This window comes from Enhydra lutris, unplaced genomic scaffold (genome assembly GCF_002288905.1).
Source record: "Enhydra lutris kenyoni isolate GAN:26980312 unplaced genomic scaffold, ASM228890v2 scaffoldscaffold31, whole genome shotgun sequence".
NCBI lineage: Eukaryota > Metazoa > Chordata > Mammalia > Carnivora > Mustelidae > Enhydra > Enhydra lutris.
In genome coordinates, this window is record NW_019154115.1 from 16,162,262 (window position 1) to 16,298,133 (window position 135,872).

At 40.6% G+C, this 135,872-nt stretch overlaps 2 protein-coding genes across 4 annotated transcripts; both read left to right on the plus strand.

The window, feature by feature from the left end:
* Positions 1-18,163: 18,163 nt before the first annotated feature.
* On the plus strand, positions 18,164-74,310 carry LOC111153219 (RAB8B, member RAS oncogene family). The gene is made up of 8 exons (XM_022512105.1): positions 18,164-18,347; positions 61,073-61,133; positions 63,655-63,715; positions 66,150-66,227; positions 67,167-67,256; positions 68,454-68,519; positions 70,789-70,839; positions 71,640-74,310. The coding sequence occupies exons 1-8, from the start codon at positions 18,224-18,226 to the stop codon at positions 71,730-71,732; spliced, it is 624 nt and encodes a 207-aa protein (XP_022367813.1). The 5' UTR covers positions 18,164-18,223; the 3' UTR covers positions 71,733-74,310.
* A 12,542-nt stretch (positions 74,311-86,852) lies between these two features.
* Positions 86,853-120,743, plus strand: LOC111153322 (aph-1 homolog B, gamma-secretase subunit). 3 transcript variants are annotated; one of them, XM_022512268.1, is made up of 7 exons: positions 86,853-86,965; positions 88,600-88,770; positions 95,553-95,623; positions 96,730-96,852; positions 109,822-109,949; positions 117,040-117,234; positions 119,187-120,743. In XM_022512268.1, exons 1-6 carry the CDS (start codon positions 86,853-86,855, stop codon positions 117,205-117,207), a joined length of 774 nt encoding a protein of 257 aa, XP_022367976.1. In that variant the 3' UTR covers positions 117,208-117,234; positions 119,187-120,743. The 3 variants fall into 3 exon arrangements, with proteins under 3 accessions (XP_022367976.1, XP_022367977.1, XP_022367978.1); XM_022512269.1 differs by lacking the exons at positions 96,730-96,852; positions 119,187-120,743 and having other exon boundaries at positions 117,040-117,517; XM_022512270.1 differs by lacking the exons at positions 88,600-88,770; positions 119,187-120,743 and having other exon boundaries at positions 117,040-117,517.
* Positions 120,744-135,872: the final 15,129 nt, after the last annotated feature.

Consider the following 135,872-nt stretch of genomic DNA (forward strand, 5'->3'; position numbering starts at 1 on the left):
TAGTAGAATTGTGCCAGCTTTGTGGTCCTTTTGTAGCATAGACTCTAAAGCAGTGGGACACAAGGAGCTAGGGGAGAGTTGGATTGCTGATCTGTAGTGTTTGCTGACTTCATAAATGTTTGCACCATGGTCAATTTCAAGTACTAAATTGAAAGGACTTCATACAGAGTGGAGAAGAGAGGGGCACAATCCTCTTGATCAGGTAATGCCAGAGTCTTATCTTAGGAATATTTCCAGTAATCAAAACTGCTAATAAAACATCCATATTGACACTTTGGGGCATCCTTTTCTCTTACATCAAAAGCAGGAATGAAAAATGGTAGGGGCACCTGGGTGGCACAGTGGGTTAAGCGACCAACTCTTGGCTTCAGCTTAGATCACGAGATCGGGGTTGTGGGATTGAGCCCCAAGTCATGCTTGAGTTTCTCTCTCTCTTGCCCTCTGCCCCTCCCCCCTGCATGCTCTCTTTCTCTGTGAAATAAGTAAATAAATCTTTTTTTTTTTTAAGATTTTATTTATTTATTTGACAGAGATCACAAGTAGGCAGAGAGGCAGGCAGAGAGAGAGAGAGAGGAAGGCAAGCAGGCTCCCCGCCAAGCAGAGAGCCCGACGTGGGGCTCGATCCCAGGACCCTGGGATCACGACCCGAGCTGAAGGCAGAGGCTTTAACCCACTGAGCCACCCAGGCGCCCCTAAATAAATCTTTTTTAAAAATGGGAGAAAGAATGGGCTATTAGACAAACCCACAAACTGGATGGTTGGCCTTGAATAAAGAAGAGTTGACCCACTAGATCGTTTTATCCACCCGAACACAGCCCATTACCCAGAACAAGAGCTCTACAAGTCATTGCTCTCAGACTTCTTAATAATGTAGTAATATATTAAATATGGAATTTCAGGTTAGGAAGGGACAATGCATTCCTCTTTTCAACAGCTTTAATTGTTCCTTCTATCATTCGAAGTCAGCTTGCTTTTAAATTCACCTATTGAATTTCTGGCCTAAGAATGGGACATAAAAAACGCATGTCATTCATTTCCCAACCAACAGTCTTAAGCTAATAGAGGACAGGGTTTCACCCCTTCTTAAAATTTACTTCTCTAGGATGCATATCATAGTATTCACAGTTTCTCATCACCCTTTTTACATTTCTTTGGACATGCTCCAATTTGCCCACATCCCTCTTAAAATAGGCCCGGTGACCAAACACATTGCCAGCTCTGAATCACAGGGAACTGGTACTTGCCTTGTTCTGATCATCACATGTGTATCAGTTCAGCCCCATATCCCATATGCTTTTTTGGCAATGTGATGGCATCCCACTGTTGATTTACATAACCTTGTAGCTGACTAACACCCTAAGTCTTTTCAAGTGTTACTAAACCTCATATTTCTCACGCTCTAATTGCATTTTAAGAAATCTACATCCAGTGAATATTCTAAAAACCAGTGAATTGCACTCTTTGTCAGTGGGTTGTATGATATGTGAATATCAATAAAGCTGTTAAAAAGTATAAGTGCAGGAAAGAAAAGCAGATGTGTTTTATCAAATAACCACGAAATCTTGCCAAACACAGAATTTCACATAATCATTGCAACAATCCTTTGGCGTTCTGGAGGAATTAAGATCCTTGTGTAAGTGGGGGAGCAGGGATTTGAATCTAGGTCTCCTCAAGATACCCACGCTCCTTCCACCACACTGCTTCCCAGTCACCCTGCTACGTGCTAGGCACCGTGATCGGTGCCCAGTTGAAGTTAGAAGGAGGAGGTCTTCCAGGCAAGCAGAACCGCAGGACCGTAGGGACCCGCAGAGTGCTAGCAGTTGACAGGGTGATTTAGAGAGATTCAGGCACGAAAAGGAAGGTGTCCCATAAGTGAAGCAAATATGATGATTGGTGAAAGTGGGGGTGGTAGAGCTGGGGGAGGTGTTGGCAATAACTGTGTGAGTAACCCAGAGTGGCAGTGTGGGTCACACAGGACGGCTTGCGGGTAACAGGGTCTCAGCTTGGTCTGTGTTTCCAGTGGGTTACCAAGGAAGAATAGCTGTATGCACATGGGAGTACTGATTTTGAAGGGGCCAGGGTCCCGGCGGGGTTATGGAGGCAGAGACTGAAGCCTGGGGCATCCAGGAGTCCGGTCCTACGTAGACCCAGGATCAAACTGACTCAATCCCGGGATGAGGCTGAAGCCCAGAGTCCAGAACCAGAGCATTTGATGAAGCAGGACAAGTCCCCAAAGGACCTGACATTGTCCCCTGAACTCCTGTACCAGGGCTCCTTGAAACCTTCAGCTAGAGGTAGGATTTGCCACTGAATCTGGGGCAGAGCCAAAGCTACGGGCAAATGTCCAGTGACCCAGAATGGGGACTGACAGAACGTTAAAGCGATCAGTGCCTATCTGGTGTTTGTTTTGTTTTGTTTTGTTTTGTTTTGTTTTTTCCCTGCAACATGCATGACCAATGACAGCTGCAGTTACACAAACCCCTGCAGACGTATTCAGGGTTAAAACATTCTGGGTGGGCTTCTCGGATGCCACTTTCTTCCCTACTACACAAGAAAGTGTTTCAGGAAGTGACAAAAATGTATTTCAGGAGTAGCTGTGAATCTGTCCCATCCATTTCTGTCATCAGCAACATGGCTGGTGTGCGTGTCTGGTTTGGGCAGCCAGTGTGATGGGCTCTCCTGGGTGGGCAGCAGCAGGCAGACCCTGCCTGTACAGCCAGAGTCCCTGGCTTAGCCTCTCTCTCTCTGCCACCCACTCTGCAGCCAAGCCTCCTTGGGTTTCACGTAACAGATACATCTTAAGCTTGCCTGCGCTCAAATGGAAAGAGTGCTGGAGGTGGGCCAGGGCAGGAAGGGCAGCAGGGCCTCGGGGTGGGGATGGGGGGCCAGAACAAAACCCTCAGAGGCCCCGGGAGTGGAGACAATTCTTATCTTACCACCTCCCTTTTCCTCTTAGGGGCGACCTGGTTTCTCATCTCTGTCTCCCTGCCAGTCTTTTAACCTACTCTCCCAAACCCCAGTTTTTCTGCTTCTCAGGACACATAGTGACAGTGGCCATGCTAGCCCCTTGTTGTATGCTGTCCTCATCCCAGGGCCAATAGTGACCAACCAGAAGGCCTGGGTCCCAGTTCCAGATGCGTTGGCGAGGGAAGCTGGTTGTCTCAGCTTGGGTCAGGAGTGTGGGTTCCAGTAGTCTCTGGGCACTTGGAATGATAGTGACTCCTAGGGCCTACCCCAGTGGAAGAGAGTCGGGGGAGCTCTTAGGAAAGGAGGCATAGGTTGGACAGAGACTCCATAAGATTGCCTACTCCCTCCAAACCATTGTCACTACTGCCTTTAGCAAGGCAGCTGGTGGTCTAAGTCCTCTCCTCAGGCTGCCTTGCTATTGCTCTGTCTTCTCCCTGAAGCATCAGGTTATTTGCTAGATGGGGTCTGTTGACTAAAAACACTTTTCCACAAACTTCAGCATTGAAGTTTGTATTCAGCAATGAATACATTCGTTGGTGATGAATATATGCAGTAACATTTTTTTTCATGTAGAATAATCAAATCTAGAGACCACATTTGAGGAGAGATACCATTTTTTTAAAAGATTTTATTTCTTTATTTGAGAGAGAGAGAGAGAAAGGGAGAGCACAGAGGGAGAATAAGAGGGAGATGCAGTCTCCCCACCAAGCAGAGAGCCTGATGTGGGGCTTGATCCCAGGACCCTGAGATCATGACCCGAGCCAAAGTCAGATACTCAACCGACTGAGCCACCCAGGTGCCCCGAGAGACACTATTTTAAAAAAGATATTTATTTTAGAGATAGAGAACAAAAACGTGGGGCAGAACAAAGGAAAGAGACCAGCAGATTCCAGGCTGAGCATGGAGCCTGATGCAGGGCTTGATCCCATGATCCGAGATCATGACCTGAGCCAAAATCAAGAGTCAGATGCCCAACCAACTGAGCCACCCAGGCACCCCCCCCCACCTTTTTAGAGAGAGAGATGGCAGCGAAGGGGCAGAGGGAGAGAGGAAGAGAGAATCTTAAGCAGGTTCCACCCTCAGGTTAACCAAATGAGCCACCCAGGCACCCCCAATGGGATACCATTTTAAAGACATCCCAAGTACGTTGGAAATGAGCCCACTTATAAGGATCCACACTGCCTGACAATGTATTTTTACAACCAGCCAAGTGCCTTTTAAACAGTCCTCATGTTATGTCTGAATGAGAACTATCTTACCCATACTTCAAGTCTCTAAAGAATAAAATCTGTAAGCAGGGGCTAGGAGCAGAAGATTTTGTTTCTAACCTAAGCAGGTTCCTGCTTCATATTTCTAAGCCGGCATTGAGAGGAACTCTTGGGTAAGCGGTTAAATCTGATGGCTATCCTCTGCGAGCAACCAAGACTTCTGACCCTATAATCTCCAGTGGTGTTGACAATGATATTATCTGAACACTTATTTCATGTCAGGTACTGTGCTAAGCACTTTACGTGGATTTACCTCAGATAATCTTTACAACATCTGTAGGAGATAAATAGTAGTGGTATTCCCATTTCATAGATAAGGAAACTAAGGCACAGAGCTTGTTAAGTACCATTCCCAAGACTTCATGAATGCTAACTTGCAGAACTAAGATGTAAACCTAGGTTTGGCTGAAGCTCAAGAATTTTGATCTTAACCAATATAATATACTTAGAGATTCAGATAAGAAATTTAAAAAAAAATTATTTGAGGGTAGGGCACCTGAGTGGCTCAGTCACTTAAGCATCCAACTCTTGGTTTTGGCTCGGGTCATGGTCTAAGGGGTCATGGGATTGAGCCCTGATTCTCCATCTCCCTCTCCCTTTACCCCTCTTCCCCCATCTCTCTTTCTAAAAAAAGTTATTTGAGGGGTGCCTGGCTGGCTCAGTCCATTAAGCACCTGACTCTTAATCTCAGCTCAGGTCTTGATCTCAGGGTCATGAGTTCAAGCCTCGTACTGGGCTCCATTTTGGCATGGAGCCTACTGAAAAAAAAAATTATTTGAAAATGAAGCACCCTAAGAAAGAAAGAGGAAGGAAGGGAAGAAGGAAGGAAGGAGCCCCCTAGTTTCCCATCATTTTCATTACTCCTTAGGTCTTTTCATTTTTCACTGTATTTGATTAAGTGTATTTTTGTGTCTCCTATAAAGAAAGCACTGATGTCAGGAGGGATGTAAAGATGACTAAGACCCTCTTGGGATTTTCAAGGAGCTTAAGGTCATCTAATAATAAGGAAAGGGCTGTATAAACATAATTTCAATGTATGATACACCATCCTAGAAACATGAAGTCTAGAGGAGATTAAGGGAAGGAGCAATCATGTTTATTTACTGTATAAAAGTAGTGATTTAGGGCACCTGGGTGGCTCAATTTGTTAAGCGACTGCCTTCAACTCTGGTCATGATCCCAGAGTCCCAGGATTGAGTCCTGCATTGGGCTCCCTGCTCAGCGGGGAGTCTGCTTCTCCCTCTGACCCACTCCCTCTCATGCTCACTCTCACTCTCTCTCAAATAAATAAAATCTTTTTAAACAGTTATGATTTGTTGCACATGAATATTGTTAGATGAATTGTAGAAGAGAGACAGAATCCCATGTTAACCAAAGTAACCAAATTTAACCAAAGTAACAATTAACCATTTAACCAAAGTAACAATTCTGAAGCGTGCTGCTTAACAAGACTAGGGTGACTTCTGGTAAATCATGCAGTTAAGTCTTTAAGGGAACCATGGAATGTCACCCTTATAAATAAGACCATGACTTTAAAGGAAGAAATACATCCTCTATGGCTTGATCGTTGTTGCATATTTTCAGTAAACACCTCTAATGTGAGCTGTGAGCCAGCAAACCAAGGCAGGGAGAAGAGGAAGAGGGGCAGGGAAGATCTTTGGAAAGAGCTCTTTATTCAATGTGACCCTTTAGATCTCAAGAATCTTTCTAGAATGGTCCCAGAAATAAATGGATACACCCATTTCTGGACTTTGATTGCAGAAACCGGTCTATCATCTGCCACCAGCTGGGCCCATTGGGTCTTGGTGCTGCCTGCCATCCAGGAATCTGAGATGTGCACTGATTCTTTGCCCTGTGTTCCACTCCCATTGCCAACCCTGCTTTCTTTTCAGGTAATGCAAGCCCGGCTGCGCCTCTCTGTCCCCCTGAAGTGTGTAGCTTCACCATGGCAGTGGAAAGCAGGATGCACTCCAGACTTTGGAAAAAATAGCTATAGTGCTCCTTTTCGTTTATGTACGACTTTACATTACAAAGCCCATCACAATCATCATTAATTAAACCTGCCACTCATGGCCCTCTGAGGTAGGACTGAGTTAGTCTGCTCATTTTACTCCTGACAAAAGAGAAAGGCTTAGGGATTTGCTGAAGTGAAGTGGTTCAATCAAGGAAGCTTGGCCCAATTCTTTTTTCTAGTTCATTCCTTTTTGCCTGGAAAGAGGCCTTCACGGTGCCCAGCTCTTAATTCCAAGCAGCTTAAGGAAGTCAACTGGGAAGAGCTTCTTGGCAGGGAAATGGCAGCACTCGAGAGCAGAGCAGCAGTGTGGGGCTTGAATTATTTGAAAACAGCCAAGTCATATTCTTCTGGTTCCCACTGGATGTTAGATACGTGAGTACATGCACACACACACACACGCACACGCACAATTTCTCCCATCAGGCCAGGGAGCCGGGCCAGGACACGGGGACATAGTTGGAACATTGCTTATGAGTAATGCTACATTTGACCTGATAACAAAGCAGCCCACCCACCACCCATGTTTGAAACCTCTGTTACCGATCCTTTGTATTATGATTTTAAACAAACTCAGAATCGAACCTATTCCGAGAGCAGGCCTAGTCCCATAATTTGTGGGGGTTGAGGTGAAAAAAGTGAAAACACAATAACAAGAAATAACAAAAACAAAGAAAACAGTGAAAATGGGGTGCCTGGGTGGCTCAGTCAGTTAAGGTCTGCCTTCAATTCTGGTCATGATCTCAGGGTCCTGGGATCGAGTCCTGTATCTGTCTCTCTGCTCAGTGGGGAGTCTGCTTTTCCCTCTGTCTCTGCTGCTCCCCCTGCTTGTGTTCTCTATCTCTCTGTCAAATAAATAAATAAAATCCTAAAAAAACAAACCAACAAACTGAAAACAAGCCCACATATCTTGTGTCTAAATATTTAAAAATTGTAAGCGAAGATAAATTTCCTACCTTGACAGATATATATTTATAATGGCCTAAAAAATGATAAGAAATTTAGAATATTTTGGTTCCACACAACTCCCTACCAGAATGTGGTGATTCTGGGAGAGCAGTCCCAGCCTGCACTGATGCCCTGCTTTCCCACCTCCAGTCAGGACATGGATCACTAAGGGCCTCATACACAAACAGTGAGGATGCCAGACCATGTGTTCAAGCTCTGGCCATGTTAGCACCCCCTTTTGGCCATTGCTTATGCCTGTGGGGCCACACCAATGGCACAGTGAGGAAAAGAGGCCACTACCATTCCTGGAAGCAGGGTCTTTGGCAGGGAATTCTGGGGTCTAGGTACCTAGAGTAGATTCTAGAAAGGGAGCATGGCTCTGAATGAATACATCCACCTGGCCTGTGGATTCTTCGCCCAGTGGGGATTAGTGACCAGAAGACGGCAAGAGTAGGGCTCTTTAAAGAACTGGCCCCAGGGGAGGGGCCCCTCTTGCTTAGACATAAGAGCAAGTGATATCTGGCTAAAAAATAAAGAAGTGTGAGTTAATATTGTGAGTTAATATTGGAGTCTACACAAATCTGGATACCATAAGAAATTGCTACCTCAACTATAAAACACACGGACATGAACTGCTTCAAGTGTTTTGCTTGCTCTCCTCCCACAAATAATTTATTCTGGGCAGTAGGCATGGTCTGCAGTAGGTATAAGGGCCAGAAATCAAATGAATAAACTCCATAATCAAATATTTTACCACTAGAGAGGTTGTGCTCCCATGAGAACCCAGATACCAAAGCTCTAGGTGGTAATCCTGGCTTGGGTGACCTTTTTGTTGCCTCCCCAAAATGACCAAGTAGAAAGAAGAAGAGCAGTGACTCCCCGGGACCCTGGGTGTGTGCTGCCCTGCTCTTGGGTCAGCCAAGGTTGCAAGGAGCTATGGGACAAAACCAATCCCTCTGTCTGCCTGATTTCCCTCAGAATCAGAGTCATGATCTCAGTCTTGGCTTGACATACAGAAAAGTTAAAATTATGAGTTTCTTTGTTAACTCATATTTTGATTTCATTTAATGATCTACAACATTTAATTAAAAGAAAACTGTCTACTCATAAAAAAGTATTTTTAGTCTTCAATTCTCAAGGCAAAAGAGGTAAATAGTGAAATGTATAAGATGTATACTTTGATGATAGTTTGTTGTTGTTGTTGTGTATTTCAATGGTAAGAGCATTGGATTCTGGATTCTTGGCTCAGATAAAGGCTTTAGTTCAGCCTTCTCTGACATCATCGTTCCTAACGTATGAGAGACCTATTTCCTTAATGATGTTTGGATGTTGGTTACATAAATAAATTCCTTAAAATTTTTTTAACGGAGGTAAAAACACAACCCCAGTTAGAAATAAGGAGTTAATTCAAACCATCAGGTGGTGGTCACTTCTGGGGTGTGGACAGACAGATTGTCCTCTGGCTCTCCCAGCCTTCTCCCCCACAGATACACTTTGTTCAGACAGAGCCACTCTGTGAGCCAGGGACAATTCATGGTGCTTATGTTGACCCCATTTCTGGTTGTCACTTGACAACTTGACCCATCTATTACTAGATGATCCAACTGTTATGACATTACCACCCGAAGTACCCACCTTCCTGCAGGCATTGCAGGCATGCCCTCAGCCTCCCCACCAGTTCAGACTCCCATGGCATTGTGATTGATCCTCCTTAACCAACCCATTCAAGTGAATTATATGTCCAAGTAAGTGACCTAAGGCCGGTCAAAAGATCTTGCTGGGATGGTGCTGTCTGGCTCTCTAATAAGAAGCATGGCTCTCAGATGATGCTGATGACCATAAAGCTTGATGTCCCAGATGCTCTTTATCTAGAATAATCCAGGAATGGGGGCATTCTAATACACTGGGGAATCTGCTGACCTATAGACTACCAGTTTTGAAAGAAAAATAAGCTAATTAGGAAACAACTACAAATTAACACAACAGTACATTACTGGCATATCATAATTTTACCCAGCATTGTAATTATGTTCACATGTGCCCCACCTCTCATGCAGGCTTTTTTTTTTTTTTTAAGATTTTATTTATTTATTTGACAGAGATCACAAGCAGGCAGAGAGAGAGGAGGAAGCAGGCTCCCTGCTGAGCAGAGAGCCCGATGCGGGGCTCGATCCCAGGACCCTGAGATCATGACCTGAGCCGAAGGCAGCGGCTTAACCCACTGGCCACCCAGGCGCCCCCTCATATAGGCTTCTTAAGGGATGGTCTGTACCAATTTCATCTTTATTCCCCTTATAGTACCTATGGATCGCTTTATGTATTGTAGGTGCTAAAAAAAAGATTTTTATTAAGTGAATGAAAATATAGAACACAAATTATAGTTTGCCAACACTGACTTAATCCTTCTCTGATGACTCAGGCCCTCCAGAGTTCAGGCTTATTATTACATGTGTTATCTCTGGCAATATTTAATACAGGCCAAGTGGCTGACAGGGGAATTCGACAATAGCTGGAAGACAGGACTTGGTGTCTACTGATTTATTCCATTTCTAAGTCTATGTGCATGTATTTAAAAGTAAAACAGAAGTGATCCCACTTACTATTCCCTGAAAGAAAAGTCACATCACATAGAAGATTACAAATAAAGAGTGTTAACTAGCTTCTGCTTTTAAACCTTCACCACGTCAAGGAATTTATCTTTGAGATTTTTGAAAAGGTAGGATGTCATTAGTACCATTAGTGTATTGTAGCTGTTATTTTATTAAAGTCTAATCATCAGATTATAATTTACTAATGAATGCAAACATATTTATCGCTATGCACCTAGTATATGCCAAACCCTGTGTTAGTCATTAGGGACACAATATGAATATAATTCATACCCTCAAGAAATTTAAATAATTTATCTTTAAGAGCATTTTATTATACAGATCATTTTACAGAACTTTAGATGTCACTGTAGAAAATTAGCCTGGCGGGGTGTTTCAGGAAAAGCGAAACAAACAGCACAGAGTCTAAAGCCCAAGTAATTATCTCTTGGGTAACTAAGAGTAAATTCCTTTTTTTTTTTTTTTTTTGATACTGAGTTCAAGGCAATCCTTTGATTTTTTTTCCTTTTTTTTTTTTTGCAAGTATTGAGTCATTTATTCCTTTGGTTTCAGGATTAAGAAAAGAGAACTGATATTTGCTATTCCAGCCTCAAAGTCCAGTGTCCTAGATAGTGTCTCCTTAATGCTTACTTAAAAGTCTTACAATCACTTCAGAATGGACTTTGCCTTGAGTTTAAAGGACAAAGATAGTTTTAGGCTTTGCTTTCTTTTCCTGCTGTTTGGTTGTAAAGAATTCTGTAAATTGGTAGCTAAGTAAACAACTGTAGGCTCCTAGCGGTGAATTGGGTGTCCCACAGTCCCAACTATAGTGTAGCCTAACCCCAAAGCAATTAAAGAAACGAGCAATTTGCATTCTTTTTCTACAAAACTACTCTTGAGTAGCAGATGGCAAACACAAATGTTTTGCTCTAGAGACATATGGAAACCTCTCTGTTTCATAAAAGCCTCAATGAATATTAAACGCTGAATGATGCCATTCATTGTAGAAATAAGATGTTGTGATAATCTCCCAAACAGGCCTAATTAGGCCATATAGCTACTTGAGTTTCAGAGAGTAATACGTGGGAAATTACTATGTGATTAGGATTTCATTAGCAGTTTTTCTTAATCTGAATATTCATCCTGGCCCCAAAGAATCACCTATTCAGCCTTATTTCTAAAGCATTCTGTTGTGTTGCAGCCATCACTGATAATTGTAAATCTTAAAAATGAGTAATCAAAGACTTCTGCTTGATTTCATATTAACTGCTTCAGTTCTGTCTGAACAGTGAGAGCAAGGAATTTCAGGAGAGATCGGGTGTTCTGTCATAGGTTCTGGAGTGTTCGACATGTTCCCTAATTAACTTCATTTAAGAAGACTTGCTGCTGTTAAATTAGGGGGAAAAAAGGAAGTCTATGTGTAAGGTTATTCAGGAAATGATTATCCATATTAAGTAGGAATTGGAAGCAGGAATATGACTGGATATGGCTGAAAATACAAAGCAGAGTCTCATTTTTCTCTTAAACTTTTAGATCGGCACTGTCATAAATTGTTGTTGCCATCACAGAGAGGACTGAAACATGCACTCCTTGGAAAGAGAGAAGTACCGATAACTGAGTCATAGGGTGAACTAAATGCTCTTTGGAACAAGGAACTAGGTATCTTGGGCTCCTTTCCCAGCACCACGCCCTGCCTGGCCTCCAAGAGACCTGCTAGGCCTTGAGGCTGTTGATAAATCCCCGTGATTCCCCAGGGTGTTTGGTTGGCCTGGGAGGGTCACCTGTTATGGGGTTTGGATTCAAGAGCCAAAGTATTCCACAGACAGAAAGGGATTATCTAACCCAGCCTCGCCTCACTTTACAGATGAGGAAACTGAGGCATAGAAAGGTTGTTGTCCTTGTTAAGGTCACAGAGCAGAGCTAGTTAGTGGCAGAGCTGGGAATAGAACTCAGGTTACCTGGTGCTTCGTTCAATCCTCTTTCCATTACAAAACCCCAGAACTTAGAAAGTTCGAGCCTAGGATGCCTGGGTGGCTCAGTTGATTGTCTGACTCTTGATTTCAGCTCAGGTCATGACCTCATGGTTGTGAGAGTGAGCCACTGTCAGGCTCCTTGCTCAACAGGGAGTTTGGTTGAGATTCTCTCTCTCCCTCTGTCCCTCCCCCCCAGTCTCTCTCTCTCAAATAAATACAATAATCTTTTAAAAAAAGAAAAAAGAAAGGTCAAGGCTGGCAAAATGGTTAACCTTTGCTGCTTGCTTTGAGTTGAGATATAATAGAGAGGAGCCAGGTGTCTAAGTGCCTATGTTAATCTAGATTTGGATCACCTATCCCCTCTTTAGGGAAACATTTATTTGCTTCTTGCCTCTTTTTTCCAGCTCAAAATGGACCCACCTGTTTAAGAGAACAAGTCAGAATTTTCCTGGATTTCAGCTCCATTACTTCTCTAGAAATTCCAACATAACCAATCACTTCACAGTACTCAATGCACATATCAATGTGCACTTGACACTGAAACAGTTGGTAGTATTCATTTGTTTCTTCTGTAGTCTTATCTCCTGTTTCCTCTATTTCTTACAGAGCCCATGACCTACGTTGAGCTTGACCCTCTGCTCAGCCCCACCCCAGGTGGTCTGGGTCGTTCTCTTGGACGCTATGATTGTTCCCTGGCTGGGCAGTCAGGTCCCAGGGAACTTGATTTTAGGGGATTTTTAAAAAACTTTTGAGGAAGAGGATTCTCTACATTCTGCTTTGTTGATTGTGGAAGCAAGGAGTTTGGGGAGTTTCAAGACGACATCTTGCAACCACATTGGGCTGGCCTGTTGAAATATGTGTTACTTTGAGGAAGCATTGCTAAGAAAATGAGAGAGAGAAAACCCAGGTTCCAGGCATGTCATTTGAGCTGCTGGATGACTCACCTGTCATTAGTTTTATATCTGATTATTTCAGTATGTGATTCAGTAACTATTTTCATTATTTAAGCCATGCAGTGTTCTATTATTTATTGCCATAAGCATCTCGGATCTGTCATGATACTGATTGTGAGTTTTAGTGTATCTTCATTTTGCCATTGAATCAGAGTCCATTTTAAAGTTGGTCCTAAAATACTTTTTTTAATTACTCAAGCTTATAAGGAACTCTACCCAAATGCATAAGATTTGTTGCATATGTCTTATTTGACACAAAATCTTGCATAGCAATGTCTAGATTAGTGAAAGGAATGGATTTTACTAAAATATTTATCAATTTTGTAAAATATTTTATTGTCAGACACTTTATATCAGAGAAAGAAATAAGAGGTATTTGAATGGATTCTTTAAAGCCCACCCTCTAGTTGAGTAAAATATTGATCCCAATTCTCCATGCAGGCTAAGCTTGACCTCCCCTTTCTGTCGGCTGGACCCTACCCAGAAATGGAGCCACTCAGAATTGTAGCAACTCTGGTGGCTTCCTCTGCATTCTAGATGATTAGGTATTCACTCCTGACACTCAAGAAAGAGTTTTGCTTTCATCTGGGCATGGCCATGGTCCTCGCCCATATTCTAAGGCCTATGCCCTTAGAATATGGCCTCCCATTCAGTCATGTTCATTAACTCATCCCCCCTACACCTCTGTTATATACCTACTGACTCTGTTCTAAGAGGCTAGGTTTGTTGAAATGTGTTAATCAAGCAGATACTGTACTTTCAGGCAGCAATTTTTGGTATTATATCATTTTTATCTAACTTTTGCATCTAGTCATGATACGCAAAATATTTAATAATCAATTTGGCATGAGCATTTGATCAATCAGGTTGGAAGCCTGACCAATCAGAATGTATGCCCAAATAATAAAAATGGACACCCAACCAATCAAAATGGATGCCTGACCAGTCTGAATTAAAAGCCAACCAATCAGAATGAATACTTGACCCATCTGGATAAATGAAGTGTATACAACCAAATACCTGAACTTTTCACTTGTGGATTCTCCTCTCAATTAACTAGGAAGCAAACTGAGGGCAGGAACCACATGATAGATCACTTAGTATTTTCCAAGTGGCCTTGCTGAGCTGGTTTCATAGTGAGCTTAATGGATATTTGTTTGAGTGGACATTATTCATCCTGTGATTACTCAGGAAAGATCAGTGGGTGGGAAGAGTACAGTTTGTCCCTCTCTGATGAAGATAATTATAGAGTTATCCCACTGGAATATCACTAAACAAATAGGATGTTTTTGGATAACACACAGGTGATAAGGTATTTTTGAGGGATTATCATTCAATATGATCTTGACAAGCTAGAGAAATAAGATATAATCACACTGACCTCTTAAACACAACAATGAATAGTATACTTACAGAATGAATAACATTAATACAATATAGCATACAACCAGAAAGGTATTTGTGAGGTCAAAAATACCTAGGTCTTACAGCGAATAATAAACTAAAGGTGTCCCAGCTAGTTAAAAAATTAGAAAACTGGCATGATAGTCAGATGTTTATTCATTTATTTGACAACTTAATTGAGTACCTGCTCAATTAAGGCATCATGCTAGGCATTCTGGGGGCACAGTGAGAAATTAGCAATGTCCTTTCCCTCAAAGAGCTCAAGTTTTAAGGGAGAAGACAAAGAAGTACACAAACTATTGGATAACAGAGAACTTATTCGATGGCTGAGTCATCAGTCAGTGAAAATAATCACCATAAAGGACATCTTTGTAGCCCACCGGGGCAGCTGTGCTCAACAGATGGCAGAGGACCAGAATGCAAGAGTATTTAGACAAAAGTGTCAACGCTGACGGGTGCAGGCTGATGACCAGAAGCTGCTTTGCCCCTAATTTTTCAGGACCATGTAAGCTCCTGATTCTTATACGGTGCAGTTAAGAGGAGGAAAAGCCCCAGTAATGATAGATACCAGTTTTGCCAGCCCTTGACAAGTAGGGGTCTCAGCCAAATTTAATTTCATGTAAGCAGTTAAGAAAGGTAACTTTCCTTACATGCAAGTTTTATAGAGCAATTTAAAACAGTTGAAGAATGCTTGAATTAATTTGAAAATTTTCCTAGAGAACACACCAACCCTCAAGAATATGTATAGATTCTTGAGGGGGGGCTGTCTTTGATCCCCAAATGAATAAACTGTAAGAAGTGAATAATCCCTTGGCATTGTGCAACATGGGCAAAGGCAAGCCAGCTCAAGGACAGAATAAACGTGCCGAGGAGGGCAAGGAGAGAAAAAACAGGAAAATGAACTAAATCTCTGATCAAAACCAGTCTGAAACTCACACAGACCTCCTACCATTCAGACCTCCTTTCAGCATCTTTACCCCACCTCATTAGAAGATTCACAGGAAGAACTCAGATTGAGCCAGCCTGGTCTTATGTCCATCTCTTTGGCTGGAGGAGTGAAGTACCATGATTCACAGCCATCAGAGGGAAAGGAGGAGCTTTCCAAAAGCAGGAAGAAAGCATGCTGGCCTGACAAAAACCACAGAGGGTGAGCTCCTTGGACATCCAGATTTCTGTAAGTCAAGCTGCTATACCCACGTTAACCTTTTACAGTAATCATTTACAGAATCAGATGGAATGTGTTAGTCTTCCTAGTGCTCTGCAGTGATGTAGCATTTCAAAGATGGGTTTGGGCAACTGGCAAAAAATATTGATGTGGTTTCCTCAGAGCATAGTAGCACGGATTTTTAGAAAGGGGGTCCTCCGATGCCATTTGGAGAAAGAAAGGAAGGTGGCAACCAGCAACCTGTTCCATGTGATACCCTCAGCTCTACAGATATACTTATTGTCCAACCCTTTGAGCAAAGTACCTTGACTTAGTAGTATTGTTACTACCACCAAATCTGTATTCTAAGAACATTGTTGTATAAATATAAAAATAATGCATAAGGGGAAAAATTTGGATTCTTTTTGAAATAGTGTCCATATATCAAAATTCTTAAATGGTTCAACTGTGATGCACAGACTTACCACCTAGAAAGTCCCAAAGTTATATTACACTTGGTAGCAAAGAAAAACCAGGGAAGTGAAAATAAGACAGAGTTGGTTTTTTTTTTTTTTTTTTTAAATTCCCATCAATTAACAAAATTCCCCTAAGGAAATTTAGGGACTTTAAAATTCCTAACTAACTTCTTTCTGAACTTAAGTTCTGTACCACATCAGTGTGTTCTTACTCATTCCAAAAACGAATGCCAACAGTTGCATACAGATAGTAGGACTGAAATTTATTTTAATCAATACACATTTAAAAAAAATTTTTTTTTTTTGACAGACAGAGATCACAGGTAGGCAGAGAGGCAGGCAGAGAGAGAGAGGGAGAAGCAGGCTCCCTTCTGAGCAGAGAGCCTGATGCAGGGCTTGATCCCAGGACGCTGAGCCGAAGGCAGAGGCTTTAACCTAACACTGAGCCACCCAGGTGCCCCAATACACATTTTATAAAAGAAACATTTCACTGGTCTTGGAAAATTTTTTCTCCCTTCTTTTCCAGAATGAAGGTGAAGGTATAGAACTGAACTGTTCATGGTTGTTCAGCCCCAGTTGAGGCCAAATTCACAGACTTGTCCAAGAATTGGCTGGGGCAAAGAGGCAGAGGAAGGGGCCCTTCTCTTGAGGGGACAGAAAATGACATTGACTTCCTTAGGAGCTTTGTTCCCATCTGTGGGCTTTAGGAATTAGATATTAGATTAGCAGCAACTCTCTGGGTACTGTGTTATCAATAAGTGTGAGTAAATCACACATTTCATCTTCTTTCCACATAAAAGGTGAAGGCCAGTACTAAGACCAACTGAATATTCTGCCACAACAAGACCAAGAATGGAATATCACTGGCACCATACATGAAGTCACAAGTCACTCAAGATGTGTTTCAGAAAGCTTGTCTTGTTTAACTAACTGTCCCAAGTTTTTTCCTTATTCCACTAATGGTTGAGTCCACTGCCTCCCTTAATACCCTCCTCCAACCTTTCAGAAAGTTTTTACTTAGATCTAAGGTAAATGCCTAGGCCAGTGGTTCTCAAATATTTTGACTTCAGGACCCCTTTGTCCTCTTAAAAATTATTGAGGACCCTGAAGAGCTTTTGTTCATGTGGGTCTTATCAATCAATATTTTGCATATTAAAAATTAAAACTGAGAAGGGAGAAGAGATGAGAGAGCCATGACTGGATAGAGCTTCTGGTTCTAGACCTGTATAGCCATTCCTTGCCCTTTGGCTTTACTTGAACCAGGAAACCTCCCTTCTAAGAGAACTTGATCTGGATGGGTTTCTGTCACTAGCAAATGAAGAGGGCTGACCACTATATCCACAAAACAAAAAATAGTCTAAACCAGTAAATAAAGGAGTAAAGTGAGTATAACAGAATGCACACCCCCCCCATTGTCATCCATTGAGAGCCTCCAGAGGGTTTAAGAAGGTAACCATCACCACTAACATTTCTACAATGCCTATGGATTTCGAAGTGCTTTCATATTAAGTATCTCATTTCATTTTCTCTACAGCCTTAGGAAATAGCTTGCTTTATACCCATTTTACAGATGAGAAAACTGGGTCGCAGAGAGGGAGCAGTTAAGCCGCTGAACCAAAATCCAGATCTTATTCTTTAGATTCCCACAGTCATAGTTCCTGCCTCACATAATGCTTGCCACTTTATAGGACACAGACCTGTAGCGCAAGCCTTAATATTTAAAAATCCCAGATTTTTATCCACCGTCCTGTTGCGGGGAGGGGAGTGGTCTGCATAGCAGATCCTCTAAAATACCAATCGTATTTGCCTCTGGTCTGTATGGCGTGAAGAGAACATGACTGGGATTCAAGTTAGAACGGCACTCATTCTTTTCGAGATCTGTAACTGAGGGGCTGAGGAAGGGGGCACAGAGGTGGTGCCGGGCAGGAACTTCAGGCGAAGCCAGATAACGCACCCTGCAGATAATCCACAGGCTGCGCCACAGCCGCGTGAAGCAAAGAAAGCATCTCTGCTCCGGGTCTGGGCGGAAGAGATGCGGTAGTCCTGGGACTCGGATTCAGAGGTCTGGAATTGAAAGGCGCCCACACACAAAGAAACCGTGAAGTTGAGTTCCGGCGGCACGACACGCAGAGTTCGAAATCGAGACTTCCTTCCCGGCCGGGGTGGAAACGTCTAATCACCCACTCCCCCAGCACCCAGCGGATCTTCTTTTATCCCCTGGGGCTGCTCGGACAGCCGGCGCCGGGCACGCCCGAGGATCCTCCAAGGAACTACAAGTCCCATCTAACCCCGGGACGCGGGCGATGATGACGAAGCCCCAGCCGATTGGCCGCGCGGGGCGGGGCGCGCAGGCCTTCTTCAAGGGAAGGGGCGGGTCGCAGGGCGGGGCGAGTGGCGGTGGCGAGGCGGACACGCCCCCTCGTCCGCGGCCCCCTCCCCGCCTCTCTCCGCGGCTTCTCTCGCTCCCGGGTCAGAGGGCCGGAGCGAGAAGATGGCGAAGACGTACGATTATCTGTTCAAGCTGCTGCTGATCGGCGACTCGGGGGTAGGCAAGACTTGCCTCCTATTCCGCTTCTCCGAGGACGCCTTTAACACCACCTTCATCTCCACCATCGGTGAGGGAGGGGCCGCGGCCGGGGACGGGGAGTGAGAGATATGGGGGGCGGGTGCAAGCGGGTCGGGGAGAGGGCTGGAGGAGAGCTTGGGAGCCCCAGGGAGGGGACTCTGGGGACGGCAGGGTGGCGAGGGCAGTAGGAGAGAGTGAAGGAGTGAGGGAGAGGGGCGGGCGGGGACGTGAGGTTGGGGGGGCGGTGAAGAGGGAACTTGGGGGCAAAGGAAGGGGAAGGGGAACCAGAGCAACAAGGACTAGGGGTATTGGGGGAAGTGAGAGGGTTGGGGGAGTGACAGGGAAGGGTCTTAGCGGGACAAAGTGGGGGGGCGGGAGACACGAAATCTCATAGAGAAAGAGAAGGGGATAGTGGGTGTGAAATGGATTAAAAGACAGGAAAGAGGAAGGAAATGCGAAGGGGGAAATGAAGCTTCGGGAGAAATGGGAGGGACGTGAAGTAAAAGAACAGAGGACACAAGGGACAAGAGGCGAGAACCCAACAATCGGAAGGGAATTGAGAGAAATGAGCTATCAGGAAGTGAGGGATGAGGGGCACTGGCCACAAGCGGTCTGGATCTCTTGTCATGGAGGGGTGCAGAACAAATATTGCAGGATGGGGAGAAGAGTTCGGAGGATCAGAGGTCAGAGCGAGGACAGGTGGTGGAGAAAGTAAAGGAAAACTGGGTGTGAGATAGAAAGGAAAAGGAGAAGCAGAATATACAGTCCAGAGGTTAAGCAGAGAAGACAGAGAAAATGGGAAAGGGAGAGGAATTGGAAAACGTGGGGCACCGGACTTTCTCCAGTAACTGGGAACCCTGGTTACCATTTTCTCTCTCCCTTTCCTTTGGCTCAAGTGCAGGAAAAAGATCAAAACGTGACTAATGGTGGAATAATGTCTACAGAGTGTAAAGTGTTCTGTGAGCATTAACTGGTTTTAAGATAATTGGCGACTCTTGGGAATGGTGTGATCAGGAAAATATGGTTCACTCCTTTACTACCATCTCCTGAGAAGCAACACTTGTCAACTTTGTAAATTCTTGGGCTTGAATGTTCAATAACTTCTCAGCAGAGGAATTGATCTTACATTCTGCCAGACTCCCTATGCATTTTGCCTTGGTTTTAATTATTGCTTGCTGAATGAATCACAACATAACAGTGTACCCCCCAATTACTTTGAATTGATTAATCGTTTTACCTGATCTTGGCGGGGAGCTGTCCTTTCTACTTCTGTCCTGGCTGACTTTGTGTTCAGGTAAGGAGATAAGTAACTTAACATAAACTGAAGAGCAAATCAAGGCTGGTTTTAAACTGCCAATGCAAGTGACCTTAACATCATTTCCTTTGTTAAATAGCTGCAGTTAATTAAATACCGTAAGAATTTTATCTTTCAGTTGTCTGGGTGATGTTTGTAGTTTCTAATAGTAGCTCACTTAAGCACCTTTCACATGGTTCTTATAGCATATTTCACTGTGAATTTCTGGGATTATTATGGTGCTATGGTAACAATTGTATTTGAATACTGTGTGTTTTAAGGATAATTTACCATTTAAAAAAAATATTTGGGTATGGAGCGCTCTTAAAATTGAGAACTAGGGAAGTCTATGGTTGGTTTGTTTGTTCTGGCCTCTTTCTTACGGATTGAGTGCTCTGAAACCTCCCCGGTGTTATGCTGTCTGGGCTTAGGGAAGTTTGAGTTGCAAGTTCTTGGCAGTCATTCTTGAGTGGGACTTTTTCTTTTCTGAGGAAGCAGATTTTAAATGTCATGTCTCAAGTATATTCCTAAGAGATTTGGTGGGAGCTGTCACAGCAACTAAAGGACGTTAGTTTTGGATGCTGGTACTAATTTCAAAACCCCGAATAAACCTTTTACATTGTTGAATGCATAGGGTAGTCCAGATGGCAAAGGACAATTTCTAACAAGTTGAGTGGGTAGGTAGCCTTTTGTCCATTCTCTCCGTGTATGACCCTCCCAGAAGCATTCTTCTGTGTCAAAAGTGAGTGAGTCTCAATGATGCGGTTTCTGTTAAGCTCCTTGGTTGACTTTCAGTCATTTGAAATAGCTTTATTGGCCCCCCCCCTTTTTTTGGCCTTAATTTTTGTCCCATATTTCCTATAAGGGTATCTGCTTCCTTTTGTGATAGTAACTTTTAACAATTACTTTTCTTGGGGCACCTGGGTGGCTCAGTGGGTTGGGCCTCTGCCTTCGGCTCAGGTCATGGTCCCAGAGTTCTGGGATCGAGTCCTGCATTGGGCTCGCTGCTCAGCAGGGGGCCGGCTTCCCTCTCTCTCTCTCTCTGCCTGCCTCTCTGCCTACTTGTGATCTCTCTCTGTCAAATAAATAAATAAAATTTAAAAAAATATACTTTTCTTGCGGTTGGCTTAGAATCTTTTTTGTGTGGATTTTTTTTTTTTAATTGAAATTGGTTCTGTAAAGGGTTGCAGCTATGAAGGCAGGAAAACCAGTGTCCTGAAACTGTTGAACAGAAGGCAGACATTAGTCGGAATGAGTCTCAAATGTGATCTTGGTCTTCATATTTTCTGTGAGGTGGATGTGGTTAAAAGAGGCTATGAGCTGCGTTTTCAGTTGACATGGAGGAGGGGAAATCCATGCCTCTTATTGAGCCACAGAGCCTGACAGGAAGTGGTATCACACTGTCTTCAAACAGCAGAAAATTTTTTTTACCTGAAACCTAATGCTTTGCATTTGAAATTAAGCTGGGAAAAGAAGGTGAATATTAACACCATACTCATGAAAAAAGTTCCACACATTCTTCACTAACCACACACGTAGGCATGGAGTGTCCACATCTTTAGCAGCAATATCCACTCCCTGCCCCCCTCTCCCGCATCCACGGGTCATCTGAAGTGTTGAGGTAAGAGTTGGTGGTCCATCTCCTCCCAGTCATAATTATTTTTTGAGATACCTAGGTGTATAAGTTCTGGGCTTTTCTGACTGGGTTTTGACAGGGTCTGCCACAGCCTTGCTGACTAAACTTGATAAGGTCAACATCACAGGAAAAAGCCATTTCTTAACACCTGAGGTTTGTGTGTGTGTGATTTGGTAGATATGCATGTGTGCTTGTGTCTTCCCATGCAGATACGTGTTTAGTTTTAATATTGCTTTGTCAAAGTTCAAGTCATTGTTTAAAAAGGCATCTGCCATCTTTAGATGGTCTTTGATAGTGGTTAGGCCATCATGAAAGGAAGGAGACAGTCATTTTGATTACAGGTAATGGCTCTCCCACAAGTACTTTCTTCTCACTTCTTTAAGGTTCTGCTACCTTCTCTGAGATCCCAGCTCTCCTCATTTCCTTTCTGCTTTTGGAGGTGGTGGAAGGTGCATTGTCTTTCACCTGACCCATTGCGAATCTTTCAGTGTATCAGTGGGATAATACTCATTAACTACTGAGTTGGGAGGGTATATCCATTTGAAATTATAGGCCCAGTGCCTACGACCAACCAGCCTTCCAGTTCAGAGGTTTGAGAACTGAAAGAAGTTTTTCTGTTTCTTTTTTCTGTTAAGATTTATTTATCTATTTGAGAGAGACAGCAGAGTGAGAGAGAGCACTAGTGGGGTGGGCGTGGGGGGTAGTGGTGGGAGGGGCAGAGGGAGAGGGAGAAGCTGACTCCCCACTGAGCAGGGAGACTGATGCAGGGCTGGATCCCAGGGTCCTGGGATCATGATCTGAGCCTAAGGCAGAAGCTCAACCAACTGAGCCACCCAGGTGCCCCTGAAAAAAGTTTTTCGATGAGCTCCCCCAAGCCTCCTGCATAATCATAATTAATGTTTTAAATGTCTGTAAGATGTGATGTTAAGACAACTAGGAAACAGTAATACTTATGCATTATATTTCCTGTGGGACGTGGTGCAGTTTACAATTGATAGGAGGCCATACCGACACCTTGGAATGGCCTATACTGAGCAAGGTGGTCTAAAGAGAAAACCCAGCCCTGTCCTTTAATTGGACAGTATGAGCGTCATTCCTTTGCTGTCTCTCCCCACCCCTCCCCCGCTCTTCCTGTCAGGGTATTTCCTGAGTGGTTTCATTATTTAGTATGGTCGTAGTTTGACAGTAGAAGAGTTGGAGATTATCGACTTTCTAGCCCTGCCCCAATTTTGTAAGTAGGAAAGCTAAGGTTGAATTGACAGTGTTAAGATCACACAGCTGGTTGTAGCAGAACTTCTCATGAAGCCCCTAATTCAAGTCTGCGTGACTTCTCACTGCTGCTATTTCTGATCAGTCTGTCAGTCTGATCGTCTCAATAAATCCAAGTCGCCACCTTTCCTGGGGAGGAATTAGGTTTTGCACTTAAACTTTTCTGTGAGGATTTCTCCTGGGATAACTCTGCATATGATAGCCCTCTTTTGCCTGTTTCTTTTGTGTCCCTAGTTACAGGTTGGGAGATCAAAGTGCATCCTGTCATTAAAATTCCTTCCACGTGCAAAATAGCTAATGAAATCATGTTAATAGCAGTATGCTGGTTAATTGTTGCCGCCTGGTCTCATCAGAGCACTTTTAGATATTTTATTCTGTAACGTTGCATTTTTTTCTTGGATTCACTTTTCCTAAAATCAGGGGTTGGCAAAGAATGGCCCTGGGGCCAAATGTGGCCTGTAGTTTTTGTGCCCATTGACAAGCAAAGAATGCTTGGTAACATTTCTAAATGATTATTAAAACATAAAACAAGGACTATGCAACAGAAACCATATGTGTCCTACAGAGCTTAAAAATATGTACTAACTGTTCCTTTACAGAAAAAGTTTGTCGACCCTAACCTAAAATTAAAAAACTTTTTTGGGTTGGTAACAATTCAAGGCTGTTATCAAGAATTACTGACTGAAAAACAAACTTTGTCATATTTACATTTTTATCCAAAATGTCATTGACATTTGACTAAGCATCAGCCAAATACGTAGAGTAAGTGGATTTTAATTTTCATAGTTGTTTTCCTTGGTTTCAGCCTCTCACACAGAAATATGCAAGGAACATGCAACTTCAAATTGAACATTTTGTACATAAAGCCTTATTTTAATGTCATTGTGTTCTCTCGAAGCTGTCAGGAGATTTTCCATCCAAGCCATAGCTTTCCTGACAATACTGTTTCAGAAAAAGTAGAGCTTAATGCTTGACAATAAAGGGTTAAACCTAACCTCCTCAATTCCTGTTCTAGTGAGGGAGAAAAGCCATTCAGCAAATAGAGTGGGTGTGGGGAAACTGAGTCTTGGACACAATATGGATATGTTTTAAGACTAAGCGTACTTTACAAAAAAGAGTTTTGCCAGCTGTTCTGCCTGGCAGCAAATCAGGGAGAAGCTTTGTTTTGGACCCACTGAGAAAGCTGTGGGGAAATAGGTTTGGATATTGTCTTCAAGGGAAATAAGCCTAGCCTTTGAAGACCAGAAAAAAATTAGCAGCTGATTTTTGAGTTAAATCCGATAACTGCATCTGAAAAGAACCATGGAACCAGAAGCAGAAGACCTCCAGGGAGCTGCTGGCACGGCCCAAGGCTGGGTCTTGTTGAGGCCTGCCTGCCTGCCCGCACGTGGAGCCATTCTGGGGACCAGCTCTCTTGTGTGTATTAGAAGTGGGAGGATTCTGCAGGAAAGAGATTTCATGCAGAATGAGGAGAGGCTTGGAGTGGGGATGAGGAAGTGGATTTCAGGTGGCGATTAATACTGTGGAGCCTAACATAATAGGGAGCTTCTGAAATGTAAGTAGCCGTTGAAGTGGACTGTTTCACGTCTGGTGTTAGGGAGAGAGCATGGTGAATTAAGGGGAGCAGTGGGTCTGCAGTCAGTTTACGTCCTGGCATCTGCCATTCCTAGTTTTCTGGCCTTGGTGAGTCACTTGTCCTTCTAGAGTCTTAGTTCCTTCATCTCTAATAGAGTCTAATATTATACCAACTTTTCAGGGTTGCTGTGAATTCCCTAGGGCAGAAATCAAGCCTTATTTACCTTTTAAGTCTCTAAGGCCCATGTTAAATGACTCATCAGCTGGATGAATGAATGGCTTGGTGGATAAATTGTGAAAGCCCTATATGAGCTATAAAGCATTGCTTGAATTTTGGTTATTATTCTCTTTCATAGTATTATAATTAGATTATGTCTGAGATATGATCAAAAGTGCTTAATTGGAATTCTTACCACAAGAATGGTATTTTCCCCAGTATAAAGTGTTATATATCTTTCTATTATCTGTTTTAAAGGGATGTTTTAGAATAGGTAAGATATCACTTATCTTTCGGTCTCCATAATAAGCTGTTTGACACCCGGCTTCCAATCCCCCACTGACATAAATACCAAATAGAAAATGAGTGAAATCACTGGGTTTGCTTTAGAAGAGCCATTTCAGCTTTGTCTCTGCCCATTAGCTTCAAACAATGCAACAGATGCCTGTTAACAGTTTCATGCCCAGTTTTAATTAGCAGATGGAGCTCTGTTTGTGTCTGTATTCTGCCCAGTGCTTGTTTGATTGACAGGGTAGTGAGTGGATTGGAACTGGGCTGGGCATTTGGGTTGAATAAAGCCAAATTCTGTTTTTAAAGAGATGAATATAAACATTTATTGTATAGAACTTCTTGTGTATCTCACTAGAATGGCACAGGGTCTGGAGTAAAATGAATGTTTCCAGTTATGTTTTCTGCTCTTATTACCGTTCTGAAATTACATAAGGTAGAAAAAAATGACCACCTTATGGCTTAGATGAAGGGCTTTACTGTCATGAAGTGGCTTTCTTTGAAGACCCATTTCAGTATTTCAATATTGGGCAGAGTATGTTGAGAAATATGCAAAGCTGGGATGAAACAGACTTCAGCATGAATGCCAGCATGGGCAGGAGTGGTGGCGGCCACCCTCAGCGCTGTGTGGCGTAGAGCACTGAGCTTGGGAGACCCCGGGGGAGACCAGGGGCTGATGGGTCCCTGACCTCTGCCGTGCTGAGGGAGGGAGAGGGCGGGAGAGGGCGGGTGGCTTTGCCCTACACATTGGCCATCTCTTCTTGCAAGGGAATAGGTTTTGCTGTCCATCATGTGAGGGCTAAATTTCAGTATTAAAAATACTGTCCGGGGATGATAATTGGATGTGTTGTATCTGGAGATGTGTCCTTATCCTCTGTTCATTTTGTGTTTGGGGTTTTTTTCTTATTTTGTGTTGAATTAATAGGAACCTTAAAGAAGGTAGGTACTTGATTGTCTTTAGAGGAAGAAATGTCCGCTTTTTTTTTTTCCTTTAAAGTTACTAAGTTACTCGGGATTTCCTTTGAGAAGCCACATAAAGTGGTGGGGCGATTGGAAACTATTCTCTGCAGAGAGACCTGTTACAGCAGACCTGTTACTTGGCGGTGATGAAATACCTATTTTCTCGTTGTCGTACCTGTAGCATTCTGCATCAGTGTGATTGGGTGCTTTGGTATGTACCTGTTGCTGAACCTTTGGACATTTTCCAAGTAGCTCTCATCTTCCTCAGCCCAGAATGTTAATTCTCCATTCCCAGGAAAAAATGCTAAATCTCTATGTCCTCACGTTCATCAAATTTAGGCTTGCTATCCCTAAGAGAGAGACTAGGACAGCTCTAGTTGCAGCCCAGTGACAGCATTGCAGGACTTTAAAGCGCTTGGTTTGCAAAAGTCGGGTTAGGGATGGAATCCCACCTCATCACGATTGAGGAAAACCAACTGCAAAGCAATTAAGCAATATGTCGTGTTGCATAGCTTTCTGCTGGCAGAGCTGGGACTGGCACGACTTCCCCACATCATGTTGTGATTTTGCATATTTTGGCAAAGAACTTGGCAGTGATTATTTTAATAACTTATAGATGTTTTCCTGATATACGAAGTAGAGGGACATTCTCTAAAATACCCAGTCATGTTTTGACATGAAATATCGGGTGATCTATTTAAAAGTTGAATTGTAAGAGTCTATTTCTTATGGCCCTATGCAAAATTTATCTGGAATAGGTATTACAAAATATTCCAACCTCATACACAAAAATACACAAGCTCCATCACAGAAAAATAAATAAAAGGGTTTGTATTGTAAGCAGTCAGTGACTAACCCTACTGTAATTTGTTTGTTGCCTATGAATTTGGATGGGGGTAACTGTTTATGGTTTTCAACAAGGAATTTTTTACTTTTTCTTTTCTAAAGGTCTCTGAATAAAATCTTGAGATGGCATGGAAAACAATTTTTTATTGAGAGTTAACTCCTTCAGTTTTGGAATGATTGAGACTACTGTCTCAGTTCAGACTCCACTAACACTTCACCCTTACCAGTTTTTGTGGGAGAGGGGTTGGATTGGGAAGAGGAAAAGAATGAAAATAACAGGGGCGCCTGGGTGGCTCATTGGGTTGAGACTCTGCCTTCAGCGTGGGTCATGATCTTGGGGTCCTGGAATTGAGCCTCGAGTCGGGCTCTCTGCTTAGCGGGGGGCCTGCTTCCCCATCTCTCTCTGCCTGCCTCTCTGCCTACTTGTGATCTCTCTCTCTCCCTATCAAATAAATAAATAAAATCTTAAAAAAAAAAAAAAGTTACCTAAGAATGAAAATAACATTCTACCCTCCACCCCTGTCCATTTCTTTGGCTACTCCTTCAGTCTCTTGCTTTTGTTAGTAGTTGGAGAAACTATTGGGAAAGGAGTTAGAAACCTCTGCCTGTGAGAGTGTGAGGACTGGGGCACCTGGTTGGCTCAGTCGATGGAGTGTGTAACTCTTGATCTCGGGGTTGTAAGTTTGAGCCCCACACTGGGTAGAGATTACTTAAAAATCTTTAAGAAAAGAAATAAATAAAAGGGTGTGAGGATTAGTAGTGACTTTTGACTTCATTGCTATCTACGTTGTTTAGAACTAGTTAGTAAAAATTTAGTGCTTAGCTTTGTGCAGTGGCAGTATCGTAGCCAATGAGGTTTATCCGAGGCGCGATTATTGCTAATTGAAAAATTTAGTGCTTGTTTCAGTCACAGACAGTAACAAACAGTGTCAGATGAGGTTGTTGTCCACAAAAAAAATAATTTGAGTGCATTTCCCATTTTGTCTACTTACAATTGTCTTGAAAATTTCCAGTCTTACAAAAGCATGGAAAATTGGTGGGACTGGCAAAATCTCTTTTACTTCCAGAAAATTCCATCATAATCAAATTTTAAAACATGCATACATAATATCAGTTGTGTCTCTATCTTTGCCCTTCAACCTTCAGCTTTGACAAATACTATTACATTTGAAATTTGTGTTGTGATCTAGAATATGATTTACCACAATTTTTTGTTCAAATCATCTATTATTGCCAAATATGTAATACTGTGAAAAACAATTGGTGTGTGTTTGCAATCAGCCCTGCTTAAGCGCTTCCCAAGGAGTGAGACTGGGCCTGTTTTCTCATCGTGAAAGGCAGATACAGGCTTCGATGGTTTTCATACTCTCTTCTGGCTGCAGCATTCTATGAGTCTATGAAATCAAGTAGTGTGTGTAAAGAAAAAGGGTTTGTCCTTTCTTTCTTCAGTTAACGACTATGGGCAAGGGTTCTTTCTGCAGGTGAACACTAGTGTCTTGATGTCATGAAGTCAGAAGGAAGAAATAGTAGCCCTAGTTAATTCCAGCCAAGCCTGTGTTGATCTTGTAAATCAGTTAAATTTTTTGTAGTCCTAAAGAGATTGCTTAATGAATTTGAATCCTGTGCTCAAAAAAATGCTTTGGTTCAGGGTGCCAGGGTGACTCAGTCGATTAAGTGTCTGGCTCCTGGTTTCTGCTCAGGTTGTGACCTCAGGGTCATGAGATCGAGCCCCATCTCAGACTCCACACTGAGCCGGGACCCTGCTTAAGATTCTCTCTCATCCTCTCTCTCTGCCCCTCCCTTTTCTAAAAAATGCTTTGGTTTGAATAATAAAACTGAATGTCACCAAAAATATAACCACATGAGAAGTTGGAAAAAAATACTTCTTTGAGAAGAGATGCATAAAGTATTTTCAACTTATCTCATTTTCTTTACATAAAACATGGTGAGGTAGGTGAAAAATAATCTAAAAAGATAAGAAGCTTTTTGCTGCTTAGGTTTGCTGGTACTGAACTTCATTTGACAGATAAGGGACAGAGGCGTGGAGACATGGAGATGGCTCCAGGTCACACAGAGCCAGACCTTAAGCAGCAGGTTTTGGATTTCAAGTCTCCTTTCTCTTACATCTCATCTGCCTTTACTTCTCTTGCTATGAAAATACATAGAGCATAAAATCTGGACATAGTCAACATTCTGTAGAAAATTCAGGCATTGAACCAGAGATATAGGGTCCAAGCACATCTCTAGAGTCCTTGATTAACGGAATGCTTTTGGTCAAACCTTTTAGCTCCTTCTCATGATCTTTACTTTCTTACCAGTTAAAAGGAGAGGCTGGGGTGGGGTGAGGTTGCTTGTGAAGTGCAGGGTGGGAACTGCAGAGATTTTGTTAGTCATTTCCTAATGTAAGACACTAAGTCTTTTTTATTTTCTCTAAATTCACTCATCCAGCAACATTGTTTCTTCCACAAAATTTTGAGAGGGGAAAGAGTAACAAGTATCCAGGCAATTTAACACAATGATGAAGAGGGCTCCAAAGGGGTAAAAAAAAAAAAAAAAAAAAAAAGAGGTTGTTAAAGCTTGGAGGTGAGATAGAGGAAAGTTTCTAGGAGGAAATGGCATTTAAGCTAAAATCAAAACCTGGAGGAGGACTTAGTTGGGTAGAATGAGAGAGTGTGGGGGGACAGAGGGCTCCTGCCGCACGTGCACCAGACAGCACAGCCCTCTGGAGGAACTCAAGACATCTTGTTTAGCTGAAGCCTCAAGTGAGATGGGAGGTGAAGTTGAAGGTAATTAAAGGGCAGGTTGTAATGGGCTTTTAGACCTGCTCAAGAGTCTGGACTCTGTCCTGAGAAGGGCAGGAGTCACTGAGAATTTTATGCAGGAGACCAGTTAGATCAGCCCACGGTATCTGTTGCCTTTTACCTCACTTGGACCCTTATGTTCACCAAGTGCTTTCACTTATATTTCAATTTAAACTCCTCAGTAATGAAATCTGTGGATAGACATTGCTATCTCCCTGTTCTGGAAGCTCAGGTCCTGAGAGAGTAATTGACTTGATCAACAAGTAAATCTTAGAGGAGCCCCGACCACACTTTTGTCTACATCAACCTGCTCTTCCCAGAACAGGTTCTGGAGTTTTCCGTGGGAGGGACTGTACTGGCACTGAGGCTGGAGTAACAACCGTGTAAAGTGACTTGAGAAGTGTGTTGCATGGAAAGATGAAATCACCTTCTCCCCAGAGAAGCTCTTATACAGCTCACGCCAACATGCTTCACCTTGCCTGTTGACCCTGGGAGGTCAGTGGACCTGTGGCTTGGGGTTGTCTCCTGGCCTCTAACCCCGTCCCTTAGAAGGCAGTTAGATATGTGCACAGCAGAATGGAGGCAGGAAGGGACAGAGTTTAATTATGAATCCAACTCTCTCGTGAAAAGGGAACTAATTGTAATGGCAACGCAGCGCTGCCTCTCCACATGGGGCCATTGGTTGTTACACTTGTATGTTGTTGGCCTTAGACTGTAATGTGCTAGGAATAGCTGCTTTAATTGTAAGCTTCTTTCCTTTGGCAAATTAAATTTAAACTTTGTGCTAGCCTGTCCTGTTCTTTTCTGCAGGGTGAAATCATCTCTCCTCTGGGTTTTGTTTGTAAAGCCCTGTTTGGCAGTTTTCCTCAGAATCGCAGGGCATTGTAGACTGGACTAACACCTGGTTGGTTTGCTAGCCCTGAGTTTCCAGAATGCTGCTGTGAGTCAAAAAGCAGAAAGGCCGGAGCAGCTAAACCTGATAAAACAAAGTCCCATCTGCTAAAGCTCATGAAGTTGCCTGCTAGGGGAGCCCCTGGGTCTCTCATTTTAGCTTTGCATTCTGGATTTTTACAGTGGTCATTTGTTTCTCTGAGCCTCTAGGAGATTAGGAGCAGAGCTGAGGTTCTCTGAGAGGCAGGCCACCAATATCTAAGAGGAAAAAGTGGCAGTATGCCACTGCAGTAGGGATACTCATTATAGGAGTGTGGGCAGCTCAGTAGTAAACTTCCTTGGGCTTCCATTTCTTCAAAGCAAAAACAGAGTGTTGTGAGCAATACACTCTAAAGACCCTTCTAGAACTGATCCTGAGTGATAACCAAAGGATTCACTGACAAAATGGAAATATGGACTTAGGAACACAAAATAACATGGTATGGATAAAAGAACTTGGGCTGCTGAGACAAGTTCAAGTTCAAGCCCTGTTTGAGAGCCTTGGGCAAATGATTTAAGCATTTTCTTTATTGATAAAGGAAGGATAGTAACTCCGTTTCAGGATTTTGGTTTCATTTTATTTTGAGAATCAAATGCACCATCATGTGTATATTATCTTCAGCACATGGGACGCATACATGAAAAGGCATGTGCGTGAGTGAACTCATTCCCAACTCACTGAGGTAGGCCCAGACAGCTGTGAGGGAGGACCTTGACAATCCCCTGGGACTTCATTGTTAGAGCACTTGCTTTTAATAAGAGCTAACGTTTATTGAGTGCTTACTATATATACTAGGTACAGTTCTGGGCATTTTACATGGTTTACCATTTTTCATGGATTGATCCATGTCATTCACGAAACAACCTCTTAGGTACATTCTGTTATTATTCCCATTTTCCAGAAGAAGTAATGGAGTCACAAAATGGTTGAACAACTTCTCAAGAGCACATAGCTGGCAAGTAGTGAAACCAACCCAGATCTGAATCCAGGTAGTCTTATTCCAGAGTCTGTTTTTAACCACTGTGCCTTTCTACACCACCAGTGACTCAGAAATATTAAAAAAAAAAAAATTAGTTATCTTCAAGGATGCAGTGTGGTGCCCGGTGTCCTGACCAGCTGGGCAGTATCACCAAGTCTTTTGACCTCCTTGGTATCAGTTTTCCTTTTGCCCAGAGGATGGCTGTGAGGTGCTGCAGTGACAGTGCTGTAGTACAGTGCTCAGCACAGGGGCTAGTGTGCAGCCCGGCTCAGTAGTTGGTGAGGGGTTTTGTTTTCTCCAGGTAATTTAAGAGGCACTTGTTAGAGTGAGTTCCATAAAAATTATGAATGGGAACATTTTGGTTACTTTGTGGGGTGTGCTTCGGTTTTCTAGAAAATTCATTCTGAAAGTTGTGGCCCACATGGATTTTACAAAGCCAGAATTAGAAATATTTGTCTTGAGCCTCCTTCTCAAAGTGAAGGGAATTGTCCCTGGCCTTGGCTGGCTTTAAGAAGGTGTCCAGGAGCAGCCCTTGACATCAGGGGCAACATCTCAGTGTAATGTAAGGAGTAAATTTTGTGCAGCCTTCTGGCTACTGCAGACTCCCAGGGCATCTTGAATTCTTCCATGGGGCGAGAACAAAAACAAAAACAAGACACAGTGCTCAGTACCCTGTCTAGGAGGGACAAATGTTTCAATTTAAATATTCCAGCTCAATGTCCTCTGTTAGGGCCCTGAATTTTAAGTACAGCGAGTTTCTGAGTGAAGTCTCCTGAATTTTAATGAGTTTGTTTGCATACATGAATTTTAACAATACATTAAATCTTGAAACACCGTAGCTGATTTTAATGGAGTAAATTACCCAGCTTGAAAGTTGGTTGAATAGGCTTTTCTTTACCAAATAATCAAGATGATGATGCTTTAATCTCAAAAAAGTAATTAATCACATTTTTACAATATCGATACATGCCATTAATTTTTTTTAATCATTGAACTATCTCATCAAGCGAATTAAGGGAATAAATGTGTCAGTATGAGTGTAAAGCATGATTTTTCCCCCTTGGGATAGTTAGTACTTAACAAATGATTACATGGACATGGTAGGCATAAATCTGAAATTGGGTTTGGTTTTGTACAGTACTTGTTTTGGAGCAGGAAGGTGAGGTGAGATGCTCTTCACTAGCTTAAAAGTGGTTTTTTTGTTTGTTTTTGAAGATTTTATTTACTTATTTGACAGAGAGAGAGAGAGATCACAAGTAGGCAAAGAGGCCAGCAGGGAGAGAGGGGGAAGCAGGCTCCCCGCTGAGCAGAGAGCCCGATGCAGCACTCGATCCCAGGACCCTGAGATCATGACTGAGCCGAAGGCAGAGGCTTAACCCATGAGCCACCCAGGCACCCCTTAAAAGTGTTTTGAAACATTAAAAATATACATATAAGGCTGGTACAGGAGGTGGCGGGGTCCGCATCATGAAGGGCCTCGAGGGCTAAAGTAAGGAGCATAGATTTTTTTTTTAAGATTTTATTTATTTATTTGACAGACAGATCACAAGTAGGCAGAGAGGCAGACAGAGAGAGAGGAGGAAGCAAGCTCCCTGCTGAGCAGAGAGCCCGATGCTGGGCTCGATCCCACGACCCTGGGATCATGATCTGAGCCGAAGGCAGAGACTTTAACCCACTGAGCCACCCAGGTACCCCAGGAGCATAGATTTTATTCTGACTCTAGTTGAAAGAACATAGGCAGGGTGATGTGCATATGGTTTGTAATTTTAAAAGCTGCCATGGTTTTAAGAAAGTTCATTTTGGGGGCACCTGGCTGGCTCAGTCAGTGGAGCTCATGTGACTCTTGATCTTGGGGTTGTAAGTTCAAGCTCCTCCTTAGGTATAGAGATTACTTAAAAAGAAAATCCTTTAAAAAAAAAAAAGTTCATTTTGAGGCTTAATGGCACTGAAAAACCATGCTATTCCAGTCCATTCCATAATGTAATGTTGCGTCCAGAAGAGTATCTTGTTAACAACCTTCAGATGGCCAAAGGCTTACCTTATAATAAAGTGTAAAGATTGTGATGGTGGGTTTGGCTAATGCTCCAGGCAATGAAATGTGCCAAATGGTGGAAAGAGCAGAAGCATTCAGATCATCACTTCTGATTGTGACCTTCTGGAGGACAGCAACTGTGATATGCCCCTTCAGAGCTCATTTTTCTGGTGCTCAGGCACACAGGATCTGTTTGTGGAGTAAGTCAACTGACACCATCCATTTCCTTCTGAGGAATGGATCTTGGGCTCCGGCAATAGTGATGTCTCATCCATTAGCACATCATCAGCTTCAAGGATATGTAATTATCCCCTGTTACTGCTGATGGTCTTTTTCTAGATGCAAGAGCGAGAAAATCAACCTATTTCTCTTTTACCCAGAGAGCAAATGCCTGCTAACTTCATTTATGATCAGGCATATGTACACACTCTCTTGCACATGGAAGGCCCTCAGGGAATGTTTGCTGAGTGAATGTCCAATTGATGGCCGATGCCCTCTCCCCAAGTCCCAGCTGCCCATGGCTCCCTCACATCTCTTTTGTAGTTTCCAGGAAAGATCCCACCACCCCCAAACAGGAGTTTCCTCAACCTTTTTTCTTGCCATCTCTAATTTCTGGGTAACCTTCCCTTGCTTCCTTTCCCCTTCTCTCCAGAGAGGCAGTGTTGACCTGTTGGTTGATTTCTTGTAATACCTTCCCTCTCTCTTGGGACTGGGCCCCCCCGCCATTATCACTTTTTCTCTAACATCCTGTTTTTTTCTTTCTCTTCCTCTGTTGAAATTGTCCCTATTCTAATAAGGAGACCCCGTAAATGCATGACTTTCTCAAGTCACCCATCTATCTCTCTCCCTTCCATTATTGTTTGACTCCTTTAAAGAGACGTCTTGTGCGCCGGGGTTGGAGGGGGGTAGACATTGGGGACTGTATGTGCTATGGTGAGTGCTGTGAATTGTGTAAGACTGATGATTCACACACCTGTACCCCTGAAACAAATAATACATTATATGTTAATTTAAAAAGAGAGAGAGAGAGAGAAGTCTTGTCCCCTGCACTTTTTTCTGTATCCTCACGCATTAACCCCTTGAAATCTGCTCCACCAGCTTCAACACTGTGTCTAGGTCATCCTGTCGTCCTCATTGAACAGGCCAGTGGGCCTTTCTCCAAGCTTGACCCCCTTGGCTTCTCAGCAGCATTTGACACTGTTTATTACTTGCTCCTTGAAGCTCATTCTTCTACCAGCTTCCAGGAATTGTCTGCTCCAGTTTGCTTCCTACTCTTCTAACTGTGCCTTCTGTTTCCATTGGTAGCCTCATTTTGCCTTTTAGTTGAAGTCATTGTCCAAGTGTCTGTTCTCGATTTTTTCCCCTTTTTCTCTTAGAAATTAGGCACTTTAATGTAATTTGTAATCGTGCTCGTCTGTGTGATTACTGCATGAAGTTCTGTCTTCCTGCCACATTGACTCTCTGTGAGTGCAGGTAGCGGCTCTGTTGTTCTTCACCTGTCCCTACTGCCTAGTACAGTGCTTGGCTTGTAGAGTTAAAAAATCCCCAAGTGATGAAGGTGGTAGGCTTGCCCCCTTCTAAGTCTTCCAGGTAGGACTCCCCAGCTTCATATCTCATTACATCCCCGGCCTCTCCCAACCTGCTGCGCTGCCTGTCCTGCCCCAAAATGAAGTCATTTCCTCTTCCTATCTCGTACCCTTTCATGAATTTTCATGTATCAGTTAACACTACCATCAGCTTTGTTTTATCTTGTTTTCATTTATCTAGGCTCAAAAATCTTGCATATAAGTTGTTTCCAACCCCTTTCCATTATTTCTTCTACCACCCTCATATAGGCCCTCCATGCCTGAACTTTGCAGTGTCCCCCAGGTGGCCTGGACACTTCCAGACTTGCTTGGGCAATACCCCTGCCTCCCATTCTACCTGTGCACTGTGATCAATTTCACTGTAGAGCACAGCTCTAGATATTAATCATACTAATCCCTTACTTCTCCTCTTAAAAGTCTTATTTTTCGGGGCGCCTGGGTGGCTCAGTGGGTTAAGCCGCTGCCTTCGGCTCGGGTCATGATCTCAGGGTCCTGGGATCGAGTCCCGCATCAGGCTCCCTGCTGAGCAGAGAGCCTGATGCCGCTCTCTCTCTCTCTCTCTCTCTGCCTGACTCTCCATCTACTTGTGATCTCTCTCTGTCAAATAAATAAATAAAATCTTTAAAAAAAAAAAAGTCTTATTTTTCACTTTGCCTAATTGAATGCATCTTTCTCAGACTATCCTTCCACATTCCCTATAGTGAGGTGTCCGCTTGTATTTCCTTCTGTTTCTTATGGGAGTCCTACACTCAAACCCAGGGCCTCCTAAACTGGTGTACCAGCAGGCTGTGGCCAAGCTTTCACTTGACCAGTGTAGGTTTCCTAGCTGTCCTTTTGTGAAAAGGAACGCCATTTTTCAGTTCCCGAGAAGATGTACATCCTACATTTTTGGAATTCAAATGTTCTTTTACTTGTAAAATGCTGGTGATAATAGACGGTCATTATTTATCTCATTATCATTTGCAAATTAAAAAGATAAATTGCAATGAAATTCTTGAAATTTTGTTTCTCTGAGGGAGAAAATGCTATTTCTAGCTCAGTTTTCTCCCCAAGCAAATTTTATGGGATAACAGTTCCTAGCTTAGTATAGCCCTTCTTTCAACTTTTTCCATTCCCCCTACCACCACCATCTTTTTTTTCTTTCCAGTTCACAAATTTTACCAGTTCACAAAGTTCAAAAGTCTAGGAATCACTGCTCTACCCTGAATGGGTTGTTTCATGAACACACTTCTTATCTGCCTGTTGATATCCCACCTTTCCTTCTTGATGTTCCTCAGGATGTTCCTTTCATGGGACACCATGTCAGAGCCTTATCCCCGCCCTCCCCCCACTGGAAGATGCTTTCTTTTTCTTCAGTAGCACTTTGGACTTTTGCATGACATCTTCCATGTTCTTCCTGTGTTCAAGTAGAACTGGCCTCCTTCTCTTCATCCCCACCTCCCCACTCCCACGATAACTTTCTTTAGGACAGAAGCTTATTTTTTGTCTGTGTTGTTTGCATTGCTAGACGTTGTAGTTGGCACATAATTGGCGCTCAAAAGAATTATCACGGAACTGGAGTCCTAGGATGATAGTGATGAAGGGATTAGGTAAAGCTCCCATCTTCGGGGGGAAAGGATCTTTTAAAAAAGTTTTAGTTCAGACTTTTTTTTTGATGACTCTGAAATTAAAATTATAGTTGCTTACTAAAACATGTTGAGAATTATTGCCCATTTATCTTTACCAACCTGGGGTTGACCCCATGACCCTGAGATCAAGACCTGAGCTGAGAGCAAGAGTTGGATGCTCAACTGACTGAGACACCCAGGCACCCTTGCCCATTTATCTTTTAAAGACAAAACCATCTTAGACTGTAGCTCTAGCTATCTCAAGCTTTGGATCAAGGTCTGCTGTGGTTGTAGTGGTTAAAGAGAGAAATTACACATTTGACATCTTCTGTGAAACCTGTGAAATCTTTGTTGTAACGTTGATTTAGATTTCATTTTGACAGAAGAAGTCCTGAATATTTTCTTTCCCCTAGGTGATAGGCCAGTTTCTTGGCCTCTAGTCTTCTCTGGAGTTATCAGCACTCTGTGAACTCAGGCCTGATCTAGATTACGAGGCTTTTTCTGTGTCTGTGAGTAAGCCATCTATGAGCCGTATATGAGCCTGCCACTTTCAGTTTTCTTTAAGACAATTTTTAAAAAGTGAATTAGGTTTTTTCTTCCCACTTTGTCTGCTTCTACCCCCCATTCCCCTCTCAAATCTTTGGTTACGGAGTTTGAATTATGCAAAAGCATACCTAGATGAGAAATAGGTAGGACAGCGGCCAGGCCTCCTTAGTATATGTTTGAGGCAACCTTCAGTGCAAAACACCTTCCACCTTTGGGTCCTTGACCTGGTGTAGTTGGAACCGTGTCTCACCATTTCCCACAGAGGCACTGAAATCATTTTCGACTTGGAGAAAATGGCAGGATTTCTGACATAGAGGACCTTGGCAGGAGAAGGAAGAGCTTGCCGCTACCTCTTTGGTCTCCCTGTTTTTACTGAAGAAAGGCTGGAGGAGGGTGGCCAGGGGCACTGGCAGTGGTGGCAACCACAGCTGCGGGCACTGACCCCTGGGCCAGATCGTGGCTGCCTTTTTTTAAGCTCTGTTGGTTTTCTATCATGAGTAACTGGTATATAAATAAAAGATGAGAAATTGAATTGTCTCTTGGGGAGAATGAAAGCTTAACATCATACCACAGGCATTTTCTCGCAGCATACTAACAGTACTATGTGGTATGGTTCTAATTAACTCTGAAGGGCCAGGCCTTAACTCAACCTAAGGAAAGTTCTTTTGCCAAAAGATACTGCTGCGTGGTGACCCACTGGAGCCCTTGCAATATCAGAGGATAAAAGCAGAAACAGAGGTTGGGGAGGATTCTGTGGTTTGTTGGAGATGTGTGTCTTATCTGTAAAAACCCAAGTAAAAGACAGTGATCAACTCTGCTTTCATTGGCTTAAGTGTTTTACTTTAAAATCTCTTTTGGCTTCTCCAGCCCACCTTTTCTTTTTTGACTGGGGACCAGTAATTCAATATCCTTTGTACATCAGAAGTATAGAAATTGCTGAGATTGTGGGGAAACAGTGACACTACAGCAAAGCTCTTGCCCCTTTATGTGTTGAGAAGTTGGAAGATTATTGTCTCACCTACTGGAATATTATAACTGTGCTCTCTTCCAGGCTGTATACACTCACTCTATCTCTCACAGACTGGCTGATTTTACCCTGTTCTATCTTAACTATGTTGGCTATTTGAACAGGAAAGAATGTGTAAGACCTTAGGGAGAGTCTTAATTTGGAATTTTCTTTATAAAACTTCTTGATACAGTGTTTGGCAAATACTTCCTTAAAATATGTCTTTTTTTAATTTAATTTTATTTATTTATTTGACAGAGAGAGACACATTGAGAGAGGGAACACAAGCAGGGGGAGTGGGAGAGGGAAAAGCAGGCTTTCTGCAGAGTGGGGAGCCTGATGTGGGACTTGATCCCAGGACCCCAGGATCATGACCCGAGCCGAAGGCAGACGCCCAGTGACTGAGCCACGTAGGTGCCCTATCTTTTTCTTTTCTTTTCTTTTTAAGATTTATTTATTTGAGAGAGAGAGATAAAGCAAGAGAGCATGCAAGGAGGGGCGAGGGAGAGAAAAACTCAAGCAGACTTCCCCCTGAGTGCAGAGCCTGATGAGGGGCTCAGTCCCATGACCCCGAGATCATGACCTGATCTGAAGGCAGGAGTCAGACGCTCAACCAACTGTGCCCCCAGGTGCCCCTAAATATCTTCTTAAAAGTAAAAGTGAGAGTGAGAGTGGTAGAGTTCAAAATTAACCTCCACTTAAATCCAGTTATGGTTTTGGTGATTTTTTTGCCAAGCACTACATTTTCCTTCGTATTGCTTCATATTGACTGACCATATCCCTCATATATATCCTGTCCGGAGTTGAAATTCCCCTATTAATGGCATCCCTAGGAGCCCTGTCTTCCCAGCACAACACATTGTGGTCCTGCCTGAGTTGGTATAAAAGCATCCTTGGTGTGTAACAAGCGGAGCCTGCAGAAGTAGTTCACAGCAAAAAAACCCAGACAGCAACAAAAACTTGATACCCAGGTTGCTGTTGGATAGGTCACCATGTTTGTCATTTTTAAACCTCCGGGTTGTGAGATAAGGGAGGGATTTCACCAGCCCCTTTTCTGTTTCAGTTCATGTTCATCTGTGACTCATATTTATTCTAGTCAAATCCCATTTTGCTTGGAAATTTTTTGTATTAGAAAATGTCACTTTCAACTAGGGGAGGGGGAATTCTGATTGAGCCTCAGAAGTGATTTGGCGTTACTTTTGACTCAAGGAAAAAAATAGGGAATCCTTTCAAAGAAAAGTGTTGTAAAGTACAAAGTGATTCTTACAAATAGGGCAAAGAAAAGTCATCTCTGAGCTTTACTGGGTGAAGGAGGGGGTTGGGGATCAGGGAAATTATTACAATTTTTTTGTTATTATTAAATTATTTCAAAATTTTTCTACATGATGGGGAGATAGCCTTCCCCGTGGACTTCCTCACATTTCCCTATTCTCTAAAACAGCTCTAGTGAATTGCCTCCCAATTGGTGTATGAATAGGAAGAAAGACACTAGAACTCTTAAACTTGATCTTGAAAGGCCCATCTTCACATATAATCATCCACAGATGTCTGTATGTGATTATATATTCCCATAGAGAAGGAATGATAAATGTAAATGAGAACCATGATATAATTTTGCCTTGCTTGCTTGCACATTTTCAGAATATAATTAAAAGCACATGCCACTGTCAGTAGTTAACTATGAGGTTTGTGTTAGGTTTTTGTAAGATTCTGGCAGAAACCTAAAGCATGTTTTAGAATCTAAGTCTTCCCTCTCTCCTCTGTCCCTCCCTCCCCACTCTTCTTGCCTCCCTTCCTTCTTTTTCTTCCCTTTCTCCCCTTTGAAATCAAAAGGAAACTTTCTAGGTTCTAACTTACATCTCTTCAAAACTAGAGAACATTTAACCTTTAAGGCACAGATTTAAAAATTTTTCATTTTCTGCTTCTAGCGGTACCTGCCATTGTAACTAAGTTGTACTAGATAATTGCTTTCTGACTTCTTTATTCAAGTAAAATCCGATGAGGATAAATGTCTTGTAGGCACTATTTCACTACCCAAAACAAGTGGCATGTGGGAAGGGAGGCAGAGGTGAAGTTATGGGAGCAATCATGATATGACTTAGGTTGCTGGATTTAGCAAATCATGGTCCTCCAAATAATGCCAAATGCCCCGAAAAGCCACTGTACTGCCTAAAGAATTTCTGGTTCATTTAGTCACTCAATTTATGCTTAAAACTATGACGTGTGTCTCTTTTAAATTCAGTAGGCTGTACATTTATGACTTTAGATGATGCAGCTTCCACTTTAAAAATAATGATAAAAGCTCAAGTTGTAAATTTAAATTGTAATATGGACACTAAAAAAAAAAAAAGAAAGAAAAGAAACCTATGAAAAAATAAAACAATCTTCCTCTGGTTAAGGGCAATTCTTACATGAGTTCTTCTCAACTGCTTTTGTTTGTGAGTATGAAAACTTAAATGAGTAAATTTTGTCTTCCAAGTAACTTTCTACATTTTCCACTTATTCTTATCTCTATGTCTCATCTGCTCTTAAGAACAAAATAAAAAGTGGCTTCCTTTTCTGCACCAACTTTGTCAAATGTAGAAATTTCCAGTGCTTAAAAATTCAAACTGGTCATTCTTTCCACGGTGTTACAGCCTGGGAGGTAAAGGGTCTGTCTGACGTAACTACCCAAGAGCTTAATTTCAGTTTGAAACAGGAATTCTGCAGTGGTGTTGAATTCCTTAGAAATGGGTGTGCTCAGTTTCTGACTCTTTCCAAAGCTTGTGCATCTGACAATGGATGTGGCCCCGGGCGGGATCTCCAGCCTCCAATTTCAGTTCAGTGGTTCATTTCTCTTTTCTTGCGTAACCCTTGTGATGCGAGTTCCTGCTTTTGAGAATTCACATTTCTGGTTTTTCCCTCCTAACTTAACAACTGTGTGTAGGGGTGAGTTGTTTTTTGTTTTTTATTTTTTTCCTAAAGGAAAAATATTTTTAATGAAATACATAGTATTTGTATGTATTTTTCTTGTTTAATAATTAAGTTCTTTCAAATTGAACAGGATATCTAAAGCTCTTCTGTCCTTGTAACTCGCGTCTCATTATCACAGAGTCAGGTGTCTGCATTTTCTACAGTTTCCCCATCCCAAACAGGGCAGATACCTGCCATTGCTGTTTACGACCAAATACAACCAAATACCACGTTTGCCCCAAACCAGCAGCTGGGTCTCAGGGAATCTGGAAGTTGAAGACTGGTGTCTGCATAATTCAGTTCCAGGGCCCTTCCTCTTGCATACACATCCCTCCTCCACGCCTTGATTTGGACATTTGCCTTCCTCCACCCAGAACTCATTTTCCTCTTGTGTAATATGGGCACATTAGCCCCCGGGGCAGGCTTGTTATGAGAGTAGTGATAAAATACAGTAAGTTTGCCTAGCACAGTGCCTGGCACTAAGTGGACTCTTGAGAAGTGATAGCTGTTTTTATTAGTGATGACCTATCTCATTATAGTTGTCAACATCATTATCTATTGAGGGGGTGAGGGGTCTCAGGAGAGATTCTTGAGGGGTATTAGTTGATTCCATTATACAGAGTTATCTAATCTGATGCTCATTTTGCTTGACATTTTGTTCTTTGGTACAATTTGTGCTGTAGCCATTCTGGACTGATTTAAACCGGAGTCCATGATTTTGTAGTCAATCATTTTCTCATTTAAAAGGTTCAGTCCCATTCCATTCAATTGGAATGAGGACAATTACCAATCGGGATTGAACTCTTCTACTTTTTTGTGATGGGCCTTTCTCTCTTTCGCTTCTTGGCCTGAGGCCGATGGATTGAAGTATCTCAGGTGATGGAGGAAGCAAAACCTCTGGCAATGTTAGGCTCAAAAAATTGGGCATATGGCCCAGGCAGTATTTCCATTATTAGAATTCTCCTTTTTCTCCTTTAAGGTTTGCTTGGCTCCCTGCTGCTTTCTATGTTTGTTTAATCACAAAACAGAAAGAACAACACGCATATACTCTCTTTTTAATGGCTTCTTACATTTAACACATTTTTTAGTCCTTAGTGGGTCCTGAAGTTGTCTTTGTTTTTTTCTCTCTCTGTCATTAAAAAGTGAAGCTAGAGTGGCCTCTCCTTATCAGCAATGGATTTTTTTTAAAAAGTAAGAAAGAGGGCACCTGGGTGGCTCAGTGGGTGGGGACTCTGCCTTTGGCTCAGGTCATGATCTCAGGGTCCCGGGATGGAGCCCTGCATCCGGCTCTCTGCTCAGCCCTGCCTCTCTGCCTACTTGTGATCTCTCTCTCTCTCTCTGTCAAATAAATAAATAAAATCTTAAAAAAAAAAAGAAAGAAAGAAAGAAAGAAAGAGCATGTGACCTTTGGTTGACTTCCAGAATGATCTTTAGGCCACCATTTTTCAGTATGGGTTGTAACCATTATTGGGTCATGAAGTCAGTTTAGTGTGTCCAGACCAACTTTTTTTATTTTTTAATGGAGGGGAAGAGAATAGACCAGAACACAAGAGAATAGAAAATACAAGAGTCCTTTGTATACATAAAAATAACAAGGGATGAAAGTCAGCTGCCGGTTTTGAAACTTTTGTTTCAGTTATATAACATGTATAACATGCACACGTATGCATATATGTGTAACGTGCTGTGATGTAAAAAGTATTTCTCAAAAAAAAAAAAAAAAGGTATTTCTCAATTGTGGGTCAAAAAGGCTAGAAATCTGGGGCGCCTGGTTGGCGCAGTTGGTTAAGGCAGCCAGCTCAGGATTCTGGCTTTGGTGGTGAGCTCAGTGCTGTGAGATCTAATACCACATAGGCTCTGGGCTCAGCATGGAGTGGGCTTGAGATTCTCTCCTTCTCCTTTCCCTCCGGCCCCCTCCTCTGGCCCCCCTTCTGCCCACACTCTCTGGAAAAAAAAAAAAAAAAAAAGCTAGGAAGCCACTGCTCTGGTTGCATTTGTCACTGAAGAGTTAAAAAAACAAGATTTTTTTTTTTTTTTTTGAAACAGCAATTATCTGGAGGCTGTTTAATTGGATAAAACCCCTTTTTCCCATGAAAGAAAACTGGGCCTTTTAACTGTCAAGGCTTTTATTGATGGAGGGCTTTGGCTGATGATTTGACTTGCTCTGTTTTTGTTAGGGTCTTTCGGGTAATGAGCCTATTGTCTCTCTCCTTTTTTGGTGTCCTGCTTTCCCTTTTCTAAGTGGCCCCTGGAAGCCATTCTGGCTGGTGGAGCAATGGCAGTAGTTCTTACACAGCAGAGACTTCTGTGACATATGGTTTTGTGATTGTTGCCAGAGTTTGAAGAAAATTGTGGTTGGGGGAGAAAGTAAAACTCTCTAACCAAGATAAAATATCCAATTCTTTCTTCCCCCTGGTGGTAGCACTTGTATTATTGTTCCTCCTGATTTAATTACAGAATTGGTTTTTATTTACTTGCGTGTGGATTTTTAAAAATCACCTATGCCCCTAAACCTATCTAAATTAACATATTACTTTAAGGATTAGAATTGAGACAATGGTAACAGAACTTTTAAATTTTTTTAAAAAGATTTATTTATTTACTTATTTATTTGTGAGAGAGAGAGAGAGAGAGAGAGAGAGAGAGAGTGTGAGTGAGCCCAGGCAGGCAGAGTGGCAGGCAGAGGCAGGGGAAGAAGCACGTTCCCTGCCAAGCAAGGAGCCGGAAGGGGGATTTAATCCCAGGATGCTGGGATCATGACCTGAGCCAAAGTCAGCCACTTAACCTACTGAGCCACACAGGCGTTCTGGTAACAGAACTTTTAATTCAATCCTGTATCTCTAGAAGAGACTGCCTTGTTGTCTTTTTTTCCCATTCTAAAATGAAAAGACATCTATGTTATGTGTGCTCAGTACTGTGTTTTGTGATTTGTTTTTTTAACAATAATGAAAATATTTTAGTGTATGTGTGTGTGTTTGTCTTTTCTTTAGCACCTAAAATTATCCAAATATTAACTTAATTTGTCGGTCATTAAGATGGCATTCCAAGAAATGAAACAAGATGGAATTGGGAGGGAGACAAACCATAAGTGACTCTTAATCTCACAAAACAAACTGAGGGTTGCTGGGGGGAGGGGGGGTGGGGAGGGGGGGGTGGGGTTATGGACATTGGGGAGGGTATGTGCTATGGTGAGTGCTATGAAGTGTGTAAACCGGGCGTTTCACAGACCTGTACCCCTGGGGATAAAAATATATGTTTATAAAAAATAAAATTAAAAAAAAAAAAGATGGCATTCCAAGAAGATTAGTTTGGAGATGAATACCTGATTGTATTCAGAAGTAATTAATGAATGTCAAGGAGTATTTTTTGAGTACCTGCAGTGTGCTTAGCAAACAAGAGGGAGGTTTCTAAAGAATTGCTGTAAGTAGAAGTTGAGGCTCCTGCCTCATAAGGACTTACCTTTCATTCATCCCTATAAACATCTTACTCTGCTGTATCACTGGGCTCGTTTGTCTGCCTAAATCTAATTGGGGAGGCGAATCGTGTCCTATGAAATAAAAAGAATAATTAAATGCCATCTCCAACAGTACTTATTCTAAATTCTCTAGGAATTTGGGGCAGAGAGTGAGCAGAGTCAGTTACGATAGCTGGAGGACAGAGGAAGTAGAGTTACTGAGTCTTGAGCCATTGTCAGCATTCCAATGGGAAGGATGGAGAATATTCCAGACAGTGGGGGAATCCAGACAAATGCTTAGAGGCAGGGAATATCAGAGTGGAGCATGAAGGAGGCACTTCTGAGCGTGTGTTCTGAGGAACTGTGAGAAGTAAGGCTGGGTATGTTGGGTGGGGACATGTATTTTAAGGTGCATGGATAATTATAGCATTTCGTAAGCTGAAAAGGTACCCCACATCCTGAGGGTGCTTACAGTCTACTTTAGGAGAAGGGAGGGATTATAAATAGAGATGAGGCTGCCCTGTAAGTACAGTGCTGGAAGCCAGTCCTGGGATGGAATTATTATAAGTAGAAAGCTTGGAGTCACCCTGTCCGAAGCCACCCTTGAGCTATATTGGGACCGCTTGAGCTTGGGGCTTGGCAACATCGCTGACTCAGTGACAGACTTCCTTTTTGGAACAGGCCTGGCTCCTGGCTTGCCAGCGTATGACACTCAGAGTTCCCCAGGTCATCCTATCCCCAACTGCCCAGTTGACTGTCTGCAAGATCGTAATAGCCAGGGCTGCCTCCCCCTCCTGCTGGAGGTCCTGCTGCATTCCTAGACAGGTTCCCTGAGGGCTTCTCCTTGAGCACCAGGGCATGGTTGCAGATCGATACGGGTGCTTGCCCTCTGCCCCAGGCCCACAAATTAATGGTGGCAATTTTTTCCTCAAAGCACTTATTGAAAATAATTAATAATATTATCTCATGGTAACGGGAAATCATGTTTGATTATCATTCAACTTTTGCTATTACTCGGCTCCCAAGTCTCTGGCATGTAATAGTAACACACATTTCATTCATGCAGCTAAGGGTTAACCGTATCCTTGGTTAGCTTTCCTTCAGCTCTATTCCTCCCTCTTTGCCTGCCCAGGCTCCTCGGTTAGCTGGCTTCAGACTGGGTTTAGACAGAGACACTGTCAGAAGATGTGAGAGAAGGAAACAAGGAGACACCAGGGTATTTCTCCTTTTGCCTTGTGCCTCGGGTAGCTTCTTCAGCAGAGGAAGCTACTGTTTCTCTGGGACTCCCGTTTTCACTGGACAGGCCCACCTCTTATTGGGCAACACCTTCTCCTCCTTTTGCCTTTCCAGCTTAGCCCTGGTACTGGCTTCCTGCTGTTGCTAAACCCTTGACCATTTCCTCTGGTTCTCAGCAACTTCATGGCTTGTAGTCATCAATTCCCTGCATTAAATTCTTTATGTAGTAAATACTTGGAAGTGGTTTCTTTTTCCTGATTGGACTATAACGTATACACTGCTCCAAAAAATAAGTTTTTCTTCTATCTTTTACAGTTGTTTTTTTTTTCTCCTGTGGTGCAGCCTCAGAAATAGGTTTAAAATAACCCATTTCATTATCCAACTGTCTCCTGATGAAGCAGTTTGATGTAGTGAAAAGAGCACTGAGCTTGGAGCTTCAGTGATGTCACAGAACTGTCTGTGACCATTAAAATTTTTATGAACACTTGTAGTTATTTCCATCATAGTTTCTTCCTCATTATAAACTCAGAGTTGGAAGATCCAAACACAATTAGATAGAGACGAGTTATGTAAAGCATTCATCTCATGTTGGAAGACATTAATGTGCATTTAAAAGTTATCCTCCAAGTGGCCAGGAAGTACATTTGACCACTGATAATACCTCAGGCATCCCAAACTTTTTTGGTTCTTCCTAGCTTTCCTGCAGAACCACGAGCATGTTCCCTAGGGCAGCATACTTGTCACAGCCCCTGTCTTAGAGACTAACATGAGATGGATTTCAGTCATAAGAGCAGACAATTGCCCCTCTCTTTTCTTCTGAACTCCCCTTATTTGGTGCCTTGCCTTGGGGGAAAGATTCAATTTGATTCAAAATAGACTTGCAGTGATGGAGTCTTTTCCAGTTTGGAAGATGCCAGGATGATCAGATCTATTTCAGATTAATCCAGAATAAGAATTTTTAATGCAGTGGCTGCACTGTGCATACTCCAAGGACTCAAAGAATGAATATCTGATGTTCAGGTCTCCTCAGAGTGGACCTGTTTTTCTTTCCTGATACAGAGAAGACCTGGAAATAGGTTCAGCTTTCAGTGCTCTGTTGGAAACTGGCTCCTCCCCTGTTCTTTGTAATCTGAGTTAGTAGCACGTGGTGGGGAGGGCCTCTGGAAGGTGAACCCCCTGTTCTTATCACTTGAGCCACAGAATTCTCATCCTTAGCATAATGGATGCCCCAATGAAGGGAGCTGGCCAGACCTAGCTCTGCCGCTTACCAGCTTGTCGTCTTAGACAAGTTACTTGACCTCTTTGAGCCTCAGCTTCCTTCTGGGTGAAATGGAGGGAATGGTAGTATTTCCTGGAGTTATACTTGGCACATAGTAAGTTCATAGTAAATGGTGGCTCTTTAATATGATCTCATGGTGCATATCAGACAAAGGACTTTGGAGTCAGGAACTCAAGATTACAGCAGAGCTGCAGAGGTTTGCTGAGCTCCTTAGCCTTTGCCAATGTAAATTAAAACTGGCAGAGTTTTTAATATTACCATTCCTTGTGAATATTATGTTTGCTCATTGTGATTTTCAGCTCGTCTTTAAAGTTCTTAGAGTTCAGAGAAAATTTCAAACTTGACCAAGACGATAGTATCTATACTGGAGTATTGGTAGGGAATGTGAAGGTGATGGTATAGTGAATACCTTTTTTTCCCCTTTTAAAGTTTACTTATTTATTTATTTAAGTCATCTCTCTGCCCAGCGTGGGGTTCAGACTCACCGCCCCGAGGTCAAGAGTCGCCCACTCTGCTGACTGAGCCAGCCAGGTGCCCCCTCCCTTTTCTTTTAAATTGTCTTGAAACCTTAAGTCAAATTGGTTTCTAAACAGTGAAAATTTGCTCTTACCGTGTTTGCCATTTGTGATAGACAAATGCCACTTGTTTACTTTCAGCCTTTGGGGAGATAATTACATGCTTGCTTATGGAAGTGACAGAATCGAAGCAGGCAGTTCCCTATCTTAGGAAATCGTGTATTCTGTGGGTTCATCATCTGTCGTTAGTTCCTGCTCCTGAGGAGCAGACCTTAGAATGTTACCTTTTACAAAAGACAGAAGTGAAGCATAGGATTTTCCCGGTAAGAGAGTGTAATGACCAGTCATGGCCTAGGAACTCTTTCAGGCCGGTAACTTCATCTCTGTATTGCTCAGGGCCTGCAAAGAGTCAACCTCATGTCAGGCTCAAGACTTCTTATCAAATCACATATTGAAATTTGTCCTTTCATTAATTAACTTGATTTCCATTTGACTAAGCTAAACCTCACTGTGTGTCATATGTGGTTGAACACTCCTTCGTGGATCTTTGTGTAGCCAATCAGTTTTCTGTTTTATATTTGAGTAATAGACTGTATTCATACATAGAATTGGAATTGGTTGTACGGTTGAAAAAGGGCCAAATCTGACATTTCTCTGCCCTTTGTATCGTAATGTCCAAACGTGGACTTTAGCCTTGAGGCCCATAAAGGCTTATCTGAAGTAGATTAAATATTAGTTTTTCTGAATGTATAGGGTTTTTTTGCTTTAATCTGTTATTTTCAGAAATTCATGCAAAGAATCGCACTCCAGTGGTTATGATCTCTTCTTTTCCCAAAATGGCCAGTGACATTTTCCCTCATGCTCTTCAATCTGCTGACAGACCGTTTGGGGTTAGAAATACATAGTCATTGTGTATCATGTTTCTTATTTCTTAAGACCTTTGTCGTACGCATTTCCTGACCTAATGGCAACGCTGCCCAAACTGGGCATACTCACATTGTGACTACCAGATGTGGAAATCCTGCCCCAGGCTTGCCTGAGGACATCCTTGAAATTACAGTGTGTCTGTAAAGTGATCATGTGAGTGGGGAGTTCTGTTTTTGCTTTTCATAGTGATAACTGAGGGTCACAGTTAGGGTACTGCCGGGGTACTTTTGGCTCTGCCAAACACTGGGTAGATGAATTTAATGTTGGCAAATACCAACCCCTTTTCAATCGCAGAGGTAAAATTTCCACCTTAGTGGTCAAGTGGATTATGTTTAGCTTTTTCTCAACTTTTTATATGTGACCACAGTCTGGCTCAGTCTATCTGCCATACACCCAAAGGCCAGAATTCTCTATCCACTGTATCCCTGTATTTACTTTAAAATAATCTGTATATACCTGCCTTTCTTCTTTCTAAACCACACTGTAATGTGGGGCCTTATGAGTAGAAAGATGAGTTAAAAATATACAAAGCAGGGGTGCCTGGGTGGCTCAGTGGGTTAAAGCCTCTGCCTTCGGCTCAGGTCATGATCCCAGAGTCTTGGGATCGAGCCCCACATTGGGCTCTCTGCTCAGCAGGGAGCCTGCTTCCCCCCCTCTCTCTGCCTGCCTCTCTGCCTACTTGTGATCTCTGTCAAATAAATAAATAAAATCTTTTAAAAAAATATACAAAGCAGATTATTCACCAAGGCCACTTTTGCCCTTGTGTGTGTATGGGAATTTGCCTTGAGCCTCAGCTGAGCAGCTTTTAAAGTCCAATGGGCTCACTTTTATTAATGCTAGCTCTGTTGCCCTCTCCTGTTTAACAGCTGATTAGATTAATTGAATATGATTAATAAATTATAGTATGGCAGACTCAAAATTATCTGTGTTAATTAGGGACAAGGATAGCATGGAAAAATGAAATCTTCAGATGTCTTTCTTCTTGGCTTTGTTTCTGCAGATGCCACAAAGACACATCACGTGAAAGCAAGCTCACATTTCCTTATCCCTTTCTTTGTCTTCCCATACGTTCTTTTGCAGGTGACAGCAAATAAACTGGAACTGAAGAAATTAGGGAAAGAGGGACAGATTTGTCCAGTCTCCTTGGTAGATAATGGTTACAGTCTTTAGTCTCCATCTTTCAGATGGAGTATGTGAATTAGTTATTTAGTGTGCTTTTTTAAATACTTTTTCCCCCAGAGAAATGGCATATACTCATTTTACTTCTTTAATCTAGAATTTGAAGTATAGTCGTAGTGAGTACTACTTCAGCTATAGCATGTGGAATTTTTTTTTCAAAATTACTGAATGTTATAGACCTAGTTCATTTATATCTTGTTCCTTTTGTAATGTTATAACGTAAGTGCCTTCCAAGTTTATATGTTCACAATGACCAAGGGTTACTTTTAATATATTAAAATATAGTACTCTTAATATATATATGTATATACTTTAAAAATATTCCGTCATGGTGAAAAAGACTCAGCCTTCAGTGGCTACTCTAGCATTGGGAAGTAGAGGGTAGGGATGTGGGAGGTGTGTGTGTTATTTTCAAGAAAGTGTACACTCAGTGGTGCCTGGGTGGTTCAGTGGATTGAGCCTCCATCTGACTCTTGATCTCAGCTCAGGTTTTGATCTCATAGTCGTGAGTTTGAGTCCACACTGGGCTCGGTGCTGAGTGGGGAGCCTACTTAAAAAAAAGAAGAAGAAGAAGAAGAAAAAGAAGAAATCACTCACTCTTCGATATTCTGTAGTGGGAAATAAGGGTCATTGCCCTCCAGGACCCAAGATCAGGCTGGAGACTGCCAACGGTCTTCTGTATCTTTCTTACATGCCTGTCATTTGGGGCACCCTCCTGCTTATGACCTGTTAAAAAACACATTTTGTATTGGTAACTTTGAAAAACTTGCCTGAGAAAGACAGGTGCTAACATTCAGTGATCCTTAATGCGTTCCTCCAGGATTGGGAAAAGAGTAGTCTATTTTGGAAGAAGTGGATAAAGACAAACATAAGTGAATAATTCTTTTATTCAAGATTGAGGGCTACAGAGTGGAAACTGTGCAGTTAGTTTTCTTGCTCTGATGCCTGGGTCCTCTTTTTAGTTATTGGAAATGGGGGTGGAGAGCCTTGAATGGGGTGTTCCGCTTTGAAATCGGTTTAATAAAAACAAGCTGATAAAATACAATTTGAAATGTTATTTCAAATTTTGTCAATTTTAGGAAATTTATTTTCTAAAATTTCTAAAATTTCCCAAAATTTGTCAGTTTAGGAAAATTATTTTATGTGGTACTGGATGATTCTCTGAGCCATTCAGGTATCAGGACAGCTTTTTAGAAATGATCTCTTGTCCATATTGTTTAGGTTTTCTTTCCTCCTAACCCCAAATACTGGGATTTGGAAATAGGGAGCATAATGATCAAATGGGAAGTCTGAGGGTAGCATATTTTGATAGCCAACTCATTTTATGCTTTGATAGAGTTATCATTCTTTGTCTTTTCAAAAAACGATTATTTATTTATTTATTTGAGAAAGAGAGAAAGAGTATGAGCAGGAGGTAGAGGAGGAGGGAGAAAGAATCTGAAGCAGACGTTGTGCCGAGCCCAGAGCCTCTTGCACGTTTTGATTCCACAGCTGTGAGATCATGACCTGAGCTGAAACCAAGAGTCAGACGGATGACTGACTGAGCCACCCAGGCGCCCCCTCATTCTTTTGTATTTGAAAGTTAAAGTGGCAATAGCTGGGGGAAGAGGGAAACAAAAGAAAATATGATGTATTCTGTCCTTCATTAGTCCAGACCGCATCCTGTAGATCTGAAACGTGAGTAAGAGAAGATCTGGATTTACCAACCCAGTTGGTACTGGGTGTTGGTATCATTTTATTCTGTTAAAAGCCAACCCAATGAAGTAATAGGTGGCAGAATGTTTATCACTCTCTAAAGTAAGTAAAATGTCTTAAGTATGCAGAGGTGGATAGCCATTTATATATATATAAAAGATAGCATAGTGGGCCCATGGAAGTCTTTACTTCCTTTGCATGTAAGGTTACAGTGCTGTGAACTTTAAACTTTGGTATTGCGAGGGAGTGTGTTTACAAATCCGGGTGATATCATCATTTGTAGAAGTTTTTCATTTTTGACTGGGAAAAACTATATTCTGTTCGTTCCATTTTTATTGATCTTTGTGTTGTCCTTTTACTTGCATATATTCCCATCTGTTTTAACCTTACTCATTAGCAGTAGCTTATTATAATTACCCATCTGTCACCCTGGCCACAGTGAGCTGTAAATGCTGCTTAATTTTACTATACTTCTGTGGCATTGATGCTGGTTTTGATCAAGAAAAGGCTTTTTTGCTAACTAGGCTCAGCACTACGAGTTTGCAGTTATGTTTTTTTACTTTATAATCTCTGATCACTTTCCTTTTATCTTGAGAACAATCAGTGGGAGAAGAAGGTGGGAAGGGGTGAGGTAGGTATTGCAGGAAAGAGATTATGACTTTTGATGATTCTTCAGCCTGCCGTAATTTGGTATAGACGCTTACCCATTTGCTCCCCCATTAAAAAAGAAAAGTTGGTTTGTATTAACTTGGTGAGGAAAATTACTAATTTTGCGTTTTGGACCAATATAAGCTGAAATCTTTTGTAAATAAGTGATTTGGAAATTTTCCTGAAAAATAATAAAATTATAGCTAAAGTTTATTTCAGCCCTAGTTGTTAACCGATATATTACATTGATAAAATCTTTTTTGTTTTTCTTAAGAACTCATTCAAAGGGAAAAAAAATACATCATTTATTTTTAGTTAGTTGCACCACATAATGTTGTTACTTAGTTATATTATTTTTATGTATTATTTTCTTTTTAGCTTTTGTTTGCCTCCAAATGAATGGAAAATATTATACAGTCAATACTTGGAAAGATCCAAAGGATCAGTTTTACTGCATTTTTGGTGCAACATCATTGGAATGTAGTTGTAATTTTTTCCAGTGATAATTCCAGTGATTTGGCGGTAGAGTTTTCCCACAGCAACAGTGTGTCAAATCAGGGATTTGCTTTTCTGTTTTCATTTTCTGAATAACCACAGTATTCCCTCACCCTTAAATGAAACAGACCTGACCCTGAGTTGTCAGAGACAAACAAGGAAATTCCAGGTTTAGGAAAGTGATAGTGACTCAGACTGGTGGGGGTTGCCTGCTACAGAGGTACACTTTCTCAGAAACAGTGGCTGGAGCTGAGGAGATGTGTCTGCTTTCATTTGAGAGCAGTTTGGTTCTTGAGATGGTCATGAATTAATAATGGGGAAAGGAATGGAAATCTCCGAGGCATTCTGAACTTTTATTTTTCAAGAAAGCTTAATTCATGTATTAAGCTCTTTATGAAAAGAGATTTTTTTGAATGTAAAACATCTGTTCATTGAAAACCTCTAAAATCCACATTTTAACAACTTCAAGCACATTGCTACTTCCAGATTGAGTAACACTTAAAACACATTTCCTTTTGAAAATGCAAGATTTGCAAAAGGGACTTGTCATGCATTCATTTGGCCGTTCTCAAGTGGTGAACTGAATGCTGGATAATCTCTGCTGGCCCCTTAATCAGATTTAAAATTCTCGTCCTTCCTAGGTGTTCCTGCATACTTCACCTGAGTTGTAGCTGTCTTTTTGCACCTCATTTGCTATTTCCGGGTTGTTGTTATTGTTTTTCCTCTTGATATTTTTGTAGTTTTAGCATTGAAAACTTTTTGTCATTCAACACATAGCTTATTTTAGCAGTTATCATTTGGTACATAATGAGTTGGTTTTTTACCCTTTTATTTCCCAAAGACATTTTAAGGGTTAATTAGATCTTTATAATTTAATCTATAAAGCCCTTTGAGACCTTACTTAAAACTGTTCTTATCTGCACTGTTTTTGTATCTGCCACACGTACATTTATGGCTCAAAGAAGAAAATCCTTCCTAATTTCTAAAATTAGTTTATGAATTTATCTTTTGTTGGTATGATTAGATTGTATAGGTACAACTGTCTTAACGCCAAGAATGCCAAGAGGTGACTTTAATTCGGCAACAAGTAGAAACTTTTTTTTATTTTAGATTTTATTTATTTGTCAGAGAGAAAGCATAAGCAGAGGGAGCAGCAGGCTAGGCTCTCCACTGAGCGAGGAGGCTGATGAAGGCTGGGTCCCAGGGCTCTGGGATCATGACCTGAGCCAAAGGCATTAACTGATGCTTAACCAGCTGAGCCACCCAGGTGTCCTGAAATGTAGAAACTTTTAAAACAATGTAGAGATGTGTAGCTTTTTCCGTAGGAAGGAGTACTATGTGTCACTATTGATATACACCATAAATGAGGTTTAAGTTACTGCTTCCTATTCACAGAATAGAGGAACCAAAGAAATCTGAAAACTTCTTTCTTCTTTTTGGTATAGTAGGTGTCTTTTTAAAAGGGCAGATTATATTCACAGACCACTATGTTCATTTAAAACTGTTGTTAAATGCCTTCAGAGCTTACTTTTAATGTTTTCTGCTAAACTTTAAACTTTCTGATTTTCAAAAAGGAAATCACATTATAAATTTGAATATAAACAAAACAAAAAATTAAATGATTCTGAATATAGGCAGCAAAATTGGTACTTGGTGAACATGCTTTTATGAACTTACAGAATGTGTATTTACAAAAGAACAATGCCTTGAACTCCTCTCTTTCTTTTCTTTTCTTTCTTTCTTTTTTTTTTTTGGAGGCGGGGTGGGGGGGTAGGGCCTGCAGTGGAAGATGGAAGAGAGAATCTTAAGCAGGCTCCACCCCCAGCACAAAGCCTGAAGCAGGCGATCTCAGGACCCAGAGATCATGACCTGAGCTGAAATCAAGAGTCAGACACTTAACCGACTGAGCTACCCTGGGGCCCCAATCTAAGTTACATTCTTAACTTTATTTCTATTTCAACACATTTTCTCCAAGTCCTTTATTTTGGGGAAAAAAAAATATTTTGAGGCTTCAATCTGTGACTCTTATTTTTTCCCATTTCGGTACTCTGTTTTTCTAATTAGAGATTTTAGCTAATTGTCCTAAAGTCAGGTACTCTAAAACCCATGTTTAAAAGTCCACATTTAAAAGTAAATCTTGGTGTTTAAAAGTCCACAAAAAAAAAAAAAGCCTAAGCAAAATGAAGTTGTCAAAGTTGCAAAATAGCAGTATCCACCTATACTGCATCTTCATCATTAATAATAAAAATCTCAAGTAAGGAAGTGAAGGTAGCATTTCTCTAAAGTAGATTTCAATATTTAGGACAGTTTTTTCTATTTCTGGAATACCTCTGGCATGTAAATAGACCAACCACATAACCCATATTCTCATAGCTTGGGATCACAGATGTTTCTAAATGTACTTTTGAAGCAAAGTACATTTTTCCCCTTTTAATTGTGAAAGTGCAGTGTTGGACTTCTGCTTCTTAAAGTGGATCAGAGGGGATAGATACCCTGTGTTTTTTTTTTGCTGTTGATGTATGGCACCATGAGTAATCCCAGCATTAGAATTTTGTATTGCTATCATTCATTGAAATGCTAAGTGTCCCAGAAATTTGACTTTTTTCCCCCATGGATATCTTGGCTGCAGCCCAAGTGGACTTTTTATAAAAGCACTTGAGTGGGAACCAGGTGTGAAACATGTCAGTAAAAGGTCTCTGCTGTTTCTCTCCCTGCCCTCCCCTCTCCGATTGTCCTGGGTCAGCCTACTTCACCAAGTCACCCAAGACCGTTCTAAGGTAGAAGAGAGAGCTCTGTGTGTTCTAAGCTACAGGACCCACAGGGCAAAAATGCATCCAGATCACTGCGAGCCTGACGGTCAGGACGACTAGCTGGCTCCAGAGTTGTTGGGGCCTGGAGCCGTTGTCCTTCTTCATACTCTTTCCACACTCCCGCACAAACCCAGAGCAACCTCCCTAGGCTCTGAAAACAGAAAAGGTTGTTAGTAAATAAACATCTGTTGGCTGACTAACTGACATCAGTGTAAAATAATTTTGTCATTCTGTTCCCTCTCTGTGTTAAATTATATCTAATTTGTGGAATGAAAGGGGGCCCAGTACTGCTCATTCCAACCTCCTTTGCCCTACTAGGTCTGTTGACTATGGACGTGGGTCAAGTTCAAAGGTTCCTTCCCTCTGTTCTGCAGGCCAGACCCTCCCTTCTTGGCTGCTTCCAACCACACTACTGGTTTCTGAGAAGTATCTGATAAGCAATGCTTTAGGCGAGTGCTCACACCTCATCTCCCTAGAGCCTCGCTGCCAGGTCTCTACCGGCTCTTGTTAATGTGGGTCACCCTGGACAATGCAGAGGCCTCAAGTACAACTTTACCTACTCCTCAGAGGTACAGGGCACAGCTCCCTACCCACGTTCTGAGGGTGGAGGGAGGATATCCTCTTCCTTCTCTCACTGGAATGGAAAATCAGATCTCCTTTGTTCCTCTCCTAGAGGGCCACTCCCAGCAGTGACCAAATGTGTATTCTTTCATTATTCTTAGCCCAAACAGAACCTTCTTTTTCCTCCAGGCTGGGAAGGAAATGCCCCTGAACTCCCTGCATAAAATCGGAGTGGCCAACACTCCTTGCTACCCCAAGCCCCTAATCTGCCCCCTCACTTTCTGAACTTGATCCAGTCTTGCTATGGCCCACACCTGGTCACCAAGGCTCACAGGCCCTCTGTATACTGAGCAGCACGGTATGGAGTAGTGCCTGCCACCCACTGCCTCCACCACTGCTAGCTCCCACTATGTTTTTAAAGTTGCCTTTCATGTCTAAATTTGGTTAGATTTTTCTGCTATCATTAATGAATATCTTCAGATATCACTTTTTTTCAAATAACTACTTATTGCTTCTTAAAAATTAGTAAGAATTTCAGGCATGCAGAGTATACCTACTATAAAACACTCCCACATTCAGATACCACCATGCAGTTTTAGAAATAATAAATGATTAAATTGAAGTCCCTCTGAACCTCTCTTTAATCACCTCTTCTACCATTTCTCTTCAAAGGTAACAGCTCTATGGATTTTGTTGGGTCATTCTCATATGTTTTTATACTTTAATTACACATGGATGTATATATAAATGATACGTTCTATAGTTTTGGGTATTTTTAAAATTATATAGGAATGGTTTGACTCTGGGAAATTTTGCAGTTGGCTTTTTTCACTTCATATTGTTTTTAGATTCAATCATGTTGATACATATGACTCTTGTTCACTGTTCCTGGATATCCCCTGTATACCAAGGTGTTCTCCCACTGGGGGCCATTTCCATTGTTGCTAACCTTTTGCTATTGACCCTTAAAGAGCAGGCCTCCCCAGGGAGATATGGACATTCTTGCACACATCTCTTTGGAAGGCCTTTGGAAGGATCTTTAAATGACAAGTTTGATTTTAGACTCTTTTGAGTTAGTCTTTGTGAATCTGGGTAAGTTGCTGTGCCTCCCTGGGCCTCAGTTTGCTTGGGCACACAGGAAGGACTAAACTAAAGAGCCTCTAAGTTTCTTTCCAAGCCTAGAATTCTGTGATTCCTTTCTGGCTTCTCTGCCTCCTTACAGAGTATAGTATGTATCAGTGATGAGCAACTGCTTAGCATGAGAATCAGTTCAGGAAAACAAAAAACAAAAAACAAAACTCTTGTGTGTCTGTGTGCATGTATTTAAATTCAAAATGAAAATGACTTTGAGTCCCTTGGGAATGTTTTCTTACCATGTAGATTTCCTATTCTATTGACTAGATAAATATTAATGACAAAACTGGCACTGCTTTAAAGCCATCAAGAAGTTAATGGTCGGGCTTATTCTAGTAAACATGAAAGCAGTGTTGGAGTCTTGTCTCCTGAGAGTAGATGTTGGGCTGTGTTGCCAGCTGGGCAGGCCAATGCATTGCTCATGAGTTGGGATGACTCAGGGTCGTCATTTTGAACATGAATTATCGTATTATGTGCAGCCAAGAAATGATGCTTTCTAAAAGACTGTTGAAACATGAAGGGCTTTTTTTTTTTTTACTCTCAGCATAATGCCCTTCAGAAGCTGTATTTTTGAGATCGTATGGTCTTTTTAAATTAAAAAAGAAAAAGTTGCTCCCTTCCCGCCAGAATGAGCTGTGGTTCTTGCTGCTGTTGATTTGACAGCCCCCTCCTTCTTTGCAGTCTCTAATCACCTGAGGCTAGGACACAGGCCAGTGCTTTGGAACTATAGTCTCAGGGACTCACAGGCTGTGAAGATCATGGATTAGTGCAGAGATGTCGTGGCAACTACCTGGGTTGCTCATTGTCCTTTTTTTCCTTCATATTGTCTGTTAGTGGCTGAACGCTAGATGAAGTACTAGAGTTATTATCAAACCTGGTAACCTACACATCAGGGTGGTAGTGATAGCTGTTATGATTTGTCCATTTCCTATAGCTATGAACACAAAATTTTACTAATTGATAGATTGGAGTATCATTCTAACAGATACTGTGATCAATTCAACAGCTTTTCCATTCTCTCCTATTTTTAGCCATCCTGGGGTCAGGGAAGTGACCCAGCTGCAGGGATGGGTCTTGATCAATCTAAATTTAGGGAGGAGTTTAGCTTAATCCAATCTTGCTGACTGCCCGTGGCCCGTGGTTGGTTCTGGAACTCAGCATTAGCCCCTAGAACCTGACATTCTCATTGCTATAATTCTAGAAGTGAAACATGAAGGAAAGGTCGCTGGAGGCTTTTTGGGAAACATTTCCTCACTTTGAAGTGAGAGGCACAGGAAGATGATCTCTTTTCTTCTCGGCATTGCTGTTGTGGTCAGGAACCGTTACCAATCAGGGGGTGAAACTGACACTCCCAAGAGGGCAGAGCCAAAGGAGGTACAGAGAAATGAGCCGGAACTACTGGTTTGAGCCATCCCTGAACCTCAGCTCATCACTGGGCTTATTATATGAGTCAACAAATTACCTTAAGCTAGTTTGATTTGAGGTTTCTATTATTTGCAGCAGAGAGCATCCTAACTGATATAATTACATTACTGTATTATGACTGGTTATTCTAATTCTGGAGTAGTCTCAGGAAGTTATCTTTACATTTTAAAGTGAATATTAATCCAACTGGAGTCTACTGCTGTTATTGTCAAACTAATTATAAGATCTTGATTTTCATATTGTAATAGATTTTTTAACATCCTTACTATTGTTACTACAGTATGCTAAGAAAACTTTGAACTTTCAAGTTGTTCTTAGTTCTCCCCATACTTAGTAGAATGTGACCTTTACTTACTTATTAATTAGATGAGAGTATTTAACCTTTTATTATCTACTGTATATGTGTTTCTGAATGCAGTCAAACTATCAAAGAGAGGATGGACCCTTTGCTTGATTTGAGAGTAATTCAGAGTAATATGTTAACAAAACCAAATAACACAGGATTAAGCCAGGACTTGTCATGTCAGGGTTGGACGTGGCCAAGGAAAGAGCTGAGGGAGGAAGTGGGGGAGGACCCATGGGTGGAGTGGCATCCTCAGGCAAGGCTGCTGCATGAGGTAGCCAGGCATGTGCAGAGGGGAGGAGGTGGAGGGCAGTTGGAGAGAGGCTCTGAGGGTGGCAGGGTCAGGAGAGCAGTGCCTCTGAAAGGCTGTATTGCCAGGCAGAGGAAATTGACCCCACACCTTAATAGTGAGGTGCCATTACCTCAGAGATGGTTGACAGTTACCCTCGCAGTGGCATGGAGGGGAGTTAGACCAGGGAGAGAAGCTGGCACCGAGTCCTGGGAAGCTGTTACCATAATTCATGCGTCAGGTGACAAGAGCTATAGGATAATAGCATCTGAATATGTAATATCTTACATTGATACGGAATTTCAGAGTTCCCAGAGCACATTCAAACACGTTATTTAATTAAGTCCCCTCACCCTTTTTTTCTGGATGAAGATACAGAGGTTCAGAGCAGTTAAGAACCTCCCAAAATGTGTCAGTGACAGAACCCAACCTATAGTCTAGGTCTTTGGACATTCAGATCTACTGCTTTTCAATAATAATATAAACGACATTTTCCATTATTAGTGAAACTCTGTGCTAATTTGGCTCTGCTCTGTGCATTTGTCTATCAGCTGGCTCCTGACAGCAGTGTAAACAGAAGCTAAATACCACTGGTCCCAACTCTTCTAAACACTGAACACCTCTGAATAGTGAAAAGATGGTGAAGTATCACAGATAATGGTAGAACCTCCTCAGATTACAGAAAGGTGATCCTTCTAACAAGTACAAAAAACAAAAGGCTGGGTCGAGAGAAAGTTTCCTAAATGTTTTAAAGGAATGGAGAGTGACTGAGATTTTAGGGAGCCTCCAAGTGGCAGTCTTTTTGGGTACTCTCAATATTTATATGTAGAAACATTGTAGTAACATAGCTGTTGAAGGCTTTTCTCCTCCCAGCATAACTGCATTTAATGTTTAAGTCAATTTAGCAGATATGTAATTGACATGTTTTCTTGAAATGTCGTGGAAACCGCTTTTAGGGGGTTCTGAACAGAATGCAAAAGAATAGAAAAATCTAAAAGCTGAGTGGCCAGATGATAAAGATTTAGCAAACTGCATCTAGGTTGTCTTCATTAACTTGTCCCTTCAAAGAGTAGCAGCTTATTCCTCATAAGTGTGGAGCATTCTGATATTTGTCAAGGACTTTGTGGTTCTTTGTAATTGAAATTTCTAATAAGTTTCGAACTACCATAGTGCAGGGTTGGGGGCGTGGATGGGTGAGAGAGGGTTGGACTTTTAACTGCCAGGGCCCCCAAACGTCTTTTACATGGTACCTGTCTGGCCTACCTGAGTGCTACTTACAGGTTAGAATCACCTGGAGAGCTTTTAAAATTACCAATGCACAGATCCTACCCCACCTTTTTTTTTTTTTTTTTTTTAAAGATTTTCGTTCTTTATTTGAGATAGAGAGAGTGAGCACATAAGCAGGGGATAGAGGGGGGAAGAGCAGGCTCTCTGTTGAGCAGGAAGCCCGATGTGGGTCTCAATCCCAGGACCCTGAGATCATGACCTGAGCCGAAGGCAGATGTTTAACATGCTGAGCCACCCTGGTGCCCCAGATCCTACCCTTGACTGACGAAGTCAGAATCTCAGAATTTGGGGAAAGGAACAGACCTAGTCATAAATAGTTTGTAAAGTTCTCCAAGTAATCCTACAGTTCAGCTAGGGCTAAAAACCATTCTAGCTATTTCGGCTCCAGCCTGTAAGCAGCAGGAAATGTTTATTAAATTGTACATAGGATACCTGATAGCTGTATAAAATAAATATGTAGGTTTTCCCGTCCCTCAGCTAAATAGGCAGGTTTGGGGCCTTAGGGTTTTGTTTTTCTCCTTAGCCAGTTGTAGGTCCTAAAGAACACATGGCAGGAGATGGAGGAAGACATTCTAAAGAGGTCTCATGGCATTTTTTAGGGAAGACTGGGGCAGGAAGGGTAGGAATCATTGTTCGTATGTATTTCAGGAAGCCGAGAATATGGCATGTTCTCAGTCTATCTAAATTATGTAACTTCGAGGGATGTGATCCATTTGTATCAAAATAATGAGGCATATAATACATTGCATTTAACATGTGTGGGAATTCTTCGCAGAGTAATTAGCATTCCTTTCTTCAGCCTGTATTCAGAGGAAACATACCATTCACACCCTCTCTGTGTTCACATTTTCCAGTGCGTTGGAGAGCTTTTTTTTTTTTTTTTTTTTTTTCAATAGAAATCTTTGTCCTTTTCCTAATAAGACTTGGATTATAGTTGGAGAAATTTAGCATTTCTTTTTCTTTTTCTGGCAGGAATTGATTTTAAAATCAGAACGATAGAACTAGATGGAAAGAAAATTAAGCTTCAGATATGGTAAGTAAAAAAAAAAAAATTATACACAGAGTTTCTACTTTAATTGGAATGGAAAGTGGGGATTAAAATGTGAATTGTGGTAAGTTAGTGGTAACCTGTGAGAGCTAAAACATCTTTTCTTTACTAGAACCAAGGGGGAGTGGGTGAGTATTGAAAGGTATCTCCACCAAGAATGGGAAGGTAAGGAATGATCTTAAACCTGGAAGAGATCTGAGAACTCATTCTTCCCAGACACTAATTTTGTAGGAAGGAAAGAAAACCTAAAGAGTGTACACACTTTTTCACTGTAGTTGTTGCAGCTTTGAAATCAGATAAGGCAAAAGTTGTCACATGGTAGGAACCCTGAGCAGGTTCTTCTTAAGTACAGATCTAGATTCTAGGTTCTGCCTCTCAGGTGAGGGCTTGGGCCAATTGCTTCCCTTCTTAGGTCCTGTTTTTCCTCATCGGTAAATTGGTTGGCGAGCCTGAAGACATCTGAGAGCCCCTGCAGATCTAACATTTTATTATTTGCTTTCATGTTGCTTCTCTTTAAATTAAAAAAAAAAAAAAATGAGGACCACTGAACCCATCTAATGTGTGATGATGACAGCAGTAGTCAAAGCTTAGAAATTCAGAGCAGCCTAGATTAAGAAGCAGGCAGGGCAAAATAGTAAAATAATATATATCAGCTTTTTCCTTAGGCCGTTCTTCTTTGAATCTCAGAACCAGGGTAGAACTAGAGCATCATGTTGAAATCCACTGGTCCTTCTTTAAAGAGAAGAACCTAGGGCTTAAGAGTGCTTAAGTCCATCTGAGGAATTCTGTCTGGGTTACTGATAAAGCTGAGACAACTCCACAGATCTGGAGCATCATGTCAGCTTTACATATCAGTGTAGGATAACAGTTCCTGGTATATTCATTGGGAAACATGGTGAAGGTTACCACAGGTTGCCCTTTTCATCTATTGATATTTAGTAAGAGACCAAATATTTTAAAGATCTAAAGAAAAAGTCTAAGGGAGAAGCAAAGAGAATTTTTGACTCTATGCTGAACAGTCCTGACCATGAGTAAGAATTGAATAAGAGTTGTTACTAGGAGCCTGTGGGCAGTCAGCTAATTAGAACTTAATATAATATCATAGCACTCTTAGCAGCAAAATAAGACTCCATTCAGTCTTTATGACCTGTATTTAGTATGGCAGGGGTTTCTCCTCTGTCCTCACTGCAGAGCTGATTCTAAATCCAGTAGCGTGTGAGACCAAAATATGGTTAGCTGGCTCCAAGATGCTTGGCTTCTGTTTTCCGCATGGTGTGTTTCCATATACCAAGCAAGTGCTCTGGGTATCTAATCCTGATCAGTGAGAGAATGGCAGGAGAAGATGACTGTGGTGGGAAGCCTGGCCTTGCCCTAAACCGCTGAGACCGAGGATGCTTGAGGGTCATTCAAGGGGCTGAGCCATTTAATGGTTCAGTGGTAGACCATAGCCCAGCTGAGCCTGTTGCCTCTTCTACAGAATGAGGATGACTGTCTTATTGCTACATTGGGCTATGGTGGGTATCACGTGAGCACAGACAAATGTATTTTCTAAGGTATAAATAAACAGTAAGGTATTTATTAATGTTTTTAATTTGCTGTATTTCCCTTGGGCCTCCATCTCTTATTTGGGTTGGTATGCCAACGTGTATTTCCACAAATGCCTCTCTTTCCCCTGCAATTAAGTTGTACAATTTCATTTGCCTTAGTAGCATAGGGAGAGAATTAGTTCTGGTGGTGCATGGCAAATTTAGAAATAATGATTTTCCCAAATAGCAAGGAAATTTGACTCCCTTTATAGGGATCACTTCAAGCAAAGTATGAAAAATTTTGAATTTTTCAGAATGGATTTTAAGAGAATGCCACCAGCCAGAAAGCAAGAATACATGAACGTGTATATAATCTTGAGGTGTTGTTCATATCTTAAAGTCTTCAGAAACATTGTCAGCCATTCTATGTGAAACTCCAGGCTCCCATTTAATCCCAGGCTCTACAGCTGACAAAGTTCTTGAGGAGATCCATTTTAGTGTGCTCTGCTGAGCAGAATTCACACAGTAGTAAGTGCAACCCAATTGCTTGCTTTGTACAGAAATCAGACTCTGTACAGAAATCAGAGAGCAAAATGCCTTAATCATTGGGCATTTACAAAAAGGATTATAACTACTTGTAGGGGTCCAAGAATTTAGAACTATTCTCTGTTCTCTCCCACGTGTGTTTGACTAATAGAACATGCCAGTTCCTAGCAGGGCCATGTATTTTCTTGTTGCTGCTTTTATCATCAAGGTCCAAGTTTCCCACCAAAGTCATTGTGAGCTCCTGACAGGCCCCTGTGGCCACCTCCGCCTCCAGCTCACAGACACACAGCATGCTCCCTATGCGGCTCGTTCGCCTTGCCCTTGAAACCACTGCCTTTGTGAGCTGCCCAGAATTCTCTCTACAGCTTAAGGTCTCTCCTCAGCAATGCTGGTGATAATTCTAAAACCACTTTCTCCTTTGTTTCAAATTTTAGGGACACAGCAGGTCAGGAAAGATTTCGAACCATCACAACGGCATACTATAGAGGAGCCATGGTGAGTGTGTTTGAGGGTTTTTATAACTCTTCAGGTGAGAGTAAAACATGCATATTCATTTCTCAGGATTTTAGGATCTAAGCTACAGTCTAGCATAATGGGGGAGATAGGTTTTGGGATGTGAAAACGACATTTAAAGGGTTTTTCTATGTTCTCTGTTCAGTAACTGCATGCTTTGACATTGGTCTTCGTAATATTCATCAGGTTATTAGTTTGTAGATGTTTTGGAACTCCTCCACACATTCTGAGCAATTGTATATCTTAGTGAAAGCTGGGAGACCAGTTAAAGGCAATGACGATAATTCAGGCTAATAGACGAGAATAGGAATAAGACCGGGCTTAGGAGTTGAGGGGTCAGAATCGGGAGATTGTGTGGTTTTCGGGCCTATAACAGGTTTTAGTGACCCTGGTTGTGAGGAGGTAAGTCTCAGGAGTCTGCTTGGGCTGGCTGGCAGGGTTGTATTACCCTTTATCAAAACAAGGGTATAAGGAGGAAGACAGGATTTGGAGGGGACAAAGACAACCTTGTGTTTTACTTAGTTGAGTTTTTGGTGACCACATGGGACATTTGGGAGCTGCTATCTGGTCATTGGTCTCCAAAACACATCTGACACTGTTCTCTTCGGCTTCGCCTTGTGCCGTTCTGCCATTGGATCTATGCACTCTTACCAAGCTGCCTCTCTCACTCAGTCCAGTGGGTTCTGGGCCATTCTCGTCAGCAGGGTACTTGACAACATTTCTGCTATGTGCCAGGTACTGTGGGCTTTCTCACCGCAGCCTCAGCCCTATGGCCCAGTTCAAGTCTACTCAGACCTCAGGTCTTGGCTTTAATGTCATTTTCTCAGGGAAGCCTTCCCTGACCATCTCATCCCCTTAGCCAGATTAGCCACATTTGTACTCAAAACTCCCCATACTTCATCATAGCAACTGTCAAAGTTGTAACTAATTGTGTAATTATTGGTTTATAGTTTTCTTTGCTAGCTGGCCATGAGAGGAAGGGGCCTTGTCTATCCTGTCCACTACTGGTAACACAAAGTATACGATCAGGCACATAGTGGGGGCTCACTAAATATTTGTTGAATGGACAGACAGATGGGTAGATCTAGCACTTAATACAGGAGGGTGGTCTGGTGGTACAGATTTTGGAATAGTTACAATGTAAGTGTCAGTTGATACATTTAGGAGATAAACCGTTTAGAAATACCAGACATGGGGCGCCTGGGTGGCTCAGTGGGTTAAGCCTCTGCCTTCGGCTCAGGTCGTGGTCTTAGGGTCCTGGGATCGAGCCCCACACCAGGCTCTCTGCTCACCAGGGAGCCTGCTTCCCCCCGCCCCCGCCGCCCCGCTGCCTGCTGCTGTGCCTACTTGTGATCTCTCTCTCTCTCTCTGTCAAATAAATAAATAAAATCTTTAAAAAAAAAAATATCAGACATGAGGATCTTTAAAAATACGATGGCAATGCCTTTCATTATACTTGTATAACAAATGTATTATGTTTTAAGTGTCTGCAATTTATGTAGACAGATAGTGATTTTTGATCAACCCATATTTGAAGAAATGGTTTTATTTTTTAAGTATAAAAAGAAATAACTTTATTTTTTTTACTTTATTTTTTAAAAGATTTCATTTATTTATTTGACAGAGAGAGAGATCACACAAGTAGGCAGAGAGGCAGGCAGAGAGAGAGGGGAAGCAGGCTCCCCGATGAGCAGGGAGAGGATCCCTCGATCCCAGGACCCTGAGACCACGCCCTGAGCCAAAGGCAGAGGCTTAACCCACTGAGCCACCCAGGCACCCCTAAAAAAGAAATAATTTTTTTTTTAAAGATTTTATTTACTTATTTGACAGAGAGAGATCACATAGGCAGAGAGGCAGGCAGCGAGGGGTAAGCGAGGCTTCCCGCTGAGCAGAGAGCCTGATCCCAGGACCCTGAGATCACGACCTGAGCGGAAGGCAGAGGCTTAACCCACTAAGCCACCCAAGTGCCCCAAAAGGAAATAATTTTAAAGCAGTATAGTTACGATCTTAGTATAGGAGTAAGAAGCAAGACATTTCTACTTGCAATAATAAAGTACACAACGGAAGTGATTACCTCTTTCTCTAATCACTATCTCTGTTTTAACTGAAACACTCCTTTAGCTCCATTTGGTACTGATTCTTAACAATGTGCATTCAGGTAGAAAGGGTGTATCACCTTCACCATAATCACTAATTCATTAAAAGTAAACAGTAAAAAAAATGTTTACAGACTATTCACACAGTGAGACAGTGGAGGGATTTATTTTTCCTTCTTTGTACTTTAAAATTTTTATTATAAATCTCTTAATTAAAAAGACAAAGGACAAATAAGAGATTTCTGGAAGGTAGGAGTACACTGACATTGTATTCTATAACTTTAAATGTATGATGTACTCAATAAAGGTTTTTCTTACAGGGAATTATGCTGGTCTATGACATCACAAATGAAAAGTCCTTTGACAATATTAAAAATTGGATAAGAAACATTGAAGAGGTATGTATGGAAGGAGATGATGATACAAGAGAGGAGTCCTTCCGGGTGCTTGCGGAGGGCTCCTTCTTTCTCTGGAAGAGGCAGCTGAGCTGCTGAGAAGTACACCAGGGGCAGCTGAGGCCCCCTTGCTCTGAGGAGCACAGCCGGAGTGATCTCTGGTGCCACAGGTTGAACCGCTGTATCCAACAGGGAGCTACACACAGCAGAGCAGTCTCACCGAATTTTAAACTTGGGCTGGATCTTGAAAATAATTTAATCCAAGTCCCCATTTTACCCATGTTGAAAACTGAGGCCAGAAAGAAGAGACTTGCTTGTGCTCCTCTAGCTTTAAAGTCTGACTCCCAGCTTCTTGCTGTCTGACTGGCAAAGACATCTCCCTGTTCCATCAACTTAGCATTTTTCCCTTCTAACCTTTTCTCTATCGTTAGATATTTGAAATTTGGTTTAATTCCAGATTGACTGGTATTAAGACTTTTTTTTTGAATGTCTTTGACATTTCAGAAAGAAATCTGACTTTAAAATCATTTTGTACACATTAATAATAACTTACAAGATTTCATATTTTAAGTAGTTCAGAATCCAGAATACCATCCTCATTGGCTCACTCAGTACTTATTTTTTTCCTTCTTTGACCCAAACTAGTATTTGGAAGTTTTGTTGTTGGATAACCAGAAGTTCTACTTCTGTTTGTTCATGTACCAAAAAAGGCACAAGAATGACTGTAAGCCTTTGGGGAAAAAGTTCACATAGGCTCTTATGCTATACCTTTTCCCTCCTCCCAGCTTTTAAATTTTTCCCTGCATCAGGCTTTGTGTGGAGCGAAAGATGATTTTTCTTATTATTAAATTTATGGATATGTTTCTGACAGGTAGGGTTTGTCTGTTGAATAGCTGTGTTTTGCTCTGGCTGTTTTAACAACGTACTATTTTCTCCCCATAGCATGCCTCTTCAGATGTTGAAAGAATGATCCTGGGTAACAAATGTGATATGAATGACAAAAGACAAGTGTCAAAAGAAAGAGGAGAGAAGGTAAATTTGAACCGAATGCGTAAAGATTAGAATCTATTCACACTAAGCAGTTATTTTCTTAGTATTACTTAATTGTTGATTTCAGTTTGAAGAATATCTGTATTTTAATCCTTTAAAAAAAACAACAAAGAGATGTAATCCATACTTGAATGGTATGAATTAGTATTCGAGATCCAGCTCCATATATTGTGTAGTCATGACTCATTCCTGAAGAATTTGCTGTTTTCTGGGAGATACAAATTGGTCCTTTTTCAGATTCGTGCAGCTGAGAGTTCAGGCTATTTCTTCCATATCCGTGTGAAAATGCCCAGTTTTAAAGGGCAAATAAATCATTCTCTTCAATTAAAAGTGATCGGATAGGTGAAGCTTAACCAGTAATCACATTCCAATTCATTATTTTTTTCCTAAGACTATTTTACACCATATTAGATTTACGTCATTATGGTGAAACTACTTTTAATTCATCAAGCTGTGGATGTCATTTATGGTGTTTTCTATTTTGTACCCTGCAAAAAAAGCAAGAATTTATTACATGTACATATTTATTTCTATAACATTTTCTAAATTAACTTAGAGGCTTCAGTTTTTAAGTCTTGGAATTTTGCTTTGGCCTTTTTTTGGTAATGCATGCAAAATGTATTTTGTTTTTAAATCTGACTGCAAACTTTTTTTCTGTAAGAACATTCATTTAATCTTGTTATTTTAAATAAACTGGGAACTTTTTGGGAATAGATGGAAATAGAAACCAAATAAAAACAAAAGCGGTGAGTACTTAGTATTTTAAGCTTTCATTCTTTATGTACCAATTTATTAAAAAATAATGAAAAGTCAGTATAGTAACTGTTAGAGAGTTGTACTTTGGGAGCAGGTGAAAGGGGTCAGCGAATCCCAAATTAATGGTAGGAGCAAGTATCTGTCTCACGCTTTTTCTTGTAAGCATACTAGAGAACTAAAGCATAATAGAACAAAAAAATAATTTAAGTCATGTCTTGAGTGGAAGCACTGCCATTTTACTTATGATGATTAAGTTAGATGTCTACATTTCAAACACATAGAAGAAAGCAAAGAAATTTGAGAACCACAAGAGTTTTCAACTAGATCCTCTACCTTTGGGACTTTGAACAACCTAGAAAAAGGAAATGCTTTATATGTTGAAGCAACTTGAACAAAATTTAAATGTTTCTGTTTGCCTTTCAGTTAGCTATTGACTATGGGATTAAATTCTTGGAGACAAGTGCAAAATCCAGTACAAATGTAGAAGAGGTAAGAAAGAAATGTTCGGTGACCTGTTATGGGGTAACATTAGAGCTGAGATGCTTATGTTCAAGCAACTCTCCAAAGTTGTCCTTTTCTTAGTGAATGCCTTCTGTGAGCTCCACCTCCATTTTGTGAATTTTTGTGCTTCTGACTTTTATGGGGACCCAGGTTGTTGAATTTCTAGCAACCAGCCCCCACATGGGCTATATGAGATTGCTTGATTAAGATTCACTGAGCAGAAGGTAGAAGTTCCGTTCAAGCTCAGCTTTGCCCTTTGTTTAGGAAGCCAGAAATCCTGCACTCGCCGAACAAGCACAGTGTTTTCTGCTCATTTATCATGGTTCGTGTCATCCTATAGTAGTAGCCTGTAGCAGGAGAATCTTAATTACTTTCATGTCTGTATTCTCTCAAGAGAGAATTAAACTGATTATTGAACAGATTTCCTTAGATTGAGCATGATATATTGTAACACAACAGCATTTAGTAGAAATAAATGTGTTTATCAGAGAGTAGTTTTAATAAATTTTCAGTAAGTTAATTGTTAAAGACAAATCATCTAGAGTCTTCTAAGAATAAATTTTCTTTACCAAGGGCAGTTGTTGATAATATTTTCTTTTTTAAAAACATTTTTTAGGGAAGCCTGGGTGGCTCCATTGGTTAAGGATCTGCCGTCAGCTCAAGTCATGAACCCGGGGTCCTGGGATCGAGTCCTGCACCGGGCTCCTTGCTCAGCGGGGAGACTGCTTTTCCCTCTGCCTGCTGCTCCCCCTGCTTGTGCTCTCTCTCTTTCTGACAAATAAATTAATTAATAATTTTTTAGAATTTATTTGAGATTGAGAGTGAGAGAGAGAGAGCATGAGAGGGGAGAGGGTTGGAAGAAGAAGCAGACTCCCCACTGAGCAGGGAGTCCAATGCGGGACTCGATCCCAGGACTCCAGAATTGTAACCTGAGCCAAAGGCAGTTGGTTAACCAACTGAGCCACCCAGGCGCGCCATTAATAACATTCTTAAAACTTGTTGTAAAAATGATAAGTGTGTGTTAATATGTGCAACTGAATGGACAGTAATACTGATGGTTTTATAGACATTTCATTTCTTAGACTACCACCATTCACCATAACCATTATTGCTTAAAATTGAGATATAAATGACTTTATTAGCTAAGGGACACTGGTCAGAACTTTTTCTTCGTGTTTTTAATAACTACCACTAATTGTTTCAGGTTGGCTAATGGGTGTTAGGAAACAGAAAGCTTCTGTTCATTTATTTACACAAGCATAGAGGAGCAGAAAAATGCTTCCTTCTGCTTGCCACAAAAGGATTTCCTTCCATCAGAAAGAGGGGAACCTCTTAAGTAGAAACAGGAGAAAATGTGTGCCCTGAGATGGCCCAGATAGGGTTTCTCCCACAAAGTGAACTCTGTACCCTGGCTTAATGGAGCAGGTTTAGGTCTCTGTTTGTGGCTGCACTGTGATGACATCTGTGGCTTACAGAGACCTGTGAGCTATGCGAGTACAGAGCTGAGAGTTGCCTGAGCTGCTTATTCTGACCAGGCATTTGGCAGAAATTAGCAGCTTTCCCAGAGCTTTAATTTAGTGTCGTTAGCTTTTCCTAGAAACTGGGATGAGCTTCCTTTGAAACTTAGACTCACAGGTGACCAGTGTGACAGTGCAACATTGGTAATAAATGAGGAGAGTGGTTATCATGTTGTTTCTCTTTGACTTGATTGGACGTAAACCTTCTCCTGAACATCTTTGGGGGCATCAGGGGTGGTTGGGAACAAAGAGACCGACAGTTGTGGGTTTAGCATGGAGACAACCGAAGATTCTTTAAGAGTCTTGGCTCTGTAGAGAGGCACCTGGCTGGCTCAGTCAGTGGAGCATGCGACTCATGATCTTGGAGTTGTGAGTTCAAGCCCCATATTGGGTGTAGAGATTACTTAAAAATAAAATCTTAAAAAAAAAAAAAAGTCTTGGCTCTGTAGAAACAAAGTAGAAATGATAGGTTTAAAAAAATACTTCATTTGGGTCAAGGCACACTAGGCACAAAATGTCACTGAGATTACTCAGATTTTTCCTCTTTCTGTTTGAACAGTGTTCGTGATATCATTGAAAAATAAGATACAATATTCAGGTGTATACTACGATTACAGTTATGTTCTTTTCTCAATTAAAAAGTGTCAAATAATATTTTATAATGAAATAATGATAACATTCTACATTTCTATTTCATAAAATATAAACATACATTAATAAAATTTTTGGTTTACCTTTAGGCATTTTTTACACTTGCACGAGATATAATGACAAAACTCAACAGAAAAATGGTTTGTATCACTTTTTTTACTTTCATTATGCTATTTGTTAAATTTGTTTTTCTTATTTTTGCTGTTTATTTATTTGATTAAAAGGATAGGGCTGTTTGTAACATAGTCACAGTGACTCATTTTTTCCTGACTCACATATTCACCTGATTGAATTTTGATTTTTATTTCTGTTTCTTCTGAACTGTGGCTGCTTCCATTCTTTCACCTAATTCTGTGGGCGGTCTTTAATGGAATTTTGACCAGAATAATTAAAATAATAATGACACAAATTTTTGCCATGAAATTTTCTAGTTTAGTTTTAATGTGACAGGTATTTATATGTATATGTAATTATGATCTTAAAGTTTCTAAAGTTCACTTAAATTAGAAATGATGTCAGTGATGAATCGTTAAGAACACCTTGAAAGTTTGTTTTCGCAAGAATCCTGAATATAACTGCATACCTTACATTAGCAACTGTTCTTACCTCTAGCAAGAAGATTGCCTATACCAATATCCTAACATTGTTTCCATCATTACCCTTGAAACTTTACACTCCATTGGCTATTTTTCTGAACTGGAAATGGGAGCTTCCCATCGAATACATTATTAATTTAAAGGTGCTATCCTAAAAATATGTTTCTCATTTTAATCCACCATTTCCAAAGATATGGACAACATCAGAGCCTGACAAGTCCCCTTTCTAATAAAATACTCTACCAAAGACACATTTGTGGCATATGACATTTGTACATTTTAGATAATTGGGATCAAACCATGAAACTTTTATTTCCTTGGTAACTTCATCTTCCCTTTTTTAGAATGACAGCAATTCATCAGGGTCAGGTGGACCAGTGAAAATAACAGAGAACCGATCAAAGAAGACCAGTTTCTTCCGTTGTTCGCTACTTTGATAAACTCAGTTTCTGAGAGACTGCAGCACACCTAAAGGACCCTTTCCTGCTTCTCTGAAAGCACAGGTCAGCCAGCCTCAGAATCACACCACCTGGCTGCTGCTGAGAGCACCACTGAACCTAGACTTCTCGACACAGGATGCCATGTGGATTTCAGCCTCATGGCCTATCAAGTTAACAGGCTCCTTTTTTTAAACATGGAAGCAATGAAGTGGAGACATATGCAGGACTTAACTTGTTTTTCCTTTGGTTTGTCCCAGAAGCTGCTATCTTTTCTTTTTCACTTTGCACATCAGTGTTAGCCTGTCCCTGCTACAGCACAGTTTCAGACTCATATTTGCACACTTTTGCCTCATTATAAGTTCTAGACAAATTTGTGCACCTGGGGATGTTTGAAAAAAGTAAAACATTTAAAGCAGAGGTTAACGTACTAAAATTAAAAGATGTTTAGTCTGGGTCATGTGGCCAGATGTTGTTGCATTGATAGAATTTTTTTAAGGGCTCTAATTTGTGATTTCCTTAAATAAGAATCATTAAATTCTGATACAAGTGATCTTAAAAAAAATTCATTGAAAATATCCATCTATTCATCGGAGGCCATAATTCCTTTATTTCTTCAGGTTATTTAGAATTTTGTTTCATTCCCGACCTTTTTGTTGGAGAGTTTGGGTAGCTGAATAAGTCACTTTTTCAATTGATTACCTCTCTCTGATCACTAGAAGCTACATTTGGAAATCACCTTAATATTGCGTTTCCTGGGGTTTATATTTACTATTCTCTCTTATGTTTGACCTCTTATAACCACTCAGTGATCAAAAACATAACGTATTTGAACATTGTTGTCTGTTTCAAATTGTGAACTTCTTGAGCTGAAATTTTACATAGGCAGAGAGATGTACCATTTAGATCTTATTTTAGCATCTTATTGTGGGTTCTGTCATATCAGCATCATAATACATGCAATGCATTTTTTCTTAAGTTCACTCTTTAACTTGCTGGTTTCGTTTGTAATACCCAGTCTCTACTGTGATCCCTGTCTGCAAAAGTTAACAAGTATTGGATTTAGATTTTTGTTTGTAGTAAGCTTACCTATAGGGAGATAGATTAACTTGTTGATATAAGTGTAACAGAGATAGCTCTTGGTAACAGAGATAGCTAATGGTAAACAGAATGATTTTTTGTTCTGTTCTTATTTGAGCTCCCTTCTTCTTCTTCTCCTCCCCCTTCTTCTTCTTCTTCTTCTTCTTCTTTAAACAAAGGTAATTAGACCTAGTGCAGCCTCTAGGAAAAGTCTTGCCTTTTTGTTAGAGAAAATAGGAGCAAGGTTTCCATTTTAAAGCATCTGTTATTGAATGCGTCGAACCCGGTTCCATTTGTTTGGGTTTGTTGTTATAGAACTCGGTCCAGTCATTTGGGCCAAAACCAGCCAAAAGCTCAGCTGCCTTTCTCACCAGACAGTGGTACTGGTATACCTTTTGTAGATGAAAACTTTACATAAGAAAAAAATAAAAAGCTATTTAGCGTTAATTTATGTGCCAAATTCAGATCATGTTGTTGTTACTCTAGCCTTCAATGTCATAATAGAGCAGGGAGTAATGAATAGGTGATTAGGGAAATGAATTCTGCCAATAATTATCCTTCCTGTTAGGCTTTTTTTGTTTCATGAAGGTTACCATCATGCTTCAGAGTTGAGAGTGGAGATGAAAATGGAAATGGATTGCTTGTTCAAGCAATGGATTCAAGCAAATGGATTGCTTCAGATCAAGACATTAACATTGGAATGCTTGGACCCGTCAGACCTTTACTATTATTTGAAAACTTATGTACAGTTTAGCTGCAAATATACCAGAGCTATTTTTGATGGATACACTAAACTTAATGTTGGCAGATCTCAGCCTTCTTGATTTCGTTTGTTTGTTTGTATTTACCTATAGGCCTACAGGCACCTGGTTGTGTCCCAGTCTAATCAGTAGTTGCTTGATTGAAAGTTGATTGTACATCTACCATTTTAAAATTAGCTCCATTTTTGGAAAGAAAAAATAATTTCTTAGAAACATCTCTTATTTACTAATTTTCTGAAAAAGATCCAAGCAGTTAAGCGTTCTGAATGGTAACGAAATACTTTCTAAAAGGCAAGTGCTATGACACCATGTATGAATGTAATTCTCCTAGTAATTTACCTCTATTTGGTGTCTTAACACTTTGGTTTATATCTCAGGGGTTGTCTGCAAACCAAAACTGACACATTCTTTGGTTAGCTTTTGTTTTTTTGTTTTTTGTTTTAAAACACAATGCTTTGCTTTTGTTTCATTCCTTCTCTCTTCTTTTGTCTGATGTGGGTTAATAGTTAGTCTCCACGATCTTCCCTTTGAAAGAGCCTGTAAAATTTAGATGAGTCTAAAAGTGCTCTTTGAAGTAGCAGCAATTTGGAGGTAGATGCTCTGTTATATAGAAATAAATCGTCCTTGCTATTTTCTTACGTTTAGCTTTGCTAAATTGTATATAATTTGAGCTAAGACCATAGGAAGTTCACTTTCTGCATGGTAAAATGACCCAATAAATATTCCATTTTGCTTAATAATGTACATATAGTGCATTATTTTTTCAATGTGTAGATGAATTTAGTGACAGATAATTGTCTGTTCCCTGCTGAAACTGAAGAAAGCTAGTTTGTGTGAACATGTTTGTGGTCTTACGGACAAGGTACAGAAAGGCGTTTGCAGCAGTGTTTGTGGTTCCAGGCTGCACGTGACTATCAGTGTGCTGATTCTTGACAATGATTGGACTAGACCTTTTCAAGTAGAGTCTGAGAATTTCAGACACTGAAAATGTGCTGTAACTCAGTAGCATGTAAACCAGTTGATTGTAAAACGTTTCACTGGGAATTTATTTTAGCTATGTTTTACTTCGTACAGATTATGAGAAAATAATCCACCTGTGCATCAGTTAGAAGGTGCCGCAGGGTTTCTTACTATTTACATGAACATTTTGTGCAGTCTTTGTTATAAATGTTCAGAAGACTATACTCTTTACTTTGAAGGACTATTTTTTAATTATACCTCATTTAGCTAACTAGTATTCTAATACCTGGTAGAAAACTGGTGAGCCAGCCTTGAAGCCTCCAGCACCATTTAGATTTTATGTTTTGTTTTGGACTAACGACATCATTGGAAAAGGTAGGAGATAGCTTACTCTAGAATAGAACATACATGTCATAGCCACTAGTGCAAACAAGGTATGATCTCCCTGTCTCCCTTAAGAAATTTAGCTGTGCAATATAGATGAACGTTTGCAGAAATTTCTAAGTAAGAGATTATAATTCCATTTTACAGATTCTGAATGCTGAGAATCTGTATTAAGACTTATAAATTTTTTCCTGTGAACAGTAAGTGATGCATTTAAGCAGATTTTTTTTTCTAGTTCATGACTTAGCTTTCTTTATAAATTTAGTACTTAATCTTTAAAGATGAGCTTTTAAGCTCCAAATTTTAATACAGCATTTCATTATGTGGGTTTACTTATCTCAGATTTTAAGCACTCATTTCTGCCATCAGGTTTTTTAGAATTTTTCTTCTAACAGAAAAGACATTCCTTTTCCCTTCTTGTTATATGCAAAGAAGGGAGGGAAATGGAATGTCCAAAAAAAAAGAGAGAGAGAGAGAGAGAAGAAAAATTTCTTGTCCTAGAGGGACCTAGAGGGAATATGCTAATAAAATTTTAAATCCCAGCACAATTTTACAGAGAATCAGACTTTTTTTTTTTTAGACTAATAAAATTAACGGGAGTCCTGTTCAGTCTGAAAAAGATTCTAAATGACTGAAATTTACAGAAGTGAATATCAGCAAATAATTATTTTAGGGATATTTTCAAATTTTACTTCATTTTTTGAAATGCTTGTGCCATATGCGATTGCATTTCTTATTGCCAAGAACTAATAGAACTTCTGGTTTCATTTTCTTACCTTTTTTAAAATGTGAACTTAATTATAATTCATTCCTATGGCCTTACAGATGGGTTATATTTTGTTTTTTGCAGCTGACACTGCAGTTCCTTTAGTGCAAAATGCCATAAACTATTTGACTAAAATCATGCCCCCAATGGGAAATACCTAGTTTTTCCATAGATTTATCCTTCTGTATATGTTTCAGCATATTTTATTTTTGCTTTAACAGCTTAATGTGAAAAGCTCCTGCAGATAAAGTGAACCTGTCATGTGGTTAATCTTGTTTAAGCCAATTCATTAACTGTATACTGATACTGATGCTGTGGTTTTGTTTTGTTTTGTTTTTAAATGGATTTTATTCCAGGTGAACTTTTTTTTACAGTAATGTTCGTCTAAAATAAAAACTACATAATGAAAATAACTCATGACTCTGAAATGAATTGCACATTTAAAAAATGTTTCTTCAGATTCTTCAGAATCTACATGTATGATTCAAACCATGGTAGGCTTGAGATATTTTAGCAAACTTATCTGACTTGAAATTGCTTAAAGACTCAGAAAAATTGAGGTACCTGGCTGGCTCAGTCGTTAAGCGTCTGCCTTCGGCCCAGGTCATGATCCCAGGGTCCTAGGATCAAGCCCGCATCTGGCTCCCTGCTCGGCAGGAGCCTGCTTCACCCTCTCCGGGTCCCCCTGCTTGTGCTCTCTCTCTCTTGCTCTCTCTCTGTCAAATAAATAAAATCTTAAAAAAAAAGAGAGAGAGAGACTCAGAAAAATGGGCAGATCTCCTGCTCTTACCTAGATCAGAATACATTGAGGTGATTCTGTTATAGAATTGTTATAGAATGGCAGTCTTAAATTGATCATCCTTCCCTTCTTAGTCCTCCCAAGTTGAGTTTCTGTTGTTTAGTTTTCACTTCCAAATGCCACAGATTGAGACCCCAGCCCTGTCACTATTCTCCCACAATGCTTGTGCACGTTCCTGGTCGTAGCCTTTTGCATTCATCCCAAGCACCATTTTGAACCTTCACTGTTCTCAAGTTTCCCACTTCTCTCCCTTTACTCTTGATAAGTCTTTCAGTTCTTGCTTCCCAGAGAAAAGCATCAGTTAGCCATCTCTCCCTCTCTATCCTATGGCCTACCAGGGTCCAGCGCCCAACGCCACCCTCATCCTCACTCCTTCCTCTTGGAGTAGAAGCATCCCTTCTCTTCTGTGCCTTTCTCACCACTGCCTCTTTTCTGCACTCATCCTCCCACCTCTGCCCTTCAGAGAACTTGAAGCTCTTTCTCTTCCACCTTCACACTCTTATCCCATGTTACACCTGGCCCCTCATCATCTAAGCACCCTAACGCCACAGATGTTGGCCTCGTGTCTCTCTCCCCTATTGCCCTTTTTTCTCTTCTTCCTGTTGTAGCTAAGCTTCTTCAAAGAGTTGCCTACAGTTACCATCTTCACTTTTTCATATTTCCTTTATTCCTCAGCCTACTCCAGTCTGGCTTCCTCGCCAGTCACTTCACTGACATTGGTCTTACAGTGGCCTAGTTGCTGAAGTCGCAGACAATATTTCGTCCTTATTTTGGTTAACCTCTTAGCGGCATTTGACCAGTATATCTCTTCCTCCCAGAAATGTTCTCATAGCTTCTGTGACAGTATTCTCCTGATTCTCCACTTTTCCAAAAATAATTTCATCCTTTTTCATGGCTCTTGAAATGCTCATAACTTCTGTGATCGGGGGAATAATGGCCCCCAAGGATGTTCATGCCCTGATCCCTGGAACCTGTGAATGTCACTCTACATAGCAAAAAGGACTTCACAGATGTGGTCAAGGTAAGGCTTTTGAAAGGGGGGGATTGTCCTGGATTATTGGGGTGGAGTATATGTAATCCCAAGGGTCTTTATGGGAGGGACACAGGAGGAGTTGGAATCAGAAGGAAACTATGAGATGACAGAAAGGGAGTGAAGGTGTGAGCATGCAGGCCTGTGAGCCAAAGGAGGTAAGCAGCCTCTGGGATCTGGAAAAGGGAAGGGGAAGAGATTCTCTCCTAAAGCCTCCAGAAGGAACCAGCCTGGCCCTGACACTGGCTTTAGACTGGAAAAGTCATTTCATAATTCTGGCCTCCAGAACTCTAAGAGAATCACTTTGTGTATTTTTTAAGCTGCTACATTTGTGATTATTTGTTATAGCAACAATAGGAAACTAATATGGCTTTCAAGTTTATATCTCTAGCCTCGCCCTCTTTGCAGACAGGAAGATTTCCAAATTGATCTGCCTATTGGCCATCTCCCCTGGGATCTGCTACAGGTGCATCAAACAACATGTCTGAGTCTTAACTCTGCTCTCCATCTTTCCTGCTCCCCAGCAGTTCCCACCAACAATCCTTAAACCCAGGAGGAGAAAGCTGTTCTCTTTCCTCTTTTCTCCCTCATGGTAGATGTTAGCACAATCATCTACTTAGGTCCACAAGTAGCCTCCAAGTCTTATAGATCAAACACCTTTATCTCTTCCTCATCCATCCACTTGTCCATTGTTTCTGCCCCTGTCTGTGTTCAGGCCTCCCCATCTTTTGCCTAGATCTCTGCAACCTCTCCTAACCAGTTGCCCAGTCTCTACTCTTAGTTTCCTCCAAGCCAGTTTTCACAGCACCAACAGGAATCTTCTGTCACTGCCAAATTTAATCCTTCAGTGGTACCTCACAACCTTGGGGTAGAAGCTAAACTCTTTAGCCTGGCAAACAAAGAGCTTTAGCACCCCCACTTCTTTTCTCTCTGGCCTGGGATCTTGTCATACCCTAACTCATACCCATTTTGAACATCACCAGTAACTGCAGTTTCCTGAACACACCACCATGCTTTCTCATTCCTTCACTTATGCTGCACCTTTTACTGACTTCCTATCCTTTTCCCAGCTAACTCTTCCATGTCTTTCAGGACTCAGTAAGGGTTTCTCTGGGAAGACCTTGGGCACAACCCATCCAGGTTAGGAGCCCCCTCCCATGTGTGCCCAGAGTTTCAACGCACTGGATTCTAACTGTCTGCTTATTCTCTTCCCACTAGACTCTAAGTTCCTGTAAGCATGGGGACCAGTCTTTAGCTTTGTATCCATAGTATCCAGGAAGGAGCCTGTCACATAGTAGGTGTTTAATAAGTGTTGGAAGAGAATCAGTGAGCTTTAGCGATCATCAAAATTAACATGTTGAAGAAAGCTATGTCATTTTGGAAATTTTGTTTTCCATTTACTTCTTAATTGAAAACTTGAGGAGTAGGGATGCCTTGGTGGCTCAGTTGGTTAAGGGTCTGCCTTCGGCTCAGGTCATGATCCCAGGGTCCTGGGATCAAGCCCCATGTCAGGCTCCCCACTCGGCGGGAAGCCTGCTTCTCCCTCTGCCACTCCTCCTGCTTGTGTTCCCTCTCTCACTGTGTCTCTCTGTCAAATAAATAAAATCTTTAAAAAAATAAACAACCAAGCAAACAAACAAAAGCAACTTGAGGAGTCAATGGCACTGTTACTTAGCCTCAAACTCCTCTCTTATAAACAGCATTGTTGAAGTCCATGTAAAAGGGCTTTTTAAACAGCAATGCCCTATATAAGTGTAAGGTACTATTATTCGGAGAAAACTTGAAATTAGTTTTTCTAATAAATAACCATGAATGCTGAAGATGACTATTCTACTGGTGACTTTGTCCGTTTGGTCTAGTTGCTTTCTTCTTTTCTATTCCAGAGGACATCATTAAAGAGGTCTTTACTGACGGGGGCCCAAACTCATTCATTTTGTATTACCTTCCTTTTTTTTTTTTTTTTTTTTACAGATTTTATTTATTTATTTGACAGAGATCACAAGTAGGCAGAGAGGCAGGCAGAGAGAGAGGAGGAAGCAGGCCTCCCACTGAGCAGAGAGCCCAATGCGGGGCTCTATCCCAGGACCCTGGGATCATGACCTGAGCTGAAGGCAGAGGCTTTAACCCACTGAACCACCCAGGCGCCCCTACCTTCCCATTTTTTAAAACTAGGTTTGAGGACTAAGATTGAATTGGTATATGGTCAAGATACTATGAATACAAATTCTCTCAACTTATAGTTCTGCGTGTTGAGTTGCCTACTTCCAAGATATTTGAAGCAGCTTTAACTAAGACACATGGATCTAGCTACAGTTGGGGTAATCAAGTCATTAAAATAAGGATAAAAGAGTAACTCATTTTCTGAAGTCATTGCAGTAATTATAATAACAGAAACCCAGAAGATATATTTAGCTCTTAGCTTCTTGGGAGTCAAGATAAGGCCTGAATATGATGAGTTAGCACTCAGAGCTGAGTGTATGCATTTGTCAGGAGAAACAATTTTTTTCTAGCTTCAAACTCAAATAATAAAGCATGGATCTATTAAAAATATTCAATAATAATAATTAAATGTTTTTTTAAAAAGATTTTATTTATTAGAGAGTGAGCATAAGCACATGTGCATCAGCAGAGAAGGGCAGAGGGAGAGAAAGAAGCAGATTCCCTGCTGAGTGGGGAGCCCCATGTGGAACTTGATCCTAGGACCCTGGGATCATGACCTGAGCTGAAAGCAGACGCTTAACCTACTGAGCCACCCAGGCACCCGATAATTAAAGTTTTATAAAATGTGCAGGAAAAATGTAGATGGCTGTTTGTTGGATAAAAATCTTAATTTATGCTAAGGACCTGAGTATATTATGCTTCTGTGAAGGTATTTCTGCATGGAGCTGAAGTGATGAAACTGCATTTGATAACTTTGATTCAGGATAGAACCAAAAAAATCTACATAATGGTGCATAATGGTGAGTCTATCATTTTGCACTGTTGTCTCAGCCTGAGTTTCAGTAGGTGCTGTATAACCCATTTCAAAATGAAGGATTTTGTGGAGTGAATGAGGTCAGGTTGCAAAATGGGGCTCCTCAGTGGGCCTGGAGACTGCTTACAGTTTTCTCTTCCTCTCCCCTGCTCCCCCTCTCTAAAAAAAGCACAACTTTTCCAAAGACTTGGGGGTGTGCGGACAAAACACACACACAAAAACAACCCTGAGGACAGCTTCCCTTATTGCTATTTCATACCTACACTATTATGAGTTATCGCCTGGGTTACCGCTATATGGATATTATATATGACAGAGCAGGAAGTCCCCCTAACTGTGCCAGTAGCAAAAAGTGCCTTAAAAACAAGTTTATTTAGAAAAAAAAACTTAAAAAGTAGAAAAGACAACTCTATTTAGAACAGGAATCCTGCTTCTGTCTGCAGCTGCTTTTCTTCATTGGATCTGGAATCTTCCCCGTTCTGGCTCCAAAGCGGGCTAAGGAACCTCCTCTCTTCCTAACGACCTCCCAGCCCGCACCGATGGCCCAATCAATGTGCACCAGTGAGTGGTGCTGGTAATGGCGGGGATCTTGGCCCTCAGCTAAAGTCGCCAGTGAACAGAGCCTCTGCATCGTGCCGCCGCAGATGCCAAGTGGGGCGGAAAGCTTGGCGCTGAGGCCCGCCCCCGCCCCCGCCTTCCAGCCTCAGTCGTTACACCCCCACTCCGCCCGGCCCCAGCCCCCGGCGCCCTCCGCCCCGCTCCGCCCAGCTTCCAACCCCTTCCACTGCGTCCCAACCGCTGCCTCCGCTCCGCCCTAACCCGCCCCGCGGCTCCCGCCCCACTCCAACCTCCTCCACCGCGCCCCGCCCCCCTACAGTGCCCTCCGCCCCTTCTCCACTTCCCTCCGCCCCTTCTCCACTTTCCTCCGCTCCTCCTCCCACTCCCTCCGAGGCTCTGCGCTCCGCTCCGCCCCGCGGGTTCCAGCTCTCCACACCCGGCCTCCAGCCTTCTTTGCCTTGCTCCCTTCGCCCCGCCTCCAGGCCCCTCCGCCGCGCTCCGCCCCGCCTCCAACCCCCTCTGCCCCGCCCCAACCCCCCTCTGGGCGCTGCGCTCCGCCCCGCCCGCTCCAGCCTCCTCTGCCCCGCCTCCAAACTCCTCTGCCCCGCCTCCAAACTCCTCCGCCTTGTCCCGCCTCCTCCGCCTTGTCCCGCCTCCTCCGCCTTGTCCCGCCTCCTCCGCCTTGCCCCGCCTCCTCCGCGTCTCCTCCAGCCCCTCGGTCGCTCCCTGCTCGCACCCCTGCGCCGCGCTCAGCTCTATCAGCGCCCAGCGCACCTTGCGTCCCTGTTAGGCCTCCCGGCCGGCTTCCGCGGTCGCCATGACGGCGGCCGTGTTCTTTGGCTGCGCCTTCATTGCCTTCGGGCCTGCGCTGGCCCTCTACATCTTCACCATCGCCACCGAGCCGTTGCGCGTCATCTTCCTCATCATCGGGTGAGGCGGTTGCTCCGGGAAACCCGGACTTGGGGCTCTCCTCCCCTGCCGGAGGTAGCGGCGACCCCCGGCGTCCCCGCCAAGGGGCTCGACCTTGTTGGGCTTTGGAGGGGAGAAGGGTTGGGACGGGGAGAGCCGAGATCCCGCTCCTCTGGTACTCTTCGTCCTCCGAGGGTCGGCGGAAAAAGAAAAAGAGCCCCAGGACCCCACAGGCCGGGCTTTGGGGAAGGAGCTCAGAAAACCCTGATGTATGGCTCCTGAGTTTTTGCCGAGTGTCTGTGGGTGGGTTCTGTTGAGTTGTGCAGCCATTAAAATTGTATGAAAAAATTGTGGGTAAGTTCAAATTTTTCATCTTTTATTTTTACTTTTATTTTACAGGAGGGGGTCCCTAGTTGCCCTCAGATTCTCACAGACATCTGTAATCAATCCCAAATGGGTTAAGAGCACATTAGCCCCTGGAGCTTAGGTGCTTTAAAGCATACCCGTGCCCGACCCCTACCCCAGATCAGCCAAATCGTGATGTCTAGGGGGTGGGATTCGGGCTACGGATTTTTTTTTAAGCTCCCCAGGTGATTCAGGTGTAGAGCTAAAGGGTGGCAACCCGTGGAAACCCGTGAAAACACCGAAGCACCTGTCAGTGCATCTCTTTGCAGGAGCTTGGTAAATACTGAACTCTTGCGGCGAATGTGGTCATAATCCCGGTTTTCACCTGTCTGGCAGCTCTTCCGGGGGCGCCGCACCTCCCCCTCCACCTTTGAGATTCACTTAGTACCTGGAGAAACAGCCATGGTAGGCCAGTGATAACCGCCTTTTCTGAGCTGCTTCACCTCTCACAACTGTATTGAAAGTGCCGCATCAGATGGGTCATTTTAAAAACAAAGGAGATTTGAGCAAAAGACTTGTAAAGCTTGTTATAATCATTAAAATCCTCTGGTGTGTTGTTGAAGCCAAGCCTGGAAAGCTGACTTAGATTTCAACAGGTTTTCAACCTCTGAATTTTATACCAATCACTCCGTTAATAGAGATGTAGACTTTTTGGGGGGCGGGGTGGTGGGGGAGAGAAAGATACATATTTGCATATGAATGGGCAAAGCACTAGTTAGGAAGAGTAGCAAATAACCAGGTTTTTAGCTAGATAGTCCTTGACAGTTTGCAGATGTACTTTAGAAGGAGCAGAGCCACTGGAAAAAAATGATTGCTAGGAAAAAATCTCACATTCCTCTTGGACTGCATGTTCATCTCACCAGGGAAAATGAACCATTGATTAAGAAGTGATCCAGGGGGCGCCTGGGTGGCTCAGTGGGTTAAAGCCTCTGCCTTCCGCTCAGGTCATGGTCTCAGGGTCCTGGGATGGAGCCCCACAGAGCCCCACATCTGGCTCTCTGCTCAGCAGGGAGCCTGCTTCCTCCTCTCTCTGCCTGCCTCTCTGCCTACTTGTGATCTGTCAAATAAATTAAAAAAAAAAACTAAATAAATGTTTTTTTAAAAAAAGAACAAATGATCCAGGGCATCAATTTATGAAGACCTTTTTCCCCCTCATAAAAGAGTCAGGAAATCTGTTCCTTCTCAAGTAGGGTTTTCTCACTTTTAAATCATTATGAATCCTGTTCACTTACACCTTTCTCTATTTTTCAGAGCTTTTTTCTGGTTGGTGTCTCTGCTGTTTTCCTCCCTTTTTTGGTTCATGGCAAGAACAATCACTGACAACAAAGATGGACCAATACAGAAATATCTGCTGATCTTGGGAGTGTTGGTCTCAGTCCTTATCCAAGAAATGTTTCGGTTTGTGTATTATAAACTCTTAAAGTAAGTTAAATATTTGCTTTACTTTTTTTCCCATTTATATTTGAATTATGATTTAATAGTTTGAAACCTTAATATAGTGTGGTATTGAGGGTCTGTGCCTTCCTACAGAGTTGTAAGTCAAGGGGTTGTACATTTCCAGCCTGAAAATATTGAGTATTTTTTTAAAGATTTATTTATTTTAGAGCGTGCATTTGTGTGGTGGGGAGGGGCAGAAGAGGGGGGGAGAGAGTGAGAATCTCAAGCAGACTCCCAAGATGAGTGGAGCCCACTCATCTTGGGGCTTGATCCCACAACCGTGACTGGAGCTGAAATCGAGGGTTGGACGCCCAACCGACTGAACCACCCAGGTGCCCTGCAAATACTGAGTATTTTAACCTGTGGACATTTCTTCCTTCACTCATTCAAAAAATTTCTTGAGAATTTACTCAGTGCCAGGCACTGTCCTAGGCACTGGGGATACAGGATGAATAAAAGACCATCTCTGTCTTCATGGAGGTTATGGTGGAAAGAGACAATACTGAATGAACAAGAAAATACACTGTATGCTAGAAGATAATAAGTGCCCTGCAGGAAAATAAGCTAGAGAAATAGTCACTGAAATACTGTTCCAGCTTAGAATTAATGTGTGCTTCTCTTTGCCACCACTGAAAATAAATAATTTTTATGGAGATTATGCCTACTATTATTTTGGCTGTATTAGGGGAAAACAGGGGTTTATTTTGTGATGTTTCATGTGATTTCATGTCTATAATAGAAAAATATATTTAAAAAACCAGGGTTATGAGTTCTTTTTTAAGGCCAGGAAGTAGGTCATCTGTAGGATCCATGAGGACCTCACATGAAACCGCGGATTTGAAACACAGCTTGAACTTAGAACTGTATTTTCTTTCAGGCAGTCATGAGGTTGGCTTTGATTACATAGTATGCCTTAATAAAGTGATGAGTGTGCTCTTTTTATTTCTGCAAATGAGATAATTAAGGCATTCCACAAATTTCATGTATGCAATCAAGACAGAGTCTCAAAAACATCTCTTGTAATAGGCTTCTGATAATTTGTTCTTGCCAACATGCCAGGCCTTCTGTATTTTTTACTTGTTGCTTTGAAATATGTTATATATATATATTTATTTATTTAAAGTATGGGGGTGGGGAGGGGCAGAGGGAGAGAGAGAATCTTAAGCAGGCTCCATGCTCAATGTGGAGCTTCATGTGGGGCTCCATCTCACAGCCCTGAGCTCATGACCTGAGCTGAAATCAACAGAGGCTTAAACAACTGAGCTACCAGCTGCCCCTACTTGTTGCCTTTTTCTTTTTTTAAAGATTCATTTCTTTATTTTAGAGAAGAGGGTGGTGGAGGGAGAGGGGGAATCTCAAAAGGAATCCACACTGAGCAGAGATCTCATGAGATTTGATCTTATGACCCTAAGATCATGACCTGAGCTAAAATCAAGAGTTGGATTCTCAACCAACTGACCCACTCAGGCGCCCCCTTACTGGTTGCTTTTAGTAATAGTGAAATTTAATAATGAAGCACTTCTAATTACAAATAGCAAGCCAGGAAGCCATTGCTTAGAAGTAAAAATCTTAGAAAAGGTTTAAAAATGAAATTTCCATTAGTTTCTGAAACTATCAAAGAGCAACAACCAAGTAGGAACAATTTAAGCTTCCACAAGAATATAATCCTTAATAGATGGAACATCTATTCAGCTGTGGTTGAATGTTTTGTGATATGTAGCAATTACTTTAATTCTAAAATTATTTTTAACTGTACAGTATATTCAGGTAATCAAAATCTCCCTCTTTCTGACCTCTGCCCCACATAGCCAAATGAAATATCTGTTCCATGGTTGTCATCTTATCTCTTTCAAGGCTACACATACCTCATTCCTTTACCTGGCCCTCAGAAGACATAGATATGGCTTCTAAACCTTTCCATCTCTTTTTTGTCAATAGACACCTGTTTTTGTTAGTGCCTGGAGTTTACCTGTGCTTAGGACCCAACACAGTAACCTTCTGTGGTCAAAGTCGTACAGAGAGCAGTGGTCTTTCCCACCCTTGCTTGGGCACTGTACTCTGAAGTCAGTCTCAGGTTGCACTGTTTTTTTCCTGTCAGCAGTATCACTGGCTCATGTTGGTTTTGCATTTTCACATATGTTCATCCTACTTTTGGAGCAGACCTAATTTTGAATAGATTTTCACAGTTTAGGGACATGGGTTTAACAACCCCCTAGGATATTAGGTTCTAAAATCCGACTTACCTGGAATGACTAAATCTGCTGGTCTTTACCACCTTGTTTCTTTATGGATTATACCTGGCATGCAACCTTTTATTGCCACTGTCCTATGGTTCTAAAGGACTACAAGCTGAACATAGCTTGCTCTTTGTAATGAGGACAGTGAGGGAGTGGGGACATACTGGAAAGGAATTATAGGTCCGTCAAGGCTCCCATGCCACCAAGTTCAGAGAAGCCTCTTTGGCCTTCTTTGGAAACCATGATTATTCCTCTGAAAGGGCCTTTGGAAATTAACAAACAAAATAGGACAAACCTGTTCTAATAGGTGACTTGACTTCCCATTGCAAAATGCATCTTCACCAAGCCTTTGCATTATTGTACAATATTTTTCTAGCAAATTTTAGAAATGGTGGCTGTCATGTAGTTATATGTTAAAACAAGTTTGAGAATTATTATGATACTTTATTCATGACTAACATATAAATATGTTTAACTTGCTCTTGTGCTGTACTAGATTCAAACATAGGAACTTTGGTTTAATTAATATATTAGCTATCTCCACTTCCAAAGTAGGTTTTCAACTTTAAAGTACTGCTCCAAGACAAACCATAAGAGACTCTTTTTTTTTTTTTTTTTTTAAGATTTTATTTATTTATTTGACAGACAGAGATCACAAGTAGGCAGAGAGGCAGGCAGAGAGAGAGGACCCCGCCTCCTCCGCGTCTCCTCCAGCCCCTCGGTCGCTCCCTGCTCGCACCCCTGCGCCGCGCTCAGCTCTATCAGCGCCCAGCGCACCTTGCGTCCCTGTTAGGCCTCCCGGCCGGCTTCCGCGGTCGCCATGACGGCGGCCGTGTTCTTTGGCTGCGCCTTCATTGCCTTCGGGCCTGCGCTGGCCCTCTACATCTTCACCATCGCCACCGAGCCGTTGCGCGTCATCTTCCTCATCATCGGGTGAGGCGGTTGCTCCGGGAAACCCGGACTTGGGGCTCTCCTCCCCTGCCGGAGGTAGCGGCGACCCCCGGCGTCCCCGCCAAGGGGCTCGACCTTGTTGGGCTTTGGAGGGGAGAAGGGTTGGGACGGGGAGAGCCGAGATCCCGCTCCTCTGGTACTCTTCGTCCTCCGAGGGTCGGCGGAAAAAGAAAAAGAGCCCCAGGACCCCACAGGCCGGGCTTTGGGGAAGGAGCTCAGAAAACCCTGATGTATGGCTCCTGAGTTTTTGCCGAGTGTCTGTGGGTGGGTTCTGTTGAGTTGTGCAGCCATTAAAATTGTATGAAAAAATTGTGGGTAAGTTCAAATTTTTCATCTTTTATTTTTACTTTTATTTTACAGGAGGGGGTCCCTAGTTGCCCTCAGATTCTCACAGACATCTGTAATCAATCCCAAATGGGTTAAGAGCACATTAGCCCCTGGAGCTTAGGTGCTTTAAAGCATACCCGTGCCCGACCCCTACCCCAGATCAGCCAAATCGTGATGTCTAGGGGGTGGGATTCGGGCTACGGATTTTTTTTTAAGCTCCCCAGGTGATTCAGGTGTAGAGCTAAAGGGTGGCAACCCGTGGAAACCCGTGAAAACACCGAAGCACCTGTCAGTGCATCTCTTTGCAGGAGCTTGGTAAATACTGAACTCTTGCGGCGAATGTGGTCATAATCCCGGTTTTCACCTGTCTGGCAGCTCTTCCGGGGGCGCCGCACCTCCCCCTCCACCTTTGAGATTCACTTAGTACCTGGAGAAACAGCCATGGTAGGCCAGTGATAACCGCCTTTTCTGAGCTGCTTCACCTCTCACAACTGTATTGAAAGTGCCGCATCAGATGGGTCATTTTAAAAACAAAGGAGATTTGAGCAAAAGACTTGTAAAGCTTGTTATAATCATTAAAATCCTCTGGTGTGTTGTTGAAGCCAAGCCTGGAAAGCTGACTTAGATTTCAACAGGTTTTCAACCTCTGAATTTTATACCAATCACTCCGTTAATAGAGATGTAGACTTTTTGGGGGGCGGGGTGGTGGGGGAGAGAAAGATACATATTTGCATATGAATGGGCAAAGCACTAGTTAGGAAGAGTAGCAAATAACCAGGTTTTTAGCTAGATAGTCCTTGACAGTTTGCAGATGTACTTTAGAAGGAGCAGAGCCACTGGAAAAAAATGATTGCTAGGAAAAAATCTCACATTCCTCTTGGACTGCATGTTCATCTCACCAGGGAAAATGAACCATTGATTAAGAAGTGATCCAGGGGGCGCCTGGGTGGCTCAGTGGGTTAAAGCCTCTGCCTTCCGCTCAGGTCATGGTCTCAGGGTCCTGGGATGGAGCCCCACAGAGCCCCACATCTGGCTCTCTGCTCAGCAGGGAGCCTGCTTCCTCCTCTCTCTGCCTGCCTCTCTGCCTACTTGTGATCTGTCAAATAAATTAAAAAAAAAACTAAATAAATGTTTTTTTAAAAAAAGAACAAATGATCCAGGGCATCAATTTATGAAGACCTTTTTCCCCCTCATAAAAGAGTCAGGAAATCTGTTCCTTCTCAAGTAGGGTTTTCTCACTTTTAAATCATTATGAATCCTGTTCACTTACACCTTTCTCTATTTTTCAGAGCTTTTTTCTGGTTGGTGTCTCTGCTGTTTTCCTCCCTTTTTTGGTTCATGGCAAGAACAATCACTGACAACAAAGATGGACCAATACAGAAATATCTGCTGATCTTGGGAGTGTTGGTCTCAGTCCTTATCCAAGAAATGTTTCGGTTTGTGTATTATAAACTCTTAAAGTAAGTTAAATATTTGCTTTACTTTTTTTCCCATTTATATTTGAATTATGATTTAATAGTTTGAAACCTTAATATAGTGTGGTATTGAGGGTCTGTGCCTTCCTACAGAGTTGTAAGTCAAGGGGTTGTACATTTCCAGCCTGAAAATATTGAGTATTTTTTTAAAGATTTATTTATTTTAGAGCGTGCATTTGTGTGGTGGGGAGGGGCAGAAGAGGGGGGGAGAGAGTGAGAATCTCAAGCAGACTCCCAAGATGAGTGGAGCCCACTCATCTTGGGGCTTGATCCCACAACCGTGACTGGAGCTGAAATCGAGGGTTGGACGCCCAACCGACTGAACCACCCAGGTGCCCTGCAAATACTGAGTATTTTAACCTGTGGACATTTCTTCCTTCACTCATTCAAAAAATTTCTTGAGAATTTACTCAGTGCCAGGCACTGTCCTAGGCACTGGGGATACAGGATGAATAAAAGACCATCTCTGTCTTCATGGAGGTTATGGTGGAAAGAGACAATACTGAATGAACAAGAAAATACACTGTATGCTAGAAGATAATAAGTGCCCTGCAGGAAAATAAGCTAGAGAAATAGTCACTGAAATACTGTTCCAGCTTAGAATTAATGTGTGCTTCTCTTTGCCACCACTGAAAATAAATAATTTTTATGGAGATTATGCCTACTATTATTTTGGCTGTATTAGGGGAAAACAGGGGTTTATTTTGTGATGTTTCATGTGATTTCATGTCTATAATAGAAAAATATATTTAAAAAACCAGGGTTATGAGTTCTTTTTTAAGGCCAGGAAGTAGGTCATCTGTAGGATCCATGAGGACCTCACATGAAACCGCGGATTTGAAACACAGCTTGAACTTAGAACTGTATTTTCTTTCAGGCAGTCATGAGGTTGGCTTTGATTACATAGTATGCCTTAATAAAGTGATGAGTGTGCTCTTTTTATTTCTGCAAATGAGATAATTAAGGCATTCCACAAATTTCATGTATGCAATCAAGACAGAGTCTCAAAAACATCTCTTGTAATAGGCTTCTGATAATTTGTTCTTGCCAACATGCCAGGCCTTCTGTATTTTTTACTTGTTGCTTTGAAATATGTTATATATATATATTTATTTATTTAAAGTATGGGGGTGGGGAGGGGCAGAGGGAGAGAGAGAATCTTAAGCAGGCTCCATGCTCAATGTGGAGCTTCATGTGGGGCTCCATCTCACAGCCCTGAGCTCATGACCTGAGCTGAAATCAACAGAGGCTTAAACAACTGAGCTACCAGCTGCCCCTACTTGTTGCCTTTTTCTTTTTTTAAAGATTCATTTCTTTATTTTAGAGAAGAGGGTGGTGGAGGGAGAGGGGGAATCTCAAAAGGAATCCACACTGAGCAGAGATCTCATGAGATTTGATCTTATGACCCTAAGATCATGACCTGAGCTAAAATCAAGAGTTGGATTCTCAACCAACTGACCCACTCAGGCGCCCCCTTACTGGTTGCTTTTAGTAATAGTGAAATTTAATAATGAAGCACTTCTAATTACAAATAGCAAGCCAGGAAGCCATTGCTTAGAAGTAAAAATCTTAGAAAAGGTTTAAAAATGAAATTTCCATTAGTTTCTGAAACTATCAAAGAGCAACAACCAAGTAGGAACAATTTAAGCTTCCACAAGAATATAATCCTTAATAGATGGAACATCTATTCAGCTGTGGTTGAATGTTTTGTGATATGTAGCAATTACTTTAATTCTAAAATTATTTTTAACTGTACAGTATATTCAGGTAATCAAAATCTCCCTCTTTCTGACCTCTGCCCCACATAGCCAAATGAAATATCTGTTCCATGGTTGTCATCTTATCTCTTTCAAGGCTACACATACCTCATTCCTTTACCTGGCCCTCAGAAGACATAGATATGGCTTCTAAACCTTTCCATCTCTTTTTTGTCAATAGACACCTGTTTTTGTTAGTGCCTGGAGTTTACCTGTGCTTAGGACCCAACACAGTAACCTTCTGTGGTCAAAGTCGTACAGAGAGCAGTGGTCTTTCCCACCCTTGCTTGGGCACTGTACTCTGAAGTCAGTCTCAGGTTGCACTGTTTTTTTCCTGTCAGCAGTATCACTGGCTCATGTTGGTTTTGCATTTTCACATATGTTCATCCTACTTTTGGAGCAGACCTAATTTTGAATAGATTTTCACAGTTTAGGGACATGGGTTTAACAACCCCCTAGGATATTAGGTTCTAAAATCCGACTTACCTGGAATGACTAAATCTGCTGGTCTTTACCACCTTGTTTCTTTATGGATTATACCTGGCATGCAACCTTTTATTGCCACTGTCCTATGGTTCTAAAGGACTACAAGCTGAACATAGCTTGCTCTTTGTAATGAGGACAGTGAGGGAGTGGGGACATACTGGAAAGGAATTATAGGTCCGTCAAGGCTCCCATGCCACCAAGTTCAGAGAAGCCTCTTTGGCCTTCTTTGGAAACCATGATTATTCCTCTGAAAGGGCCTTTGGAAATTAACAAACAAAATAGGACAAACCTGTTCTAATAGGTGACTTGACTTCCCATTGCAAAATGCATCTTCACCAAGCCTTTGCATTATTGTACAATATTTTTCTAGCAAATTTTAGAAATGGTGGCTGTCATGTAGTTATATGTTAAAACAAGTTTGAGAATTATTATGATACTTTATTCATGACTAACATATAAATATGTTTAACTTGCTCTTGTGCTGTACTAGATTCAAACATAGGAACTTTGGTTTAATTAATATATTAGCTATCTCCACTTCCAAAGTAGGTTTTCAACTTTAAAGTACTGCTCCAAGACAAACCATAAGAGACTCTTTTTTTTTTTTTTTTTTTTAAGATTTTATTTATTTATTTGACAGACAGAGATCACAAGTAGGCAGAGAGGCAGGCAGAGAGAGAGGAAGGGAAGCAGGCTCCCTGCTGAGCAGAGAGCCCGATGCGGGACTCGATCCCAGGACCCTGGGATCATGACCTGAGCTGAAGGCAGCGGCTTAACCCACTGAGCCACCCAGGCGCCCAAACCATAAGAGACTCTTAATGTCACAAAACAAACGGAGGGGTGAGGAGGGAGAGGGTGGTGGGGTTATGGACATTGGGGAGGGTATGTGCTATGGTGAGTGCTGTGAAGTGTGTAAACCTGGCGATTCACAGACCTGTACCCCTGGGTCTAATAATACATTATATGTTTATTAAAAAAAAAAAATACTGCTCCAACCACAATTTTGCTATCTGAATTTGGTGCCAAGATTATAATATGAAAGTTTTTTATATATATGAAATTGAATTAAAATATTTATCACTTCAGTCTCATATAGATTTATTTCATGGGTCAGGCCTTGGGAACAAGTACTTCATCTTGAGGAATGAATAAATGAATTGTAACTTTCAGCATAGCTAAGAGCGGTACTGTGAGAAACTGGCATGGCCACAAGTGATAGTCCTTCCTATAGTAGTTTCTTTAAAAAATCCAAATTATGGTTGCATATTTTGCCTAAAACATACATTAAACATTTTTTGACTTGAAGCTTTTGTAATTTAATCCAGTTTTGTCTTATAATGCTGATACCATAAATATTTCCTAATTTTAGAACATCTTCCATTTATAGAAAAAATGTTACGATAATCATTACTACAATTTCTTTTTTTTTTTTTTTTAAGATTTTATTTATTTATTAGAGCGTGAGTCAGAGGTAGAGAAGAGCCAAGGGGGAGGGAGAAGCAGGGAGCCTAGGGTGGGGCTCTATCCCAGGACCCTGAAAGCACAACCTAAGCAAAGGCAGACAGTTAACCAACTGAACCACCCTGGTGCCCCCACAAAGTTTATATTTCAAAAATTGAACTTTGTCTTTTTTGTTCTTGGAAATAGTAATAAATGTAAACAGAATTTTCCACTTCAGTAAAATGGTCAAATTAAAAACACTGTCCCAATAGCCCAACTATGGAAAGAGTGTAGATGTCCATCAACAGATGAATGAATAAAGAAGATGTGGTGTGTATATATATACAATGGAATATTATGCAGCCATCAAAAAAAGAAATCTTGCCATTTGCAATCACATGGATGGAACTAGAAGGTATTATGCTAAGTGAAATAAGTCAATCAGAGAAAGGCAATTATCATATGATCTCACTGATATGAGGAATTTGAGAAACAAGACAGAGGATCATCGGGGAAGGGAGGGAAAAATCAAGACAAAACCAGAGAGGGAGACAAATCTTAAGAGACTCTTTTTTTTTTTTTTAAGACTTTATTTGTTTGACAGACAGAGATCACAAGTAGGCAGAAAGGCAGGCAGAGGGAGAGAGAGAAGCAGGCTCCCCACTGAGCGGAGAGCCTGATGTGGGGCTCGATCCCAGGACCCAGGATCATGACCTGGGCAGAGTCTTTAACCCACTGAGCCACCCAGACACCCCTTAAGAGACTCAATCACAGGAAACAAACAGTTGCTGGAGTGGAGGTGTGTGGGAGAGATGAGGTGGCTGGGTGATGGACATTGGGGAGGGTATGTGCTATGGTGATGCAGTGAATTGAGTAAGACTGATGAATCACAGACCTGTACCCGTGAAACAAATAATACACTATATGTTTTTTTTTTTAAATAAGAAGAAAAACACTGTCCCTTACATCATGTGTTCTATCCATCAGGACCATGGAAACTAATGGTGTTTTCTACTTTTCCATTTCCTAATGTTAGCGTTGAGAACTGTTTCCATAGACCTTTCCTCTCATAAACTTGCAACATAGAATGAGGAAGTTTATTAGACTTTTGAATTTATATATTTAATATATTTGTGATGCCTTGCTATACCAGATAGCAAAAATGTTTTATTCATTATTGAGCAATTTATATAAAACAAATCCTCTAAAATTTGATTCTGTTGTGCCATTATGTCTACTTGTTGATAGAGATTGCTATCATATATGTCTCTCAGCTTTAGCCTTTTTTTTTTTTTTTAAGATTTTATTTATTTATTTGACAGAGATCACAAGTAGGCAGAGGGGCAGGCAGAGAGAGGAAGGGAAGCAGGCTCCCCACTGAGCAGGTAGCCCAATGCGATGCAGGGCTGGATTCCAGGACCCTGGGATCACAGACCTGAGCCGAAGGCAGAGGCTTTAACCCACTGAGCCACCCAGGTGCCCTTTAATTAGCCTTTAACAACATTCCTGTGACAAGTTATTTTATTTAGGAAAATTGAACATTTTGGTTGGTTACTGCTCCAGAGAAAGATGATACAGCCACTTAAGTTTTGATTAATGTCCTTGCTACCAAATAATGCTAAATGGAGAGCCCTGAAATGGCAAATTGTTTCTTTTGAGTCTAGAAAAGAAAAAGTTCCTTTTCATTATTCTTATTACTACTATGGTTGAATTCTACATTGCCTTAATTTAAAGTAACCAATGGTATTTATATTTATGTAATGAATAGGCCTGCTATATTGAATATGAATACCTTGAAATTTAAATTAACACAATGCCCAGAGTATACGTATCTTCTAGTTAATTAAATTTTCTACTCTTAGAGTTAACCTAACTCATTTTGTTTCAGCCCTTGGTGAAAAATCAATCTAAAATGTTTGGTTTCTTTATTGCTTTAACAAATACACCTTCTTGTAAATACAATGTAAATATCCTTTGAGTCAGGATCATTTTTGCAGAGTTTTTAGCAACAAGTGTTAGTAATCGTGACAGTAATAGAACTGACAGCTACACCTTGCATTCCTACCTAATACATCTGCATGGGAGTAGGGACTCAAGATAAGTTTGAGAATTGTTCCCAACAGAAGCACAGATATCACTGTGAAGATTATTTCTTAGTGACCAGTATTCTAATGTTTCATTTAGGTATTCATTTATTGTCTTTCTAGCATCTTCTCTGATTAATTCCCCCCTGAAGCCTGATTGGGATATGAAACAAATATGTAGAATATTTTATCATCCGAAGATCATATGATTAAGTAACCCTATGAGAGCTCAGATCATGGGCATTCTAGGATTGAAGAGTAAGGAGGGATTAGTGATTAGCAGTCACTGGTAGAGATGACTTCTTTGAGAAACTGCTTACTAAAAGAGATTTTGGAAGATGAGTATAATTTAGGTTCTACAAAATGGAAGGTAAACGGGAGGGTAGCAAAATAGCTATAACCCTGGTGGAATTGAAGGTCTAAGTACTTCGTAAGAGGGGAAAAATTCAGAGTGATAGATAGGACATTGAATTAAATATTTACTGAGCTCAGAAAATAGAACCATTGCTTTTTTTTTCTTACTAGTTCAATCCCTGATGGTTTGTTTACTTAAATTTTTCTTATTTTTTTCCCTTCTTTGTGAAAAGTCAGATAAGAGGCAAATTGGTTGGAAATTTTGGTTGATATTAATTGAAAATTTGCTGGGTTTAGTTTAAATGGATTTTGTTTTATTTTGTTTACTATTTTTAGGTTTTACTTTTATTCCAGTTACCGTAAAGGATAATATTAGTTTCATTTCTACAACGCAGTGATTCAACACTTCATACATCACCAGTTCTCATCACAAGTGCACTCCTTAATCCCCATCACCTATTTAGCCCGTCCCCCAGCCACTTCCGCTGGGGTAACCATCTGTTCTCTATAGTTAAGATTCTTTAAATGAATTTTAGATTTAAGGTATAACCTGAGCAGGAGCCTCAATAAGTAGATTTTGAAATACCTTGTGTATTTTCCTGATATACTGCTTTTCCTTTTAAAAAATTGTGTGGTTTTATTTTAGAAAAGCCAGCGAGGGTTTGAAGACTATAAACCCAGATGAGACAGCACCTTCTATGCGATTGCTGGCCTATGGTAAGTTGGAACTGCATGGTGTCATTAAGAGTAAAAGCTAGATTTGACATAAAAGCCATTTTTATTTTTTATATCTTTGTAGTTATGTGTTTTGGGGGGTTTTTTTGGTTTGTTTGTTTTTTTAGGAGAGAGATTTACCCATTTGAGAGAGTGCTTGCACAAGGGCAGACATGGGAGAGGAGCAGAGGGAGAGGAAGAAGGGGAGAGAAAATCTCCAGCAGACTCCCCACTGAGCATGGAGCGCAATGTGGGGCTTGATCCAATCCCATGACCCTGAGATCATGACCTGAGCCAAAATCAAGAGTCGGAGACTTAACAGACTGAGCCTCCTAGGCACACCATCTTTGTAGATTTTAAATAGTATTTTATTATTGCCTTGACCTTTTGGTGTACATTGTTTATTTTTCTAGCTTTCCAGAACCGTTATGTAAAGGGAAGTAATTATAGGTGACCTGTATGTTCATTAAATAGTTGACCAGGTTTGAAAGTTGGGCTTTTAATATGCATAACTCTAGTTAAGTTTTTAATATGCATATACTCTAGTTAAGTTTTTAAGTAATGTTACTTTTATCTCCGTTGGGTTGTTACCCTAACTTTGGCTCTGATAGGAGGATTTTCCATGTTAATATAGTTAATATCTCTGCAGGATTTTCTTTTAGAATTATGTTTTAAAGATTGGTTCTAGATCCCTAAGTTGAATCAACCTAGTTTGACCCAGAAATTACTTTCTACTATAGGCAGTCATCCCTCAAGCTTGGTTCCAGTTTCAAGCCCTCATACTTAATTCTACAGACTGTTATCATAAACCAAAGCCAGAACTGCAGCATTGTGTCCTCTCTCACCTATTGTTTCTGTGCCTTTTTAGATCTTTTTCTTTTTTCATTTCTCTGCTATATTCCACTGTTCATTTCCCTTCACTTCCCTATTTACACCCTTTTCTGTTTATCATTTAGCCAAGCACAGTCTTTCCTGAGCCAGCCTTCCACTGTTTCTCCAGCAGCACATATACCGTTTGTCTGTCAAAATAGCATTCTCTAGTCCTTGGAAACTTGATTTGAAGAGAAATCTTGGCATGAAAAAGGTCTAACGTGTTTCTTCCTCTTTAGTTTCTGGCTTAGGCTTTGGAATCATGAGTGGAGTATTTGCCTTTGTAAATACCCTTTCTGACTCCTTGGGACCAGGCACAGTGGGCATTCATGGAGACTCTCCCCAGTTCTTCCTAAATTCAGGTATGTGCCAATTAGATGTGAATATTCAATCTTCTGGTCTAAATAATCATCCTTATTTGAGTTCTCTGCCTTAGGAATTCACAATTTAAATTTATGTGATAACTTGTAAAGGGAAAATACTGTTAGATAGCAGAAGTAAAGGATGTAGGAAAATAAAAATTTTGGTTAGAGTATTTTAGAATTTTAGGGTGGAATTTAGCATATATAAAATTTATTTTTATTTTGCTATACTAATAATGTTGGATGTGTAGTTGATGTATTATAAGTGAATTTTTATAGGTTATATGCCTTTTTGTTTTTATTGGTTTGCTTTTATCTTCAGTAAAAGCCTTAGTCTTTAATTAGTCATCTTGACCCATTTTTGGGATAGGCAGTATAACTGAATTTTGAAATTGAGAAGGGGAAAAATGTTTCTTATTTAATGTAAAGTAATGTTATGCATCTAAAATGTACATTTAAACATATCTGTGTCATTTAACAACTGATCTTCCCTTTTTCTTAAAAACTAGAACATTAAGAGAGAACTTAAGAGTCCCTTGTCTCTCATTGTTTTTCCCCCACAGAATGATTGCCCTGATTTTGTGTTATAAATTCCTTAGGTTAACCAGGTTTGAAAGCTAGGATTTTAACATATATACATGTTTTGTTTTGAAGGTAAAACATGAAACTTTTACCTTCATGTATATATCTGAAAAAAATTAATAGTTTTCCTGCTTTTGAACATTTAAGAATAAATCATGCTGTATTCTTTGAAAAAATAAGTTGAGAGGAAAAAATGATAATACATGAAATGACCTTTTATCCAAAAATGTAGGAAAGGACCAACTCGTTTCAAACTGCTTTTCATCCACCAAGTAAAAATTATCATCATGAGGCAGTGATCATGCATTTGACAGTTGTACATAATTGACATAAAATTTCTCTTAAATTTCTGAGAGGATTCTTTTAAAAATAGTTTTAAGAAAATTCTGTGTTTTTTGTTATCTCCACAATTTATTTTATTAAATTAAGTGACCCCCCCCATACACATATCCTATTAATTAAATATTATTTATTTAACATCTATACTAAAGGAATTTCTGTCCTCAAGGAGCTTACCCTCTAATAGAGAAAATAAGACTAAACACAAGTGAGTAACTGTTTTAGTATAGTTTAAGATAATAATAGAATCAGGTAAAGAAATTGTGCCCAGATTTTAAAAATTGCTGCATTAGTTTACAGTCATCCTGCTGTTACGGTGACCCTTAACCCCCTTGGACTCATGTTCCTCATTTTAGTCTAGGCCTTGGTATCTCTTGTCTGCATTACTTCCGTCAACCCCCAGCCGGTTAGTCTTTCCTCAACATACTTTCATGTGACTCTGGCTTGTACACAGCCACCAAAATGATCTTCCTTGTACAAAAATGTATAAATGACTTTCCAAGGACTATTCTTTGTAAGGACTGAGTCACAGCCCATTATATCTGGCTACAAGTTCATGGGTTAGACTTATTTAATGGTGCCTCCAACAAAGCAAATTTTCTTCATTTTAAGCATTCCATAATTAGAACATTTCTGACAGTTTTTTGATGAATTATAATAATAAGTGTTAGGTTTTTAGAACAAATGTAATGTTAATAGCTAATATCTGTTAGAATCCAATATAAATAAATAGGACGTAATTAGGAGGGGGTATTACTGCTACAGTTTTCTATAATTTCTGAAATTGGTCTCTTATACTGCTACATATACAATTTTCTTTTGGTTCAAGTAGCATTCTCCTAATGGAATTTATTTTTCTGCTAGCTTCTTTCACTAGATGGTGCTAATCCCCTTCATAAGACTAGCTTAAAGTGATTCTTTTGGAAGAAAGTAAAAGAAAGATGTGCTAGCAGTTTGGGGGTTGTATTTACAATTTCTATAAATTCAAGGGAAAATGCAATATTCAGAAGAAAATAAAATGTTTTAATGTCTTTAGCTGTTAGGATAGCTGATCATGCTATGAATATATGCTTATAGAGTGAAAGAACAATTGTTTTATTAAATGCAAGAGTTTTTATAGCATTATTCTTTGGAGCATGAACTTTGAATCATACATTTAAGAAGTTACTTTTCATTGCATTTTAAAATAATAATCCCAAATTTGTATATATTTGTGTTTATTATATATATTATAGCTAATGTTGTTACAACTTATTTAGGCATGAGCTCATTTGTAACTTGTCAGTTAAATCTGCAAGTTTATATGTTTATCATATTCATTACAAATGCCTAACTAGTTATCAGAATAAATAAGGTCTGTGGGGTTACTTATAGTATATTTATGTTAGTATCAGAGAGATACTGTATGATACTTGTGTGTACATAGATTTTCATGTTACAGGTAGGCATAGTTTATCAATAATATGTATGTATAAATTAATTATTTTTTATTTGTAGTTGTGTAGCTGGGTAATACTAACTTTTCTTAGAATCATTACCATTTCTTACTAATGCTATTTAAAGGCAAATTATGGAAATTGGAGTCCTAAGTTCAAATCTTATTCTGGTTCATTAATTTAGTATTTTGGTCAAGTTCACTTGATCATTTAATCACTCATTCCACACATTAATATTAAGTATTTGTGTTAAACAGAAGTTATACCAAGCTATGACAATACAGTTTAGTTAATGCCTGTACTTTCCACTCATAGTGGGTTATAAAGTGTGGGTTAAAGACAAACAGCTAATTATAATTAAGTGTGCTAAATGCCATGAGGAGGAAGAGCCTGAGCACACAGAAGTCAGCTCTAACTCACACTCAGATGGTAATGTGCTTCTGTTCTGTAGTGCTTCTTGCGCTTGTAATTAATTGGTCAACTGTGTAGCTATTTAAGTTTTTCCAGCCAGATGCTAAGCCTTTTAAGTGCAAGGACTGTGTGTGTTTTGTTCACCCCAGCACCTTGTAGAGTCCTTTACTGCTAAATGGACTCAAATATTGATTGAAAAAATGAAAGCTAGGCACAGCTTATGGAGGAAGTGCTATTTGACTAGAAACTGAAAGGATGAATAATAGCTAGGCCAGCAAAAGAAGGAGGTTGTCAGGGAGGAATGTTCCTGGTGGAGGGAAGAGGTGTCTTTCCTACTGGCCTAGAGTTAAGAAAGACATTGTTCACTGGACTTCTGTCTAACCCTCAATTTCCTCATCTTTCAGGAAGAACAAAAATAATACCTAGCTCAGAATTGTAATGAATTAACTGAAATTAATTTAGAGAGTATATATTTAAGTGATTTAATAAACTTTAAAATGGCCTAAAGATAGAGAATGTGGTTCTTATCAGGGTAGAGAATTTGGTTCTTGAAATTAAAAAACAGAATTTAGAGGATAATTTCTTTATGTGGAATCTGGGTTTATCACTCTGAATTGCCTCTCTTATGCTTTTTTTTTTTTAAGATTTTTAATTTATTTATCAGAGAGAGAGAGAGCACAAGTAGGGGGAACAGCAGAGGCAGAGGGAGATACAGGCTCCTCACTGAATAAGGAGCCCGATGTGATACTTAATCCCAGGCCCCTGGGATCATGACCTGAGCCGAAGGCAAATACCTTGCCAACTGAGCCACCCAGGCATCCCCTCTTTCTCTTATGCTTTAGAAGAAAAATGTCTTTAACTACTACTCAGTAGGGAAGGGAAGCTAGTATTTTATTTTTAAAACTTTCCCAAATCAGGGCACTGGGATGGCTCAGTCAGTTGACTGTCTGACTCTTGATTTCAGCGCAGGTCATGATCTCAATCTGCTTGAGATTCTCTCCCGCTCCTTCTGCCCCTCACCCTGCTCATGTCTGTGATGTGCTTGAACACGGGTGCACATCTCTTTCTCTCAAACAAATCTTTAAGAAAAACCAAAACTTTCCCAAATCATTTCATTTATATTTTCTTGGCAGTGCTCCTGTCTAGGTAAGGTTTTAAATTCTCTAGCCATTCACTAGGAGAAATCAATACAGGTCAGACCCCATGTGGAGTATCATATTCAGTTCTGAGCATTGTGATTTAACAGGAGTACTGAAGGACTAAAATTGGTACAGAAGAGCAGTGTGAGTATGGTGAAAGACCTAGAAGTGGTATCTTATGATGACTGATCGAAGTAAGAGGAATGTTGAACTTGAGGGAAAATAAAAGTAAGAGGAATATAGGAGATTCCATTTTTGTCCCAATTTGTCATTCCCTTTTATAGAATTATACATCCACACCCTTGTATGGCCTCATGGTGGCCAGGATGTACTTCCCTGCCCCTGAGGTTGAGCTCAGTTATGTGGCTTGAACTCAGTTAATTAGGGAACGTAAGGAACTCAGAAGCTCAATTACTACTTGGATGGTTGTGCCTGCGCTTTTGGACTTATGAGAACGTGTCCTACATCGTTAATGCCCACTTGACCTTGACCCCAGAGTGAACATATATAGGGCAGACCTGTGTGCAGCAGCAGTGAGGAGTCAAACAAGCTGTACCAGCAGCCTACAGCAGTGCAGCCCGGCGGAGCCCAGCCATATTCAGCCAAAGTGCAGTCAACCTTCTGACCAATGAGCATGGGAATAAATTCTTGGTGTTGTAACCCAGTGAGTTACTTTTTTCATTCATTCATCTTTTTGCTGCAATATTTTAAGTATAATCTTTGTAGTATGTCAAGTTTGTTACATGTTTAGACTTTTAAATGAAGGCTCTTTGTAAGTTTCTTTGATAACTACATCAACAATTCCAAAGTGGTAGGAAAAAATATAACATCTGTTAATGATACAAAGAAAATTTTTAACAATAGAGCTTAATCTGCAATTCTTACTCTTTTTGGAATGTATTAGAATCTTAATTTCTTATAATAAATTATCATAACTAACTGCCACTGCTTATGACACAGGGATATTCCATATGCTGTACTATGTCATCTGTGTTGTCATAAAATATATTTTTTCATTATGTGTTTTCATTCTATCAGTAACTGAGAATGGAAAATTATGCTTTTGGTTTGTCCTTTCTCTAAATCTTGGCTTGTTAGAGACCAGCAGCCTGGGATATGTTCCCATGTGTGCATAGCGCAGGTAGCTGCCTTCATGTAGTGTGCAAACAGGCAGCTCAGTATATGGCTTCACAGGGTTTGGCTAAAGGAATGACGCAGGCTGTGGCTCCTTGAGATACGTTCCTGTCCACTCTCTGAAACACTGCTGTCTCTCTCATCACACGGCTGAGTGGCCAGCCCCTGTGCAGCTCAGGCAGTCTGATGGCTTCTGCTTCTCATTTCTTCTTCATGTGTGAGTCAGTCCTTATTTTCTTCATCTACTGCTGCCTTTAATTTTTTTGTTTTTTGGGTTTAGTTTTTTTTTTTTTCTTCCTAGAGAAACTCCCAGAGACATTTTTCATAGTAGTGAGGGGCAGGATACTGTGTATGGATGATTTGCACTGGAAAGAAGTAACATTTTTGGAATATCATCTAGCATAGTTTCTTCTTTCATTCAGTTCCATAGGAATATATATTTTATCCATTATATCTAATATTTACAGTTTGAAAGGGAGAGAAAAACTACCTTGTTTTCAACTTTATTGATTAGTCTGGCCTTCCTCAACCACCCCAGCTTGATGCTATGAAGCTCCGCGGCTCTTTTGGGGAGCATTTGCATCTGTTCTGTGCCTACTTCTCATCAGCAAGGATGCTCTTCACTGCTGAGATCGCTTGTACCAGTTGACTCCTCTACCTCCCGTCAGTTCTTCCAAAGAGAACTAGAATGTTCACATCGGGGCTGCTGCATTGCACAATTCCTGGGGGAATCATTCACATTGTAATGTGTTTCATTGAGGTACTCTGAGGTTTTCCATTGCTATTCCCGGAGGATGTTTAGCCAAGCTCCTGAGACCAGACTTTTTGTATGGTATACATAAATGTTTGGAAATCTTTATGGTTCTTTTTTAAGGAATCAGTCAACCTTAAAGTTTATTTTAAAGGATAGATTTATTTGGTTTTATCAGCTTTTTCATTATGCTAAAGTTCTTCACCACAAATCAATTTGAATATTTTGATTTACAAAGAATTACTTAGATATTAACTTTGAATATTGAATATTGAATATTTCAATCTTGAGATTAAAGTCCTGGTTTCAGGTGGTAGGCTGTTTTTCCATATCTAGGGGGATTTTTTTTCTCCTTATATTCAGTGAAATAATGATTTGAAATACTGTTGACTTCTCTTCAGAAATTCTGGCAGACAGAAGGCAGTGGAAGAACATCTTTAAGTGATGTACCTCTGAAGTCTTCCTCCTTTCAGTTGATGCTCTTCCTGTTGCATAGGCCAAAAACTTTGGAGCAGTTCCTGATTCTTCCCTTTTTCTTATAACTCACATCCAGTCCAACTGCAGATCTTACCTCCAATTTTCATTTAATCTCCATCCAGGTTCTTTTGTGCTTGGTTTTTGTTTTATATTGGCATCGTGGTTTGAGATCTTGTTTGGATCAAACACTAAAAGGAAAGAAAAATCTGATGGAGATGAAACTATTCCAGGCCAGAAACAAACATGGAAAGGTCCTAGTTAATTTCATAAAGCCAACACAGCATTAATACAAAGCAATAGGATCCTGAGAGCCCACATTCCCTGCACACTGCTAGAAGATGGGCTCCCCATTAGAGATTTATACCCTACGTTCTGGTGGGTACTGCGTTAGACCACCAATGCTCCCAATGGCAGAAATAGCCAATAACTTTTTTTTCTTTTTAAAGATTTGATTTTTATGGGTGCCTGGGTGGCTCAGTGGGTTAAAGCCTCTGCTTTCAGCTCAGGTCATGATCCCAGGGTCCTGGGATCGAGCCCCGCATCAGGCTCTCTGCTCGGCAGGCAGCCTGCTTCCTCCTCTCTCTCTCTGCCTGCCTCTCTGCCTACTTGTAATCTCTGTCTGTCAAATAAAATAAATAAAATCTTTAAAAGACTGTATACTTTAAAAAAAAAAAAAAGATTTGATTTTTAAGTAAACTCTACACCCAATGTGGGGCTCAGACTCACAACCCCAAGATCAAGAGTCACATGCTCCACTGAGTGAGCCAGCCAGGTACCCCATGCTATAGTGAATGTAACTGTTGGCATGGTTTGTTACATACCATTTTGGTGACAATAGCTGAGTAATACAGAGAGTTTCATTTTTTAATTTTTTAATTAACATATAATGTATTATTAGCCCCAGGGGTACAGGTCTGTGAATCGCCAGGTTTACACACTTCACAGCACTCACCATAACACATACCCTCCCCAATGTCCATAACCCCACCACCCTCTCCCTACCGCCCGCCCCCCGGCAACCCTCAGTTTGTTTTGTGAGATTAAGAGCCTCTTATGGTTTGTCTCCCTCCCGATCCCATCTTGTTTCATTTATTCTTTTCCTACCCCAAACCCCCCACGTTGCATCTCCTCTTCCTCATATCAGGGAGATCGTATGATAGTTGTCTTTCTCTGATTATTTCGCTCAGCATAATACCCTCTAGTTCCATCCACATCATTGCAAATGGCAAGATTTCATTTCTTTTGATGGCTGCATAGTATTCCATGGTATATATATATACCACATCTTCTTTATCCATTCATCTGTTGATGGACATCTAGGCTCTTTCCATAGTTTGGCTGTTGTGGACATTGCTGCTCTAAGCATCCAGGTGCACGTGCCCCTTCGGATCACTACATTTGTATCTTTAGGGTAAATACCCAGTAGTGCAATTGCTGGGTCGTAGGGTAGCTCTCATTTTTTTTTTTTTTTTTTAATGTGCCACATGTGGGGAAAAAAGAGTTGACTTGTGTTTCTTCAGAAAGCCTTCCTAGGATCAACAAGCAGCAGTTGGAGCAGGGCTTGTCTTTGGCACTATTGACATTTGGGGTCAGGTAATTCTTTGTTGGCAGGAGATGGAGGGGTGTTTTATGTAGTGTAGGGTATTTGATAGCATCCCTGGTCTCTATATTTTAGATGCCATAAGTACCCCACCCCCAGTTGTGGCAACCAGAAATGTCTACAGATATTGACAAATGCTCTCTGGGCAAAATTGCCTCACTTATGAACCATTGAGTTAGAAGGCAGATTTGGGTTCATTTTGAGAAGGAACTTTCCCACAGTGACTGTTGTAATCAAGTAAACTTCTAAACTGGATTTGAAGTGGATGCTGTGGGATTTACTTTTTCATTGCATAGGGATTAGATCAGAAACCATCTAATAGGCCTCCCAGTGCTGACTCTCCACACTGATGAACTAATCTGAAGAGAGAATTTCATCATTCCTTAACATATGCTGGGGAGACTTTAAACAAAATCACATTTTTGGCACATTCATGTTCAGCTCATGAACATACTTTAGAAGCAGTTTCATAAATATGAGATGATAAATGCTATTTACACACCAGTAATTATTCAAATTGCTTTCAGAACACCTTCTTTATGATCTGACTGGTATTAGAAGACAGTATTACACCTTTCTTATTGCTATGTAGTATGAGATGGTTTTCAAGATGTCTTTTTTAAATCTTGGAGAATGTTATTTGACTAGTAATATATATACTTCTATATTATAATAACAAAGTCACAAAATTGTCATGCTTTTTAAAGCAAAATTTTTAAGTTAAATCCCTGTTATGGGAAAGGCATTGTCAACAAATATTTAGTTCTGTGGTTTGGCTTCTGCTTGAGCTAGGTCATTGGAGATCCCTTAAAAATCCAGAGTTTCTATAACCAAGAGGTATGGAGGAGAGTCCTTCACTGCCTTGATACCCCAGACTCTTCTCAGAAAAAGAAGCCAGAAGCTCATTAGTACTCATATCCTGTCTCTAGGCGGTTGAGGCTAACCGTTGGCTTTGCAAAGTCTTCCTCTGCCTGTTGCAACTACCACCTGGCAGCCACCCTTGACTCTCTCTGGCATAGTTAGATTCTATGAAATTGTCAAAGGAAGCCAGGTGATAGTTTCTGTACTGGTAGGATCCGGTGTTAGAATCAGTAGCTGTCTTAGGCCGTTATTTTGCAAGGACAGAAAAGTAAATATTAGGAATAAGGGAGAGAGGGACAAGCATGAAAATGACAATGTTTGTCGGTCTGTGTGTTAAAGCATTTGGAGTATATTCAAGGGGAAAAGAACCAAATCATAAATGTAGGCTCTTTTTTTTTTTTTTAAAAGGCTTATTTATTTGAGATTTGAGAGAGAGAAAGCAGGAGTGAGAGGGGCAGAAGGGGAGGGAGATTGAATCCTAACTGCAGACTCCCTGCTGAGTGCAGAGGCCAATATGGGGCTGTGTCCCAGGACTCTGATTCCAGGAATCTGAATTCAAAATCAAGAGTCAGATACTCAACTGACTGAGCCACACAGGCGCTCCTAACTATAGCTTCTTAAAGATAACTCTGAAACATTTTGCTTAGAAATAGATTAAAATAAAACATTCTTTACCAAGAGGATTTGACTTAAAAGATTGTTAGAAGTTCATTATCAAACTGGCAGCTACAATTTCACAAACAGATGTACAATACTTGTTAGAATCGTTCAGATTTATTTCTTTTCTTTTTTCTGTTCAGATTTCTTTCTTAACTCCCTTCCGCCCTCCTTCCTTCTCTTCCCTTCCTTCCTCCCTCATTCTCTCCCTTCCCTTCCTCCTTCCCTCCCTCCCCTCCTTTCTTTCTTGTCTTTCTTTCTCCCTTTCTCTCTTTCATTCTTTCTTCTCTTTTAGAGAGAGCACATGGGGTGAAGGAGAGAGAATCTTTTTTTTTTTTTAAGTTTTTTTTTTTTTAATTTATTTATTTGGCAGAGATCACAAGCAGGCAGAGAGGCAGGCAGAGAGAGAGGGAGAGGGAAGCAGGCTCCCTGCTGAGCTGAGAGCCTGATGTGGGACTCGATCCCAGGACCCTGAGATCATGACCTGAGCTGAAGACAGCGGCTTAACCCACTGAGCCACCCAGGCGCCCCAGGGAGAGAGAATCTTAAGCAGGCCCCACATGCACAGAGCCTGTCACAGAGCTCAATCCCACAACCCTGAGATCATGACCTGAGCTGAAATCAAGTCAAATGTTTAACTGACTGAGCCACCTAGGCAACCCAGATTTGTTCAGATTTCTGGTTAATGTTCCAAAACACTAGAAATTAGGGAAGCTCCTTTTATTAATCTGGATTATAAATGAATTGTGATTTTTTATAATTAATTTGGAGAGGGTTTTTTCTACTTTTACAAATATTAGAACAAAGCAAATTTTATAGAGTTAGATTTACTGAAGGACTTTTAGAATTTTATACTTAGGAGCATGAAATGAGAAAGTTTTAGTAATTAAAAGATAGTTTCCTAGAGATACTATTAGCAAATCTTCATTTCTAATTGGAATTAATTCCATTTACTAGAGAAAAGTAACAAAATTATATGTACCTCTAGCTCCTGTATGTGGCAGAATAGATCTTCAGGTCTCTGTTTCTGTTGGACCTCTGACCAGTTGCAGAGGGAATAAAGAATGAATCCTAATATTCTAAATGGCATGTTGTAGTAGTAAAGTCTTATGACAATATGGCAGCCAGCCAGAAATTAATGCCAGCAGAATAAATAATCAGTCATGTAAGAACTTACAGTGTTTCAACAAATGTCTGGGAGATCCCCTTTGGATACTGTGTTAATAAAACAGTAAACTGAAAGGATGAGGCAGAGTTCCATGAGATTGTGTTTTGTGCACGGTGATAGCCCCAGTACCCCAAAGAGTGTCTATCATAGTGGACACCGAATAAGTACTTGTTGTATGCAATAAGGAAAGAGAGGAGGAAGAAAATAAATATAAAAGTAACACAAGGTCGGAGAAAGAAATAATCTGTAAGAGTGAAGAAGAGTGCATTTTCAAACAATGCACACTACCCACACTACTACTGCTGCTCTGCCTCATTTTCCCACCTGACGGTACAGCTCACTAAAGGCCCTGCCATACTCATCTTTGAATCCAGAGACTGTGGCACATAGTAATAGTATTTATTGAAAAGCTGAGGTTTACAAAACACTGTTCTTCCCTGCAACCGCCCTTTGAGGTATTATTGTCCCTGTTTTAGAAATAAAGGAAACAGAAGATGAAGGAGGTTACATAGTTTGCCCAAAGCCACACTGTGGAGCCTGCATTCCATCTCGAGATTGTGTAACTCCCGAGCCCTAGTACAAAATCTTCAGGCCAGACTATCCAGGTGCTCAGCAAATGTGTGCTGAGGGTTCTTAAAAAAGTGAAGAGTGGGTGTCAGAAAGAACTCACTAAGGAGATGGAAGGAGATGGCATTAAGCTAGATCTTAAAGTAAGATTTGGATGTCGTGAGGTGGCAGGGGGATGATGAGTATTCAGGCAAAAGGACAGTCAGTTAAAAAAAAATAAGGAAAAGCACAGAGACATAGAGTGTAAGATTTCTGGCTTTCTGCCATGTAGGCTGTATTTGAAGATTAGTTAAGAATAATAATTTGGTTCTAGGTTATAGAGGGCCTTGGATGGTAATCTGAGACATTTGGACTTTACTTTGGATACAGTATCAAGTCATCCAAAATGTTTTTTAGCAGGAAGGTGCCTTAGGTCATTTGAATTTTAGTCTACCCTCATCCCAAAGTTATATATTTTAAAATCCCCCCTCTACTTGAAGTATTTACCACCACTGACTGAAATGATGGCACTCTGTTACTAGATAGAACAGCTTGCTTTCCTCCAATCAGAGTAGTTATGTCCTTTTAATATTGTTTTTGGATGTTTTTGACTTTGTATAAATAATGGGCATCTTCCCACAATATGGTTTTTTCCCCCCTCAGCATTATATTCTTGAGATCATTTGTATTATAGATCATATAGTATACCATTGTGTGAATACACCACAAGTCATCCATTCTTGGTAATGATGAAAATTTTTTGTTATTACAAACAATGCTGATATAAATATTCTTGTATATATCTAATTGTGCAAATATGCTAGTTTTTTCAGAGCAGTAGTTCTCAAATTTGACTACTTTGGAATCACTCGCAGGGCTGTTTAAACACTAGTTGTTAAGTTCATTGTTTGATTCAGGAGGTCTGGGGTGGGTCCCAAGAATTTGCATTCCTAACAAGTTCTCAGGTACTAGTGATCTTTTGATCTAAGAACCAATTTCTTCGGAGTATAGATCTAGCTGTGGAATTGCTGGAATGAAATAGAGAATACATATTCTCAACTTTACTGGGTAATGCTAGATTGTTTTCCTATCTGCAGTGTGAAAGAGAATTGTCAGACTTGAATTTTTGCCAGATTGGTGGGTGTTAATTGTATCTTAATATGTGACTGAAAAGGAAAATTGATATGCCCTTTTTTTCATATTAAAGCTTTCAGAATATGCGGAACTTGTCCATTTTAAATGTTTCCAGGGTAGAAGAGACATACGCGTGTGCGCGTGCCTGTGCGCGTGTGCGCGCACACACACACACACACACACACACACACACTCTATTCCACAGAAAAACCTGGTTGTGCTGATCAGATTCAGTTTGGGTTGCCTAAGAAGGATCTAAGATAATTACTGTAATTTTTAAATATTTTTATACTTCCATTGGCATTTTTTTTTTTTAAAGGAAAGAACACAGGAGAAATTTCAATTTGGTGAGAAGATTTGTTTAAATTGAAGATAATCCATTTAATTCAGGAAAGTGCAGAAGGCTAATTTGGAAAGATTTGACTAGATACTATGCTAGTTTTATTCTCTTCCTCAGCGAAACTTCTTGGAAGTCAGTCCAAGCTGCCTTTGGTTTAACAGGTTCACATTTTAGATGACGAGCTGCTGCAGAGCTGACCCTGTGTTCAGAAGTGTTGCTTTCCAAGTTACTATTTGAGCAAATGTGTGTCAGTGTCCTGGTTCTGGCAGGTGGTGTTTGGACTCTCACAGTGGTGTGGTGTACCCCAAGAGCTTGTGTATCATGAGCAGGTGGTCAGTGGGCTTTGGTATCTGTTGTCTGTATGACTGGACATTAATGGTTGACTATCTTTCAGCTTTCATGACGCTGGTTATCATATTGCTGCACGTATTCTGGGGTATCATATTTTTTGATGGCTGTGAGAAGAAAAAGTGGTCTGCCCTTCTTGTAGTTCTGCTGACACATCTGCTGGTGTCTGCCCTGGTGAGTATTGCCACTGTCCTCACATTGTTTTTTGGAACTCACGTCCCCATATCTAAAATGATAGGTTCTACACTAAATGAAATACAAACTCAATGTCAAATGAAGAAATTTCAAAAAGTTGGTGACTTGAGTGAATGAGTGAAAGGTAGATAAATAAATCATCTGTCTTCCTACAGAAAGAAACAACTATTAATTTGTTGGTTGATTTCATTAAAATTTCTTTCTTTGTATCTTTCTTTTATGGGTATAGTCAAACCTGAAGTAGTCTTGTATTATGCTTATGTTAGGTAACACATCTTAAACAATTTCCATGATATTATAAACCCTTTTAATATGTACATTTTAATAGCCTTATATTATTATATAAAAATTATATTACAGTTTGCTTAACTGATCATATATTTTTCTACTTTTGCTTCTTATAATGCTATCTTGAACATCTTTGTACATGGAAGTTTTTCAAGATTATATTTAGCTTCCAAGGAATGAAAATATTAAATGGTATGAGTATTTTTGAAGTCCTTGATGTCCATTGCTAAAATACTCTCCACAAAGGTTGTACCATTTTTGCTCATTATGATCAGTAACAGGAGTGCCCAGTTACTCCCTCCACAGTGAAATTATGCCAGTTTTCTAAGTTAAATTTAAAAAGAAAGCTTGACTAGATATGCTTTTTAAGAACTATTTAATGCTTTGGGTCTGACTTTTATTGTAATTTGTCATATATTTATATCAGAATTATCCCCACCAATGCCTTGTCCAGACCCTTATGATTTCTCACTTCAAAGTATTGAAAAGGTTCTTTCTGGTGGTGTCCTGCCTCATGTTTCTCTCTTCTCCATCCATTTAGAATTTATATCAGGTTTTCTCATGCTGGGCTCCTTGACCTATGATCCATCTAAAGTGCCATCTTACAGGGGTGCCTGGCTGGCTCAGTCAGCAGAGCATGTGACTCTTGATCTCAGGATCATGAGTTGGAGTCTCACGCTGGGCACAGAGATTACTTAAAAGATTAGATAGATAAATAGATAGAAAGAAAGAAAGGAAGGAAGAAATGCAGTCTCACTGCTTCCCCTACCTAAAACTTTTCAGTGGTACAGGATGTTAAAGTTACCTTTGATATGATGGCAACTATGTGAAGCCAAGACTTCATTGGAAAAAAGACTAGAAAGAGACTGCATTAAAATATTAATAGTGTTCCTCCCTGAGTGGATTCTTTTTTTCTTGTTTTTGGCATGTTCCAAATTTTCTATGATGTATACTTTTATAATCAGAAAGGAAATTACATGAAAAAGCAGATGTCCTTTTTATAGATCCAATTGGCTATTGATTCATTTAACAAATATTTACTGAGTGCCTTCTGTGTTCCAGGCACTGGTCAAGGTAAACAAAGCAGTTTAGTGAACAAAGCAAAGATCTGTTTTTACAGTTTAGTGGGGAGAGAGAGGCTTTAAGCAGTAGGCATAATAAATTTTATAGTGATAGGTGCTGTGGCCAGTAGCACAGGCCAAAAGGAATCCAGCGTGTAGGGAGGCAGGAGATGTCAAATTTTTGAATTAGATGGTCAGAGTAGGCTTCATTGTGAAGGTGACATTTAAGAAAGAAGGGAAGAAGATGGTCATGTAGCTCTCTGGAGAAAGAACATCTTGGACTGCACAGCCAGTAGCAAAGTCCTAAGATCAAAGAACTTGCTTGACATATTTTTTGGAAGTGAGGGTGGCCAGAGCAGAGTGAGCCAGGGGAAAGTTAGTAGGAGATACTGTCACAGAGTTGAAGGTGGGAGAGAAGTAGAGGTTGGAAGTGAGAACCACATCTAGGTAATGTAGGACTTTGACATTTACTCTCAGTGAAATGGAAGTCAGCGTAGGGTGTTTAAGGAGAGGGATGTGATTTTAAAAGGATCACTTTGCTGTGTTAAGAGTAAACTGTAGCAGGGGAAAAGATTACAGTCATCAAGAGGAGGATGGTGATAATTTGGGTGAAATAGCAATGTATATAATGAGAAATGATCAGATTGAGGACATATACTTGAAAGTAGAGCCAACAGTATTTCCTGACAGACTGGATAAGGCACAGGAGAGAAAGCAGAGGAGCGAGCCAAGGGTGCCTCCAGGGTTTTGGCCTGGACCCTAAGAAGGATGGAGTTACCATCAGTTGGGATGAGGAAGCTTGTGAGGGGAGCTCAGGAGTTTATTTGGGCACATTATAAATGTAATAGAGATGCCTATTGGACATCCAAATGGAAATGTTTGTTAGGTAGTTGGATGAAAATGTCTGGAGTTTGGGAGGACAACCCAGGGCAGAAAAAGTGATTAAAAGGAGTAGGTTCAAGCAGACAAGAAAAGAGGCCCAAGGACTGAGCCCTGGGACACTCCCACCTGGGGAGTGCTGGGGAAAGAGCAGCCAGCAAAGGAAAGTGAGAAGGAGCCACTAGTGAGGCTGGAGGAAAACCAGGAGCCAGGTGTCCTGGGAGCCAGATGTATTGAGGTAAAAATGATCAGCTATAGCACATGCCTGTGGAATAAAACCCAGACTTCTTTGTTTGACCCAAGCCTCTTTTCATCCATACTGGTGCAAAACTTACCTGTTGCTGCTCCCCACAGTTCACATCATGTACTCCATTGAAACTGATCTGTTGTGGCTACCCAACAGCATGCCTTGTGCATGCTGTTTTATCTGCAGTGACTTATCTCCCCTTAACCCAAGTCAGTTTGGAAAAGTGCTAGTTCAGTGTGAAGCCTCCCTGGCAAAGGTGCATGTTCCAGACTCAGCACAGTCACTAGACCTTAATACATAGCCGTGTTATAATACATCCTCAGAGAGTGTTGTTATCTTTAATATAGTTCTTATATCTCTCCAACTAGAGTTCGATCATCAAGGATGGGACCTTATCTTATCAATCTTTGTTTCTTCAATCCAATAAATGTTGAATGTTGAATAGTTGATACTCTCTCTAATGATTAAAAGAACCCAGGAAAATAAGCTAAAATAAGAAGAACCTAGGAAATTTGAAAGATGATATACCAAAATGTTAACAGTGGTTATCTCTGAATAGCAGGTTTCAGAGAATGTTTAAGTAATTGTTTTATTTAAATACACCTACAGAAAAGTATATAGATCAGAAGCATCCATCTTGATGAATGTAACCCATGTAACTTGAACTCAAATGAAAACAAAAACATTATCAGCTCTCACGAACCTCCCACCACAGTCCTGACTTCTAACGTGCAGCTTGTCTTGTTTTTGGTATTTTATATAAACAGAACCATTTAGTCTTTGCTCTTGTGTCTGACTCCTTTCATCAACATCGTGTTTGTGAGATTCATCTGTATGTATAGCTAGCTATTAATTGTTCATTTTTTGCAGTATAGTATTCTACTTAGTAACTGTACCTTGCTTTATCCATTCTACAGCAGAAATGGTGTCTCCAGGTTCTAACTATTGTGAATAGTAATGCTTTGAGCATTGTACTATATGTCTCTTTTGAATGTATGTACACATTTCTTTTGGATATATGTGATATATGCCTAGGAGTGGAATTGCTGGTCATGCGGTGTATATATGTCAACTGTTCATACCACCCAGTTTTTCAGAGTAATTATATCAATTACATCCACACCATTAATTTGTGAGTGGCAGTTCCTCACCCTCATCACCAACAGTTAGTATGTCAATCTATCTATTGTTACACATCCTGCTGGGTGTATCGTAGTATCACATTGTGGTTTTATTTTATTTTTTATTTTTTTAAAGATTTTATTTATTTGAGACAGAGAGAGCACACATGTTGGATGAGCAAGGGCAGAGGGAGAAGCAGACTCCCTGCTGAGCGGGGAGCCCAGTGTCTGACTCGATTCCCCATCTCCGGGATCATGACCTGAGCCAAAGGCAGTCCCTTAACCAACTGAGCCACCCACGCGCCTGCACATTGTCGTTTTACTTTGCATTTCCCTAATGATTATTGAGATTATCCATGTCTTCATATATTTATTGGCCATTTGGATAATTCTTTTGTGAAGTGCCTGTTCAAATCTTTTGCCTATAATCCTATTGGATTGTCTTTTTTATTTCTAGGAGTTCTTTCTGTATTCTCTAAAAAAGGTCTTTGTCAGATGTACCTATTGTAAATAGCTTCTCCTGTTGTGTGGTTTAACTTTACATCCTCTTTATGTTGTCTTTTTTATGAGCAAAAATTCTTTATTTTGATGTAGTTTAATCAATTTTGCTTTATCATTTATAGTTTTTGTTTTCTGTTCAATGAATATTAACCTATCTGAATTTCAATTTTAAAATTTATTTTACTCATTTGTGTATTTTAATTTTCTACAACAGTCACATATTGCTTCGGTAATTGTTTAAAGAAGAAAAATTTTAAAGAAACTAAAGAGAAATACAAAAGAACTTAGCACCCTATAAAGTAAGTTAAAATTCAGTGGATTTCCAAAGAATCCAGAAAGTGCTCAATGCCTGCCTCAATGTGCTCAATGTCCAGAGATGCCTCTTGAGAAAAGCACTTTTTCTGCATAAGGTGCCATCTCTGCAAAATCAGCCCATTTTCCTAGTCAGAGCTGATAGGCAGGGTCGGTATCTTAACCAGGAGCATGTGCAGGTAGGGTGAGGGTAAGAACAGTGATGAGCCATGGAAGCACTCCCCTTGAAGGCTTTTATAGGCAGAGGTCTATGGTGACATTGACCCAGTTAGTTCCTCTCCTTTGTTAAGTGTAAGTTCTGGGCTAGTTGGGAACCCATCTCCCCACCTTACTCTGGCCCAGGAAAGGAAGTATTTCTCCTTCTCTCTAAGGCCAGTCCCTCTACCTGGGCTCTACTTCCAGTTCTTTCCCACAATGACCTCACTCTGATTGTGTCCTTGATCCTACATCACCAGTTTTCCTTCTCGTCATTAGCACATAGATGTATTTTAAAACTCTCCACTATTGCCTTTCCTCCATCTAGCCATCATTCCCTTTTTTTCTGTTCCCCATCACAGCAAAATTTCTCAGAGTTACCTCCACTAATTTTGTCTCCGCTTCTTCACCTCTCATACTTCTAGTCCAGTCTTGGTTCTGCTCAACCACCCTTCTAAAATTGCACTTGTCAAGATCAAAGGAAATCTCCATTTCTCGAAAACACATTGGGGTTTTTGTTCTCATCTCAGCAGCCTTTAAAAGAGTTGACCACTCTCTCTGTGAAACATGTTCCTCTTTTGACTTCTGTAACACATGTCCTGCTTTTCCTCTTTCCTCACTGTTTGCTCTTCTCAGACCCCTTTGCTGACTCTTTTTCAGTTAAGAGTCAAGAGAATAGAATGTTGTCTATACTTTTAATTTGCTTCTGCGATACTGAACAGTACAAAAAATTTATAAATGTTCTCATGGCTTTGTCTTGACTTCTCCTTTCCCGTCTCTCTGTAATAGCTCCCTGGGTAACTGCATTCAGAGTCATGGCTTTACATACTGTCTATGGTCTGTGCTTCTAGCACGAGTCTCTTTCTTTCCCAGCACAAGTCTCTCCTCGCAGCCCCGTATTCGTATGCCTAATGCTTTCCTGATGTCTGTCCTTTGAAATCTCATAGGCATGTTACTCTTAGCTTATCCTCATTGGACTTGATTCTCACCCATCACTCTGAGTGTCGTCTTTGCCCAAGTCTTTGTCATCCCATTAAGTAGCACTACCGTTTACCAAAAGCCACAAACATGGAAGCCACTTTGGCCTCTCTCTTTCCCTCACATTCCTTCCATCAGCAAGTCCTGTCTGTTCACATCACCCACTCTCTCCATCTCTACTACCACCACCCTGATCTAAGTCACCATCCTATACTCTCCTCAACCAGTGTAAAACCTTCTTCTTCTTTTTTATTATTATTAATATATAATGTATTATTTGTTTCAGGGGTATAGGTCTGTGATTCATCAGTCTTACATAATACCCAGCTCTCACCACAACACATACCCTCCCCACTGTCCATCACCCAGCCGCTCTATCCCTCGGACCGCCTTCCACTCCATCAGCCCTCAGTTTCCTGAGATTAAGAGTCTCTTATGGTTGTCAGTGCACAGCCTTCTTAATGAGTCTCCCTGCTTTCCCAGTTAACTCCTTTAATCCATTTTGTACAGTTTTAAACATCTAAATCAAGTCACTCAGCTCCCCTACCTTGACCCCTTCTGTGACACCCCCACCCATTGCACTGGGGATGAAGTCCACACCCCTTACCAACATGCTGCATAACTGGTTCCTGCCTTCCTCTCTTGACCTCATCTCATGTGCTGCCCCTCCATCTCTACACATGACTAATATCACTCTTTCTAGGTTCTCAGCTGCACCAAGCTCTTTGCCCTCCTGAGGTTCCCACCTTCACTCTACACAAGGCTGGCTTTCTCCAACTATATGTCAGTTTAAATGCCACTTACTCAGGACTACCCCTGAGCAACCTGAGTAGACCACCTTGTTCTTACTTATCTAGCACCATCATGATTATAATTATTCTGTCTAGCATTCATCATAATGTGTAATTATTTGATTCATTTATTTGCTGCTGCATTCCTTACTTGTTTCTTTTACTAGCATATAAGCTCCATTAGGATAGATACTCTGGTCTTCAGTGTTACATAGCATAATACCTCTTGGCACTCCTTCAGAGTTTTTAAAGTGAACTTTTGGAACCCTCTTCAGCTGTGCAGGTGAAAAAGAGATGCTGTTCCCTTGAATACTAAGGATTCATCCTGAAGTAACTTGGACTTGTCTTACTTTCTTGAAAATTAAGAGCTGGTTAACACAGAAATTGTTATGAACTGGGCCCAGGTTGTATAACATATATCTTCTATTGGGTCTTCCATTTGATTCTGACTTCTAGTTACCCTCTAGCCTTGACATTTGAATATAGTGAAGCACACATCTATGGGCTAGTGTCTGTTGACAAGGTAAGTTCTGTGTGTCTTTGTGGTACTCAGTGTGTCACATACATCATATGTTTGGTGAAACACAGCCCAGCTATTGAAAGTATCCTATATTTTCCTTACTCTTTAGTTACTCTACATGTTTAATGAACTTACTGTTATTATATAAGCTGTTTTTTTTTTTTTTTTTTTTGCAGACCTTCATAAGTCCTCATTATGGAATAAATCTGGTATCCACATATTTAATCATGGTACTCATGGGCATCTGGGCATTCTTTGTTGCTGGAGGCAGCTGCCGAAGCCTGAAGCTCTGCCTACTCTGCCAAGACAAGGACTTCCTCCTTTTCAACCAGCGCTCCAGATAACCTCTGAGAACCAGCACGTGTCAAACAGTAAGCTGCATCTTTAGAGGAAGCACAACTGTGCCTTTTTCTAAAAATTCCTTTTCCTGGTGGTATTTAGAAAAAACAAAACCATCTAGATAAAATATGACGTTCATGCCACAGCTCTCTGAAAGGGATACATTAGTGAGTGTGCATGTTCCGGCCACACATTAGACTGTCACCTGGGGAGGCAACGAATACTGGTACCTGGGCTCCACCTTCCACATTTAATTGGTCTGGGCATTCGGTAATTTTTAAGATTTTATTTATTTGAGGAGACGGAGGAGCAGAGGGAGAGGGACAGGCAGACTCTGCGCTGAGCGTGGAGCCTATGTGGGGCTCAGTCTCAGGACCCTGAGATCCTGACCTGAGCTGAAACTAAAAGTCCGACGCCAAACTGACTGAGCCACCCAGGTGCCTCTGGGCATTTGGTAATTTTTAAAAGCTTCCTAGATGACTCTGAAATGCAGCCAATTTAAGAACCATCGGTGTCCAAATAGGAACTTCCTGAGAACACCGTAAATGAATAAAAGTCAGGTGTTCAGCTGTCTCTCAACTCAGCTTGTGCTGAGCAGGTAAATCTTTGAATGTCAAATCCTGCTTGGTGTTTGTCTTTTTAAGTCATGAAGTCACAAAAGCTAAAGGGCTTTCATCCCTATTAACTGTTTTCGTGTTCTTTACTAGCACCCAATTTTATGAGAACATGGCAGGTTGTGCTTCTACATGCAATAGTAAATCGCACTGACTTTCTATGATGATTTAGTTAGAGTAAGCTATTGATTAACAAGCTGCATTTTTTCTGTAGTTTTTACTCTGGATTTTGCTTTTTGAGACATTACATTGTTTTTGAGCATTGATTCAGTTTGTTTAACCAAAAACCAATTATTTTCTGATTCCTGGGTAGGTATTATAAACCAGGAATTTTTGTGCAACTTCTCTAAGTCTTTCCTGGGTTTAAGGCTTTTCACGAGCTCTGTCCCAATACAGTGTTCACCAGCTGAGTGTGGATAGCAGGGCAGGTTGAGGTGAAGCCTGTTCTATCTCTGAGCAGTTCTGCCGATTGCTGAGTGATGTGCCCTGGAACAGACTTCACTAGAGCGGTGAAAGAATCAGAAGCATGAGGAAAACAAGCCAGTAGAGTGATGTTGACACTTTTAATTTGCTCTTGTGATACTAGCCAGCACTCCCCACCCCCCGCCAACAAGTGATATAGTGTAAAATTGGAAATGTCTGAAACTGCCAAATTCGTGCTTTTACAAAATCCATATAATCTTTAGATTTAGCAAATGTCTCTGGGTTTTAGTAGCAGATATAACCTTCCCTTTATAGGAATACCCAACGCGTTTGTTCAGCTTCTAGGCAACCCTTTTGATTTCCTTTATAAAGAGGAAATGCCAATGAATTATGCCTTTACTAACTAGAAATTGTTCCCCATTGATGGCTCTTAGAAAACGGATGGTGCGATATGAAAATTCCCTACACATTTAGGTGATAAGCTCAGTGGATCCCACATGTACAGTAGAACATCCAGAAGAAATAGGAGCAGCAATGAGAGGGCTCACCAGTGCCATGACAGATGGAAGAACTTCACACTACAGTGGTGGAGAGGAATAATGAACATGTTTAAAATGGAAAGGTGGCCAGTATTTTCGACTAGGTGCACATCATTTCAGGGGCCAGAACCTCTCACGTGAACTAGACCTTTATCTGTGAAATCCCTTCCCATGGTTAAATAACTAGAATTGCTTAATCGTGATTCAAGAGAAATAGGATTTCCAGCAAGGCTGTAAATAGTCCTTAGCAATTACAGTTACTCTCCTAAAGTTTACTTCACGACACTGATACCAATGCTTCCACCAGAGTTTGTGGTTTTCTACCATTATACAAAATTTTCCTTAGACTAGAAGAGTCGTAAAAAGAGTCAAGGACAGAGAGACTGACGAGTGAAATTTACTGTGCAGGGGAACGAGATACCTGTGGAACTGGGCTGTATTCCTGTCGGAACATGGTGTTCTTTGGTGGACAAAACAAGAAAAATATATAGTTGGTTATCACTGTTGACATACAAATCTCTTAAATGGATAGTCTGATAAAATACTTGATCTGTAAAGTACTAAAAAATATGAGAATATTAATATTACTCATTACTACGATCTGAGGATGTCCTCTGTACTTAATATTAAGTAAAGAAGCTGGGATACTGTAAAATCTCATTTATAAAAACTTATCAGGCAAGAGGAAATTTTTCTTTTGGTGAGACTCTTGTCTGAGGAAATTATTTAATAATCTTTGACTCCCTATACATAAAGGAACTTTGTCCTGCGGATTTCTGTTAAAATGTGAGCATTGCCATAGTCAGTTTAGGCACTATTTTTACAAATAGCCCTGCTTTGCCTGATGCCAATGGTGCCCAGAGGGAGAGTATAGGTTTCTTCTGTTGCTGTGTATAAACTGAGATGCCTTTTTTTTTCCCCTCTGCATTTTTTATCTATGAGGATCCTTCTGAGCCCTGATAGTATTTGGACAGCAGGCGGTGTTGATAGTTTATGCTCTCCTCCACACAGTGCTTTCTCAGTTTGGAAGGAAATGTGGGTAAAGTTAGAGTTGACCGTGGAATGTGAATGTTGCTGCAGTGCTTGAATATTTTGCCATGTGACTAATAGAGATTGATTTTGTTGCTCTCTAATAAATTTGTATTTATTTTTTTAATCATTTAAGTTAGTTGTTGTAACTGGAGAAGTTTAGTTACCTCAATCCTGGCCTGCCTGTCTCATAATATAATAGTAGCAGCCTGTTTTAGAGCATCTATTGAAAACGTAGCCAAAAGGAAGAAATGATGGTAACCACAGATTGCATAGAGAATGGCTTTTGTTCTCGTTGTTAAATTTTTTTTTTCTTAAAGCACATTTCAGTGTTTGCTGAGATTGGCAAATTCACATAAAAAATATTAGGTGTTCTTGTCCATAGAGTTGGGTGCAGGATAAGTAGTTGTGACAGGAGCTTCCTCCTACGTGTACTCCTCCCACTTTGCATCACCTCAGACTAGCCTGGAGGTAGGGGTTAGCAGTCACTGTGGGCCTGAGGGCTCCAGGGGGGCCCGGGTGGTGGCGGCCTGTCTTAGGCAGCAGCCCCCAGCAACCTGGGAAGAGCTCTTTGTAAGTGCTAACTCTCATTAGTTAACTTTTTCTTGGGTCCTACAGGGTCCTAACTCCAGGTGGAAAAAGTAGATATCACAACAAAACAATTTTAAAGTGCTTTGCTTAGAGCATTTTGTTTAAGATTGCAGTGTTTACAGTTCTTCTATAATAAAAGGCGTTACTTCTATTAAATTCTAGTGTTTAGAGAAATGGCGACTATATATGTATCATTTTATATAAGTATACAATATGTATCATTTTATATAAGTTATGCTGTTGTGTCTATATACTTGTAATATCAGGCCTTGCATTCAGTGCGCAATGCAATAGACTCTTTTCAGACCTGTGTTTTTCAGTGAACAATAAAAGTGTTGTCTGGCACTACTCGTCTCCCATGTGTCCTCTTCTTTGGAGCAATGTACTCTTCAGTATCTGTTGTTAAACTCTTTGTCTCCTACAAAACTTGACTGCATATTCTGTTGTTTATGCCTGGTCAGCCCTGAGACTTTTTTTTTTTTTTAAAGATTTTATTTATTTATTGGACAGACAGAGATCACAAGTAGGCAGAGAGGCAGGCAGAGAGAGACGGAGAAGCAGGCTCCCTGCCGAGCAGAGAGCCCGATGCGGGACTCGATCCCAGGACCCTGGGATCATGACCTGAGCCGAAGGCAGAGGCTTTAACCCACTGAGCCACCCAGGCGCCCAGCCCTGAGACTTTTTAAAGAGAAATCTTTGTTACCTGAAAATTCATAAGGCCTGTTTCATTTCTGTGTGTTCAGAAACAGTGCAGAGAAGTTCTTTGAGGCTCAAACCAAGTGGAAGATTATTCTCAAAGATCCTGGAAACTCACCTTGAAAAATCTGTTCTAAGTAATTGTAAAACAGGGAATTTATAAAATATCATATAATAGTCACTAGAGATGGCAGTTGGTTGACAAGGAGAGTAGAGTTTAGTTTTTACCCACTGATCCTGAGCAACCTATAGAATCCTTTTGTTTTTTCTCCCCTTGGTGTGGAGACAGTGCAGTGAAGGGTTTGAGCTTGTCTTTCAACATCAGACAAGTTGTATAGAAAATTATTATAGCCTGAAACTCAAACCATGTGATGCCTGTTCACTCTGGTTTGAAATGAGGCTGCTCTAGTTTTATCTTGACTGTGTTATTAGATGAAATATCCTCAGGGACCAAGAGCTTTTTAGTCCTCACTTGTAAGCCAGTGGAAGAGGTGTGCATTTCTTAGGTAACAGGCCAGATTTGTATACAACTTCTTTGGCTCTTCCCCACTGAAACTGTGGCTCTAGTTTAATTGTTGTTTGTTTGGTATTTAGTTGAAGCAAGGACTTCCTCCGTGTCCAGCCTCAACACATGAGAAACCTCCAGTGGAAAGAAGTATGTATTTTTTCCTCACCTCATTGAAAATGCTGAATAGATGAACCACTCAAACACTCAACTGGCTTATGGATTCAGTCTCAGCAAAAGAATTTTTAAGGATTTGACACCTCCTAAGGTGACCATAGTAGTTGATGAGCCCTGAGCAGGTCCTGGCTTTAACACTCAGTAATAGGAGGTACTTGTTGTGTAAGTGTAATCGCTATAAATCCTTCTCTACCTGATGGTGAAACCATTCATTTTTCAGTGCTTGAGCAAAATCAGAAATGGGGTTTGTAGTGTTTGTAGTGTTTAATCAGTGTTAAAGTATCTAATGCAGACCACTGCATTAGATACTTTAAAAGGATGGAAAAGAATGAGATGGTAGAGGTCTTTATCCTCTGGGAACATATAATCTGACTGCCTGGATTAAAATACATAAATATTACCTAGTATGTTACCAATTATGAAATAATATAGACTAGCTGGAGTGTGTGATACTTGAAATTTTAGCAGTAGATGAAACGCCCCTGGGTAATGAATGTAGATCCAGAGGAAAAGGTGAGACTGAGGACTGAACACTGGGGCTCTCCAATTGAGAGGTTGGAATGAGGAAGTGGAGTTGTCCACTGAGGAAGGAAGGAATATCAGGAGAGTGTGGTGACCTGAGAGGGGAAAGGATGTCAAATGCTGTTGAATAATGAGTATGATGAGGAGTAAGAATTGATCATTACATATGGAGTGGTAGAATTTCAGTGTAGGGGTGAATACCTAAATGGAGTGGATTATAAGGACATAGACATAGCATATCAAGTACAGAGAACCATTATAAATAGAGTAGGGGAATGGGATGATAGCCTGAGGAGGATGAGGGGGAAACAGAGAAGTGTTTTTCTCCCCAGCTCCCAAGTAATACATCATTATAACAGCATGTTTGTATAAAGATGACAATCACTCAGTGGAAAGGGAAAAATTGATGATGCAGGAGATGGGGGGATAGTTGCCAAAGCAAAGTACCTGAAGAAGGAATAGAGTGAAATTTTTAGCATTAAATGTTTATATTAGATACATCAAAATATTTAAAATCAATGTCGTAAGCTTTCTCATTAAGAAACTAGAAAAAAAAACTAAAGCTAAAAATAAGTAAAAGAAAGGAAGTAACGAAGAGAAGAGCAAAAATCAAAAAGCAGAAGAACAATGGAGAATTTCAATAAAACAAAAATCTGGTTCTTTGAGTAAATTAATAAAATTGATAAAGCTCTGGCCAGATTGGTAAGGGAAAAACACATAAATTATGACTAGCATTACAGATTCTACATTTACTAAATAAAAATGGAATATTATAAACAACTTAATGCCAATAAATTTAAAACTTAGATGAAATGGACATATCACTTAAAAAAAAAAAAAAACTCAAGAAGAAATTGAAGGGGCACCTGGGTGGCTCAGTGAATTAAGCCTCTGCCTTCGGCTCAGGTCATGATCTCAAAGTCCTGGGATGGAGCCCTATATCGGGCTCTCTGCTCGGCAGGGAGCCTGCTTCCCACTCTCTCTCTGCCTACTTGTGATCTCTCTCTCTCTGTGTCAAATAAATAAAATCTTTAAAAAAAGAAGAAGAAGAAGAAGAAGAAATTGAAAACCTAAGTATCCCTTCAGATATTCAGTAAGGCATGTTTTTTCTTGTTAACATGCCTTGTAATTATTAGAAGCTGAGCATCATATACTAACAGGAACTGAAATAGGTTTTTAGTATAAGTTTTATGTTAATCTAGGCAAGAGTTGGACTGTACTTAATGTTTGTTGCAGCTCTCAGTACCAGAGGCTTCAGATTCCTCTAGTGGCCTTGTTTTGTCTGCCACCTGGACTTTGGGCTTCCCTATATGCTCTTCATCAAAGAAAGTCTGTGTCTTACAGCTCTTTCAGCTATAATCCCTGGTTATTATATTGGAAATCTTTTGGTTTGGCAGTAAGATGTAAGAGAAAGTATGTGTCCTATAATCTTAAGATTAATTTCAGTTTCTTAGGAGCACCTGAGTGGCTTAGTCCTTTGGATGTCCGATTCTTTGATTTCAGCTCAGATCATGGTCTTGGTGTTTTGAGATTAAACCCCACAATGGGCTCCTCACTGAGCATGGGGCCTGCTTGGGGTTTTCTCTCTGTCTTCTCACCCCCCCCCCCCCCCTCGGCATCCCTCCCCCGCCCTTGTCCCTGCATTCAGATGCTTTCTCTTATCTCTTAAAAAAAAAATTAATCAGTTTTTTTAGTGGGCTTGCATCCTTAGACTAAATGTCTTTTAGCTTTTTACCCCCAAAGGAAAGACAGGAAAGACAAGGAGGGCTAGAGTAGGAGAAATGCCCTTTCCCCTAGATATGCTAAGGCTCTTAGAAGGTCTTTTTCTCTGGACAGTAGGTCTTTGTTATGGAGAACGCTGGACATATTTTACAATGATTGCTCTTACCCTTACCCTGCCAGAGCTATGGAAGATTGACTATGAGATTCTGGTAGTGTTGGAGGTAAAACCTACAAAAATGTGAGCCTCCTAAGATTGTGTGCTAGTCTTGGGAATTTCTGACTGTTACGCTATTCCACAATCAGACTCCAGCAGCTTGTCAAAATTAACATTTAAGGGTTCCTTACCAATTTATGGCTCTAGTGGCTTCTGCTCTAGGCAACCAAATTTCAGTTATGACTCTAGATTCACCTGTGTCTCCAGATTTCAGGGTTATGGCTTGTCCTGAGGACTCAGTTCTCCAACAGCTACAAGACATTATTGATTTTTATTTTGTTTAGTGTTTTCTTGTAAGGATGGGAGTGACAGCTTCCAAGCTCTTTACATGTGGGAGCTAAACTAGAAATCCCCTGTATCTATTAAAGAAATTGAATTTGTAGTTTCATGAGAGAAATTCCTAGAAGCCTTCATCAGAGAATTCTACCAAAGAGGAAGAAACAATACCAATTCTACACAAACTATTCTAGAAAATAGAAGAGATGGTACACTTTTCAATTCATTCTATGAGTGTTACCAAAATTACTTGGTAACAAAGCCAGGCAAAGGTATTTTATTATAAATGAAAACAAAAAAATAAAAACAAAACTACAGACCAGTATTTCTCATGTATATATGTGTAAAAATCTTCAACAATATTTTAGGAAATTGAGTTCAGTAATACATATGACCAAGATTAGTTTAACATATAAATATCATGAGTTCACCATGATAACAGACTAAAACATATGATTATATCAATAGATACAAAAAAAGCTTCTGACAAAATCTAACCTCTAATTTATTTTTTATTAAACGACAACAACTCTTGGCAAGCTAGGTCTAGAAAGAAATTTCCCTAATGAAATGAAAATCTATATCTAAGGCCATACCTAGTGATAAAAGACTGAATGCTTTCTCCACTAAGATTGGAAACAAGCCAAGGATGTCCACTCTCCCCACTTTGATTCAACATTGTACTGGAGGTCCTAGCCTGTACAAAAAGACAAGAAAAGGAAATAAGCCATCAGATTGGAAAGGAAGAAATAAAATTCTCTATTTTCAGATAATATAAATTATTGCTGGAGAAAGTCCTAAGGAAGCTATAAAAAGGTGACTGAAACTACTCAGTGATTTTAGCAGGGTTATGAGATAGAAGGCTCAGTTTTTGATACAAAAATTAATCATGTTTCTCTGTTGCAGCAAACAATCGGAAATTGAAATTGGTTGGTTCTCTAGAACGAGTTTGCTGCTCAAACTCTGTAGTGAATGGCCATTTAAAAAAAAAACAACTTTCTAATCCATTACAGATCAATACTTTTGAAAATACAAAAATGAATTATTATGAAATGTGATCAAACAAACATTCAAATTATAAACCTAAAATTGTTCTTACTAGAGTCAACAGATATAAAATACATTCAAATAAAACCAAGGCAAACATAGGGGGGAAAAAATTGCAATTTGTACATGTTTATTGACAATGAGCTTATAGGCAATTAATACAGAATCAGTATTCTACACAAAACATTTTGTTCTGTAATAACTGAACAAAAGTCATGAAAGAAAAGGCAATTCTCTGTATTAAATGTCTATTTAACACACTCTGAAAGGAGACTCAGTATATCAATATTTAAACTTTTTAACATGATAAATAAGCTTATGTCTTGTTTGTAATTTACCTAGTACCTAACAATGCTACTTTCATAGAATAAAGCATATTTAAAATCTTAATCTGTTTATCCTAATAGATACCAAAATATACCATAAATCTACAATAATGGAAGTGGATAGAAGATTCCAGAGCAGGCTCGTGTGTATATGAAAATCCAGTATATAACATAATTGGCATTTCAAATTAATAGAAGAAGAATCAGTTTTTCAATAAATGGGCTATTTGATGTTTTATTTGATTATATTTGAGGGGGGAGGAGAAAGTAAAGCCAGGTCCTTATTTTGCTTTTACTATAAAACAAAATGAAAAATTCAAATGCAGTGAAACTATAAAATAACTAAAAAAAAAAAAAAGAATATAGTTGATCTTAAACAATGCAGGAATTAGAGCTGTTGACCCTCCCATCCACTCCGCATGTAGTTGAAAATCTATGCATAACTTTTTTTTTTTTTTAAAGATTTTATTTATTTATTTGTCAGAGAGAGAGAGAGGGAGAGAGAGCAAGCACAGGCAGACAGAATGGCAGGCAGAGGCAGAGGGAGAAGCAGGCTCCCTGATGAGCAAGGAGCCCGATGTGGGACTCGATCCCAGGACACTGGGATCATGACCTGAGCTGAAGGCAGCTGCTTAACCAACTGAGCCACCCAGGCGTCCCAACTTTTGATTCTCTAAAAACTCAACTACCACTCGCCTCCTGTTGACTGGAAGCCTTACTGATATAAATAGATGATTATCACATATTTTATATGTTATATGTATTACATACTGTTTTCTTAAAGTAAGCTAGGGAAAATGTTATTTAAAAAAATCATAAGAGAGATGCCTTGGGTGGTTAACCATCTGTCTTTCACTCAGCTTATGATCTTGGGGGCCTGGGATTGAGCCTCTTGTCAGGCTCCCTGCTCAGTGGGGAGTCTGCTTCTCCTTCTTCCTCTTGCCCCTCCTCCCTGACTTGAGCTCTCTCTCTCAAATTAAAAAAAAAAAAAAGAGAGAAAATACATTTATAGCACTTACTATATTTATTAACACTAAGCTTATATTGTGTGTTTACAAGATGAATAGTCTTGTCAGTACCTACATCAATATTCTCTTATATGATTCAAAACACTGTAGATGTTATATGTATTACTAACACTAGACATCAAAACTGAAAAGATAATGTGAAAAAGAAATGTGTATTTATTTAAGGTATAACGACTCATGGATAATGAATAGCAATTCCTTGATAATGAAGAAGCAGCAATAAGATTGCTTCATGGCAGCCTAGCCTACACACTAATGAATGAACTGTTGTAAAATTTTTATGACATACAGTATTATAGTCCTATTCATAATACAGTATTGGAAACATTGTTACGCTTTTTTTTTTTTTTAAAGCCATTGGTGATGATAGGCTGATATGCAGTTGCTGCAATTATGAGAGGCATACTTTAATTCTTGAAAGCCAAGTTCTAAAAAAGGGAACTAAAACATTGTTAATTTTATATTAACTATCACTCACCTATACCTTTGTGAGGATGGGCTGTCCACTCCCTCCCAGTTTCATGGGCGATGTTCTATGTGATGAACCCCTGGGTGATGCTGGCAATGGTGACACAGAAGTATCTCACACAGTTCTTGTCCTGCGTTCATTAGGTTTTCATATGAAGACACATACACAACAGAAAAGTTTATTGACTGTATGGCATGATGATTAGTACTATTAATTAAGTGGAAGTGAATCATCATAAAGGTCTTCATCCTCATCATCTTCACATTGAGTGGGCTGAGGAGGAGAAGGAAGAGGAAGGGTTGGTCTTGCTGTATCTGGCAGAGGGGGAAGACATGAAGGAGTCAGGAGAGAGGCAGGCACACTCGGTGGGACTTTATGCAAATACATCATAAGTTCTGTCTGAATTTTTTTTCATTTCTCTAAAAATGTTTCTATATGGTACCAATTCTTCTTTCACCATTTGCTTTAGTTTCAGTGCCTGAATCATAGAAGGGTCCATGTTGTAGAAATCAAAGCAGTGTTGAATAATCAGAACCATTCTGCCAGATTGTCTAACATCAACTTGTTTTCTGGCACTACTTCTTCCATGTCTCCTTCCTCATTGTCTGGCACTGGTTCCGAAGCTCTCATCTCCGTCAAGTCATCTTCCGTTCATTCCTCTGACGTGATGTGTATGAGCTCTTGAGTTTCTCCAAGATCTATATCTTGAAACTCTCACCTTTATTGCCATATCCACAACCTCCTTCATGATTTCCTTGATTGGTTCTGTTATAAATCCTGTGAAGTCATGCACAACATCTGGTCAGTTTTCTCTAGGAGGAATTTATTATTTCTGGCTTGATGCTTGCATGGCTTTTCCTAGAACAATGATGGCATCTTTGATGGTATGATCCTTTCAGACTTTCATGATGTTTTCCCTGTCAGGGCTTTTTTCCACAGTGATAATGGTACTTTCCATAAGATACCATGTGTCACGAGCTTTAAACGTCTTATGACCCCCTGATCTAGAGACTGAATTAGAGATGTTGTTTGTGTTTGGGGGTAAGTAATTCACTTTGACACCTTCTGTGTTGAACTCATGGGGTTCTGGGTGGCCAGAAAAATTGTTCACTATCAAAAGAACTTTAGGGGGCTAAGGAAATGTTGAAAAAGAAAAAACTGGGGGCATCACGTTACCTGATTTCAAGCTTTACTACAAAGCTGTGATCACCAAGACAGCATAGTACTGGCATAAAAACAGACACATAGACCAGTGGAACAGAGTAGAGAGCCCAGATATGGACCCTCAACTCTATGGTCAAATAATCTTCGATGAAGCAGGAAAAAAATATACAGTGGAAAAAAGACAGTCTCTTCAATAAATGGTGCTGGGAAAATTGGACAGCTATATGTAGAAGAATGAAACTCAACCATTCTCTTACACCGTACACAAAAATAAACTCAAAATGGATAAAAGACCTCAACGTGAGATAGGAATCCATCAGAATCCTAGAGGAGAACATAGGTATAACCTCTTCGATATCTACTACAGCAACTTCTTTCAAGATATGTCTCCAAAGGCAAAGGAAACAAAAGCAAAAATGAACTTTTGGGACTTCATCAAGATCAAAAGCTTCTGCACAGCAAAGGAAACAGTCAACAAAACAAAGAGGCAACCCACAGAATGGGAGAAGATATTTACAAATGACAGTACAGACAAAAGGTTGATATCCAGGATCTACAAAGAACTTCTTAAACTCAACACACACAAAACAGATAATCATGTCAAAAAATGGGCAGAAGACATGAACAGACACTTCTCCAATGAAGACATATAAATGGCTATCAGAGACATGAAAAAATGTTCATCATCACTAGCCATCAGGGAAATTCAAATTAAAACCACATAGAGATACCACCTTACACCAGTTAGAATGGCCAAAATTAGCAAGACAGGAAACAACGTGTGTTGGGGAGGATGTGGAGAAAGGGGAACCCTCTTACACTGTTGGTGGGAATGCAAGTTGGTGCAGCCACTTTGGAAAACAGTGTGGAGATTCCTTAAGAAATTAAAAATAAAGCTTCCCTATGACCCTGCCATTGCACTACTGGGTATTTACCCCAAAGATACAGATGTAGGGAAAAGAAGGGCCATCTCTACCCCAATGTTTATAGCAGCAATGGCCACGGTCGCCAAACTGTGGAAAGAACCAAGATGCCCTTCAATGGACCAATGGATAAGGAAGATGTGGTCCATATACACTATGGAGTATTATGCCTCCATCAGAAAGGATGAATACCCAACTTTTGTATCAACATGGATGGGACTGGAAGAGATTATGCTGAGTGAAATAAGTCAAGCAGAGAGAGTCAATTATCATATGGTTTCACTTATTTGTGGAGCATAACAAATAGCATGGAGGACATGGGGAGATGGAGAGGAGAAGGGAGTTGAGGGAAATTGGAAGGGGAGATGAACCATGAGAGACTATGGACTCTGAAAAACAATCTGAGGGTTTTGAAGGGGCAGGGGCGGGGGGGAGGTTGGGGGAGCCAGGTGGTGGGTATTACGGAGGGCACGTATTGCATGGAGCACTGGGTGTGGTGCATAAACAATGAATTCTGTTACACTGAAAAGAAATAAAAAAATACATTAATTAATTAAAAAAAAAAAAAGAACTTTAGGGGCACCTGGATGGCTTGGTCAGTTAAGTGTCTGACTCTTGATTTTGGCTCAGGTCATGATCTCAGGGTCTTGAGATTGAGCCCCTCATCAGACTCTGTGCTGGGCATGGAGCCTGCTTAAAATTCTCTCTCTCCCTCTGCCCCTCCCATCCCCCCCCACCCCAAAAAAAGAACTTTAAAAGGCAGTCACTTACTGGGGCACCTGGCTGGCTCAGTCGGAAGAACATGCAAATCTCTATCTTGGGGTCATAAATTCAAGCTCCATGTTGGGTCTAGAGATTACCGAAAATAAATAAGTAAACAAACAAACTTAAAAAAAAAAAAAGGCAATCACTTACTGGCCAGGTACTTTCTGACTTCAGGGGCATTGATGGAACCAATCCAGAAAAAGATTTCTCATCGTCCAAGCCTCCTTATACAACCAAGAGACTGGCCGCCGGTATTTATCTTTTCCTTTCAAAGCTTGGGGCTTAGTAGCATTCTAGATAAGGACTGTCCTGATCCATAAACCTGATTGCATTTGGACAAAACAGTAGTTAACCTATTACTTTTTGCCTTAAATCTTGGTGCTCAATTCTTTATTAAGGAATGTCTTTTGGGGCATGCCTGGGTGGCTCAGTCAGTCAAGCAGCTCCCTTCGGCTCAGGTCATGATCTCTGGGTCCTGTAATCCGGTCCCATGTTGGTCTCCCTGCCCAGCGGGGAGTCTGCTTCCCCCTCTCCCTCTGCCCAACCCCCGCTTGTGCTTGCCCTCTCTCTCTCTCTCTCAAATAAATAAATAAAATCTTTAAAAAAAGAAAGAAAGAAATGTCCTTTGGGGCTTTTTTTTTTTTTCTAGGATTGGGCACTTTTGTCTGCATTACAAACCCGTTCAGGCAAGTATTCTTTCTCAATAGTGATTTTCTTAATGGTGAGTGGGAGCTCATCTGTTGCCTCTCTTGTTACCTTGACACTTTTTCAGCCAAACCTCTTTCTAAAATTATCAAGCCCCTTTTTGCTAGCATTAAGTTCTCCAGCTTTAGATCCTTCACCTTCCTTTCGCTCTAAGTTATCATATAATGACTGCTTTTTCTCAAATCATTTTAGAATCTATAGGAATGTCTTATAGCAATGCTGCACTCACATAAAAGCCGCATTTTCAATACAAAATGAAGGTATTTTGCAAAAAAAAAAGTGCAAGGATTTTGCACCTGCTAGCATAGCCCCAGTGACAGCTTTGTGAATTCCCCCACCACCACCACCATTGTCCTTACACTGGATTAATTTACCTTGAAATGGCAGGCAGCCATAGCCGCAGTCTCAAACTATGGTACATATCAAGCAATGCAGTTTTTCCTCATAATGTCATGACTTTTTTCTGTTTCTTGGGAGCACTTCCAGCATCACTAGTGGCACTCCGTAAGGGTCCTCTAGTGTTATTCAAAGTTTATAGTATTGCACTGAGCATAATGGAAAATATGTGAGAACAGGAGGGCTCACCTTTTACTGTGAGATGCAATTTTACTGGAGAGGTGAATTGGTCATGCGGTGATGATTACCATCCCCCAGCATTTTAAGCGGATACTGGCCACACTTCAGTTCACCTAAATAGCCGCAGGAGGTGGCTGTGAAATGATTATGGCAGTACAATATGTACTGCAGTAAATTTCATGCAGTGAAGGTTTAATACTGCATCTTTATTTGTTTACCTTTCTCTTGACTGAATGGTGCCATGTACAGTCTCTGCATAAATTGTGATAAATTTTAACTTTTTACAATAGATGTGTATATGTTTTATGGAAGTAAATGATAAAGTAGACTAGTATCTATATCTATTTTATACATGACACACCCAGCATTTAAATTTTCTTGATAATTCTCATCTATGCAGTTTGTCTACAAGTTTTTTCAAATTGTTGCAAGTCCTCAAAATTTTTTCAATATGCTTATTGAAAAAAGTCTGCCTATAAGTGGACCAGCCCAGTTCAAACTTGTGTTGCTCGGGGGTCAACTGTAGTTTCATAATCTTAAGGTGGATAGAGTATTTCTGAGCACTTCATTATAAATCACAAAGGGAAAAAAATGGACAGATTTGACTTCATAAAATTCAAAACAGCAAAAGATACCCTAAACAAAGAGGACTGGGAGAAATATCTTTGGCTTATATTACAAAGAGTTGCCACCTATAATATATAAGAAACTTCTATAAATAAAAAAAGATGATTTAGTGAAGTGATCCATGGACATAAATAGGTAATTCACAGATAAAATGTAATAGCCAATAAATATAAGATAAAATGCTAAATTATTAATAAAAGAAATATAAAACAAGCTAATAATTTTTAAATTATCAGATTGTCAAAGATGAAAAATATTGATATTATCAAGGATTGTTGAACATATGGTAGAAGCAACATATGTTGTGAGAAAGCAAATTAGTACAGCCCTTTGGGTAAAGATTTAGCATAATTCATTATATCTACAAAATTTTGAGATATGCATATTTTGAACCAGGAATTTTTTTTTTCCGGGAATTTATCCTATTGAAATATATTCAAGTGCAAAAGCATCTTGCAGTAGTATTGTAAGGGTAAGAAATTTTCAACAGTGTCTGTCAGGACATGATAGACCTTGAAGAGCAGAATTCTTTACAGCCATTAAAAAGAATGAAGATGGGGACGCTTGGGTGGCTCGTTTGGTTAAGCGTCTGCCTTCAGCTCAGGTCGTGATCCTGGGCCCTGGAATTGAGTCCCATACCGGGTTCCTTGCTTAGCAGAGAGCTTGCTTCTCCCTCTGCCTGCCCCTCCCCCTGCTTGTGTACTCTCTCTCTCTGACAAATAAATAAAATCTTTAAAAAAAAAAAAAAGAATTAGGATGTTTGGAACATGTTAGAAAACAAAAGCAATATCATTCTTTCATTCACCAAATATTTCTTAGGCCAGACACCGTGCTAGATACTGAGAATGTGAGAGTGAAAGTAGGTAGGCATGTTCATAGCCCTTGTAGAGCTTACAATATGTATCCTATTGGTCCATTTGATGAAAAATGAATATTAAAATATACACACAGGTACATAAAGGCTGGAAAGATGAAACTGAATTGTTAACAATGCTTATTTTGGGAGTTGGGATTATGGGGGAGTTTGGCTCTCTATATATATTATTTTAAATTTTTTAAATGAGCATACGTTGTTTATATAATCAGATAAAACTATACTCTAGGCACCATGATTTCTGTTGTCCTTATTAGAAAGTGCACATCGTTCAAGGCCTTTCACAATCTGATCGCAGCCACTTTTTCCTGCCTCCTACAATTCCCTATCTTCCCTCTCCAGACATTCTCAAGCACATCCCTGAGATCTCTATTATGACACACGGTGGACTTTCATACTTCCACATACTTGCTTTTGTTAGTTCCAACCAGAAAGAAAGCATCCTATTCCTCCTCCAAGGTCCTGCTCAAATGTTACCCTTTGTGAAATCGTTCCTGATCAGACTCAAAGCAAGTTGCTTTGTCCACTATTACCCTTTAGCATATTTTTTTATAAATCAAGGAATAATTTACATACAATAAAATGGACAGATTTAAAGTATACCATGGGATGAGTTTTGACAAATGGATATACATATGTAACCACCAACCCTATCAAGATACAGAACACCATCTTTCTCCAGCTGGGTTCCTTGTGCTCCGTTCTAGTCAATCCACCCCACCTTCCACAGAGGCAACTGCTTCTGTCACCGTAGATTAATTTCCTTGTTTTGAACTTTATATAAATGAAATAACATTAAATGTACTCTTTTGTGTCTGACTTCTTTCATCCAACATAATTTTCTGAGATTCATCCATATTTTTGTATATCAGTAATTTGCTACTTCTTGATGAAAAGCATTCCATCTTTTGGATGTACAGTTTGTTTAGCCCTTCTTCTGTTGATAGGCATGTAGTATTCTTTGCCGGCTGCTCTTCTGTATACTGTGGTTAGTGGTTTCTGCCTCCTTCCCCAAGTGAGATTGTGATACCAATTATCACTGAATATAAGAACTCTCTGCATCAGGCTTGACTCCCCATCACTTAATCTGCGCTCAGCAGACAGTAGTTATTCATTAAATTTTTGCTTTTGAATAAGGAGTTATGAGAAAGGAGGTCAACTGGAAGTTACCTTGAATGATAGAAGAGAGATAAAGAAAAATGCTGGGTTTTTTTTAAGATTTTATTTATTTATTTGACAGACAGAAATCACAAATAGGCAGAGAGGCAGATAGAGAGAGAGGGGGAAGCAGGCTCCCCACTGAGCAGAAAGCCCAATGTGGGCCTCGATCCCAGGACCCTGAGATCATGACCTGAGCCGAAGGCAGAGGCTTTAACCCACTGAGCCACCCAGGCGCCCGAAAAATGCTGTTCTGACACCAGTTGTGTGAGCTTTTCCACACCACGCAATTCAGTTCTCTGTGGATACTGACTATATGTTCTACACATAGTAGATTTAACTCATTTCTGGCACTGACTGCCCCAAGTTAGTACAGACCCCGCAAGTTAAGGGCTCAATCCCACAAGACTGCCCCCACTTCAGATACCAATTGCAAGTTCCAGGTCATCACCTCTACTTCTGACCAACCAGCTCTAACTTGTGGGTTCCCATGACTGATGATTTGCTAGAACAGCTCACAAAACCCAGGGAAACATTTACTTATATTTATTGGTTTATTATACAGGATATTGTAAAGAATACAGATGAACAGCCAGGTAAAGAGGGACATAGGTCAAGGTATGAGAAAGGGGCACAGAGATTCCATGCCCTCTCCGGTTGCATCAACCTCTCAGTACCTCCATTTATTGGAAGCTCTCCAAACCCCATTGTTTAGGGTTTCCGTGGGGGTCCTGTTATATAGGCATGATTGAGTAAGTTATTGGCTATTGAACTCAGTTCCCAGTCTTCTCCTGGAGGTCAGGGGGTAGGGCTGAAAGTTCCAGCCCTCTAATCACATGGCTGTTCCCTGTGGCATCCAGCCCCCTATCCTCCAAGTATCACCTTTTAGCATAAACTTAGGTATGGCTTAAAGGGGCTTATTATGAATAACATTTGGGAGCTCTGTGTCGGGAACTGGGTATAAATACCAAACACATATTTCTTACTACATCATAGTAAGAGGAAGTGATAAGCTCCTGACCATGCTTATTCTCCATGGGAAGATTGTACTTTATTAAGGAAAACTTTTCAAATGGTTATTTGTTGGGTGTTTGGGAGGGAAAGAAACTAAGATGCATGAGGTCTGTTGTTGGATGTCTAGGTAGCTTGGGAAACTAGTTTCAGCAGATGAACTAACTGGTTATGTTATCTGCCTCACCAGAAGAGTCTTTGCCTCTTGCAGAGAAGCCAGTAGACTCTCATTACTGACTCAGAGCTCCTATAGAGGTCTAAGTCTGTCCTTGAACCCATAGCCCTGTGTTTGTTGTCTTCATTGCAGGTAATTAAAAGTTAATATTTGAAACTAGTGAACTCAAGCAGAAATAATGTATGGGAAGATTGTACTTTATTAAGGAAAACTTTTCAAATGGTTATTTGTTGGGTGTTTGGGAGGGAAAGAAACTAAGATGCATGAGGTCTGTTGTTGGATGTCTAGGTAGCTTGGGAAACTAGTTTCAGCAGATGAACTAACTGGTTATGTTATCTGCCTCACCAGAAGAGTCTTTGCCTCTTGCAGAGAAGCCAGTAGACTCTCATTACTGACTCAGAGCTCCTATAGAGGTCTAAGTCTGTCCTTGAACCCATAGCCCTGTGTTTGTTGTCTTCATTGCAGGTAATTAAAAGTTAATATTTGAAACTAGTGAACTCAAGCAGAAATAATG

What these genes read in the sequence shown, in the direction of transcription:
- LOC111153322 (XM_022512268.1), top strand. Translation starts at nt 86,853, where the DNA reads ATGACGGCGGCCGTGTTCTTTGGCTGCGCCTTCATTGCCTTCGGGCCT. An exon ending in GTGTATTATAAACTCTTAAA is followed by an intron (nt 88,771 to 95,552) that starts GTAAGTTAAATA and finishes GTTTTATTTTAG; the next exon opens with AAAAGCCAGCGAGGGTTTGA. An exon ending in CCAGTTCTTCCTAAATTCAG is followed by an intron (nt 96,853 to 109,821) that starts GTATGTGCCAAT and finishes ACTATCTTTCAG; the next exon opens with CTTTCATGACGCTGGTTATC.
- LOC111153219 (XM_022512105.1), top strand. Translation starts at nt 18,224, where the DNA reads ATGGCGAAGACGTACGATTATCTGTTCAAGCTGCTGCTGATCGGCGAC. An exon ending in GGATAAGAAACATTGAAGAG is followed by an intron (nt 66,228 to 67,166) that starts GTATGTATGGAA and finishes TTCTCCCCATAG; the next exon opens with CATGCCTCTTCAGATGTTGA. An exon ending in CAAAACTCAACAGAAAAATG is followed by an intron (nt 70,840 to 71,639) that starts GTTTGTATCACT and finishes TCCCTTTTTTAG; the next exon opens with AATGACAGCAATTCATCAGG.